This window comes from Porites lutea, chromosome 12 (assembly GCF_958299795.1).
Source record: "Porites lutea chromosome 12, jaPorLute2.1, whole genome shotgun sequence".
Taxonomy (NCBI): Eukaryota; Metazoa; Cnidaria; class Anthozoa; order Scleractinia; family Poritidae; genus Porites; species Porites lutea.
Genome location: NC_133212.1, coordinates 16098224 through 16242402, shown reverse-complemented (window position 1 = coordinate 16242402; position 144179 = coordinate 16098224). Strand labels below are relative to the sequence as shown.

The 144179-nt window shown below is 37.9% G+C and overlaps 6 protein-coding genes and 1 pseudogene across 6 annotated transcripts in view; 6 read left to right on the top strand and 1 right to left on the bottom strand.

Annotated features, from left to right (window-relative positions):
* The window catches only part of LOC140954016 (uncharacterized), a 54662-nt gene extending 43288 nt beyond the window's left edge, over positions 1-11374 (top strand). Inside the window, exons 23-35 of the mRNA XM_073403405.1 lie at positions 1-254; positions 930-1111; positions 1703-1890; positions 2411-2582; positions 3059-3246; positions 3486-3657; positions 4417-4604; positions 5219-5390; positions 6203-6390; positions 6612-6876; positions 7715-7903; positions 8294-8344; positions 11217-11374. The exon at positions 1-254 is cut by the window's left edge and continues 14 nt beyond it. Of these exons, the coding sequence (XP_073259506.1) occupies positions 1-254; positions 930-1111; positions 1703-1890; positions 2411-2582; positions 3059-3246; positions 3486-3657; positions 4417-4604; positions 5219-5390; positions 6203-6390; positions 6612-6876; positions 7715-7903; positions 8294-8331 (2196 nt within the window). The 3' untranslated portion in view covers positions 8332-8344; positions 11217-11374. The remainder of the gene's footprint in view (positions 255-929; positions 1112-1702; positions 1891-2410; positions 2583-3058; positions 3247-3485; positions 3658-4416; positions 4605-5218; positions 5391-6202; positions 6391-6611; positions 6877-7714; positions 7904-8293; positions 8345-11216) is intronic.
* A 13228-nt stretch (positions 11375-24602) lies between these two features.
* Positions 24603-54469, top strand: LOC140953771 (uncharacterized). The gene is made up of 14 exons (XM_073403161.1): positions 24603-24691; positions 31414-31712; positions 32528-32675; positions 34612-34869; positions 40379-40552; positions 42755-43009; positions 44317-44502; positions 45291-45598; positions 46443-46590; positions 47473-47772; positions 50565-50867; positions 53104-53412; positions 54046-54149; positions 54299-54469. The coding sequence occupies exons 1-14, from the start codon at positions 24622-24624 to the stop codon at positions 54467-54469; spliced, it is 3033 nt and encodes a 1010-aa protein (XP_073259262.1). The 5' UTR covers positions 24603-24621.
* Positions 54470-55191: 722 nt separating this feature from the next.
* Positions 55192-74858, top strand: LOC140953981 (receptor-type tyrosine-protein phosphatase U-like). Its single transcript, XM_073403369.1, has 7 exons — positions 55192-55378; positions 59367-59469; positions 61331-61604; positions 62159-62210; positions 73201-73275; positions 74059-74205; positions 74316-74858. Exons 1-7 carry the CDS (start codon positions 55372-55374, stop codon positions 74528-74530), a joined length of 873 nt encoding a protein of 290 aa, XP_073259470.1. The 5' UTR covers positions 55192-55371; the 3' UTR covers positions 74531-74858.
* An 8203-nt stretch (positions 74859-83061) lies between these two features.
* LOC140953770 (uncharacterized) lies at positions 83062-86169 on the top strand. The gene is made up of 3 exons (XM_073403160.1): positions 83062-83216; positions 84763-84954; positions 85155-86169. Exons 1-3 carry the CDS (start codon positions 83062-83064, stop codon positions 86167-86169), a joined length of 1362 nt encoding a protein of 453 aa, XP_073259261.1.
* An 18412-nt stretch (positions 86170-104581) lies between these two features.
* On the bottom strand, positions 104582-107967 carry LOC140953977 (uncharacterized; annotated as a pseudogene).
* Positions 107968-129534: 21567 nt separating this feature from the next.
* On the top strand, positions 129535-132312 carry LOC140953768 (fucolectin-like). The gene is made up of 3 exons (XM_073403158.1): positions 129535-129820; positions 131015-131203; positions 131981-132312. The coding sequence occupies exons 1-3, from the start codon at positions 129535-129537 to the stop codon at positions 132310-132312; spliced, it is 807 nt and encodes a 268-aa protein (XP_073259259.1).
* Positions 132313-138414: 6102 nt separating this feature from the next.
* The window catches only part of LOC140953982 (receptor-type tyrosine-protein phosphatase epsilon-like), a 239288-nt gene continuing 233523 nt past the window's right edge, over positions 138415-144179 (top strand). The window contains exons 1-4 of the mRNA XM_073403370.1: positions 138415-138529; positions 139807-140115; positions 140700-140803; positions 141844-142033. Coding sequence (XP_073259471.1) covers positions 138430-138529; positions 139807-140115; positions 140700-140803; positions 141844-142033 — 703 coding nt within the window. The 5' untranslated portion in view covers positions 138415-138429. The remainder of the gene's footprint in view (positions 138530-139806; positions 140116-140699; positions 140804-141843; positions 142034-144179) is intronic.

The following is a 144179-nucleotide window of genomic DNA, read 5'->3' as shown; positions in this document are numbered from 1 at the left end:
GTTAAATGCACTTGGAAGGCTTGGACGGGCTGGTCAGCCACATGTGGTATGGCACAGAGAACAAGGTCAATTCAATCTACGCAAATTACAGTTCAGCAGCCAGACTGTTCTGGCCTTCCTCAGAAATGCACTCAACTACCACAGAAGGAAACCAAGAAGACAATGTGCACTTGTCAGACAGTGCAGTGCACCTGGAATCAGTGGAGCGATTGGTCAGCTACCTGTGGAAAAGCCTCTCGGACACGAACAATAAAGTGAGTGTATTATCGCAGCCATCAATATTTAATAATCATTCCTCGAGCCCAAATGGGCTCTGAGTCAATAGCCCATGAGGTTGAAGGCCAAATGGGCTATTGACTCAGAGGCCATGAGGGCGAGAGGAATAATTGTTTTAGTAAAATCCAACTAGTTGGTCAAAAATATCGAGACAAATTCCTTTACTTTAGCAAGCGAAACCCGATTCAGCCGCCATTGTTTTGGTTTTTAAGGCCGGCGCTTTTCGCTACTAGTTATAGCCTAGTAGTAGCTCAAGCAATCAGAACGCAGCATTGATAATAGACCACTAGTGTGAATTTACATATTACATATTACTGAAGCAAATGAAACGTCTTTGTACTCTTTTAATTTGTTCCCTTTGCAGTTGTGAGTGCTGACTGTTATTTTGCCAAATTAATTGTCTCGTGGATTACACAGAAAACGAAAAGTCATCAGCTTCCGACTCTTATGCCCTCGCAGATTCTTAAGTGAGATTTCAAGAATTTCAGTACAATTAGCAACATAGTAGCGACGTATCAAACTTTAAACAGGGCGGAAAATGGAAACTTTCCTCTTTTGACCGCGCTCTTTTTAACGTGATGTCTGTACTATTCAGTGCCCTCAGAAAAATGCTTCAACTAAACGTTTTGGTGTGTCCATGTATTTTTTCTTAGATCAACACAAATTACTGTTCAAAAAGAAAGCTGTGATGGATTGCCCCAAACGTGTCCTCAACCTCCTGAAACTCAACACAGAACAACCGACTGCGCATGCCGTACTGTTACCTGCACGTGGGAAGAATGGTCGTCATGGTCCACTTCCTGCGGAGTGGGAACACGTACACGTGATATTAAAGGTACTGTAGGCGACAAATAGACCTATTCGGCCAACTCCATGTTGTACCCAATTCAAACCCTTTGGGAATAAAACGTTTTGTTTCAGGAATTTCCATATCATTAAAATGTGAATGCCACATTATAATAAAAATACAATACACAAAGAATCTTAACCCCGGGAGATTTGAATTGGGTACAACACTGAGTTAGCCGAATAGGTCTATAACTACAACAACAGCAACAATAATTAGAAGATGAATAATTACCAGAATTTTTTTCAAAGGAGCTTACATACAGAAGCTAAAACGAGTTATTGAATACTTCAAATAACACATTATCGAACGGTCTATAATTTGCACAACATGAGCAAAGCAATCTGGCTCGTACACTACTTTAAGATTTTAACACTCGTACTTAAAATTAATGTTATTCTATTTGAAATTCGTCTATTAGTATTCACTTACTACTCTTCTTTAAAGTTCTAAAAAATAAGCTGTTGCAGCAAATTTCTTGCCATCGCGTTTCCTGCTAGTAGAGAGCTCTATACAAATCTATACATCTAGTAGGTTTCCCTCGTAAGCATTTGGCCTTTTTTTTTCTTTTTTAAAAAGGAACCATGATCACAGTGAATAAACCCAGCTGTGTTGGCTTGCCTCAAAAATGCACTGAGCAGCCGCAGTCTGAATCACGTGAAGTAAAATGCACATGCCCTACAGTGGAATGCCGCTGGAATGAATGGACCAAATGGTCAGCTACGTGTGGTTCGGCAACTCGTCAAAGGACAATCAAAACTATTAAGGTTAGATTGAGTTAAGGTATATATTGTCTAAATTGGCTTACATCTCGGTGAGGCTATAGATAGCCTCATTACTGAGGGGAATGTCTTAATCAATGAGTTTATGACCCATCATAATTGCAAAATTAACCTAGTTTTTAGCCACAACAGTATTTGTTCATACTAACATTTTGTTTAGAGTAACACAAACCTCTTTTGTGTGAAACATTTATATGTAATGCTAATTATGTGCCAAGTTGGACGAGAAGTGGAAAACCCTGGATCCAGGCATGCGCTTAGTTTGATAGAGAAACAGTTCTAAAAAGGATAGTTAAAACAATAAAACAATAATAATGATAAAAATTAAATCATAATGATAATAACATATGATAGATATACAGTCGTGTAAAGCAATCTTCCTCTAGTTTTTGAGACGCTTTGAGTGATTTTCTACCTGTTTCCATACGTAATATTAACGAAGTATACCCAAAGGTCGGGCATTTCTTGAAAATTATGAAGAGAAATTTTATCGTTTCCTATGTAGACCACAGTTCAAAAGTTGAAGTGCGAAGGCCTGCCTCAGTCATGTACTCAGCCTCCAGAGACCCAACAACAAACAACAAACTGTAAATGTAAAACTGTGAACTGTGAATGGGCGAACTGGTCTTCATGGTCAACGACATGTGGAGTGGGAACACGAACGAGACGCATCGAAGGTAGCTAGCAGCCTTTTTCCAGTAAAATTGGATTATCGTAGCTTCATCCTTGTCAAAGGGGATGTAACCTTTCTTAACCTGCATTGCCCAGATTATTTAAGGAGATTTGCTACGAGATACGGTAAAAAACGATGGAGTGTGCCTGTACAGAGCATAGTTTCAAGTGGTTTTGCAACAGAGCTAAGCCGTCTTGGAATATGGATTGCCACGGAATTAATTGAAACACTTTGATTATTTTATGATGGAAAAAGATGCTAAACAATTGCAGGAAGCTCAAATGGAAGCAATTGGGATAAAAATACTAAATGAATAAAATTTATTTTTACTAAGAAAATTGAAAATAGTGACTAAAATTCTACTAAGTGATGATGATGATGATGATGAGGATGATGATGATGATAACAATAATAATAATAATAACAATAATAATAATAATAATAATAATAATAATAGTTAATAAAAATTGCTGTTCGCAGAAACCGTGGTGGAAGTGTTTAAACCAGACTGCAGTGCTCTTCCACAGAGTTGCCCTCAACCACCGGAGTCTGACGCTCGTGAAATAAAATGCAGTTGCCCAACTGTCAACTGTAAGTGGAAGAAGTGGAGCGCTTGGTCAGCAACTTGCGGAGTAGCTACTAGGACGAGGAGTATTGAGATCATCAAGGTTAGTTCTTTTTTCGTTAGAACCGTGATTTACATCGATACTGAAATAACCTAAAGTACGTCAAGCTGATAGTCCCCCCGCCGCTCCCTTTTTCTTCTCCAAGATATTGACGTGAAATTTACGTGAATCAGTTATAAGGGCCAGTCTTTGGACTGTCATGATCTTGAAGACTACCTTTCAAAAAGTTAAGTTTTATACTAGCACAATTATAAACCTCAATCTGCGGTTTTTATCTACAGATCACAGTTCAGCAAGTGAAGTGCGGGGGACTGCCTCAGTCATGTCCTCAGCCTCCACAGAGAGAACAACAGACAACAAACTGTAAATGTAAAACTGTGAACTGTGAATGGGCGAGTTGGTCATCATGGTCAACGACTTGTGGAGTGGGAAATCGAACAAGACACATTGAAGGTGACTCAAGGCTCCAACATAATAGGAAAAGCGCATCGAGAAAAGTTGCGCGAATACCGCGGAGGAGCTGAGCTCTCCTCCCGTTGGTTTTTACTCCCTCGCTTTTTCTCTTCTTGCGTGCTTTTTTGCTTGTCTACACTGTTGAAGGTTACTTTGAAACGAAACAAATAGTGTGGTTTTGTCGTAGATAATGTGGCAAAAAAACCTAACGGCATCCACTTAGAAGCCAACGTTCGTTGATATGTAAAACGTGTTTTCTTCTTTCTGGTTGTTTGTTTGTTTGCTTGTTCTTTTTTTTAACGTTGCACATAATCAGGTTATCAATATAACAGACTATTTATTATAAAGTATGACACATCAGCTGACAGTAGCGTTGCATGGTACTTGTGATTTCGTCTAAATGCAGTCACATGGTACGACTCGGTATTTGAATGTGGTCTATTTAGCAATCTGCCATAGAGGTTTTTTTTACTTGACCCCTGAAACAGATAATGACAACTAGTGCAAAAAAACAAAACAACAACAACAAAAACAACAACAACAGGTTACCAAACGAAGACAATAGAATTAGTGCATAATTGTGCGTAGTATTCTACTACCTATTTCACAGGTAACATAAAATCACCCTAAAATATCTTTATATTTACCTTCTAGTACTTTTCCCCCCTTAAAAGGTTGATCAACGGTTAGTTTCCTAGAAAAGAGCATAATAATTTGACCTGTCATTTTCCTTAATCAAAAGCGTTCTTCCCTAACCAGAAACTGCCGTTGAAGTGTTCAAACCAGACTGCAGCGGACTTCCACAGAGCTGTCCTCAACCACCAGAGTCCGATGCTCGAGAAATAAAATGTAGCTGCCCAACCGTGAACTGTAGGTGGAAAGAATGGAGTGCTTGGTCAGCTACTTGTGGTGCGGCGACAAGAACAAGAAGCATTGAGACGATTAAGGTCAGTTACATCTTTAAATTATATAAGTATACGCGCACGCTTTTCTCGGTACGTCGGACGAGTGAAATAGTTATTGCCATTGGAGCTTGGAAAGGATGTTTCCTTCTATCGTTCAACAAGTAGTAGTGGTAGTGGTGGTGGTGGCGGCGGCGATGGCAGAGGTAGCTGCTGCGGCGGCGGCGGTGGCAGTAGCAACAGCAGTAGGGATTTTATTACGACATAACTAACTAATCTGTAGGTTGCACGCGCAATGCATGATTTCCAATAATAATTATATAAATTCAGTTTCCTTGCGACAGTGTGTTGGTCGCTGTTTTCTTTAAAAGAATGTATAATAAAGCAATTATTAGATTCGGTTTTTGTGCATATCCTAAATAATCAATGTCTCGGTAGCCTCGGCCTTCGGCTCGGCCGATAACACTTACCTCCACATTGATTATTCCGGATATCACAAAAACCTGATCCAACAATCGTTTATTATTACCTTATCTGGGCTATTTCACAGGCTTGGGCACAATTAAAACGGTGTTTCATCTCAGAGTCGATGAGAGTTTAACAGTTCTATCATTCTGTTTAACATCGTTTTAAAGTTATATTTGACTTTACATCTACAGACTACAGTTCAGCAAGTGAAGTGCGAGGGACTGCCTCAGTCATGTCCTCAGCCTCCACAGAGAGAACAACAGACAACAAACTGTAAATGTAAAACTGTGAATTGTGAATGGGCGAGCTGGTCTTTCTGGTCTACGACATGTGGAGTGGGAATTCGAACAAGACACATCGAAGGTGAAATACGAGAGGAATACAATTTTTTCATATCTTAGAGAGCTTTTTTATTGAGAGTTTCTGTCGTGTGTAGAGCGCTTTCACTCACGACATCACTTTGGCCATATGTACAAAATCTTCCAAGCGGTGGTCATGTAAGTGTACCAGACCAATGCCCCTTATGTTAATTCTGTTACGCTACTGTATGCTAGTAAGTTAGCATAGCTGCTGGCTGGGGAGTGAATACGCAAAGGCAAATCCTTGCTTATATTTTTTTGCCTCAATAGCATAGACTTGCCATTATTTGATGACGCTAATAAGATAACACCTCTAAATATTGAAAAAGCATTACAATTTCTGTTATTTCCTAACATTTGAGACAGACAGACCAAAACGGTTTCGGAAAAATTCTCTTTGAAAAATCCCATGTGTGAGCTCATTAACGCTTTTGCCACCTAGTAATTTCGCAGTTTTGGATTGCCTATGTTTCCTTTGTTATTGATTGCAAAGAGCTGAAAATTGCACAAACTGCTCAAAGTAACCAGCTCTTTCGACTTTTTAAATTTAATTTATACATACCTAATGAGTTACCTCGTATGCTAATGAGCAAAAATGTAAACAATGACGTCATGATGAATCTGCCAATAGCGATACTCACGCTTACGGCCTTTTGATATTTATGTACAATCAGAATCGAATTGGTTCTTGTGAAGATTCTTTTGTTTTACTCGTCAAAAACTGGAATAACAAAAACAGTGTTTATAAACAGTGATGTTTCCTCTAGGTAATAACTCATTTGGTCATATAATAATTATAATTTTCACTTAAACTAGAAACTTCTGTGGAAGTATTCAAACCAGACTGCAGCGACCTTCCTCAAACATGCCCTCAACCACCGGAGTCTGAGGCGCGTGAAATTAAATGCAGCTGCCCGACGGTAAATTGTAAACGTAGCAAATGGAGCGATTGGTCAGCCACTTGTGGACCAGCGATAAGACAGAGAACAATAACTACTGAACAGGTACGCTGGTAACGTTCTCCTTTCTCCCCTTTCCTTTTCATCCATCCGTCCATCCATCCATTTATTCTTCCTTTCTTTCTTTCTTCGTTTATCTTTTAATTGGCCCTGTCATTGATGATGACCGTCAATCAATTTTGCTTGCCAGCTCACATTATTTAGCAAAATAAATAGGTGACAATTAAGACAGCAACCAACCTTGTTATTAATTCTATTTTTTTTAGATTACTGTTCAGCAGAATAGTTGCAAAGGCTTACCTCAATCCTGCCCAGCGGGGCCTGAGACCGAGACTCGAACCTCCATGTGCACTTGTCGGTCTGTATCCTGCACGTGGGGAAACTGGAGCGAGTGGTCTGGTAAATGTGGATTGGTAAATAGAACACGTCACATTGTGGAGGCTCAGACAACAGTTCAAGCTGAAAACTGTGATGGAGTGAAAAAGAAGTGTACTCAACAGCCGGAGACTGAGAATAACAAACTTCCAGATTGTAAGCGAGAATAAAATTCCTTAGTTTTTTCACTGCGTTTCTCTCACCGCGCATATCAAAATGGCGGCGTTGAAGAAAAAATTCTGCGAAAAAAAAAACATTAAAAAGAGGTCCATTTATGAAAAAAAAAAGAAAAGAAATCAACGAAAATTTAAGTAGGCAGCTAAAAATGTGTGTTACATAAGCGTTGTTTCTGAGTTTCACTTCCAGCAGAAGTCTTGTCTCCAGAGACTCTAGAGATGCCATCATTAATTTTGATTTTGTTTGAAAAATATTATTATATTTTGGCATATATTTCGATTTAATTTGAGTATAGCAACGAGATATTGAAAGACGCCACGTGGCAAGCAAAAACGTTTATTACGTCAACTTGTTAATATTAACAAATGATTAATAAGAATAACGAATTTACAGCTGTATATAGATATCACAAAGCTACAACTCTGTTGAAAACACTTTTGGTACCCTTGAGGAAAATAGGTGCGGAGACACACTTTGCAAAATGAATTCGTATTCTACTTCTTCTTAAAGCTTGCGAATGTTTTTGTAAGAGCCTATTTCTGATGTTTCCCTCTCTGCTAAGCTAAAAAAAAGAAACTTGAATCCATACAGTCAACACTGCACCGGCGCGATGGGGGTATGGGTGCGTCATTTTGACGAGCTATCGCGTTCGTGTCACATGATTTTTGCCACGAGTTGTAGCCACGATGTAGTACAGCTGAAGTCATAAGGGTGGGAAATGTTTTCTTTCTTCCATGCTTTTAGAACGATAATTACTCACCATTAATGATCCCCAAGCCATATTGAAAATTTATATTCATTTTCCTTTTGTTACCAGGTGAAGAGTGTTACACAGTCGAATGCAGTTTCAATCCCTGGAGCGCCTGGTCAGCGACATGCGGTAACGCATATCGGCGCCGCGCACAGTTGATAAAAGAGATTGAGGTCTGGCTGCCAAGCTGTGAAGGACTTCCCCTGGAATGTCCTGGAGATGAAACCCAGGAAGAGACAAGAAACACGCCATTATGTAAGTACACCTAACCTGACTGATAAACCTGAAGTGACCTGATTGACCAATCAACTCGCTCTGTAATAAGCATTTTATCTTTGGTTTAAACTTTATTTCCCTTTGTATTGAGGTATAGTAATGGATGATGATGAGTTTAAAACAATGGGAAATGTATTTTTAACCAAGGATAAATTTGAACCACAACACCATCAACTGACGAGATACAACTGACTTTGACTCTGAAGATGACTACCACACAGGCTGTCGAAACACCAGTCACTGTCAGCAACAGTTCAAGAACAACAACAGTTCAGTTTAACCACAGAGCAGTACACTCACCTGTAGGTGCATATTCCACCTGGTCATGTGAAAATTCTTGTCCTCCCTGTATAAATGCTTCTTCTGTAGGTCCAACTACCAAGCCGCCTCCAACTCCGACCGTCTGAGGATATAAGCAAGGTACACCCTTTTTATTTTAACTGAATATACCACTTCCGAGTTCCAAAAACTATCACTTTCAAAATGAGGCTAAGTGCAAATCTCTCTTGTGAAAATGAATATTACTTGCATGAGAATAGAAGAATAATTTTCGTATTAATGGCCTTGCACTTGGTCTCGCCTTGAAACAGAGGCTTGACACAATTAAGAAATGGCCTATAATCTTGCAATCTGCGCTTTCAAAAAAAGCCGTCTCTTCCCGCTCCTTTCTGGCGCCATGGAAGGTTCGCAGAAGGGACGTCTGTGCCTCAACGACAGGGTAACTCCATACTAATGACGTAATCAATGTGGTAGTCTCTGGGTTCCCAATGTAAAATGTGCTCGACTTTTTGTTCTCCTGCTTTATTGTTGTTATTTTTTAGTTCTTTTGCCAACGAGCTGCAGCAAAATCAAATTCCAGCTGAAATTCGTTTTTTTTTTCTCAAGAAGAAAATGTTCCACGAATAATGTCTGTTTTCATATTAGATTCATCGCGTTTTCATTCCCTTTGTCTTTCATTCGAAAACAATAGCGAGAACAATAAAATAATATCAGAATTACTGTATTACCGGATTCTGGAGAGATTCTAGGAATTTCTGTCGTTAAAGCGCGCACGTTTCTCCTGCGAAACATTTCTAACAGTGAAGTCAAGAGCGAGAAGAGAAGGCTGTATTCACAAGTTGCACTTTCGTTCTATTACATAATGTAAATAAAGGGGGTTTAACAATGCAATGATTTACTCATAGTTGAGTGACCATCAAACAATAGCTTCCCAATGCGCAATTCCCAAAGCCCAAAGCAACCTCTATTGAATTAGCTATATAAGCGAGTACCCCCATCCCCGTGGAATGAGGTTGTGTGTGTGTGAGCCAAGAAAGTTTGGATGACTATTAAAAAAATTTTCCTTTCTCAAAATTGCACTTAAAGCATCTGACCAAACTCTGCTTGGAGGACATATAGAATGTTAGAAGCGTTTCGTTGGATCTGTCTGTTTGTTTTTGTGATGTCTTCGAAGGGAAAAGCGAAAAGTGTTTGGTAGAGACAGCCGAGGTCGGCTATACGAGTTTTGCGTTACCGGCAAACGAAGGTGTTTTGGCATACTGCCATTCCAGTGGAAAATCTGCTATACAGTAATTCAAGAACTCTTTAGTTAGCTCTTCAGGCACAAAAAAATGTCAGTCGAGTGCTTGAAAACTTCTTACGTTTTAAAACTGTGTGATTGCTTTTTTCCTAGAACTTCAACTTTCTTTATATTTTTACCATTTATTATTATTATTATTATTAGTAGTAGTAGTAGTAGTAGTAGTAGTAGTAGTAGTAGTAGTAGTAGTAGTAGTAGTAGTAGTAGTAGTAGTAGTAGTAGTAGTAGTAGTAGTAGTAGTAGTAGTAGTAGTAGTAGTAGTAGTAGTAGTAGTAGTAGTAGTAGTAGTAGTAGTAGTAGTAGTAGTAGTAGTAGTAGTAGTAGTAGTAGTAGTAGTAGTAGTAGTAGTAGTAGTAGTAGTAGTAGTAGTAGTAGTAGTAGTAGTAGTAGTAGTAGTAGTAGTAGTAGTAGTAGTAGTAGTAGTAGTAGTAGTAGTAGTAGTAGTAGTAGTAGTAGTAGTAGTAGTAGTAGTAGTAGTAGTAGTAGTAGTAGTAGTAGTAGTAGTAGTAGTAGTAGTAGTAGTAGTAGTAGTAGTAGTAGTAGTAGTAGTAGTAGTAGTAGTAGTAGTAGTAGTAGTAGTAGTAGTAGTAGTAGTAGTAGTAGTAGTAGTAGTAGTAGTAGTAGTAGTAGTAGTAGTAGTAGTAGTAGTAGTAGTAGTAGTAGTAGTAGTAGTAGTAGTAGTAGTAGTAGTAGTAGTAGTAGTAGTAGTAGTAGTAGTAGTAGTAGTAGTAGTAGTAGTAGTAGTAGTAGTAGTAGTAGTAGTAGTAGTAGTAGTAGTAGTAGTAGTAGTAGTAGTAGTAGTAGTAGTAGTAGTAGTAGTAGTAGTAGTAGTAGTAGTAGTAGTAGTAGTAGTAGTAGTAGTAGTAGTAGTAGTAGTAGTAGTAGTAGTAGTAGTAGTAGTAGTAGTAGTAGTAGTAGTAGTAGTAGTAGTAGTAGTAGTAGTAGTAGTAGTAGTAGTAGTAGTAGTAGTAGTAGTAGTAGTAGTAGTAGTAGTAGTAGTAGTAGTAGTAGTAGTAGTAGTAGTAGTAGTAGTAGTAGTAGTAGTAGTAGTAGTAGTAGTAGTAGTAGTAGTAGTAGTAGTAGTAGTAGTAGTAGTAGTAGTAGTAGTAGTAGTAGTAGTAGTAGTAGTAGTAGTAGTAGTAGTAGTAGTAGTAGTAGTAGTAGTAGTAGTAGTAGTAGTAGTAGTAGTAGTAGTAGTAGTAGTAGTAGTAGTAGTAGTAGTAGTAGTAGTAGTAGTAGTAGTAGTAGTAGTAGTAGTAGTAGTAGTAGTAGTAGTAGTAGTAGTAGTAGTAGTAGTAGTAGTAGTAGTAGTAGTAGTAGTAGTAGTAGTAGTAGTAGTAGTAGTAGTAGTAGTAGTAGTAGTAGTAGTAGTAGTAGTAGTAGTAGTAGTAGTAGTAGTAGTAGTAGTAGTAGTAGTAGTAGTAGTAGTAGTAGTAGTAGTAGTAGTAGTAGTAGTAGTAGTAGTAGTAGTAGTAGTAGTAGTAGTAGTAGTAGTAGTAGTAGTAGTAGTAGTAGTAGTAGTAGTAGTAGTAGTAGTAGTAGTAGTAGTAGTAGTAGTAGTAGTAGTAGTAGTAGTAGTAGTAGTAGTAGTAGTAGTAGTAGTAGTAGTAGTAGTAGTAGTAGTAGTAGTAGTAGTAGTAGTAGTAGTAGTAGTAGTAGTAGTAGTAGTAGTAGTAGTATCATTATTATTATTATTATTATTATTATTTCTAGACGGCGAACTTCACTGCAGAGATAGCAGAGGCAGAGGGAAAAAAGAAGAAACTGGGTATTAGTTTTGAAGGAGAAACGTAACCACTCCGGTCTTTCGATTATACTAGCAGTTGTCTAGTGGTGTAAAAACTTTGCAAAAAAATTAAAATAAACATGAGGCAGGAAAACGTATGATGTGCTGTTGATAATCACTAACAGTTGGCGATTTGTACGACCTTACGTTCGGATGAGTAAATAAATAAATAAATAAATAAATAAATACTGTTCAGTAGAACGCCGGTAACTGGGACTTCTGAAGCGAACCGAAAAACAGTTCGAATTAGCGGGGAGTCGAGTTATCGGGGTCGATTGAATTCAATTTGCCTTGTTGAAAATTCGGATAGTCACTGATTTTTCAGCACTTTAGTATTATTTTGGTGCAGAGCAGATTGTACTTATTTTATCACAAACGGTAAGATGATTAGGCATTTTTCATGATAAAACGCGATCTGTTCGTTTGAACAATTTAAATCAAATTGCTCTATTGATCAGTGTTAGTTTTAGTGTTTATGGCCTTATACAACATGAAGAGCTAACGGGATGGTGTTCGCGAGAGTGGAGTTAAAAGAACCAGAATTCGAGTAATTGGGGTAAAGTTCAGCGACTTGTTGATCAAGGGAAAGGAAATTTAGTTCGAGTTAGTGGGGAATTCGAGTTCGAATCCGAGTTCGAGTTATAAACGGCGAGTAAAAGTGACTGGAAAATGGGGTGAAATCCAGGGAAAATTATACTTAGTTCCAGTTCGAGGGGAGTTCGAGTTATCCGAGTTCGAGTTATGGGGTTCTGGGACCGAACAGGGGAAAACATGTTTACCATTTACCAATTGGCTCACGGTTTGTGAATGCAAACGATAAGCAAAATTTAGGATTGGTAAATTTCGTTCCGGAATCGCGTGTATCATTTGCACAAATCAGTTCCATTTACCAAAAAACGGCCGCCAAAGCATATACAAAATTAAACTGGCATCAAAGTTGGCTTTGAAGAAATGAAAAATGAATTTCCGTTTTGGAAGAGCGGTTTTCATTTGAGTGTCGAAAAGTAATTGGTTTTGCACTTTCTATACGATGCGATTGGCTTAAAAGATTCGCGCCCCCTTTTCATCCAATCAGAAGTAAAACCAAAGCCAATTGTGACGCACTCGCATGCATTTTCCCGCGCTTTGCGTCAGCCACATGTAATTACTTCGAGTTTTGATTGGTTCAATGTATTGTCTGTGTCCTATGTGATTGGCCAGAGTAATTACTTTGCTTTTGGTTTTACGACACTCAAACGAAAACCACTCTATTAATATTTCATTAATTGCTTTCAGTCAAAAGCAGAGCATAAAGAAAAGGTAACAAAATTAACTAATTGTAATAAAGGTTTTGGAACCCAAGGTAGGGGTGACAGAAGTACATCTGTCACTTCTGTACACTGACAGTTACGCTCACGGACTAAAACAAGAAGTAAGTACCCATTATTCAAATTGTTCTATGTTATTTTTGTTACTAATCAAATTTTAAAACGACAGAGAGACAAAATTTAGGAAAAGAAATAAATTGGCTAGTTTTCCAATACCATGAATTAAAAAAATTGTAAGTTTACAATGGTAGTGTTCAATTTAACATAATCTTTTACTCGACAAAAATTAGATTGATGATAAACACCCCTTGGCAAAAGTCGTACCATGCTGGTTTAATTTCTTCTGTCTTCCAATGTTGCATGTACTTTCCTTTCCTCGTTTTTTTGTTTTTTATGAGAGATGAATGTGCGTAGTTCTTAAACTGGCGAAAATGTTAAATACTACAGTACTTTGGATACTTAGTTAGTCGCAGGAGTAAGACAATTCTGTGAAATCTTGTTTAATGAAATCAACTCAAAAAGTGAATGGAACTACGTCCGCATCCCAAGGACTGTTGTAACCCAATAGCCTCATTACTAGGGGTTATTTTTCATGTATTGCCACGTAAAATGTCTGTTGTTTTGAATACTGTGGCGATCAACTGAAGAGGTCTTTAGACGAAACTAGTTTTGTGAATCGCCATATAAATTTAATAGTGCATGTGTTGAAAGTGGAAACAAATTAGCTTTTTTTCTCTTTTGTTTATTGAAATAATGAGCAGTAAGACAGCGTGGTCTTAAATGGGGAGGCGCCTGATTTGTGCAATAACAAATATTAAAAAGAAATAGCCAAGCCTAAAAGCGGAGCTTGCGTTATAAGTTCATCCAAAATATAATTTTAAAACCATCAGAAAGATTTTAACAATTTTACTTTGGTGACTCTAGGTTAAAGTTAAATAGACCTTTTACTTGGTACGATTTACGCAGGCAATCTGATTGAGGTCAATTTTTTAAGAGAAGGATTTTATTATGTCTATCTTTCAGTCTGGAGGGGAAAAAGGCAATGAAAAGTGATCCAAAAAAAGATAAAAAAAAGAAATAAGCAACAAAAAAAATGATAATGCTAATAATAACCACCGGATACAGACCACTATTCGGCGTTTTACTGACACCCATTTCACAATTGTACCTTTTGATAACGTTATTACTAATTAAATGTGTTTTGTGAAATGATAGATGACAACAAATCCTGATCTAGAAAAAGCTTTGATCTATTTATAATTTCACTGACTTTAATGAAATTACCTTTTGTCTCCTTCATCTTTCTTATGTAATTCTCTATAGGCTCAGGATGAAAGTCATTATATGTCTCTTACTTGTTTTCGCTTTCCATCTAGCGGTAAAGGGCTTGACGGTATTGAGTAAGTATAACTTTCAAACTTTGTTGGATTTCTTGATTTTGTTAACCCACGAGAAAAGATACCAACTTGTAGTTAATCGATTGTTTAGCCACCATATGGTTACGAATCGTCGCTGGTTAATTATCGAGTACATATATCGCTCGAGAGGAATTTTCCTTGATCTACTTGATATATCACAATACTTGCATATCGCTTTGCAGCCTGTGGCTCGGTGAAGTACGCGAAAGTTGGTTGCTTTGGAGACAAAAGAAACCAACGGACATTGAAAGATCTTGTTTTCCAAGATCGCTACGAGGGAAGAACGTTTCGCGACAGATTCATAGACTGGATGGCATTTGATGTGTATGCGTGTATGCAAAGTTCGATCGGAGACTGAGTGCAGTAACTGGGGTTAATTAAATCAAACTTCTACAAGTGCAGTGTAATTTAAAAATGTAGCCATTGTTTTAGAGTCTAAAAACAATAGCTAGAATTGTAAATTTAACTTATAAAAGTTTTACAAAAGTATTAAAGCGACCCATGATCTCCGCCCTCTACCCTTACGTCGAAACAGTGATAACACAGCTTTTTCGGCTCCCGAGTGAATTATCGGGATTCACCCGCACGTGTTCACTAACAATGGACGAGAAATTCAAATGTGCGTTACTGAAAATTTCGAGTTCATTGCACATGTTAGTGAACAAGTAAAGGTAAATTCCGATAATCTACGAGCAATGAGTGCGTTAACATTTTTAATATTCAAATTGAATACGTATGCACTGCACAAAGCTGGTAAAACTGTTGACAACACGCTAAAACACCTCAACTAGCTTAAATGAAAAATTTTAAAATTCGCAACCTTACCTTTCAAAACAGATATTCCCCAAGCAGTTGCTTTTTTGGTGTTTTTAGGAATTTCATCACTAACAAGAGAATCAATATCTGCGTCTGACAAATCGTCAAACTTTGAGTCAGCGGAAGCCATGGTGTAATGACAGTGGTGTGTTGAATTTACACCACGATAATGACGTCAAGCTGGTTTTTTCGTCATCACCCAGTATCACGTGGTACAAATCAGCCAATCAGAAAATCGGAATTAGTACAGTGTATGAAAGTTGAATAGTAATCATCTTTATCCCAGATTTCCAACTAGTTTTATTTGCATCAATATATTCTTGGACTTAACGTTCACCGTAATTTTTTGAAATCTTTCTACCATGTTATAAGTTAGATCATTTTTTTTCCTCTAATGTTTAATCTGCTGACATAAAGTTTTATTCAGCGTCTTTTTTGGACAATCATCAGCCTTAACGCTCGGATTTCAATTATAGCACGGCTTGTGTCCCATTTACTTTAGATATAGACGACTATTGCCATTACTTTACCCTTGCTTTTCCCCTTTTTCAGGTTTGTGTGTTGTTGTGCATATGCATCTAGGGCCAAATATCCCGGAAAAACAAGCAACATTTCGTTTGGTGTCCAATTTTTTGGAGAGTGCTGGAGCAGCCATGACGCAGAAGATCGCTACAATTTATATGACAGGAGACAGAACTGCATGAACTCCGAGTTTCAAAGTTGCCTGGACAACAGTAAAAACCCTGTATTGGAGCCCAAAACTCAAACTATGTATATGCCTTGCTCGAAGGTAAAGTATTGACTTTTACCTGTAAAATCGAATGAAAAATTATGCTTACATTTCCACTGCTTAAAAATGGATATCCGAAAATAAAATGCATGGTCCGGTCAATGGTTGAGTATTTTGGTTCTATTCCCTTTCTTTTGGGAGCTACAGTAACATCAGTTAGGGTTTATTGTTTGTTTGCTGGCTGCTGAGGATTCCCAGGGGTACGTATAATTTGTAAATAATTAAATAATAATAAAAAGCAACTTGCAAAAAGAAAGGGAGGGGTGGATAAAACAAATTCCCACCTCAGAAACAACCTCAACCTTAGCGACAATAAACAACCTCAAGTTTTTTCTGCTTTTATTTTATCTTCAGACCATCGAATCACTGGACAATAATCTTTTGTTGTTTTGTCATCATCATCATAATCACTGTTATTATCATTTTCATTATCATTATAATAATTGTAATTATTCGTTATCGTTATTATTATCGTTGATATCACCATTTTTTTTTCAAAGGGCATTATTTTTTTGCTACCTGCTCACAATCAAAAACACATTCACTCAAAGAATCTCTGTTTTTGTTTCTCCTCAGAGACATCAACGACACAGTCTTCGACCTCGACAGAGCCATCAATTACCACAGAGCCTCCTACAACGACACAACCTCCAGTAACTACACAGCCTCCAACAACAACAGAGCCTACCACAACGACACAACCTCCAACAACGACACAGCCTCCAACAACAACAGGGCCTCCAACAGCAACAGAGCCTCCAACAACAACAGAGCCTCCAACAACAACACAACCTCCAACAACGACACAGCCTCCAACAGCAACAGAGCCTCGAACAACAACAGGGCCTCCAACAGTAACAGAGCCTCCAACAACAACAGAGCCTCCAACAACAACACAACCTCCTACAACGACAACAAAGACAACAACAGGTAAAAAAAAGTGACCATTCATTTAATATCCCGCTTTCCATAGTTCAAACCTGCAAGATACATGCCGTGATTTACCGCTTCTCTATCCAGGGGCCGATGATGACCCACAAACCGCTCCGTCTGTATTGCTTTTTTTATTCTCCTGAAGGAAACTCCCACTAGGTAATAACTACGAACACGACGAAAAAACGCACTGTTTATATCAAAAAAAAAACAACAACAAAAAAAACAACAAAAAAACAAAAACAAACAAAACAAACAAACACCAACCGCTTAGTTTTGTACTTTCGGTTACGTAATATAGAATTAAGAATTTATTTGGACAGCGTCCGTCATTTTGACAGCCACACATGTTTTTCAACGACAAGCAATGCGATCGGTTGCATTAAGGTACTGAATCAACATCAGTGAGGGAAAGGCCTTGTCTGTAATTTGATCAACTTGACTATCTCAATAGATTAGAAGAACTAGAAACACGTATCTCGTATCTCGTGAAACTCGGTTGCACACGATCCACTGCACGCGCTGCTTATAAATCCTTACTTGAGGGGCCTTCGGCCTCGCTTCTCGAGGAAGGATTGTATCATGTTTTAAAAAATCACATTCTAATTTGTTGTTTTTGTTGTTGTTTTGTTGTTATTTCAAGTTCCAACAAAACCGCCTTGTATTGGAGGCCTGGACATTGGAATCGTCCTAGACAAACCCAGAAGTCTAGGGCTAGATGACCTAGATCGGCTTCTAACGTTTGTGGGAGAACTGGTTAACAAATTTCACCCTTCAACACTTGGAGATCACTTTGGGCTAATCACATTTGGTAGGAACGCGACATTGGTGTTTTCCTGCGCTGACTCGCAATACTACGACAAGGTAAAATGGGAGTTGCCTTATATACCTTCCGCTCGTGATGTATAGCCAATACGCATGGTAGACCATTTATTTTGATGTTTGCTATAAGTTATCAAGGTGCTTCTGAAATATGGAAGATAATTTTAAAAAGACCTTTTGTCACTTCCAGTCAGGCATTGCGCATTGTTTATTTTGATTTCAACGGACGAGCTGCAATCTCGAATCTCTCTGCATGTCGAGTAGCAGTTAGAGTTGTCGCCGAGAACATTTCCCACGCCTCCTTCGGAAAAAAAAAAACAACAACAACAACAACAACAATACAGAATCGTTCCCGTGGAGAAGCAGGGAAATATTTTGTGCTTTCTTCAAAGGTTTGAGAACGATAAAAACAAAATGAAATAAACCTCTAGCGACCCAGGATACCGCAAGGCAGGAGAAGTTGCTGTCAATTTCTGTGCCACAACAGAAAAATAAATCTCTAGAGACTAAGAAAACCGTCTGTATATATGTAAGCCTCATCGAAAGTTTTAATATTATTATATCAAGTTTTAGTTTATTTTCACATCGAAAAACAAAGCTTTAAGCGAGAGAAGAAACTTTCTATGATTTACACTCTTCAGTCTATCATTTAACGTGCCGAAAATAGCAGTTCTCGTCAATCAGTCACGTATCAATGAGAAATCTCAACTCACAGTCAACAATCGACAACAACTAAATGATTCAGAAGTAACTCGTTCAACACAGGATAACTTTAAAGCGGGTTTAATGAACGTCGTACTTCATGAATTCGGAATTGTTAACCATACAGATATTATCTGCGAAATCGATCTTGAATGTGAACAACAACGGTACAAATAGCGACTGATGATGAAATTCGCACCCACCACTCCACAAAGCGGAGAATCATGCCGCGTACACTGTGCTGTAAACATAATATATATATTTTCAAAAAAAGTGGCCAAACTTATACCCAAACTACGCGAGGGAGACGGGTTACTGATGCATTTTTGTTGCCTTCGCTGCGGCTGAAGATTCTTATGAAACACAAAATAGGCCATAAAAGCGAGGCTGGCGGTGACCTTGTTTTGTTACCAACCCTCCTGCTTTTCGAATATGTGCTTATCGTGGTATTCTCATGCTAACAAGCCCGTGAACATGATCATTTACATATGAAAAACAAGAATGTTTGTAACAAGGTTACTGCCACCCTCGCTTCTATTCAAAGGCCAGGGCACTGAGCACACAACTGTAAAATGGCCTATTCCAGAACGAACGCAATGCATCGTGCAAAGTGACAAAGGGTCATGTCTTTATATTCCTCAAACGTAAAAACAGTCGATTTGATTTCCTATTAATATTAATGTGATAAGGTATATACAGTCAAACCTCTTTAATACGGACACCAAAGTGACAGAACCAAGTCTCCGCTTTACAGAGTTGTCCGTGTTATAGAGGTGTCGGTAAGCAGAGGTTAGACTGCATATTATATAGCAGTCCATAAAAGTGCTAACCTCCGTGCAGCCTTTCTTCCCTGCGCACGCTCGTGAGAAAGTAAAGCGTGACGAAAGCAATTTTCAATCAATTGCTAAGTTAACCATGCAAACGTTCTGTTTATCGTCAAACCTGTGATAATTTGATTGCTCGCCATCACTGCATCATATCATCATCCTCGTCATCATCATCATCATTATCATAGCAAATCATACCCATCGTGGGCTGGTTGGGTCAAAGTGGCAGTCATTAGAGTCGTTCACATATAATCTAAAGAGAGAACTTACAGTTTTAACTTATCGCTTTTCTCCCATCTGTGATTGCTTTCTGATGACTCTATCTGGGTATTACTCATGCATATTGTGGATCATGTCTTAAATATTTTATCTGGCTTAAACTGTATTAATGTTATTCCATCTTCCGAATACCTTGCTGCAAAAAATCGCTAGTGAGCCTAGAACGTTGTCATCTCCAACTCGAACTGACCTGGCTCTACAAATGGCAAACGAACTATTTACCATTTCAAAAGGAGATAGATCAGACAAACCCAACGTGTTACTAGTTCTAACCGATGGCAGGCCAAAGCTTCCTCGTGACGAGGACTTCGATTACGGAATTCTTGATAACATTAACGAACAATTAAAGGTGCTGGCCGCTTGACAATGGCGGATCCAGGGCATGGACCCGGGGAGCCGGGGGGCCATGGCCCCCCTCTTATTTTTAGACAAAAACGAGGCCCGAAGGGCCGAAAAAATGTTGGGGGGACCACCCCCCTCTCCCCCCCCCCAGAAAAAATTCTGGATGACCGGACCTCCCCCTTATCTCAAGGTCTGGATACAACACTGCTTGATGTTATGTTTTGGGCGTGTGGAATGTTTTAAAAGTTTATATTGACGTAGGAATTTAGTGGAATTTGACCTAATTCGTAAAGATGTATAATATATTTTGCTATCTACAGTCGCATTCCCTTAAGCAACCTCCCACAGAATGCGTAGACTGTGATCGCTAAAGAATTTCGCCAAAGAGGGTTTCTTCTCAAAATAGGTCTGAACACTCTCTTACATTTTGGAAAATAATTGATTGCAAGCAAACATGACAGAGTATGTAGTTTCATGTTATCACTAAAATCTGAGTATTGTGGAACATAAAGATCAAACCAATAATCGTATGGGTCAATTGATCGCTTACAAATTAAGAGGGTAAAAACTCGGGGAATGAAAACTTCTTGAACTAACCCTTCATCTAAAAATATGGTTGTGGTCGCTTATGGGAGATATGATGGTTGAAACAGTAAATACTAATAATAATAATAATTTTATCGAACTTTAAAAAATATATATGTACATAATTTACAGAAATATTTGAAGTAAGAATTAAGCACTACATAACATTAAGAAATATATATAAATCATAAAAAATCGCAATCACATTGTCAATAACGATTTCGCAAATACATTCCTTGCGGCCCAGATGCAGTCAATGACTCTTGCAGGCAGTCCAGAGTTTTAAATTAAGTCATTACTAAAGAGAATTATGCGTCTGTGATATTAAAAAGAAAACAAGTTAAAAAGAATAAAATCTCGTATTCCTAAATTACTAATAATAATAATAATTCCTAATAATAATAATAATAATAACAATTTAATTATCCTTTCCCCTTATAGGGCTTTTCAGAGATAAAAAAAAAAAAATTATTTCAGTGGGAAATAACACGGTTAAAAATCCCAACTGGTAGGAGACAAAGGCGAACCAGTTGGCTATTTTACAAGTTCGAGGATTTTAACTTGGCACTACCGAGAAAACAATCCAGCTAGCGGACCGTCAGGGCAGGACTTGACCTCGGGGCCTCCGAATTAAAAGTCTTCCACTCTTTTAACAAAGATTTTGAAAAGATAGCCTGAATGAAATACCGACACTCTTTTATCTTCTTTAGGCAAAGGGGGTTTACTCAATAGCAGTTGGTATTGGCAAGGTAAACTTCGGCGTCCTTCAAAGGATCGCAGGGGATGGCTACCCGGTGATTCAAGCCACGGACTTCAATGCCCTACAAGAGAAATTGGATATAATCAAATCAGCAATTTGTTCAGGTAGCCTCGCGTTGTTGTCCTCATAGCCTGTTTTAGCAGCTAAGATAAACAGAGCTTTAGATTCTGAGACGAGGAAGACCACAAGTACGAGATTTTCTCAATAGTAGGTATTGCTCACGCGTGAACCAGCGTCATTTTGGCGGGAAAACGTGATTTTCGTCGTCATTCTACTACGAGTTTAAGCGAGAATGTCGTAATGGTGGGAACAAGTTATCAAATGTAAGGAGTTCTGTCAATTTTCTATCGGGAGGGGGCTTTATCTCCTTCAGTATAAATAATCTTTTCACTGAAAAAAGTAAAATGAAGTTTTCAGGGGTGCAGTCTTCTTTTTGGAACATACGCATAAAATTTAGGTTCTCGTATTCGTACTCGTTCTCCTCCTCAAATCTAAAGCTCTCTAATGGAGTGTGAAGTAAAGTCAAATGGCGGCAAAAAATAAAAAGGAAGAAGGGGAGAGGGAACGAACCCACCCATTTGCTGTTTTCTTTTTTCCTGTACACGCAGTCCCACAAACTGAACGCCTGGAACAGACTATTCCTTTCTTTAATTTGCAAACAGTATAAATTGCACTTTCATACAAATAGGGATAGGCATTGAACTATTTTCACACATCTTCTTACATCTGATTGTTGAAATATGTAACTGATAGCTCATCGAAGAACCCCCTTCTTGCTCAGACTAGTACTGGTATAGGTAAAAACATGATTTGTACGTGATATTTGGCATAAATACACCTAGTGATATTTCAAAATTGTCATACGTATTTCATTTTGAAATATCACAAGTGGTATTTATGCCAAATATCACGTACAAATCATGCTTTTATTTGTTTATACTACTACCCACAAAAGGTTTTTGTAATTTTCACATGTAGGTATTTCAAATTAAGCTGAAATATCTTTGCTAATTCCAATCAATTGAAGAAATTTCTCATGTAGTAGTATAAAACAGATAATAGCACGCTAACGGATAATACGTCCATACACGAAAAGCGTTTTTTAAGCCCCCTCTCACTAATACGTTTAAGCTTAATATAGCTCCTTTTCGCGAAAAAAAAGAAGCCATTATCGTCAAGTTGCCGTTGCAAATGACCGCCAAGTTTCAATTAAAATGATCAATAGTTCAGTAGAAACGACAAGAAATGTTTCTCGTAACCACATTTAAAATTTATTTACTACTTTACCTTGCAGATTAATGAGTTGCTTTGAGATCAGCTTATGATCATTTTGTCAATTCTCGCCGGGAGAATATCGATCACCGAAATTGAGGGGTTTGAATGGCGGTGCTGGAAGTAATCATTGGTGCTATCAAAATGAGGTTGTCATTAAGAATCCTTCGGATAAATAATAATAAAATAGATTATAATCTCTGATTCATTTTTATTTCTACCTTCCATTTCTGGTGAGTCGCAACAAGTACGAACTTTACGTAGAACGCGAGCCACTAGTCCCTCTTTCCCTCCAATGACTTGTAGCTGGTGCTATTTCAGGTACAAGTTTGACTGTTTTCGACCACCAGGGGGCTGTTGTATTAGTTTTTCTAGTCTGTAAAAAAATCGCGTTTTCAACCTTTCCCCAACAGGCTATATTTTTGCATTTGGGGGGAGGGGGAAGGAGGGTAGTGTTATATAGAATGAGTATTATTTAGTCTGTCTTTTACTCTTAGATTGGTCGCTCTGTTTGACTCACGGCCGTCAGAAATAGCATGGGTGGATGTTACGTGGGTGGAAATACCCTAAAAATTATCTCGATATTTTTTGGGGTGCGTTAGGTATTATCAAAAACATGACCTGTTTCTTCTGCGTACCAACCAACCCATAAGCTGGGCTTTGTTTTTGGCATTGTTAGTTGTTGTTAAACGGGGTGGAAAGATTTTTTTCTTCGGAGTCTAGTGCAACATTAGAAGCTGTGCTAGCAATAATGCACAGTGAATGTGGCTTTTGGTCACATGCAATACCACGTATGCCTGCAAAACAACCAGCCCATTCATTGTTGGGAGGGAGATATCAGATTGCTTCACACTTCATCGGGCCCCACCTCATCTCAATTCGACACCAGCGGCTAACTGAAAAGAAGACCGAGAAAATGAAAGCTACTCCGGAAATCTACGGCAAGTAACAAAGCCGTAAAAACCTACTTTGAACCCATCAGCCTATGAAGGCAGTTCAGTTGAAAATTTCTTTGGCGCGTTTCTACTTCATTGAAAGCATAACAATTCGGTCGCGTACGGTGGGATAGCTTAAAGAACAAGAATCGTTGAAAAGAGAAGAGGCAGACGTGACTGAAATATAACGCCAAGTTCTATGATATTTTCAGGCACGACCTGTCTACCTTCACAGGGAAGAAAAAGGTTCTTTGCTTTTAAAAAAAATATATTACAGGTCATATTTTTGTTAATTCGTAACATCCACTCTTGCTATTTTCTTCAACTTGCAAGTGAAACGTGACGGCCATGAGTCAAAAAGAGCGACCAATCTAAGCCCCCCACCCAGATTAAAAATGACAGACATAAAACAAAGCCAACAAACAAAACAACAAAGAAGAGTGAAGTCTATATAATACTACCCCCTTCCCAGAGTGGAAGTGGTGCAGTGGAACACCAAAATAGTCCTAACTCGCCGAAAACGCTTCAAAACGGCCTGAGACGCGGGCAAACAACAAAGAATACAACAAGGCAATAAGGTACGTCGATTTTATTTTAAAACATAACATTTTTTATTTCTTTTAAGACAAACCGATCGATCCCATACAAGCCTTTGTAAATAACCGTTTGTAACACAACACCGCTCGCAAGCAAGAGTCACGTCCGCGTTCATGTAATGAGTTTGGGTCGCCTGTGACCTGATTTGTGTTCGCTGGACGAAATAGTCATCGCAAGTATTAGACGTTAAGAAGAAGTAATGCAGTTTGAAACTCTCGAGAATAATTCTTAAAAGCAAATGTAACGTTTCTGCACGAAAAACATTCCTGGGAAAAGAGAATAAATCTTGCACATTCACCTATTAAAGGTTTCGTGTTTCGCGGGTGATAACCTTTGCCTTTGGCTTTCACGGTTTGTCAGAATTCAACATTTGTTACTTTAAATGGCTATCAGCCGTTAGAAAATCTCAATCTTTAATCTCAAAGTGAAATGTTGACTCCAATACTTCAATCCCTTTGTAAATGAAATTCAATCTTAAATTATGAGCGGAACGCGCTGATCAAAAACATGTCAACATCAGGAGCCGATTGATCGGCTCCTGGCGCTAATTACTATAATGGCTGTCAAACTTCAAATGTTTGGCGGCGAAACATGTCACGTCCACGTGAAAGTAGACCACGTGGGTCACGGAAACAACAGACAAAAATAACCTACGCAGCACGCGCGGGAACTTTAAATAGATTTAAAAAAATTATCATGGGGCACAGGGATTCGCTCTCTTAGATCATTCCCTCTTGAAGCTACGTATCCTTACTTTGTTTTCATTTAGGCCTACGTTTTTTCCGCGGATTATTTATCAACTGCGTGCCTAAGGGGCTGACGAAACTTGTTTTCCAGCGGGGCGGATAATCGGATACAATGAAACAAAAGGAAAAAGTTAACCAAGCGAAACACTATGCACGAGTAGCTGATATCACTTTCAGAGGGCGAAGCGAAAACACACTAACATGGCGTCGGGTTATCTAGCGCTGTATTTCCGGGTGATACTTCTCTTATTTCTCGTCTGTTTGGTATCAGGTAGGCCAGTGTTATCCGCTACGAGCTATCTACAAGCCATATATCAGGGGCACCCAACGTCAATTTTCGGAAAATATCTGTTCGGAAGACGATTTAAGATCTAGAATTTTCGGAACATTTGTTGTAAAATATCTTGCTTGCCTGCTTCTCATAAGATTTTCGAACATCTAGAAAATGGTATAATTACCCATTTTTAACGGATTTTTACCCTAAAAAGGTCACCTGGAATTTTCGGGAGCCTTTTTTCTGGCCGAAATTTTCGAAAAGCTAAGTTTTGATCCCTATAATTTTCGGATCACTAGACTTTCAGCTAGGAAATCCGAACAGATGAAACATTTTTAGGGGATAAAAATATGCCTTTATCTACCGTTTATATACTTAAATAGTTTAACAATGCTATGTTTAAGTGGTTTTGAACTTTATTCTTGTTGGGTGTCCCTGATAAATGGTCTTTTTTGTGCGCTTTGGCTTGACTTCACGTAGCCTGCGTAGCAAGCGTTTCTGTGCGGTTCAGAGCAAAGAATGAGGAACAAGAGTCAAAGATCGCACGAAAATTGGCGCAAGTAAAAGAGCGAGTTCTCGTTTCATTTGTCGCGCGATCAAAACCGAAAATCCCTTTCCACGGTCTTTGTTTGCTCCGAAACCAAATGGAAACGCTTGCTACGCAGGTTAGACTTCACGTAAACATACGTTTCAGGGAGCTAACAAGAAAACCAACTGGTTAATTTAGCTTCCCAGCTTGCCATTATTTTTTATTAAATTTAATTAATCTTCTATTGTAAGTAAATCTACTAGATTGTACTATCAACCATACCTTATTATAGGAAATGAACGCTCCATGAAATTACGCGAATCGTTAAAATTCGAGTTACCGTAATTTAAGTCGTGTTAATTTTGTTGAGCGATAATTTCCGCGACGTTAATTGAATGCAGCGTTAATTTCCGCGCTCTTAATTTCCAGTATTTTAACCCCAATTTTGGAACCTGTCCAGACATTCTTGACACCTAAAAAACATTAACCACAAGCTTTCTTTCTTTCCATTTACATCCAATTTTGCATCCATTCTAGTTGTCACCACCAACTGTGTCTTAATCGCGTTAATTTCCTCTATTATGAAATTCTACCTCCTCTTTCGCGTTAATTTTCTTTATTCGAAAGTCGATTTCCATTAAATTCGCGTTGATTTCCAATACCTTAATTTCATGGAGCGTTAATTTCCTGTAATAAGGTATACATCGACAATAGCATAATCAAGATTAGCTAGATATTGCTTCCTGCTACACTTAAAAACACCAAGCCGGTCCCGCTTCTTTAGTGACTTGTTAGATTTGTACTGTATCGATGAACAAAACGTGTAATTCTTTGTTTGCTGTTGGGAAGCTTCAGAAGTAGGCGAACTGCTGCTTTACTTCAGTTTCAGCTTCTATAATAAAAAAAATCTACGTAGTTACTTCCTGTTGCATCGTGAGTAAGCAGTTTCGTTTTGTTTGTTACTTCGGAGTGGTTCATTGGCTATCGTTCATTGGTTAATTTTCTCGAACTGACAGACTGGCGTGCCATGTCTATCATTTTCACACTGAGCGCTTATTTACTTAGAATTTTTATGATCCATCACAAGCAGCAATGCCGATCGAAATGCAATCAAGAGCACAGCTCTAAATTCTTTTATTAGTTTCGTATAAGCACTTTCTAAGAATACTTTAACATAAATGAGCTTCCCTTGTTAGTTCATTTCTAAATTCCTGAGATACAGTTGACTCCCGATAACTCGGACCTTCAAGGGAAATCGAAAAAAGTTTGAGTTATCGGGAGTTCCAGTTATCGGGAGCTCGAAGAAAATAGTCGGAAGTAAGGTGAAAAACAGTTTTTACTTTACAGTGAACATTTTAATCACATTTTATTGTAGAAATGTTAAGTGAAAATTGAAAGATACTTTCAGATTATAAATCACAACATATAACATAAGAAAACATAGTCGAAATAGAGCCTGTGTTTTACTGTTTTGAGAAGTAAAACTGTTTCACGTTAGATTTGTGAGAAACAACATCAACCTCCACTAGTGAACTATATCTGCAACACGTCAATGAGACTTCAAAATCCAGTGTTTCGGACACCAGTACACTGTTTTTCCCGACTTTTTAGGCGCTCAAAACATGGTTCGAGTTATCGAGGGTAAAATTGTATAGAAAATGACCCGAGGAGAAACGAAAATTGGTTCGAGTTAGCGGCAGTTCGAGCTATCGAGGGTTCGAGTTATCGGGAGTCAACTGTAAATCAAAAATTAAGTGGCAATACACAATACAGTATGTTGCCCAGTATCCGGACACTTCAGTTTAACATTGCAATAACTTTCCTTTGTTAGTCGCAAGAGCTCTGACATTTGGCCCAGAGAAAATCTATTTAGTCCTTAATATGACGAAAGACAGTTTAACTTTTTTGCCTTTGTTTCTATCGCGAAATTAAAATTTTTGCAGAGCCCCTATGTTGCCCAGTATCCGGACAGCTGGCCCAGTATCCGACACAACAATAACAACGTAATTGTACATAAATTTCGACAGGCAAGCGACTTATAAGCTTCTCTTGCACTTGCAAAGTAGTCTGGAAATCGATTCAAAAATTATAACCTAGCATCGTGAAATAAAAAATAACAAATGACTGCATGGTGTATGGTGGGGAACGCGAGCGGTTGTTAAATGGCATAATTCTTACTTCCTTGTCTAGGAACTTTTTCACTGATTTAAGGAAGGCATCCGTGGACATGCCGAAGCCGCGGTTTGTTAGCTCAATTAGCCAATCTGCAAACGACGTTTTTTCTTCATTTTTTATTTAAAAAAGAGCTTGGGGAAGGGACGTCAGTGCGAATGTGAAAGGTCACTCTCCTATTTAGTCTGATCTGTAGTGTTGATTTCTTCATGCTCAGTCCCTACAGACCCTACAATAAGCCTGCTTTTCTAGCACTAATTCCTCCTTCTTTCACATCTCTCAATCCCTTTGTGACATTTTTCAGACCGTTGCAACCCTATTCTAGCAGTCACAACTAGGGAACGTATGAGAATTCCAGGTTCAACTCCGACGCTTTCGGTTACATATAAAAAATGCAGTCAAGCGGCGCACTCGAAATCAAGTCGCCTCCGAATGAGTGAAGAAAATTTCCCTACGGAGTTGAGTAGAATTACATTTTACGACTATATCATATATCCTAAGCTTTAATTATAGTTATAGATGTGAAATAAATCTTATCCGGATAATGTACACAGCTAATTCATCGATTCTGTACAGCAAAGAAAAAACTGTCCGGATACTGGGCACCTGGTATCAATACTTAGTGAATGTTTCTGGGCTCCGTTATTCTAAACAAATCGAATTTCAAAAGGATTAATAAACTTTCTGAGGACCTGTTTTCTTTAAGTATCTTCACGTTAAATATAAAACCATTTCTTTGAAAATATCACATATTACCTACCCTTTTCTGAGCAGCACTAATTTTACTGCCCAATAAACAGCGTAAATATTAGCCATGAACAGTCTACTCACCTGAACAGAACGGCGTCTTCTGCGCTTGTTTCGCAAGCTTTCAACTCGCCAAAACCGTCATCTTAAAGCTGAAATGTTCAGCTTTCATTCGAAATACTTCGTTTACCGATAACTGAAAAAGGCGCCTCAAAAACTGAGTTTTTGTTTTAAGTGTCCAGATACTGGTACCGTCCGGATACTGGGCAACATACTGTAGTTCTATACAATATACAGCTATTTCGAGAAAAGTTGTCGGAAAAAACTGCGCGCGACAATCCCGAAAGGTAATATTGGATATGATCAATACACTGTTTCTGACGACTGTACCTGTCGAACCTACTTTTGTTGCCTTCCTTTAGCACTTGCAAACACAATTCCACGGCCTTTCGTACCAATGATTTCAAATTTCTTTACAGAACAGTGAACGTAAAACCACCCACAATGCCTTTCGGGACTGTCGCGTGCACTTTTTCCGACAACCTTTCTCGAAATAGCTGTATATTGTGCACAAACATTCTCAGCTAACTTTGTTTGTTTCCGTAACGATAATTTAGTACCATAAATTTCCCTATCCGAACCAAAATAGGTATGCAAATATTAAGGACGTCACTATTGAGTAACACTTCATTGATTTTTTACTCTCTTTTGAAGCCTTGCTCAGGCTTTTATGTCTTTACTAACAGAGCAGATTAAGTAAATTGTACCGCGCTGTAATTAACGATATTAAATTACCTTTATTTAAGCAAAAATATCTCTCCTCAAAGAGGTTAATTTTAATAAAACATTTTTAACTTTGGAATTTACATAAGGGATCATGGCATGAAGATAAGATTTGTTCTTAAATGAATCTTGACAAAATGTACCTTGAAAGGGGTTATGTCACGCTACTTGGTTTCTTTTCAAAAAGCTAAAACTTTTTTTTGCATTACGCAATTCAATTCTAAAAATAATGATCCCGTTTTGTTTTTTAAGACTATATTTAGGCATTTACCCGGCGGGACTTACTATTAAGGCGCCCCTCTGACTAAAAAGTTGAATTGCCTAAAAAACGTTTATAAGCTATAACCGCTATAGTAAGCAACTTTTCTTAGAATTTTTCTAAGAACATTTTAAAAGTCGCCTTGGCGTGTACAAGGCATTCGAATTTTGTCGTAACCACCTTTTTCAAATTTTTGCATTTTGTTTTTCTGTAAAAAAAAGTGTTATTACCTTTTTTACTTATTGATTTTGTAGTACCTTAATTTAGCATTATTTTCAGATTAAATTTATTATAAATGTTAATGTAATCCAGGCTTTTCACTAAAAAATTAATTGAGAAAAAAAACTGAAAGAACTGAAAATGACCAAATAGCATGTGTTGGTTCACTGATTTTCAGCAGTAAGTATTAATTTATCTCGGAAATAAATAACTTGTGGATTTTTTTGCCTTCTTAGGATCCTTTTATACACAGATCACATTTTTATCATGATTACATAACAATTATTCACCGAAGTGGAGGTGGCTAGTGATGGATATTTACCGAAGCCGCATTAGCGGCGAGGTAAATATCCATCACTAGCAACCGACACTGAGGTGAATAATTGTTTTAGTATATACTAAAACAGTGAGATAATTGAGCCCAAAAATGATGATTTTTAACTCATTTACTGTTGCCTGCAACGATTACAATTTTGGCGCGCAATGACCGAACGGCCGCTGTCGTCGTTTTTTCTTGCCGGCAAATAAAACTTTTAAAGGCATTTGTTTAGCTCTTGCGGGGAAATTTCCTCAAAACGAATTGTGAATTCTTTTTGTATTTAAAATCATTCTGTAAAAAGGATTATTAGATTTAGTTTTAAGCTTATTTACGAACAAGTCAACTAAAAAAAGTAACGCAAGACTTAAACTTAATTTGCATTTGTAAACAACAGACCTTTTTCGCTAGTTTTATCGATAAATTCAAGTCAAAAAGACAAAGCTTTACCTGTGAAAACTTCCACCCCGAGCTTCGTCACTTTCTTCGTGTATTTCGGAAACACCTTGCTTGATTAGTTGTGAAATTTCTTTGTTTGTTACGGCAGCAAACCGGGAAGGCATTTTGCAACTTACGCGAGTTTGGCTTCTCTCGCTCGGAGGAACTGGAGGTGAATCAGTGAATAGTGCAGGATATTCACTGATTGAGTAGCCAATCAAAGCGCGCGAAAAACACTATCCACTGTTTTAGTATATACTAAATCGATTTATACCGGTTTTATTTAAAATGAAATATATAACAATTATTCACCGAAGTGGAGGTGGATAGTAGGATATTTACCGACGCCGCGAAGCGGCGACGTAAATATTCACTTCTAGCCACCAACACTGAGGTGAATAATTGTTTTAGTATATACTAAAACAGTGAGATAATTGAGCAAAAAAATCATGATTTTTAACTCATTTACTGCTGCCAACGATTACAATTTTGGCGCGCGATGACGGAACGGCCGTGGTCATCACTTTTTCTTGGCGACAAATAAAACTTTTGAAGGCGTTTGTTTAGCTCTTGCGGGAAAGTTTCTTCAAAGGGAGTTGTGAATTCTTTTTGTATTTAAAATCATTCTGTAAAAAAGATTATTAAATTTAGTTTTAAGCTTATTTATGAACAAGTCAACTAGATAAAGTAACGCAAGACTTTAGCTTAATTTGCATTTGTAAACAAAAAACTTTTTCACCGGTTTTATCGATAAATTCAAGTCAAAAAGACAAGGCTTTACCTGTTAAAACTTCCAAACCGAACTTCGTCACCTTATGTATTTTGGGAATAGCTTGCTTGATTAGTTGTGAAATTTCTTAGTTTCTTACGGCAGCAAACCGGGAAGGCATTTTTGCTCGCTCGGAGGAACTGCAGGTGAGTCAGTGAATAGTGCAGGATATTCACTGATTGAGTAGCCAATCAAAGCGCGTGAAAAACACTATCCACTGTTTTAGTATATACTAAATCTGGATAAATTGGCAACAATGGCGGATCAAGATGGCAGATGGGGGCTGATATCCGCGGGAAGGGAAAGTCGGATGAATTTTTTTTGATTTACAGGTAAATGAGCCTTATAACTGGGAGGGGGGGAGGGGGTCTTATAAGTGGGAGAGGGGGCTCAGAAACGGCAGTTTACGGTACACATAGAATGAGAGTGAAAAACTTATTCATTTATTTTCTGTTTTTTTTTTTGGGGGGGGGGGGGGGGGTTCAAGGAGACTGTATCGATTTGGATCTTGGAATTGGAAGTGGTAAAATCCCAGATAACAATATAATCGCCTCCTCTGAGATATCAGAAGCCAAGAATGGACGTTTGAACGAAAAAAAAGCATGGTGTGCGTCTACAGGAGATGCTAAACCTTATTTACAAATAGACCTGGAAACCATCCATATTGTCTGTGCTGTGTCAACACAAGGAAATCCAAATGCAGATCAGTGGATAGAGACCTACACAATCCATGTATCAACGGATGGAACAACCTGGAAAGATTATAAGGAAGATGGTGAAAATAAGGTAAGTTTCTGCATTCCTTCCACTTTATCTATGCCAACTCTTGTATAAAAAACAAGAACAACAACAAAACCGATAACAACCACAAACCGAACAGAATGATTTTCGTATGAACTTGAAATGAAAACTCGCGAAAAAAAACAGAAACAACAAACGAACGAAAATAGAGCCATTTCATTGGTTTATCGAACGGATATATACAAACGCGCGTGGCTTTTGGTTGGTTAAGCGAACGCTCGGGTGAAATAACGTCATGCACGAGAACTTTCTAGAAATTAGTCGATACTTCGTTTTGACCTCATACTGCAACTTAGATGTTGCAAGATTATTGACCTGTAAAATTCGGTTACATATTTTACACATATTGCAGAACTTAAGGACAAAAAGAAAATTTGACTCATAAACAATTAAACTGAAAACCTTTGACTTTAACAAAACGAGGAACTCTTTCGAAATGTAAATGAAAAGAGTTTATCTGTTACGTTTTATTACCTTAGTCATGAAAGTCAAAACTCCATTAGAAGAAATGGTTCGTTCTTTAGCCTAATGACAATAATAATGATGTTGATTGCGGCACTAATGAAATTGACATGAGTAATAGAAAGGACAATTTGATAAAAGCACTATAATTCTGTGAAACTGACAATTTCAAACTTTCCTGGTTCTTGACGCAATCTATATGGAAAATAGCTATGTTGTTCTTTTAAAAACCCTGGGTAAATATAGGTGCGTACTTATTTTCCCTATTTTGAAATGTAATAGATTGACTGTATCTATTTTGAAGGTTTAATATGGCTGAACTGTTGTATTGTGGTTAGACTTTCACAGGTAACAACAACAGAAATACAGAGAATAAAAACATCCTCTATGAAGGTGTTTTAGCGAAAACGCTGAGATTCATTGGCCAAACAAGTCACAACAGGTTCTGTGTGAGAACAGAAATATATGGAGTAAAACTAAAGCCAGGTAAACGATTTCTGCTTATAATTACCCCGGGGGAAGGGATACCCCTCGGAATTCTTAGTGATTTGTGCCGCCCGGCTTTTCCAGTAGGCCCGGATTCTGTTTCAGACCAGACAGGGAAAAAGTCCCAATTCCGGCTGCGTTGACGTGCGTCGTTCAAAAATGCTGAAATGACGTGATCAAATACAATCGTAAAGTACGAACAACATTTTTTAATTTTAAATTTTGGGGTGAATGAGAGGACAGTAACCGAGAAATTATGAAGATGCACGGACGGTTAGAAATTCGAAAACTTGCGGAAAATCCGAGGCGAAGAGAGCTTTCAACCTCGTCCCCAAAGTCTTCTCATTGGAAAACGAGAAGACCCTGAGGATGAGGGAGAGATCTTGGTTCCAGACTTCACGCTGACCACAAATTTTAAAATGGCCGCCAAAGAGAACACATTTCAGGCACCGATGAAGTAAGTTATCTTTATCCAGTTGTTAACTTTTTGTCGGATTTCAGAACTCCCTGTGTTATTTTCACTTCTACCCGACCTTCGAAATCGAGGCCGCGTGGATGTCAAATGATAAAAAAGCGCTAGATGTCGGCGTGTTTGAGCCGTTTGATCAAGAATACAGGGCTTCTCAAGTCTACCTTGTTGAGAGGCTTTGAAAAACGTTTCATATAACAATACACGCTTTTGTTTTTTAATAATATGTTGATAAGTGGCCCTGTGTCCTGTAATCTAGCCGTAAATCTTTTCCAAAGTGCTGGTTTATCTTGCCATTAGAATTATTGGGCTATTGCATTTTAGTAAAGTCCAACTAGTGGTCTATTATCAATGCTGCGTTCTGATTGGTTGAGCTACTACTAGGCTTTATGATATAGCCACCAGTAGCGAAAAGCGCGGGCTTTTTGGCGGCAAAAAATGATTAAAGTCCAGCTTTAACTAGCTAAACTTTTTTTATTCTCGTTATTTTTGGTCAACTAGTTGGATTTTACTAAAACAATTATTCTTCTCGCCCTCATGGCCTCTGAGTCAATAGCCAATTCGGCTTTCAGCCTCATGGACTATTGACTAATAGCCCATTTCGGGCTTGAGGAATAATTGTTAATAATATCAAAACCCCCCCACCACTGGCTGAGGACAAATGGAATTCTTCAGGGGTTAGTTACACAAACTGAGGATTTCTTTAGCTTGGACTATTTGCAAATTATTTTTCTCTAAAATTACTTAGCCTTTCCGTCAAAAGTCACATGAATGTGGAATACAAGTTTACAATTGTTTGATTTAAATTATAAATTCGAGTTAGTAGGAGCTTTGCTTTTAGCCTGGCTAAATCTATATATTAGATCAATTATTGCCCATCTGGTAAGGTATGGAGAGAAAAATGCCTCCCCTCATCCGATTTCTCATGCACCGTATTGGTGTCTACCACAGCATTAAACCCAATGCATTTGTCACAGGTATCTGCAAAATACAATTAATGCTTGAAAACTACTGACAATTTGTATGAGCCTTCACTTTTCTGATATACTGAACTCTGCCTTTTTCACTGTTTGTGGTATCTGAAGCCTTACGGGTTATTAAAGAGAAACTTGTTTGTGAATCTCAAGTAATCTCCCTTTGTATAAAAAAGACTGTTTCTCTTCACCACGGACAAAGCTTAAGTATGGTCAATCCGTCCAGGAAACAACTAATGCCAGAATCTTTGTTCAGGGCCCCCACCCCTGTGTACTTGGACTTTAGTACATGCCATGATTGGCCTCTTTTGGATTTGCCGATCAGTTTGAGAGGAAATTCGAAACACACTTCTGGCAATTAATTCCTTGAGTCCAGGAGGTGCTGCTTCACAGAAGTTACTAACCAAGATTAAAATAAGTCTAAGTGAAGGCTCATGTTTCATTCAAAAAAACATATTTATATGAGCTTTATCTCCATATATAACATGTGTAGAGAACCTAGCTTTTCGAAAGCCAACAAGGCAAAGAAGAACCTGCTGTGGTGGCAATTCTTGGAAGGCAGTGGATGGAAATGTTGGTACAAACTTTGATCCTGGTGCTCAGTGTGCACTTACACAGGAGGACAACCCGAGTTGGTGGTGGGTGGACCTGGGTTCAGACAACGTGCCAATCTCTGAGGTGCTCCTAGTCAACAGGTTCTCGCCCTATGATGGAATAAGGCAAAGAAATAAGGACTTTGTACTAACATTAGGTCAGTAATTTTTGTTGTAATTGTTTTGTTTTGTACTGTATCATTGATTTATTTTCATTTTTAATCAACTAATTATTTGTTTTTTGTTCTCTACTTTTATCTTATTTTATTTATTTTTTCTGCTGTATTCCTCTTCGTTATGGAAAAAAATGCGGCCAAACAAGCAGTAGTAAGAGTTGCATAATTGTCAGAATTACTGTATTATAGCACAGAATATGGATTTCTGATTGGCTGTATTCTTTATGGCTGGGACAAAAGGTATTACTATCCATCCAGAATATGTTGCCATTTCTGAATGGCTTTAACCCCTTGGCTAATCCTTCATAACCAGCTGGAACAGACCAAATTTGGAAGTTTTAAGCAATACTTGTATTATAGTCATGTTCCATCAATATGATAAATGTATTGCCAGCAATAGACAATCGAAACCTTGCTTGCAGGCAATTGCTCGGCAGCCTACAGTACTAGTGTAGCTGTTTTGGCAGGAGAAGTCATGAAAATGGAGTAATAAGTCATAGCTATCCGAAGGCAATATGGGCAATTTAACTAAACGGGAATATTGCTTGACTATGCAGAAAAATATATTTTGATGGTTGGCATTTACTTTTTGAGGAACATCTGCTCAGAAAAAATCCCTACCTTTATGTTAATTTTTTTATTCTGTAACTCGAAACAGGGGAATATTATGAAGAAAGTCTATGATGAAGTTAGGCCATACCAGTCACATCATTATATTCTCAGCCTCATACAATAATATTAATAACTATAATGATAATAATTCCTTGAGCGAAGAGAGTTTATAATCTCGCCGCGCGCGCAAAACTGGATGCCCCATATTTTTATATATCTTTCTTACTATTGAATGTATGGTTGGTGCCCGCCAACGACGTCGTGTAGCGTTATGTCATGGAGCATTTTGCGTTTCCAGGCAACATAAACTTTGCCGCCGATAGCCAGGGCGCATTTTCATGTTTTATTCATGAAAAGCTGATGTGTTTATTCATCGTCTGTGAAACAGTGCTTACGATCGGTGAATCACGAGCAATTTCCCATACAAATGACACACAGCAGCAGCACAACAGGTGGCTGCAATTCCTCGCCAAGTAAGATTTTCCACCGAAATTCCTCTGGAACGAGAACGCCGACTTGAAATTCAGCGTGAACAACGAAGGAGAAGACGTCAACAAGAAATCGCGGAGCGGAGAGAACATCGCTTAGCACAGCGAAGGCAACGCCGACAGCAAGAGACAGAGGAACAGGGGAACAGATGAACAGGAGATTGGAATATCCGAGGCATAGTGGCTGGAAATCCTTTCCGCTTTTTTTTTTTTTTTCTCAAATGTACCTTCGAATTCGTATTTAAGACAGGTCCACAAAGTTCAAACAGTGTGAATAGAAGAGAAAAATACTTCAGCACTATTAATTTTATATTTCAAACTGTGCAGCGGACGCATGGCCCTCTGGTACGACGCGTAAAGACAGGAACCACCCAGGTGGGTGTAACATGTAGGATGTGTGAAAGAGCTGCAGAGACCCTTCTACATGTACTATTGGGGGCTTCTAGAGCCCTAGCTCAATCAAAGTACTTGAACCGACACAATCCCCTGGAAGGAAATTTGTCGTAACCTTATTATTTTTTTTTTTAACCTGAGTAGTGCATATAGCTAGTAACATAATTTGGTAAATTGAAAGTAAAGTTTACAGGAATATGAAAAATGCCGTGTGTATCATAGCTCATCCCCAGTACCGGTATTTTTAGCAATACTAGAAGCCCATACTGGGAGCCCATAACTCGCTAGCATAGCCAATATATGATCTTACAAACGTGAGATATAGTAATTTCCTATGGTCTGTAGTGAATAACATAACACTATTGTGGCGCAAAAAAGCGAACATCCTATTGCCTTTAGCTAAGATAGTGTTAATGTGAGTTTCCCATGTGAGGTCCGACGAGATAGTCACTCCGAAGTCTTTTACGTGAGTGACGTGTTTAAGTGAATTGTTGTTTAACTTTTAATCGTAGCGAAAATAGGTGGCGCTTACGTGTGACGGTTCGTACCTGACATTTAGAGGTGTTAAACTTTAGGTGCCAATTATCGGTCCAGCCATGCAGACTGTCCAGGTCCTTTTGGAGTGACTCATAATCTTGTAGACTTTCAATGACACTGGAACATTTTGAGTCATCAGCGAAGAGTGCGATACGATTCTGTATTACCGGCAGAAGGACAGAGGATACTACCCTGAGGGACTCCTGATGGAACTGGAGAACGACTTAAGTGAAACCGTGGACCAAGCACTGCTGACCGCGTGCACCTAGATAACTCTCGAACCACTGCAGAAGTTTCCCGCTAACTCCGTGCCGGGAGAGTTTCAGAAGCAGTCTTTGGTGGGAGACACTGTCGAAATCCTTTGCGAGATCCAAATACACAATGTCCGACTGCAGGCCCTTATCTAGAGACTGGCCAGTCAAGTGATAAAACGCCGGCAGCTGAGTGACAGTTGATCGACCCTGAAGGAAACCATGCTGTGCATCGTGAAACAAAGGACAGAGAAACTCCTCGAAGTGCTTGAATAAGAATCGTTCTAATACTTTGGATACAACGCACATTAGAGAGATGGGTCTGTAGCTAGTTACGTCCTCCTTTTTGCCTTTCTTATGAACAAGGACGACAAGGGCGTCTTTCCATTCGGTGGGTAGTTTACCCTCCGCAAGGGATAAATTTAAGAGGGCGAAAAGAGAAGGTGTTAGTTCCCTTCCACACGACTTTTGCACGATTCTAGGAAGACCGCCAGGGCCCGCAGCTTTGCTCGGGTTTAAATTCAAGAGCACCTTATAGACCTCATCTTCGCACAGCACCAAGCTGTCAAGGAAGGGCATCCCCTCGTCGAGTGGCGTAAACGCATCGAGGGGTATCTTGGGCGCACGCGTAAACGTGGAAGAGAATCACTTGTTGAGGGCCTCTGTCATCTCCACTCCAGAGGAGATCTGTGGCCCTCCGTACGTAACATTAGCTAGTATAGAATTTAATTTGGTTTCATGGCGGAAGTCATAAAGTCACTAAGAGAAGTGTGATACTCCTTTAACTTCCTGTTTATCAATGCCTTAGATTCTTTTCTTAAGATCTTGAACTTTTCAAGGTAAAAAGTGCTGTTGTGCTTCTTGGCGGCACGTCTAGCGGATTAATTAAACTTCCGGTAAAAGGGCAATGTAATGGGCATTTTGACCCAAGAGGGGAACCCCTCCCTCATTTGTGCATTACTAGTCATATTCTTCCTAATTTAATAGAAAAATTTTAGCTGTGAAATATTCTATAGTTTTTACTCATATATTTTTTGAGATTTTTTTTGCGTTCTAGCGATTTACAATGTATTAAATGTAATTGTAAATTTTCATTTTGATTTTCAATTTTTTGATATATTTTTATACCTTTCTTTAAGTTACTGTAAGAGCACACACTATTCAAATCTGTCTTGCAGGAGGAGTGACTTCACTTTCTTGGGTCGGTACAAAGCGCATTATATACAGATTTTGTTGCAAAGTTCTACAATAACTTTCCTCAACCTGTAACAACCTGATTTGTTGCAAGACAGGTTTGATTCGTGGGTGGAAAATTGTAGCCTGAGAAATAGTACTGATTTCACGACGCCACTACTCAGTGACTAGTTTCCCTGCGATATGACGTCTCAATCAATCAATCAATCAATCAATCATTTATTTTAACACGTTACGTCAAAGAGCTAAAAAACTCGTTCAAAATACGAACGTGTATAAATAAAATCTATAATAATTACAGCTATATAATATTATTCAATTTTAAAAACAACTCAATAAATATATACATATAAAAACTTGGTAATAAAAACATAAAATATAAAATATAAAAAGCTAAAACCGACTAAAAGCCACATACTAAAAACGTGACAAGGAAAACTATAATACTCGTTCTAAAACAGTTAAAGGCTACAATCGTGCACTATAAGACGCGTTCTAAAAAGCTACAGTCGTGCAATTTACTTCTGAAGTCATTAGCATCTCTTGAAAGACGCACTTGCGAAGGCAAACTGTTCCATAACTTAGCTAATGAATAAGTGAAAGAATTCTTCTTAAATTTAAGACTAAAGTTAGGTAATTCCAAATTCAAGCCCTCGCCTCTTAGCCTATACGGTGTATGCCTGTATTTAAAAAGGCTTCCAATATAAGTAGGTCCCGTACCATTTAAGCATTTAAAAAGAAGTATTAACGCCTGGTGTAAGCGCCTACAATATAAGGATTTCATGCTAGCCGTAGTGAGCAGCTCGTCGTATGACATTGACTTGTTGTGCCCGATTAATGTTCTCAAAATATAACAGTTGCCATCTTCGAGACGGTTGCGTTGACCAATACCTATGCCTACAAACAAAGGACTGCAGTATTCGAGATGAGGTAATATAAATGCTTTATAAAGTTTTATCACTGCATCATGAGGAAGAAAACGCCTTATTCTTCTCAGTGCGGAGGCCTTCGCGTAGGCTTTCTTTAGTTGATCTGATATGTGTTCTTTATAGGATAGGTCCTTGTCTAGAGTAACTCCGAGAATCTTAATAGATCGGAGAAATTCTATTCTAGCATTATTAAGAAATAAAGAATAATGAGAGGCACAGGGTCCGACAGATAATGCTTGAGTCTTAGTACTGTTCACTGTTAAATGGTTAGACTCAAACCACGACGAAAGAGTATGAAGATCTTTGTTGAAGGAAAATTCTAGAATGGTGGGAGATACATCAGACAGGTAGGTAGTCGTGTCATCAGCGTACAGCCGCAATGAGACATTAGGAACACAGAAATTCAAGTCATTAATGAATATGTTGAACAGCAACGGCCCCAATAGTGAACCTTGAGGAACACCAGATTTAACTGTTTTGAAGTTAGAGCATACGCCTTCTAATCTGACACATTGTTGACGACCTAGCAGGTAGGTGGACATCAGTTCCAAGGCATGTGGAGAAAAGCCATAGGCCTTCAACTTCGCGAGCAGAAGGCTGTGGTTTATGGCATCAAACGCTTTGCTCAAGTCCACAGCGACCGCCGCTACAGCTTCCTTGTTATCAATACTGTTCCTCCAATCTTCCGTCATTTTTAGTAATGCAGTGCAGCAAGAGTGAGTTTTCATAAATCCAGAAAAGTTTGAGGACAAAACGCTAAAAAAAAGTCTGAGGAACGAGCGCCGAAATTCCATGCTGATGACCTTTCACTCACCAGATCTGAGTAGAACTTCGGGTCGGTCGTCTCGCTTGGGAATTTGCTTCAAACAATAAGAAGCACTTAGCAGATCTGGGTAGTGACACGTCGCCAGCATGAAATTTCTGGGCTCGTTTCTTAGACGGCATTTTGCGGGAAAAACAGAATGAGTGGTGGCGTTGCGAAAGGTCGGCTGTTTTATCAGGGCACAAAACAATTTGCACGTTTCTCTTGTCCGCATTATCGTAGCTGAAGTGACTTTAGGACTTTCATTTTGTTTTATTATATCAGGTAACAGCGCTGATGTAGTAAACAATCCTGATTGCATTGGAGAGTACACTTTTATCCAGTTTATAGCTTCCGCCGTGTGTCACAGAAATCCACTGACAACTGGCCGATATCTTGGAATTAAAACTACGAAGAGACAGTTTCTTCAGCTTTGTGAGGTGGAAGTTTACTCGCGAGGTAACGGTCTGAAATTTGCATCGCTCTTAACCAACTTCTAGTTGGTTTTTGCGTCAATCGACCTTTCCACGGTTTTTCAACGTTTGCCATGGACTAGCTAGTTAGGGAAAATCCGTCGACACCACTGAAAAGAGCGTCTTAGAATGAGTAAACTCGCCAAGTTTGACAGTGATACGTCTTAAACGAGCAAAATTATAGCTCCGCAAAGTTGCGAAAATTTATAGACGTTTATGTGGTGGTGGGGAAAGTTTGTGCCCCCCACCATACAAACGTCTGTAAAATTTCGCGACTTTCAGGAGCTATATGTTCGTTAATCTGCAACAAATCACTTCAAACATGGCAATTTTAGTAATTTAAAGGCGTTCTTTCCTTAACTTGTCCATGTCAAAGCTTGGAAAAAACCGTGGAAAGGGTCCATTTGAGCAGAAAGCTAAGAAAAAAAACCGCTTGTTTCATGTGAGAATCAAACTCACGACCCTCTGATTTCTAGTTCGGATGCTCTATACAGTGAGTTATTGGAGACTCCAGGGGGAGCAGGGTCGAAATTTAATGATAATTACACTAGTCATATTAGTAACAAAATGCTGTTGCGATAAAAAAAGAGATAAAGATCAATTTAGTCAAAAAATTCAGTTATCGGTTATAAGCCGCAGTTATGGTAAGTTCAAGCAACATACATGCTGTAGAAACAAAGGGGAATTGAGGAATAATGCTTTATGAAGGTTACTAGGAGCTGTTGGTCAGGCTGGTGTCGCCCCATGTGAGGTAAACCGAATCAGTCTTGGATTCTGGATTCCAAGCTGTGGATTCCGGATTTCTTTGTCAGTGGGACATGGATTCCGGATTCCCATTTTTAGTCAGGATTCCGGATTCCTTGAGCTAAATTCCGAAATCCAAAGCCCTGGATGGCGGATTCCACAAGGAAAAATTTCCCGGATTTGGTAATCTGGATAACCTTACTTGTGGCGATTGGTGGCTCCACTCTTTTTTTTTCTTTTGACATAATATTAATGTACCTTGATATTCAGAGAACTTGTCATTTTATTGTTGATTAATTAATTAATTTTTATTATTGAATTGAAATATATTTAACAATTATTCCTCGAGCCCGAATGCGCTCTGAGTCAATAGCCCATAAGGCCGAAGGCCGAATAAGCTATTGACTCAGAGGCCATGAGGGCGAGAGGAATAATTGTTTTAGTAAAATCCAACTAGTTGGTCAAAAATAACGAGACAAAAAAGCTTTAGCTAGTTAAAGCTAGACTTAAATCGTTTTTGCCGCCAAAAAGCCGGCGCTTTTTGCTACTAGTGGGCTATAACATATAACCTAGTAGTAGCTCAACCAATCAGAACGCAGCATTGATAATAGACCACTAGTTGGAATTTACTAAGAAGTGATAGCCTGAATATCAGCCGTCCCCGACCTCGAGTCACATGCCCTGGGAAGGGAAGTCTGAATCAACGAGCCGATAATGCCGTTCAATGACGCCACTACTCCTCGGCTATAATTTATGCAAAAAGTAAAACAAGATTGGAAGCTGGCAAACAAAGATATATCACTATATCAAACTTTATCGCGGCCACGTAATAATGAACACACAGAGGACGTCTCTTCCTTCAATTTGTTTTAATTTAAAAGGAGCTATTTGGTCCTTAACGAACAAACAAGAAAGAAAGAAAATTAATCATTACACTTGAAAGTAGAAATGATAAGGTTCGATAATTTGCTAGCTAGACACAAAAATCACTGCCAAAACCACAAAGCAGCTTTCAATGAAAACCTACCACCTTTTCGCATTGATTCTTCATTCGTAGTTCAATTTAACAAGTCATAATTTCGAAGACATGGGATATTTTGCTCTTTAAAGATTGTCGAAATTTTAAACTTTACGCAAGCATGCGATCCGCTGAATATCACATGACAGTTCCGCTAAAATTTCTCATAATTATACATAATTATGCAAGTGTCTGGACAATCAGCCAATGAAAATCACCACCTGCTTTTCGGGTAATGATGTCACTGGACGGCATTAGAGGCTCGTTGATTTAGACGTCCCCTATGCGACTCAAGGAGATGGCTGAAATTTATGCTGATGAAATGAATCATATTAATCTTGAGCTGCGGATAAAGATATGAAAGTGAACATGATCTTTGCATTAGAATGAACAGCATTATTGAAAAACCTTCTGGTTTCTTTGAAGAAAATTTAGCGTATCTAAAGGACACGATTCAGTCAAGTACTTATAGCGGCGGTGATGCGACGGGTGCTAGTAGCAACGCCGTGGACGGAAACAGCAATACTAATTTTATTGACGGGTCATGTGCACACACGCTTTACGAAAAACAGCCCTGGTGGAGAGTAGACTTGGAAAACGTGGAGCTAGTGAATGAAGTTTACGTCGTAAACAGAGGAGACTGTTGTGAAAACAGATTGAATCCTTTCGAGATCAGAGTGGGTGAGTAAACATTTCTGGTAAAGACAGTAAATATTTTGTTAGTGTGCGTGCATTTTTCTTGTAGATCACGAGGTAAATACGTGCACTGGAGTGATATATTGTGTGTTTTCATATGACGTCATGGCGGCCATATTTTTTTGTCCCAAAACAATGAAACGGCGGACATGTTTGTGTCCTAAATCAGTCCTGTGGGAGTTGAACTCTTTTCTTATGTAAACGTTTTCTTTTGTTCCAATAAATTTGCATAGATGCTGGCCACGTGAGTGAAAACACAGAATTCATCTTAATAGCCCACGTTCAGTATATTAAAATTCTAACATGACTCCGAGGCTTTCTGTTTTTTTTTTCTATATTCGGTTTGGTTTTCTTTGTGCTCAAGTCTTTCTGGGAATTGCGAGACAATGAAGTCGTGGAAAATTTGCAATTTTTTGTCTCGCTATTCCCAGAAAAGACTTGAGCACAAAGAAAACCAAAACGAATATAGAAAAATGACCAGTAAGCCTCGGGGTCATGTTAGAATTTTAATATATTGAACTTGGGCAATTAGTATTTTCTACAAACTGTATTTTGCATTAAAAAAGTGATTTTTAGAATTTAATGCATGTATATGTATTCTAATTCTTAAATAGCCCTTATTCACGATACCCGCCATCTTCGCACGCGCTTTAGGGTTGATGGGATAGAAGCAATGTCACGAGATATTTCAGGGGGCAAACAAGTGAAAAAATTTGCTAATAGGATTAATCGCGATCGAGTTTGTTTATTCTGTCAAAACGGTACGACGATTTTACTCTTGCAAAATGTACAGTTCGAATTTCGAATTTCGAAGTTTTTACGCCATCTTTGATTGCTGTGAGGACATCTACGGTCACTACTGCATCCAGAAAAGAAACAATTATCACTTCCTGTCTTTATTTGGCATCATTTTTTGTTTTCTAGAATAAAAAAACTCGACCGCGACTTCTTGAATTGGCAACTTTAGCACTCGTTTGCCTCCTAAGAAACCACGTGACATTGCTTTTATACCATCAGTCTTTAAGCTAGTGCATAAGGATGCAACAACTCCCAACAATGTTGGGAGTTGTTGGCCAACGATGTTGCGTCCGTTTGCACGGGGCTAAAAGCTATTACCGGTTTCTAACATATTTCGCAACAACTCCCAACAACACGCAAAAACATGCAACAAGATGTGCAAACGGGGGCAACATGTAACATCCAACAACGTTGGGAGTTGTTGGCCAACAATGCAAAGATGGCGAGTATCGTGAAAAGGGTCTATAAGGCCAATCTGTACATGAATATTTCAGGAATAAATTCGAGTAACGGAGGTATCACCAATCCGAAGTGTGGGGATGGCCATAGAGTTCCTGGTGGCAAGGGTGCCTCGTTCTTCTGTCGCCCAAGTTTGTACGGGAGATACGTCACCATACGAATACATGAAAGGACAACGGAACTAAATTTCTGCGAAGTTGAAGTTTATTCCGCACGAAGAGGTACAGAACCATCCGGGATTAGTGTCATGCACTATGCTTTGGTATTTACATACGATGGAACAAAAATATTGTTCGTAGTTTATTCCAGTTTTTTTTTTTCTGTCTTCGATTCTTGTAAGCGACTACCTCCCGTAAGCGACTACTCAGTCTTTGTATTTTGGATGGTCGCTTACGGAAGGTTCGACTGTAATTGATAATCTTGATTCTGGAGAAAAAAAAAACTATTGGTTTGGAATTATGTCTGGAAAAGTCTTAAATTTTGGATCCAAAAATCAGTACGAGCTCTTGTTAATGTACCGAGAGCCTTACCGTAATTAGAACCAAACTTGGGAAGCAAATCCCCACCCCCTTGAAAATTGCTTTCTCTTGGACCTTCTCTCCCCTCGGAGTTTCCGTTGCCCTCCGTGGAGGGGGATGGGGATAAGGATATTTTCTGGAACAACACATTACAATTTTTTTCGGTGATAATTCTTGGCACCGCATTACAACTTGAAAAATTTGGCCAAACATTTTCAAGTTTTAGTTTACGTCCACTTTTGCCATCCATTGCAGTAGAAGACAGGAACAGTTTAATACAGCCCTGAATAACAAAAAATGGACCTTTGAATTCAATTGAGCAAGGACACGTTTTAATATTTGAAAAACATAGCAAAGGGCGTTAGGTAGCCCCTTTAATCTTAAACATGATACTTACTTAGGGACGATAATATAACAGAAAAAAGTCTGTTCACTCTTGTCCTCGGAAGGTTCAATCAACATATGATTAAGTTATAAATATCCTTTTTTAGCGTGCCAAATCCAGGCTATCGGTCTGGCCAGCAGTGACGCTATCCCAGACAACAGCTTCTCTGCCTCGACTCATCGTTCTGGTAATGAAGCTTACAAAGGTCGTCTAAACGGAAATGGTGCCTGGTCAGCTAGCGGAAATAATGATACCAACGACTACTTGCAAATTGACCTGAAAGACCAGTTCTTTGTCTGCGCCGTGGCCACTCAAGGAAGTTCAAGTGACAATCACTGGACAACAAAGTACAAATTGATTTATTCGCTGGAGAACTCAACTTGGTTTACTTATCAAGAAAACGACATTGACAAGGTGTGTTTGGACAACCTGAAGTAAACTTGCAACGTAATATACCTTTGTCTTGCGGCGGCCATTATGTCTCAGGAGATTTAAAAAGGTTTGTTTATGCACGGCTAGCCGCCTTCTCTCTACGTGGCTAGCCGTGCATAAACAAAGCTTTTTAAATCTCCTGAGACAAAATGACCGCGGCGTGATAACGGTCTATTAGGACCACGTAATGGGCCATTTCCAAGTTGCCCCTAAGCCTCGGTTTCAAATTGAGGCTAAGTGCAAAGCCATTGTAGTAAAAATCATTATCTCAATAAAAATTTTGCGAGTAGCCTCGTTTTGAAGGTGAGAGTTTTGGAACTTGGACGTTTAACTGAAAGGGATAAAATATTTAAATTAGTGTAACAAGATGTATTATGGACAATTTGAAGAAAGTTAAATTGAATAGATTTATTTTATATAAAAATACAAGAATAAAATTTGCTGCGGTTACACGAGACCACTTTTTCTAGGTTAACTGATGTTAGGATTACTAAAGGTGGATTTCCACTGTTGGGTAATTTTTACGTGCGTAAATAAAATTGAGGCAATGTATGAAAGGTGATGCGCAAACGTAAAAGTTGAACGTCGCTTAACTCTTACGTGCACGCGTGGCCTTTCAAACAATTCCTCTATTTCATTTACGCAAGGAAAACATACGCGACAGTGGAAATCAACCCTTACAGAAAGTTGCCTTCTACCGCCGGGTAAGTGATTTGACCTGGGAAAAAAATTGGCAAGGTAACTTTTGCACCAAAAACGGCAGCGTTAGAGCCTATTTTCTCAGTCTAGTGGTTACGTTTAATTTACAACAATGTTCACACTGCAGATCTTTAACGCCAATGATGGGACGAACGATATTGTAAAACACAGTCTGGTCGGTATAGTTAGAGCGAGGTTCATCCGCTTTCAGCCAACAGAGTTTTCAACTGGAAAAGCTTTAAGAGTAGAAGTGTATGGAATACTCACAACAAGAGGTAAATTTTGTAAAGATTCCAGTTTAATGTCGGTTCCCGTTTTATATACTCACAGTTTCGATATTCATAAACCAGAAGAATCATAAACGCGTTTTCCAACGTTCTTTATTCCTCTAGTTTGTATTTATATCATTGGGTGAAATGTCAGCCGTCTTTTTCCCCTAACCCACAATCGTTACAAGTCGCTGATTTGTAAGAGAAACGAACCTTGTACATTTTGGGGCGTTATCGTCTCGAATAGACTACGATCAGTCTTCCCTTTTGTTATTTCTTTCTAGGGGCATCCAACAAGCACTTGCACCGAATTGCCTCTAAAATCCCTTTGACATGTTTTCGCATAGTTGTAAAGGTTTAACTGTTCGGTCGTCCTAAGGGGCAGTTAAGACCTCGCGACTTTTTAGGGCTTGTCATTTCGCGTATCCCGAAAATACCAGCCTACGTAGAAAGCTTCACTAAAACTTAAGATTGCATTACGGTTTTTTTTTTTTCGATAGGCGAAAGTAGCAAGGTTTGTTTTGAAGATTGTTGGAAAACCTTACTGATCGTAGGCGTGTCTTCCAATTTTAGGGCAAGGTAGCATGCATAGAAAACTAGAATAGGCCATTTTACAGATATGCGCTTAGTGTCCTAGCCTTTGAAGGAATGTGAGGCTGAGGTTGACCTTGCTTTGATACAAACCTCCTTCCTTTTCTTAAGGAAATTATGCTTAAAAAATAATAGTTTGCATAAGAACAATATGATTTACATAACAAAGCGGGAAGGGTTGTATCAAAACAAGGTCAACTCCAGCCTCGTTTCTACTTGTAACAGTGTAAAATGGGCTATTTAGAGTAAAAAAATAAAAGGTAGATTTCATTATTCGGGTACTTACGTTTCTTCTAGCGCCAAGCCGTGCTCCCACCAGCTTTACGGTGACCCCTTCCTCCTCCACCAGTGTTCATGCATCCTGGCAGTTACCAACGGCAGACTTCCAGATGATTACAGGATTCAGGCTCCTGTATAGAAACTCTAGCTCTGTTGAGGATCCACTTACCGTCATAACGATTGAAAGCAAATCTACCCTTAGCCATGAAGTCACTGGACTTGGGATATTTACAAAATATGAATTTCAGGTGTTAACTTTTTCACTTATGGGTGATGGACCGCCAAGTTCTGTTAAAGCTGTGAGGACAGACGTGGGGGGTAAGTATTCACCGTGAACTATTTCAAAGGGCTAGCCTATCTTATCAAGATACGATAGTCAATTCATGTTGACATTTCTCACCGACTGGGAGTAGCGCTCGCCCACTCGTCAATGCGAGTGTGTCTTCAAGCGCGTCGGGCGAGGGAAATCGTTGACTACTCGCCCGATAAGGTTTCAAACCTGCTTTGCGGATTCCACGAGTGCGCGTTGGATATGAGTTGGCTATAATTATCTCCTATCCAGCAAGTGCGAGTGGAATAACTGTTTTATTAAAAACTCCCACAAAAGAACCGTCTTCCCGACGGTTGTAAAAGCAACCGATATTCAGCTTGTTTTTAATTTGAGCAGACGCTCACAGTTACCATTATTTGGAGAGCATAGTATAATTAACAATTAATAAATTAGGCTGAGTATCTCATGAAGAATCATAGAGATGGAGGAGGGTGTTATTGACCGAGGCGGATAACACCCTCCGAGATCTCCATTATTCTTCATATGATACGAAAGCGGAATTCAATAATTGTTTTATTATTCATTCAGAATAATTGGTAGTTTAAAACATGGCTAAAACATGCTTAACTCCATCGATCCATCGATGTTAAGTTCATCTTCGATAGTGCTCGTTTGGGTTTGTCCAGCTCCGCAAATATTCTCCAAATAGCAGATGTCGCTCTTCGAGTTGTCTTCTTGCTGTTCTTGCCATGTTTTTACCTATTTTTTCGCCTAGTTCTTACTCTTGAAACGAGTGAAATGTCCGCCATTTTTTGTTTTCACAACCAAAACAACTCAACCTCGTCCCCAGATCTTTTCGGTTAAAGGTGCCTTAACCTGCACGAACGCTGCATTTTTGACGTCATTTCCTCGTTAAACACAAAATTCTTCCAAATTTGGTCATTAGTAACTAGTTATGGTGAGTTATGTGTGTGCTTTTATCCAATCAGAATCGGGTAAATATTTTGAATGAATAATAATGGCTCATATACCATGATGGCTAAGCCAATCAGAGCTCTAGAATTGCATTATCCATGATTCAGTTTTTAATAAGAGTACTTATATATTAGACTAATAATGTGACATACTATCTTTTATTATATAAGCACCAAGGAATTAGCAGGTCGGTTATTTAAACGAGAAATGCTTTTCTAGTATACAGTATAGACAAGACAAGATGATTTATTAAACTCAGTTCAGTTTTACATGACATAAAGGTTAAATTTACACAGGCATCTAAACACAGTACAACTAAGGAATAAAAGAAAACTTGTAACAACAAAATAGAGAGCGAGATGGGATCATCCAAATAGCAATGGCTAATCTAGTGGATGACCCCTGCAATAAAATACAGTTACAGACAGAATTAAGAATATATATATTTTTTTATAAAAATATTTCTTCTTGCGCTAAGGCAGATAATTAATAAGAATAACGATTGAGGATAGAGTTCTTACGGGTTTTACGAAATATTCTAACAGAATTTGAATTAGTTACACTTGTAGGCAAGGAGTACCAAAGGCAAGGACCAGTGAATTTTAGGGAGCGTAAGCCATATTGAGTGGTATTAACTGAGGCTACATAAAGATTTGTACAGTCAAACGTCTTTAATACGGACACCAAAATGACAGAACTAAGTGTCCGCTTTACAGAGATTTCCGTATTATAGAGGTAAGGAATGTATGATTTTTGGCATTTCTGGGACCAAACGAACTGTCCGTAATAGAGAGGTGTCCGTAAGGAAAGGTTAGACTGTATTACGTTATTGCCTCGTTGAAATAGGAATGAACAGAAGAAGTAAACTTGAAATATTCACTGAAACAGGGGGTAACAGTCTGCGTGACCACTTATAAACAAAAGAGAGTATCTGTGATTCAATGACATCATTGAGCTTCAATGAAATTGTTCGCGACAAGTGGTGTTTAAATATAAGCGTTGTGCAACTGAAAACAACTTAGAACGCGGTTTTGTTAGACACTGGTTTAACTCCGTTTAAGTAACCGGGCCGATAACTTCACATGTGAAAAGGTCACCGTCGCTATGGCTACATAATAAATCACGCCTTTTAAAGTTACCCCATGGTTTGGTATTTCATTGGTGTTTATATAATAAATAGAACATTACATGGTCGCTTGAAGATACCAAATTTCTCTTCTCGTATTTAAAGATACTATTAATCTTCAATATATATATTGAAGATATTATCAATATTCAATATATATTTCTGTATTAATATAACTATAATACTACATTAGAAATTTCTGTAATGTGATTGGCTTAGAGCAGTGGTATTTCAGCTTAATTTACCTACATGTAAAAATTACAAACCTTTTGAGGGTAGTAGTATAAACAAATAATAGCAAGATTTGTACCTGATATTTGGCATAAATACCACCCGTGATATTTCAAATTGTCTCAAATATCACTCGCCTAACGGCTCGTAAAATTACGTATAGCAATTTTGAAATATCACTCGTGGTATTTATGTCAAATATCACCACAAATCATGCTATTCCCTGTACTAATGCATTATTTATACATCTTTCACCATTTGCAAAATATTTAAACAATTGACTTATTTATATAATAATAGGACAATTACACGATGACGTCATTTTACCCCAATTACCAAAATCCTTCAGTTTGTTGTTTTCCTCTGCTAGTAAGGCTATTGCAGTTTTATTTTTAAATCTCAGCAGGATTGATAAATTTAAACAAGAATGCAAAAACGAAATGCCTTCTGGTAGTTGTAGTCAAATTTCGGTATCGTAAAAATGACCTTTTGACTTCCCATTTTCAGCTCCTTCACAAGCCCCTACGAACCTGGGTTTGACTGTCAACAACTCGACTAGTATTTCAGTGAACTGGCAGCTACCTCCCGGGATATCCCGAAATGGACTTATTGCGGGATTTACAGTGTACTACCAGAAAACAGGCGCCTCCGGTCAAGCGAACACTGTCACCGTTGACGGTGGAACTGTTCTTTCTAAAACGATTACTGGGATGGAGAAATACACAGAATACGATATTCAAGTGTCTGCATTCACCTACGCTGCGAAAGGACCGAAAAGCTCTGTTGTGACGGAAAGAACAAGTGAAGACGGTAAGACATGTTTAGTAAATGTAAGAATAAAAACACCAACATGTACGATGCGCCTGCTTAACGAATATGCATTGGGCTAAGAATTCTCAGTTCTCGTACTTTAAATACCGTATTTATTCGATTAACCGCCCAGGGTGCTTGTTAAATTTTTGGACCTTGAGAGTGGGCGGGTATTCGAGGTGAGCGCATAATAAATTTTCACCATTTTTAGCGAGTGAAGTATGTTTATTTTGCAACAAAACAATAAATCGTAATAATAAACGCGAAGATGTTATAAAGCAAGGCTTCTGGGGTGGAGGTGGGCGCTAACTCGAAGTTGGGCGCTTATTCGAATAAATACGGTATCGGTAGCCTGTGAAAAAAATCCGACATTTCGCGACGCCACCACTAGTTTCTGCGAGCGCACACTTGAATTTCCATACTGATGACAGTGCTTCCAATTGCTAATTTCAACCAATCAAAAACACTACCCATGCCATTTCCGGGTACGGTCGCGTCATCAGAAGAAATTTCTGCGCTCGTTCCTCGATCGTCAAAACCAGCGGTGGCATCGCAAAATGTCAGCTGTTTTCTCAGCTAAAACATCAATAAGCCTGCGTATACGGCTTTAGACTTTCGAGCAAGTTATGTCCACAAAGCACCCAATCCTTCCTTGTGATTAAAAAAGCGACGTAAGATGAATGGCAAGCTTTTATCGATCTCCCACTCGCTCTAAATCTCCTACTTGTAGTCCAATCCAACGTCCTACATGGAGGTGGGGGGCCCGGGATAGATGAGGTAACATGTGGCGGGGTTATATGCTTCTGATTTAAGGTGGCTCCATAATTAATACTAGAGCATTTTGCTGTGACCAATTTTCCGTCATAACTTTTTGGTTTTTAACGCGATGGCTGCGAAACTTTGCAAAGAACAACAGATATCATTCGGCAATAATATGAAATATTCCGATTTCATTGATAGAAAATTATTTCTTGAGAAATTAGCGCTTAAAAGGACCCTACTGTTCAAAGAAAATCGCGTCTAGTAAAAAATTTTGCTGATATTTTTTACTGAAATTTCTGGTATCGGCTTTAATTGATGTAATAAATATGCCGGAGGAATTTCAGAAAAATCGTTGGAGCAAAAGTCCGTAACTAAAAGTCGCTCAAAATTCAGCGCTGAAATTGTTTTGGAATTTCAAAAATAAATTACTATCAGGAAAAAGGAGCCACCAGTTTGAATTTTAGGGACAAATAAATTCAACGTTTGCTAATTCTTAAAACAAAAGCCGATTGCCTATCGTGCTATTCTTTAAAAGGTACATTTTAGTTTTAGAAGCACTATAAATTGCTCAAAACCTTGCTCTGAATTAGAATGACTTGTTCTTCGACAGTTTTAAAATATCCCTTGGCAGTTTTGGCTCAAACTCCTGCTGCGTACATTTTGATGTATTGCAATGCATTTTTAACGACTTTTACTGCTGTTCGTTGCTTCCAACTCAGGAAAGAAGTATTGAGATTGGACGCTACCTCGTATCAGAGCTCAGATAGAACTGTCCAGCACCTTTGTTTATGACTACAAAATGAGCACGAGCGGCAGTTCTGCGAGGAATTCGCACCTCACCCAGGGGCGACGAACGACAATGATGACCATGCCTGTGAACCGATTAACATCACAGTGCAAAATAAAATTATCGCAAAAATACTGCCCTTGAATAAATTTACAACTCTGAAATTTTTGTCACTCCTTCCTTCAATGAATGGGTATTTTTTTTTATTGATTATTATGTTTTGCTCTGCAGCCACCTTAAGCAATGAAAGGGTTTCCTTTCGTTTGTTCGAACGGATAGCAAGATAGAGGTGGACTGAAACATGAAAAAGTTAGGCCATCTTTCAAGTTTTAATAATATGCTTTTCAAACTCACCAAAGGAATATTATGACTAGTCCACCCTGGTGAAATTTGTTTAATATTTGTTTGAGCACTGTTTTGTGTATGGGTAAAGGCAATGAGTAACCTATTCAGCACATAATTGGCACTAAACAGCAATTCTCTCGTGACATAAAGACTTAGCCAACTGTTTCAACTGGAGATGTGTCTTTTTGTAGAGACAGGAATTGTAAGTAAAACTAAGTTTGGTATCTTTGTGCCCAATAGAGCTTTCCATAATAAAGAGGCATCCTTATTTTTGTCGAACATAAGTGTAATTATTACCACCTCTTTATTTTTAAGTCTTTGAATGTTTCTTTTTCTTGATAGCACCCAGCTTCGGTCCAGATAATTTAGTTACTACTGAATTGAATGAAACAACATTCAACATTTCTTGGGCTCCTCTACCAACGGAGAAGAGCAATGGGATAGTCATTCTCTATGAAGCAAAGGCGGAGTTAGTGCTCACGAGACCACGCTCACGGAGAGCAGTTGCAAACACCAAAGGATTGAATACAACAAAAGCCTTTGCTGTTTTGAAGGATTTTCTCACTTGTTCCCAGTACAGAATCTCTGTTCGGGCTTTTACGGTCGTTGGACCTGGGCCCTATGGTCCGCCCACACAACTGCATACATCAAGTAGGTAGTCAGAGTTACCCCAAGCCTCTGTTTCAAAACGAGGCTAAGTACCAAACCTTTCTCGTGAGAATAGGTTTTCTTTGCGTGAAAATAGAAAATCATTTTTACACTTAGTCTTGTTTTAAAACAGAGGCTTGGGGTAACTCGGAAATGGCCTGTTTTATACCAAAAAATACATTATTTGTTGGGAAATAAGTCTAGCCCTCGGGATATGTTAAGTTATTTCCAGAAGAATAAAACACTTGAAATCAATGGGAATTTGCTTTCCACAGAGGTTCGCAAACTTGTATTCAGTGTTGTGAGGAGAGAACAATGGGACAATATGCTTCTTGGTTTCTCGCCATCACAATATTCTGCATTGTTTGCCTTGAGGCAATCGCACTTGGACTTGATAACGTTTAAGGCAATCGATTAAAATGTGCGGATGTCCCAGGAATTAGACCTCTGTTTCATTTTAGCCTCTAAAAAATAACTTAATAGTGAAATTCACATATCCCAGCCAACGCCTTAAGTTTCCTTCTCTGTCCCATAATTCTCTCTCGGGTAGGAAGGTGGCTTTCATGCCGGGCACGTCTGTCCATTTCAACCATATGTAATTTGCCTGGATTTATTGCCGATATGTTTTCTCTCAAGGGCCAGCCGCACCTAGAGTATTAGTGGCCATGACTGAAGAAACAAAGGTGACGCTGGAATGGACACCACCAACAAATGTCCCAGATGGGGGCGTCAAATATAAGGTGAGAGGTGTATAAAGGACACTGACTACAGGTCGAACGTACATGTAATACATTGAGCAATTGTAATCGTAAAATATTCTTAGAGCCCTGATGGCATTTCTATTCATTATCATTACATGTATCATCTTTATTATCTTTATTATCCTCAGCTTGATGGTTTGCTGGAGTCCTCCTTTGCTGACAGAATTCCACTGGCCGTGGCCCCTAGGGACCTGTTTCTCAAAAGCCCCGATAGCTTTTCGGCTCCGAAAAGCTGTTTCGTGTTTGTCTTATTTGCATTCAAGATTAAAGTTCCAATAATTCTGAAAATGATACAATAAAAATTATCAGTTGACGAGACAAAATTGACTTGTTTAAGAACTAAGAACTGTGCTAATATTCAACAGGGTTTGACTTTAAAATCCGCCTTCTGGCCCGAAAAGTTTCCGGGCCTTTCGAGAAACGGGTCCCAGGTGTCTAAGACTTTGCGAAGGATTCTGGCCGTTCCTAGTGAGCGTGCTTTCTGTAATGGTTCTAGATGACAGGTGACGCCAATCTCAACTAACCACTATTCTATCTTAAGATATAGTCTCAAATGTACCGATAACGACTGGTACTACGGTTACTTTGCGAAATTTCCAGGTTCGTTTCACCACCCTCTCTAGTTCTCCTCCTCCTCCTCCTTCGTCTTCTTCTTGTCATCGTTATTCTTATTATTCTTACTATTTTAATGATAACGATAATGACAATGATAATGATAATGATGATGGTTGATAATGATAATAATAATAATGGAAATAATAATGGTAAATAAATAAATAAAGACAAAACACAAAGCTGACAAAGGGAGATGGAGGGAAGGGAAAGGAACAAGTGGTAATGATGATGATTGTATTAGTAAAAAAAGTGGCCGAGGATTTGCACTCGGGACTACTGAGAACAAATCTAGCCAGCGGTCAAAGCGGGACATAAACTCGGGGCCTCCTCCGAGTCCAGCGCTCTAACCACTCGGCCACACTACCTCCGCTTAATGTTAAGGGTTTTTTTTTTGTAAATTAAGGTTAAATACACGGGGACAAAGGATTACAACACATCGTTTTTGGATATTGGTGAACAAGATGCACAAGAGGCGACAAATTACTTGGTGGAGAATTTGGTACCTGGTACTCTGTATAAGTTTAAAGTTAGTGGTGAATCCGTCTGTGTGGAAGGCCAACCCACTGCTGTTGACGCAACCACGAAAATGTCCGGTAAGCAAAAGCAGCTCCAGCTAACTTAAATTTAAAACTAAATCTGTGTATTTTGATGAAGGTTTTTCTTTGTGGTAATATGCAAATGCTGCAAATTTTCAATGAGTGGGAATTTTGGACGGAGTTTAAAAAAAATCGAATTCAAGGCGTTTGTTGAAATACAATAAATACCTTAACGTTAAACGTTTATCTATTTTTGAGGCAATTTTTTGGAAACTGAATAAAAAAGAATAGCGTTGATTTGCTTTATTGAAATAACCAGCATTCTGGCCCATGCAAAAACGTAGCTTAATCAGGCGGTAAAACCCTATTCATTTAATGCTGTTAAAAGAGGAGGCTTCTAATTTCTTTCAGTGAGATTTTAAAAATGAAATTCTTAAGCTCGCTCATGCTTAAGAATTTTAGCAGCCATTTTACTTGAAAGCTCTCTTGAACGCCTTCTTACAAATGATCTCCATTATTTCAAGGAACGTGAAAGACTGAACTTCCCGCTACAAAAGGGTTTACCATAGTGCACTGCAGGCTATGAAACATAGTTCACGGGAGCAACCTTAAGGTGGCTCGACTGGATTTTTTGGGGGGGATACTTCCCAAGTTTGAGCATTAACTACGTCGGCATTAGCCAGAGTATCAGGCCTTCTTAAGGGGCTAAGGGAAAGGAGATCTTAGATGGGGGAGGGGGGAGGGGCAGAAGAGAAAGGAAGGCCTCACACAAAACCATTCAGCAAATCGTGTGACACATCCAAAATCTGGATGTGGCAGTGATTGGATAACACAATAACCCCTGACGTCACCGACCGCAAGTAAATACGAGCAAAGCGATCGGCAGGGATAAGCCATTCAAATTTTTCATAGATGTTTTCATTTTATGTTATGTGGTACTTTTATGGACAGAGAAGCAGAGAGAAATTCAAAAAGGCTCTAGAGAACGCTCTCAAGTTCTTTCCTGGCATAAAAAAAAGCCGAGCAAGAATTCTGTTCAAAGCTTCGTAGTTCTAAGGAAAGATATTCTCGGAGTATGGAAAAGCCTCATATACCAGCTTCTGCCGAAACCATGTCCGAGTATTGGCTTTACAAGACCGGGACAGAGATGACAATATCAGTGTTTCAGATATCTAAGTTCTGATTTACAACATCCTGCCGTTAAAAGGGTGTTGTTATTGTAAATAAAATTAGAGCGAGGTAGTCATGTATTGAGATAGCCGACAGCACCAAGGCTTTAGCTTGACTTTGGTTGTGGCGGTTACGATAGCGTACGTGATTGGAATTCGTTTGCTTGCTCTTCCGAAATTTTTTTTTCACTTTTGAAATGTCTTAAGCTCAAGCGGGCGCCATCATATTTCGCCAACGGGATTGACTTTTTGCAATAGGCTCTCAATCCTTTCTTAACTGAACTTGTAACAACTTTCACGATCTCTCTGTGAAGTGGTGGAATTTGCTGCTGCTTGATAATTTTCTAGGCATAGGTGTTTCACCATCGCACCTTCGTAATTTCTATTTATTCTTCCAGCTCCTTTCAACCACCCGAGAATACGAGGGATAACCAAAAAAACCTAAAGAAAAAAAAATAGATTTTCCCTCGGACGATTCTCGGCCTGATCTACATCAGCTTTTTAGCTGCCAGACTTTTTAGGAACCTGCTTATTAATGAGCGCCTGTTGTAACTCTCTAAACAAAAGCAATTTACAATTTTCCGGGCACACGTTTATTTACAAACAGAGCTTTGGCGATCTCACACTAGCACAATTCCTAAAACATTTAATAATTCCTCAAAAACGGCAGGTTTTCCATTGCAAGTATTCGAAAACTCCTCATTGGAGGTTTCAGAAAAAAGCGAAGTTGTAGCAACACAAGCACAGGAGCTCGGCCAGACCATAAGGTGAGATTTATTTTATGCGAGCTTTTTGACACGTGAAGGTGACAACTCAATGACCGGAAGTGATTTTGATTGGATGGTATCGAATCGTGCTGTGTGGGGGTGAAAGGCTCCAGCAAAAGCATCTGTGTCAGGCGTTTCTCTCCTTCAGCTCTCTCCCTCTTTCGCTTCCATCTTTCCCCTTTTCCCCCAGAAACGCCTGATACTCAGGTTACATCGGCATGAGTAAAGAGATGGGAAAAAGGTTACCACAACTGTATTATATAAAGATGAAAATTTCTTATGATCTGGATTTTATTGCAATCGGAGTCGCCATGACAACGTAACGACGCCATTGCGTCGTCCTCAATATTCACTGGCATTGTTTTCAAGTTTCATATGCGCGTGCACATTTAACAAAGAGGAAGAAATTTGCAAAAAAAACACTCTCGATTACTTTCCTAAATATTCGGAATATGCTAATATTGGCTTGTGTCACAGAAAGCAGTGAGAGCCGAAACACTGAACGTCGCGGCTCATCGTGTAGGATGCAATACTTAATTATATTACTCGGGTTATAACATCACAGAAACTCTTAAAAAGAGTTAATGCGATCTTATAATATATCGCTAATTTCTTTACCCGGTTATTAGCATATTCCGGAGATTTAACCAAGGGTCCTTTTTGATGCAAATTGAGGACAATGAGGACGCTCACTTGTAAACAAAAAATCTGGGGGAAACATTGATTATATCTGAGGCCCTATTTAAAAACCTTCTCTATTTTCAATGTTCTTGAAACTTACAGTGTATATTTATTGCCGATTAATCGCGGGACAACCAAATTTATAAAAAAAATTATCGGGCTGTTTTTTGAAAAATGCGCAATTTGTAGGCATGGACCAAATTAGGTGCAAAAACTCTCTGTAACAAAAGCAGCTGAATGCAATTTAATAAAATTCTTCTCACTTGCGATCGCCCAGAGCAATTCACCTCTTTTTTGTACGCAGTTTGCAATGGAATCAAACCAAAGCTTATCATTTTCTTAAAAAAAAAAAATAAAATAGCTAGTTGTGTGGATAGCATGCTATTTCACCGTTTTTATGATCCGTAAAACTTCGTTTCAAAATATTTCGAAAACGCTCTCAGAATTTGTTCAAACTTTGCCTCAATTGAGGCAATTATGGCAGGTACATACTCCGTTAAGCGATTTCTCAAAAAAACTCCTGGTACAGAGAAACACATCACACGTTGCCATGGTGACTCCGATTGCAATAAAATCCAGGTCATAAGAAATTTCCATCTTTATATAATACAGTTGTGGTAATCTTTTTCCCATCTCTTTACTCATGCTGACGTAGTTAATTCTCAAACTTGGGAGGTATCCCTCTGAAAAATCCAGACGAGCCACCTAAACTGAAATAGGTGTATAAATAATTATTTAAACACAGTAAGATCTTCAGTAATATACAAAGTTACGAATTACTGTTTACACTTCATTCACTCAGTTTTAGAAGATTGCTTAGTGGGAAACCGATGATTGAAACACTCGGTTAATTTCCCTTTTGAATTGCCCTGTGGACTTTATGTTTCTAACGTATTATGGTAAGGAATTCGATAATTGAGCCCCGCTATAGCTAAAGCTACGCACGAGTTTCGTAGATCGTGCTATGAACTTCGTTCATTAGATTGTCATGTAATTCACTTTTAAGGTCATTTTTGTTCAGTTCTTGATTCAGCAGTTTGAAGCTCTTTTCGCATAAAAATGCTATTTTCAAACGTTAAGGCACTTGTGTTTTGGTTTCTTTAGATCTGTGCTCATTGTAGCCTGTGTCTAGACCCCCTCCCTCTCCTCTCGATTTTTCCTGAAGGAAGGGGGGAGGGGTCAGTACACAGGCTATGCTCCTTGTTTTCTTTTTCACCATTCGCTACTTTAGTAACGAGGAGGGAACTGGCGCCGAAATGCGCCCCGCACTTGCCTCTGGGATCGTTAATGGACGCGGTAATCAGCCATTGGCCATTTTTTCCCTGTCCTTAGTAAGAGTCCCAGAAGTCTTTGCCAAAGTTAACTCGGCTTAGTTCCTCTATCTATTCATCTCCTTTTTGACTTTTTTTTAAAATTATATTTCTATAGCTCCCCTTGCACCATACGTTGGAGAGATAATGGATATAAGGGTCTCAAAGTCAAGTGCTGTTATCCAGTTATGGCCTGCAGAACAAAGAAATGGCCCCATAAGGTATGATCCAAGCCTAGTGCCTAGGGCTAGTATAAAGTCGTAGACTAACCCAAGGTTAAAAATTATTCTAAGGAAAGATTTTGGAGCCGTTTAAATAACCGAACAAGTCGAAGCGATGTATGGTTGAGCTGTCTTTAGAGCAACTAGCCAGGCAGTTTTAAAAACTTGCTAACCGAACAGTACGAACATATATCGTGTACCTGTTGCTTATTTCAGTTCAAGTCTTGTTTTTTGTCCTGTAGGCCATTCAGCTGTATGAGCTGTGTGCAATCAAACCGAAAGGAGGGCTTTATACTTATGTAGTCTTGAGTTTAACTTTCCAGGTACTTACAAAGTTCCACAAGTTTGTATAAAAAGTTGGTTTTGCTTTCGAAAAAAAAGGATCAGAAAATACTCAGTTCTTGTCAAAAGAAAACTGCTGTAGTTGATGTCTTTATTTTGAATACACTAGACTTTCATAATTCTTTGTGATATGAATATTTAAAGGTTATCTGAATCACAGTTGTGAACCTGTATAATATCTAGGAAGTGGTCTCCGCTTTGGAAACTAAGTGATTTTGTTCAGTTTTCTATGCTTGAGCTTTTTGTAGAGAATTCAAACAGGATGTAAGTCTGGCATCAGAGCTATCTGGCTATTTTTCGTGGTAGACAAAACGTGAATCTTCTACGAAAAAAAACTAAACTAAAGAAAAACATCGAAGCTTAGCATTAATTCGGCAAATGGCAGCGTCCTGCATTAATTAAAATTTAATGTGCCTCTCCTCTTATCGATCATAAAAATTAGCCAATCAGCATGCGAGAAATGATTCAGTTATTGTAAAAATGCGTTATTAACCAAGCGCGAGGGCCGTACAAGAAAGTAAGAGATTTTGGAAATCAGGTCGTTAGAGAACAAAAACGGCCTATTTCCATCTACGATCCTGAACAAACTTTACAAACTTTGTTAATCAGGGTTCGCAAAGTATTGAAAAGTCCTTGAAGTTTAAGGAAGTCCATGAAAAGTCCTTAAATTTCTGTGCAAGTCATTGAAAAGTCCTTGAATTTTCTTCAGCTTTGAATTTAGTGGCCTGGAAAGTATTTTTTGATGCTTTTTGGTTGTCTAAGACTTTAATACAAATCATAGTTCAGAAAATTTAAAGGTTATTTACATAAAGTGCCTTATGTCTTATGCAATAATTAACTATCAGGTTAATGCAGGTGACTGACTGAAAAATGTAGAGAAGTTGGTGAAGCAAACGGTTAAAGCCTTATTAGAATAAACTGGGAATTTGAATTTTTTTATTTTACAATCAGTGAAATTCTGTTCCTAGTAGATGGTCCTTGAAAATCTAATGTGGTCCTTGAAAACTCCTCGAAAAATGGCTGCAGTTTTTTTTTATGAACCCTGTAAATAACAGATTCATTACTGGAGTGCAAAAAAAGGAAAAGAGGAAAATGAGTAAATTAATGAATGAATAAATGAATAAATGAGCAAAGATAAAGATAAGACTCAAATTATATTTCACTGAAAAGCTGGTTGAATCATTCCTCTGTCTTCTAATACTCTTAACCTAACGCAATGGATCCCTAAATAAATAAGTTTGATCAGCATTCCTGCAATTGACACTTATAACCATCTGATAGCTTGATCCGATCTGTTTTCGCTCTTTGAATCAATGGTCACTCCGAAGTCACACTTCATATTGTACCAAAATTGTGTGGGCACCTGAAGACCTCAAAATATTCACCAAGCGAAAATTTCACCCCTTCCAAGTAACAAACTCACTAAAAACACTACTGATATTATTCAGCAAAACTTCTGACCGAGGTCTGAAAGCCCTTTATTATTGTTTATTTTATTTTATTTTTTTCATTTTTCCAGTGTTTATCAGGTTATAGTTCTGAAGGTGGCTGATTGCAACAAGAACCTTCCACCCGATTTTGATTCTAAGCTAAAAAATTCAGAGGGTGATTCGCAATACAACATCGACTTTTACATTTCTGCTGAGATAAGTAACGATCCAGTGCACGAGAAAACCTGGACTTTCACAGTTGGTGATGAGAAAAACTATGGAGCTTACAAAAATACCGCCTTACAACAAGGGGAGGATTATATTGTCTTTCAGAGAGCTTTGACTAAAGGCAGAACCGAAAAGGTAAATCTAGTTTAGCTGAAAGTCCAGTCAAAGACTATTGCCATTTTGCCAACATGCTGGGGTCTAACACCATGTAAAGCATTTTTTAAAAAAAAAAACTGAATCATTAGATAAATCAATTCTAGCGTTCTCATTGGCTTAGCCATCATGGTATATGAGCCATAAGACCCTGCTCTCCAATTCTCTCCAATTCTAGCGTTTTCATTGGCTTAGCCATCATGGTATATGAGCCATAAAACCCTGCTCTCCAATTATGGTAACTGTACGCGTCTACTCAAAATTAAAACAAGCTGAAAATCGGTTGTTTTTACAACTGAAGTCGGGAAGAATTCTCGATATTTTGTGGGCGTTTTTAATAAAAGAATTACACCACACGCGCTTGTTGGATATGAGATGATTATAGCCAACTCCTATCCAAAGGACAGTCGTAGAATAATTGTTAAGTATCTGAATGTGTTACAGCCAACAGAACATATTTTTATTTATGAATGTATATAATTATTCTAGTGTATATAATTATAAATGTAACTTTTTGTTGACCACAAATACTATAGGTCGTTTTAAAAGGAAATCCCATCAAGGTTGCTAAAATATCAATCACTAAAGGTGAGAGTCGTAATGTTCTGTTGTAATTTTAAATAATTTGATGGTGCCGTATGATCTCCCTCTATATGTTTTATTTTGTCCTACTAGAAATACGTTATCGAAAAAAAACTCGCGAAGCTAAAAACGGTCAGCAGCGAGGATAAAGGGAAAGAAGCGAAGGGAAAAAATGTGTTAAAAAAGTCTAAAACTAAACAGAGAAAAATGTTTAAAGAAAACCCACTTCACTGGGCCACGCTGCCATTGAATAATTGATCCGGTAAAGTTGTTACACTTTGAGTATTTTTCTCTGCCATACACGCTGTTTGAAGCTTGTAGAACTGTATTTATCACGCATTCAAAGGTAACTTTGAGAAAAATTAGCTTAAGCGAGTATTTCAATGCCATTTTTCCATTATTTCTGTGTTAATTTACTCTCGCGCTTAACGGCCGACATAACTCTTTGCTTGCGCTTCTGGTAGGAGCCACGCGCGATGCAAATTCCGAGAGATTTATTAACCTCGCTTTCACGAAGAATTATAATACGCAGTTTATTTTATTTATTAGCAGACCTCGTTTTAGCCTCCCACGCAGACGTTCTTAGAGGAGTCGTATTTCCTCCCTCCCACAAACTCCTGCATACCCAAGTCCAGCATTCCTTTCCCATTGTTTTACCCTCATGGTAATGCGACCAATCAGCAGTGGGATGTATTATTTTACAATTTCCCGCGAATAGCCCAGTTTACAGTTACTTGTGAAAACGAGGCTGGAATTGACCTTCTTTTAATACAACCCTTCCTGCTTTATTATGTAAAGCATGTTGTTCTTTGACGCTAACTAGTATTTTTCAAGCATAATTCTCATTACAAAAGGAAGGGGGTTTGTATCAGAACAAAAACGTGCTTAAAGTCGTTGACAGTCTCGCTTGCTTGGAGATTAGATCGAGAGCAAGCGAGACTAACCAGGTCAACCTCAACTTCACGGTCACTCAAAAGCTAGGATACTAAGTCCACAACTGAAACTCAAGAAATGCGGACGCTGTGAGGTTAGAAATAGCGATTATTTCAAATAAATACTAGCGCTTTTTGTGCGACGCTTTAAATCAGTCACCTGCAGGGAGAGTTAAATTTTCGGGAAAACCCGGAGTTGATTTTCCTCACTTGATCGAGCCGGCAGTCGGTTTAAATTTCAGCAACATCAGAACTCTGGATCCGATTTGTTTACTTGCACGCTAGATGGCACAAAAAGGCTCTTGCGTTTAGAAAAAGCGAAGGAGAATTTAGAGAGCATCAAAGAGAAGATATTTGGCGTTCATTAATTTGTACATCAAAGAGTAAATCGGCAAATTGCGGATAAAGTTGTTGAGATCAGAGATGAAAACATCACACTCCATACAACAACAAAGAACTTCAGCGGCGAAGAAATCTCTGAAAATTACTCATCTAGAAACTTCCTGCAAATAACTCAGACTAGCCGGAATATCCCTTAATTTAAGGACAGTTGTGACGTCATTGAGCTATTTTTCTCAACGAAAATGGCAGTTCGATTACCTAAGCGACCAGAGTCACCGTTTCGAGGCTCTCAGGCATATTTCGAAGACTTACACAATTTTTTTTTTTATGTGGGCAGCGTATCGGAAGCCTTATTGGAAGTGCCGCGTGAAATATTCAGCACATTTTGTGGCTTATTTCTTCTTTTAAAGAACGTGATGTAGGCGGGATTTTGGTCGGTTTTCAAGGTAGGGGAACAAGTATCTATTATTTTTTGGATTCACAGATTTTTGACGAAGTTCTAGATATTTTTCTTTGATTACCATATCGATTAAAATTTATCATGTTGAATATGGGGATGGTAGACAACCTAGAATTTTGGTAGACAATTTTTGAATTCCCAGGTCCAAAACACGTGTTCCACTCCCGGTTATCACGCAGGCGAATTTGCGGGGATAAAATTAAAGATCCGATGCGCAAGGTAGATACTAACCGCCTTGTTTCTGAAACTCACCAAATCTGGAAAGATTTACTACTGTTGGATTCTCCAAATGTTCATTTACAGTATACAAAAAATCAAAGAAAGAAGGCAAATTTCAACTGTAAATGATGTATTTCCCCACTCATTGAACACTGATGAAAATCTTGCAAGCCAGTGAAGCCACGACCTTCGTGATCAGTCCAGAATATTCGAACACCCCAACGATTCCTTGCAATGAATGATGCTCGTATTCTCAACACGTTCCAACAAAACCTTCGGGGATATTCCAAAGTTATTAGAAAACTGTTGCATTCTTGACGAAATAGTAATTTTTCGGCTGATACTTTTATCAAAGTCTATTTTTTTTACCAAAAAAAAATTGCCATTCGGTCAGGAAATTACTTTTACCTTATTATTTTAGACGGAAACCTGCGTTTTGAACAAATTTTAAACCTCTGGGAAATGGCTCGGTCACGTTTAAATCACTTTGTACTTGATTGGTCATGCTCGATTCATTCATTTACAGGTGGCTTCCAACATGTCGAAAGTATTGTTATTTAGTCTGGCGTCAGAAATTTCCAAAACCACTTTCTTGACATTAGACAAGAAAGAGAAAAACAAATGACTGATATTTAGCCACAACTGGTTTCGGAAATTTTTAAAACCATTTTTAATTTCTTGCATGGTTTTAAAAATTTCTGAAACCATTTTCCGAAAAAGGGTTGTGTTAGCAATGACTAAAGCTGAGGCTAATGTTAATCGATTGGTTTCAGAAAATTCCGAAACCAATCGTGCCACGATGAGATTGCATTACTTTGTAATCCAACGCTCCGAATTTCATTCTCGGTAGGTTTAAGACAATACATAGTGTAGGCATCTTCAATGAAGAATTTTAATTAAGTGGCATTGATTTAAATCTATTGGATCAGAAAATTCTTATAACTGAATGCCGTAAACTATAAGGTTTGTCCGAGCTGATATGCGTCGCCTATACACAGAATCATTCCACCACAGCATTTTCCTCCAGGCGTTGCCGTATGTTCATTGACGACAATACAGTTTTTGCCCCGTTTAAAACTTGCTTTGGCTATATACTGATCCTAAAAAAGTTGAAAAAAAAGTGATACATATAAATTTAAAATAACACAAAAACACGCTTCTGTGAACATTTTATAACTGAATTTTTCTTTTCTTGACCACATCCATCCAGGAAACTCCTCGATAATCAGGGGCACCCAACGTCAATTTTCGGAAAATATCTGTTCGGAAGACCATTTGAGATCTAGAATTTTCGGAATATTTGTTGTAAAAATTTCTTGCTTGCCTGCCTCTCCTGGGATTTTCGAACATCTGAAAAATGGTATGATTGCTCATTTTCAACGGATTCTTACCCTAAAAAGGTCACCTAAGGATTTTCGGGAGCCTTTTTTCTGGCTGAAATCAATCGAAAATGTAAGTTTTGATCCCTAATTATTTTCGGATCAATAGACTTTCAGCTAGGAAATCCGAACAGATGAAAAATTGTTAGGGGGTAAAAATATGGCTATATCTACCGTTTAAAGACTAAAATACGTTCAACAATGCTATTTTTAAGTGGTTTTGAACTATATTGTCGATGGGTGCCCCTGAATACTAGGAAACAATTTACGTCTTCTTCTTCTTCTTTTATCACATTGCAACTATTATACCGAATAGCTTTTCGTGCCCACAAGAAAAGCGGTCCGACCAGTACAGTATGAAAACCTACCCGAAATGTGACTCTCCACTTTAGAAATCAATCGGCGCAAGCGGCAGGTTCGCTCCGTCGAAATCACTGTTCTTGTGTGTGAACTGAGAAGCCCTATCTGCTATGGTTTTCATGTCGGCGCAAAAGCTATCCGGTACAGTGTGAAGAACATAACATAAGGTTTAAGGTAGATCTCGAATGTTCTTGCGTTATGGAGATTCTGTGTCAAATTAAATAATCAATGAAAATATAGGCAGTGGCTCAAAAGGCTTGTTGTTTTTAATAATAAAAGAGATCATAACATCAATAGCTCTTCATAACTCGAGGTTTTTTTACTTTAAAAATTATGCATAGTAACACAGGCACAGACTGCTATATTACAAGACCTCAATTGAAAGAAAAAAAACACTCAGAAGCTAGAGATATCTATTAAATAACATATTCAAGTCATATTTATCTAAACTTACCTTAGCCATTACGAAAGACCCAGGATACAACCTGCGTCAATGAGAGGGTATGATCTCTCAGCGTTAAAATATGCATAGTTTGTACGTCAAAGAAGGAGAGGGTTCGATGCTCTTGATCCTTAGCCGGAGATACACCTTGTGTGGCGAAAATCCCGAATGGCGTAACCGTCTTCAGCGTCTTCTTTAAACCGCTGTTCTCTATAGTAATTGAAATATAATCATTTCTTTGGCGCTGGGAACCTCGCAGCTTTTAACGACAGCGGTAACATGTCCTGTTTACTGCCAACTGACAGCTAACAAACGATCCTTTCCTTTTTCGTACAAATATTTCATCATCATTCAGTTCAAGACACCACTTTCCTGCTTCTGGTCTGCTCAGTGTTACTCTAGGGTTCCTGATTGGGACTAGTAACAGTATTTCTCGATCAGAACAGTCCCTAGTAGTTAGATTGCACAATCCTACCATGTTTATCTTGTTCCTATATCACTCGTGAATTCGTGATCTGTGGGTGAAAATCACGCAGATTGCGGTTTTATTAAGCGGGCCATCTGAGAAACGTCAATTGACAAGCCTGTTATCTTTCGTTTATTTTTCGACTGATGTTTTGTAAAAAAAAATGGCTTGCAAACAGAAGAAATCTGCTTGGATTTCAGTAAAACTGTAACAACTTCCAGCGTTTTTGTCTTTTTTTTGTGCGCTTGTTGTTGTTGTTGTTGTTGTTGTTGTTTTTTGTTGTTGTGTTGTGTTTTCGTTTTGTTTTTTTGTTTTTTTTTCCTAAAACAGATTGCACGTTCGACCATTCCCACCTGTCTTTAACAATCCGGTCTCTTTGTAGTGGCGCACCCAAGTTAAGTTGGAGAATCACTTAACAATAAATCTGGTCCTAAGGTTGAGAGCACCAAGACAACCTCTGGGCTGAACAATTTTTAACTTTTATCCTCACCTAAAAGAACAAAACAAAACTAGAAAACCTAATTGCGTGTTACCATCACGTGTACCGGTGTTGAAAGCACAAATGTAATAACTGGTCACAAATGTAATAAAGGTCACAACTGTAAAATCATTTGGTCACAATTGTAATAAACATCTAAACTAAGCTAAAACAAATTAAAATCACAACGAAATCTAAAATCCCACAGAGGATATTCTCTTCTACGCTTTTACACCACACTGTGCACGAGTAAAAATTTTTAAAACTTTAAAAAATTTGAAAAGATATCACATCAAATCAAAGGTGAGCTGAATAGCTAAAATGTCACAGGAAATTGTATGGGTGAACTCTTTCCTTAGGGGATATCACGAGTATGTGACTGAGTGGGAACCAAGATTGGGAGACTTTTATACACTCGTGCCGAACCTAACAATATAAAGGATCCAAAAAAACGTTCTGACGACTCAACAATGGAAAGGTCATAGTCAACGGGAAACGAGTGAAGAGGGTTGGTGTAGAATAGGCCTTGAGGTTCCTTGGAAGTATCAGGCAAAGGTAAAGAGGATGAAGCTTATGTTCTCAGAATTGACGGGGACACGGAACAACTTTGCAGAAGTAAGGAGGATACAGTAAGTGAAGGTATAAGTCGCGCGGACAAAAATGACGAGCTACAGAATGGAGTAGGATCAGGATACACAGGGCAATTTTTAAACAACGATGTGCTAGAAAGTATCATTAAGATTACCTTAAAGTCCTTTCCGTTTATAAGAACATCCCTACGAGGTGTAAATACCTTCTTCAGAGAAACAGTAGACAAGACGCCTTGCCCTACGGTATACATTCCAGAACTTGCAGAAAAAACAGTCGTCATAAGCATGAGGAAACTGGTAGTGCTGAAGGGGAGATGCAGTAGTGCTGTTGAACGCCTTCCGGCAGTTATTAGATCCCCTAAATGGTATCATGCATGGGTGAGGTTAGTTCCTCTAAAATTTGGATGGTTTGCAATATCTGGCATTTTTTGGAAGAATATTGTAAACACACGTAAATAGAAAAGCGTGCCAAACAAAGAAGAACATATGTTCCTCGTTTAACGCCAAATAGGGAAGCTTGTTTTTTGGATTTGCCAAAGACTGATTAGATTAAAAACTGGGTTCTTCTCAGAGAAAATTTGTGCTTGGTGTATTTATTAATAGGACTGATGTTCAGTTCCCATACTTTTTTGTATGCACAACTACAGTTTCCCTGCCATGTATAGCACGAAAGCAATTCGAAGTCCTAATTTGATAACCACAAGCCTTTCTTTTTCAAGGTTGTAAGTTAATCTTCAGATTTAACGAGATTAAACCATTGTTTTGAAGTTATAGGTTGTCTTAAGTCCACATTTCACTATATTGCAACAATAAAATTTCCGCCAGGACTGTGTGACGAACAGGTGACACTACAGTCTCAGTCTGCTCAATGCCGTAATAAACCAATTAGCACGTTTACATGTAATTCGTATGAGGGTTACCTATCGTGCTTAACCAATTCTGGTCTCCTTCGCAGCCGTTCGTCTGATGCCATCAAGAAGAGCTATTTGAGGCATTTTCCGGCCTCTATCTCGCTTAAAATTAAAGGTTCCAAACTATCCGAAACTTTGCATACCTGTCGAGTATTACGCTGGTCGTGCTGTTCCCAAAGCTTAATAATAGCTTGCAAAGCTCGCACAAAAGACTTTAACCGTCCACTCAAGTTTTGCCTTTCGCTTTCCCACTCCCTACTTCTTTTAGTTCTCGTCAACTTCCCGTTCTTTACGTTTTTCTTAGGCCCTTTTGACTGAATTCCCCTTTGTTTCGATATGATTTGAAAGTCATCTTTGCCCTGCACAATTCAGAATACAAAGTTATATTACCTTTAATTTATGTCTCTGAGTGAGTTACTCTTTTTAAATTGTTAAGTTGGTAATTATTACATTTGTGATCAAATGTTATTACATTTGTGACCTTTATTACATTTGTGACCAAATGTTATTACACTTGTGACCTTTATTACATTTGTGACCAGTTATTACATTTCTGCCTTCAACACCGGCCATTGGTCTATCAATAAACCGCTTGCACCAAGCTCCTCTGTTCGGTGTCTTGATAAATAACTATTTTCGTAATATTTCCGGTCATCAATCATTAAGCAACATCCCAAGTATGGAAAAAAGGCTGCGAATGTACTTTCGTTGACACTGTGAGAATAACTCGAGAACACAATACTCAGTTACAATAAACGGTAAGCAGAAGAGTATTGGAAACAGACCACCATATAATGGATCTGGCTAGTTGTGAATTTGAGAATCCAGATGCTTCCTCTCCGCTCTGCTCAAGGGAATTCGAAGAACCGGACTCGGAAAGTGGCTTCCCCTCTCTATACCATTGCAGCTTTCTGCAACGAAATTGACCAGCCCATTTTCTTGACTCAAAACGATACAAGTGCTCTAGAGGAATATATTTTAAACAGCAGGCTTGAGAGTTGAGGAAGAAGAAGAGGATGATCTTGGATGCAGGCCTCTAAGGGAGTTTGATGAAGAAAACATGGAAACGCGAGGTAAAAAAGAGATTTGTACTGTACCGCGGTACTATGAATAATCCCACTGGATGACGGTCGCTGTTTTAAATATTTAATGCGACAGCGTTGGCCCGATCTCCTGAACATTATTTGAAATGAGACGATTGGGAAGATCCCGGCGGACGATCATAAGGAAACTTGCTATAACTTTACTTTTTTAAGTCCCGAGAGTGACTAATATGACTAGCATCAATTTTCTCCTAACAATAGCCATACATCATTAACACAAAAGGTCACGAGATTCAGTAATGTTAATCTGACAATACTCACTACTGTGTGGAAATTTTTTTATCAAATTCAAGTAATTCTCTGAGTCGGAAAGGTATGAATTTTTAGTTTGGAGATTGTGTATATTGGGGCTAAAATAACGGGTTAATTAGTTACTAAAGTGGTTTCAGTTTATTTCAAACCTTTCAACTGAGCAGTTGTTTGCCAATTTACTTTTGGGCACTGGTGTGGTTATTGTTAGCATCAGCTGTGGCATGCTTTGTGATTTGATAACTTACTTGCGATAACTGCAAAGAAATCTTTGTTTTAACCTGATAAAAAAATAAAATAAAATAAAATACGCATCTACTGCTGGTTGCAACTATGCTTTCAACAATTCTCTTTTTTATGTGTCTTATACATTTTAGTTTTCTCAGGAAATTTAAAAAACCGTAGTTCTGAAATTTCTGAAATCAAGTTTTTGCTCAGAAAAATTCTCTTTTTTATGTGTCTTATACGTTTTAGTTTTCTCAGGAAATTTAAAAAACCGTAGTTCTGATTAAGGCTAGTTTCGGAAATTTCTGAAACCAAGCTGTGGCTCAGAAAAGGCAAATGGAGGTTCTGTAAGTTATCAGGCAAATCATGGGCCGTTTGGCTTTCGGGGCCGATGGCTTCAGAAATTTCTGAAACCATTTTTACCCTGAATTTGGCTTTAGGGAAATGTTCGAGACCATTTTGCTCACTCACGGCTGCAGTGGTTTCAGAAATATCCGAAACCATACTCTTTATACATGATAACAAGAGCCATTATGGCTGTTGATGATAATCCCTTGGTTTCAGAAAATTCCAAAACCACTCTTCCTTAAAAAGGTTTTCTTTAAAAAGAAGTGCTAACGTTTGGTTTGGGAAATTTCCCAAACCGCAGATCATATTGAAAAATGAAGTATTGCGAGTTCTTTGAGTACACCGCATGTATTTCGGATAGATTCATCTAAATTCTCAGTTTTTAAGACGTGATTTTTTCCTTCTGTCAGAATTTAATCCATGTCGGTCTTATTTTAGCCGACGAAAGTGGTCAAAAGTTGCTTTTCAAGCACACATTTATCTTTCTCGTATTTAAATTAATAAACTGGTATAAAATCAGCCGCTGTTAAAAAATGAAAAGCCGGATGATTGTTGACCTCTTACGCCTGAAAGTGGGAAAAATTTAAATTCCGAAAGAAAACAAAATAACAGACTCAATTTTGTACCTAATTTGGACGTAAAGTCAGTTGGGAATGGTTCAAAATTACCTTTTTCAGCCGAAAACTGAACTTTGGAATATCCTTCAACGTTTTAGAACGTGTTTCTCTGACATCAAGTGTTTTATTTGCAATAGTGTGAAACCTACACGAGTACTGTAAGCTTATGTTAAAATCTGTCCGCCTCCGTCCGCCATGGTGAATAATTTTTGATCACTGGGTCGATGTCTTGATAAACATAGCGCGCCTTCTCATTGGTTGAACAGTGTCGCGTGACCAGTTGGCCCTGTCTTTAGTTCTTCACTATATTAAATTTCGTGTCCAATATATTCTGTTTACATCGTTCCGGCTCGATTTGCGCGGAAATCCTCATGCGGTCAACTGCCGTCAATGTCAACCTACCAGACTTTGGTAGGTACAATATGACTGGCTAAGAGCGGAAAGAAATGCTGGTTTCGGGTAAGCAGGTGGCGGTTTCTGGGGCGGGGGCAGTAAAGACTCCGCTAGAAACGCATGCTCGGGAGGCTAACCTCGATCTATTGGAGAGCCCAATTCCTCAGCGTCAGGACCATAGTCAGACTATATATGGTCAGCCATTGTTTTATCATTGATGATCATGGTCAGTTACCATGGTTTGAAATGATCCAGCAATGGTTAAACTATGGCTTGACCATGGTCAACCAAACCATTGTCAACCATATACGTTCAATGGCACAAATTTGACCATGGTCGACCATGAACAAAATTACCAACGTAGGGACTTTGTGAACCGTGTATGACCATGGAGACAATGGCCATGTATATAATTGAAAAGGCAGCAACAGCAAACACTAGTACAACATGGTTGACGATTTTTAAGGTGAAAAAGACACCGTGATATAACATGATCAACCATGTTCAAGGCAAAAGCCAAACATGGAATAACATAGCCAGTGACAGCCATGTATGACTATGGTCAAAGGGATATGTTTAACCATGAAATACCATTGTAGGAGTGGAAGAAAAGCCCCTGATCAGGATAACATTCGATGACATTGACATGATCGTCTATATTTAGAGTGAAATAGAGGTTTTCATGCAATTGAACTAACGCTGTTTGTTTAGCCCACTGCTAAAATTGTAACTTTCAAGACGTTGACTCTGCCACTACTGAATTTAAAATTAGGTTTAGAAACCCAATTATTGCCTATGAAAACTGACAAGGAGACTTTAAGTTGCTATACATTTTAATAGAACACCTCATACTTTTGATTACTTCACTTTTCAATGCATAGATCAAATCCGCGAAAGCACACACCACTATAGATAAATTGCTGATTACTATTGAAGCTTACTTAAGAGCACGCAATTATTTTCCCTCGGATTAAATTAATGTCAGAAATTTCATAATTAAACGGAATAAAATTAAAAGCAAGTAGTCTTTGATGATGATAATTTTTATAACAATACCGAATCTGTTGGAGTTGCGTAAGGGTGCGATCATCAAATGATTTAATAACTGAAAGTTGAAAACAATACGCACACAACACTAAGACAACAGCTGACCAACAGTCGTCTCCGCTACACCCTGTAAATGCAATCACCCAAGGGCCATGGAAATCTGTATGTAATAAGGAGTTTTCCTTTGGTGTAGCTCTTTTATTGAAACCTCTTCAGCAGTACTTTTTGATGGAACTTTTAACTTTCATTATTGCTGATGAGAGGACCACAGTAGACAAACAGAATGACAGAGTAATTTGCTTATTGACTAAACGATAGCCTTATGAATGACTCAGTACCATGGAAACGTGTCGTCACACTTCTCTCTATTCCTCACCTTCCGACTAGCGGATTGATTAGAATGTTCTTTCACTCATTTCATTTTCAACCCCGCAGTTGACAAATCTGATGATAAAGAAACACAGAGAGGGAACGCGTGCCCACAAACATGTTGCAAGCCTTCAAACACAGGTTTGTTAGTTGATTCTAATACAGCTTCCAATGTTTATTGTCTCAGTACAGTCAAGTGAACCGTAGAACTCAAAGACGGTTTGTTTTAGCAGATGAATTATCTTGAACTTCACATACAGACAGTAAAGACCATGTTGTCAGCCAAGTTCTGCCCCCTCTCTATCTCACCAAAATTACAATTGTTGTGTGACGAGACAATGAAGTCTCTGTGTGAAGCTAAGGTATAGGATATGACACTTACTAGTGGCTGAAGGATTCACCAGCTTCAAAGCTAGACAAGTGTGAATGTAATAAGTCAAAACGTCTGTTACATATCTGGCAAAATCATGTCCCTGGTTACTTTTGGTTGTAGTTTCAATCTCTTGAGTGAGTATATCTGAAGGTCATAAACTATGTCTGTTTATAGGGTGCATGTTTCACTTTCCTTTGAATAAAAATGGTTTAGGGATAAGGGAGAGAGGGTCCCTTTCCCTCTGTTAGTCAATCCCTGCCTCTCTCTTCCCCACCTTTCCCATCTCCTTTTGAATCCTACCATGCAAGCTAATAAAATTCTCATGACGCATTATAATCAACAATTAAGTACCAGATCTAATTGAGCGTATTATACCATATTTTTAGTGCTATTTTGCGCATTAAAAGTAATAAATTAATATTAATTATTAAATTCGCGGAGCCCTTGATCTCTCTTCGTTCCTCGAGGGAGGAGGAGAGCTGACTCAAGAAACAAGGTTGTTTAAGCAATCCCCTCACAAGAATTTTAACTCACATGTTTTCACATTGCAGCTTTTGTAATATCGAACATCATCTTAGCAGTTGCATTAATCATTTCTCTTGGAGTGAATCTGTTCCTTTGGCGTGCTCTGCGAAATTCCAAAACAAGCAACAAGCATTCTGTCAGAGAATTACAAGAGAGGGAGCACGAAAATGAAGGTTTTATAAATAATAATTGACATTTTTGGTTGAAAGCTAAGTTTACAACGGTTTCCATTCTTCCTTTTTCTGTGCAATTTTGATTAGATTCTAACCATTTTCAATCTTAGGCAATACAGAAGTCCCGTTTTCTCCAAATGAGTCAAGTTATATGGAGCTGCGTCCTACTCAAATTCAGCAAACGACAATAAATTCAGAATATGGATCTCTTATGAACAACCCAGATGGAGACGCTGATGATGGCAAAACGAAACACGATTATGCTAATGCTTTCTTCCACTTGCACCCTGAACCGTGTGGAAACAAAGAATATGAGAATATATAAATGAATAGTTATGAGGCCCTGTTAAGAAGTTTTAGGGATAAGGGATAACTGGACTAATAATTGTGTTCGGCGAAGGAGAACACTTACTGATTGTGTTCTTCCGTACATGAAGTGGTAACCGTTCCATATGCTAGGCGATTTCACGGTTTGGACGCCATCTTGGACCGGCCTGGCACATTTTGCCTCAATCTCATGTGTTCAGTTTTTCTCATCCGGGAGCTGGTATCTAATTTGTGACACTCGTTCACAGATGAAACGATGGCGATTTTCTGTTTACTACACGTTTGTTTATAGTTTTTCTCGCAGTTTTCAATTGAGTTTTTTTTTTTTTATATAGGAAAATTTCCATTCTAAGATATATATGAGAAACTGTGCCCGAGGTTGTACTCAGACCAAGGGCAACATTTCTCCCAATACGGACCGACCTAGACCGGTAAATAACATTTTTATTTTTTTCTTACTGAGATTGAAAAGTTTCAGGAAAATTTTACTTCAGCCTCCAACCTATGTATGTTGAAGAAGGGCGCGTTCGTGTTGACGTTATTCAAAGCACGCGATCGATTGCAAACCAAAACAAAACATTACAACATGATTTTTAACTTGTCATTTATATTATCACAATTAAGCTCACTTTAGAATAAAAAAAGGTTTTTGTGTGTTGGTAGACAATTCATAATCTGAATGTCAAACAAGGATAAAATAATTGACGAACTTAAAATCCACAGGACAGAAAATACAGCAAAGATAATTCAATCGAGCGGGATAATTATAAAAACTGCACAAAGGCTTTATAAAAAGAGCTAATTACACATACCAATCTTAGGGTTTTGAAGTGAATTCGAATAAAAAAAGGCGATGTGCGTAACTAAACAATTATATAAACAAAGAAATAAAAACGGCAAAACTGACTGCTGGAAAAGTTGTTCGTGTTGTTTATTCAAGATTGAAAGCTAAATGCATGATGATCATCGACAACAACCTTCTCTGAAAAGTACAAAACTAGCGAGTCAAAATTCAATGAAAAACGGCAGAATCTAAATTTAGACAGCAAAAATGGAAAACAAACCTACAACCAGAGAAAAAATGTCGAATAGACGGTGGATAAGAGCAAGATTGAAGTACTTACAGCGTAGGTTTAAAAGCTAGTGAAGCGACATCACGAGCCGCCTGTTTTGCTTTACTTTAGCGGTTTTCCTGGCTGACTTGCTTGATTCTCCCTTCAGATGTTTTGTCTGAGTAAGAAAATTCACTTTTCCCTAGCTAACGCTAATAATAGCGCAAGTTTTAAAAGAAAAATGGTTAAAAATCACCGGTTTTGCTCATTCACAAACAACAAACAAACTTGTGAATGAAGCTGGCAACGACTCCGCCCGGGTTAGTGGGCAAGATCGTAAAAAATCGCTCGCTCTCGGAACCAATCAGACTGCAGGATTTGGAGGGTTCTGCCCGCTCGCAAGCTTAGAACAAAACAAGACGCTACGGAGCGTACACTTCGGCGTCGTGGTTGTGGAACTAATTAATTGTAAATGCGGAGGAATAGTAAGAAATCAAATATGGCAAGAGTAAGGTGTTAATTTGTGAAATTATGGGATTTGTCAGGATATTCTGAAAAGAGCAACATCCAAGAGGCCTACTTGCCAAAAACTAGCATTTCGGGACAAATTGTCTCCGAGATATTAGCCCAGTTATGCTCTGATGACTCCATACAAATCCTTCTAAAAAAACAATTCTAAATTTTCTGAATTTTTCTTAGTCACATCAGGCTTCAAAAACAGCATAGCAGTCTCATGTACTGATTAAAGATATGTAAGGCAGGGGTAAGGAGTCAATTACGTTGAGCATGGAATTGGCTAAAACTCAAAGTCACGAGTTCGAATGTTTTGAGGATAATTATTCACCGACTATCAGCACGCAGGGATGTCGGATTAACACAAGGAAGTTTAACACCAAAGGAACATAGCCTTTACAGAGCTTTAAAACACGGCATCCACCAACACAAACTTGACTTGAACTTTGAGTAAAACTAAACAGCCTCTACCAATAATAACAAACTCTCACTTGAACTTCAGATATCTTACGGCTTCCGCGAACTTGTAAACACAATACCCGAAAATCGACCTTCGTCACACTTGCCTAAACACAGCAGTCCAGCCCGTGGGAAAAAACTTAGTTCTTCAAAAGAATTCGCTTGGAACTTGTATACCGTTTGACATAAGGTTCTAGAAAATACTAAACAGCAGGCGAATACTTAGTAGCTTTTCGACATATTTTATGATTTCAGTAACTGATGCAAATCTGTTGACTCATGCTGAAATGTAAACATGCCCTAATTAATTATTTATAGCAAATCCAAAAACGTAGAGAACGTTCGTGAAAGTCACGCAACGCATGAAAGCAATTTTAGTACGTAACACTCAACAAAGACAAAATGTCTTTTTGCAGCATTTTGTAACTTTAAATTCATCATAAAACAGTTCGAAGGGAGGGCTCACTCGTGAAATGTTTTTCAACACTCGAAGAGAAATTTCGTGTCTCTGCGCGGCCACGAAATATCCTCTATTTATTCCTCGAGTAATTAAAGACTAAACTCGAAGTGATCTCAAGATATCACGAAGTAGTCCGGTCTCATTTCGTGAAATAGTTGAAACAAGCCGAAAAGTCACGAACTTGCAAGCCCAATCTTGTCCCTAAACTAGTGCATCATTTCATAACTATTTTTCATATCCCAAACTACCTTGGGTCGCAGTAGCGCAATCGGCTTATCTCTCAACTTAGAGTCTCCTCTGATCTGACGCGTCACACTTCAGCATTATCTGAAAGTTAGTCTGGTGTTCTCGTGAACGCTTGTAAAATAGATTGATTATTTTGATGTTATTTTGCCAAAAACAACCGCTAATTGACCCCAGGGTCAATTGACACGTGCACGTCACCTTAGTTTTATGCATCGATTTGAGCTCGTTAAAAGGGAGAAACTAACAAGATTCTTTTAATATGTACCTGTTTTAATGAAATACACGCAATCTTCAAAAGGAGAGGCCGTTCAATGGGTAATTTCTGTTCTTGAGATCTTGTAGATTGCAGCATGGCGTCTGCGTCTGCGTCTGAGTCTAGGTCTGTTTTCCCGTGACTGCGAAATCAGAATAACATCCAGAAATAATTCTCCCTTGAATCTTCGTAAGTGAATCAGCTTTGCGGTGCCTTACCTGAGATAAAAAGTGGGCCGAATAGCAAAACATTTCTTTTCTTTGTGGAACGCAGTATATTGCTGAGCGATTGGTGAGTAAACAAACGTGGGAAAGTACGTTACCTTTGATTGCGTGACTAGCCAGTAAACGATAGTCTCCAGCGAAACGTAGGATTCGCAAAAGTCTTGCTGATGTATATTTAACAGTTTGTTACTATAAATTTACACTTGGTTTGTCTAAAACTTTAAACAATGCATATCTTTCCAAAGGTACAAGAATGTTTCGAAAGATCCACCCTAAATAACTGTGGGCTACTCCTTTTTCCCCATCACCGATGTGCATTTCCTTTCCACTGTCTTTTGCATGAGGCTTGTATGACTTTTTAACTGTTATCGACACTTAAAACTGGCCGTTTAAGGCCTGGTTTAAGAACTTGACTGACTTAAAAAACCGTCGCGAACATGCGCTATTATTGTTGGACTTTGGAAGCTTTAAGCCCAAAATGCTGGTGTAATCTCGAGAAATTTGCCCAGGTCTAATTATAAGACAGGGAACGGGTACTAAGAAAGGGACGGTCTCATTTAGCAACCCGTGGACAATCTGGGCATGCTTGCTTTCTGTCGCAGGGGCAACCGTTAAGGCCAGGTACGCCGCCCCTACCCGAGAGGATTGCATGGCATCCACCATTTCAGTCGCTTTTTCCACATCATGACCTTCAATTATCGTGAATTATAATGCGGGCCTTGATCGTTGCCACCTTACCAGAAGTCTAATGTTCGCACTGTTAGACCATGAGAATCTCTATTATTATTCCATAAATGCACGATTGATTTTCCTTGCTCAGCTTCCGGTAAACCGATACTCCGAAGCAAAAAATAGCTTTACAACGACTCTATCCAGGCCAGAACTTCTGATATCAACAAATATACCCCCCCCCTCCCTAAAGAAAGCAAACGTTCCCCGAACTACACTCAGTTCACTGGACAAAACGCGCTCGTGAATATACCAAACTATAGCCGTTCATCCTACAAGCAATCTCAGTTTCAGCAGGCGTGGCCACGTTTCCAGTTGCTGTAAGATTAATTCGACACCTGTAACAGACACTGTAAATTAAATAGCAGCCACGACGCCCTTCTTTGAAACCGTCAGGACGAGAAAGTTTAACAGGTGTGCGCGGCGGTTTCCTTTTCTTCCTTCCCTCCCATTGTAGCACTCACATTCTGACCCTGATATTAATTCTAGTAGTAATCAATCGTTCCTGAGCCGATAGGCACAATTATACCAGTTTCCTGCAAAATATGCTGTGACATCCGTTTGCTCATCCCCATTTCTGCCTTCGGCCGCTGATTAGGTTTGGTTCTGTGCTTTGAAATAACTTTAGGAACGAAACATGATACGTGAGGGGCGTGTCCGGCTAAGGGGAAGTGACTCTCGGTGGTGAAGACATATACTGAGCTTGTCAGTATTTCGTTGCCTGTACCACGTCGCGAAAATAGAACAAGCCAAAGAAAAATAAGACGCCTTTCTTTCACCAGCCCCCGCAGGTTTTTCGCATTACTTTTTACTGCACAACTGATTCTACCTTTTCGAGCCGGAGCGAACATGGACGCCCTTGGGGTTAAGTTTCCACTTCATTTTCGGCACCTGACTAAACGCAAGCGCTGACTTGTGCGCCTATGCTTCGTTTGCACTGAAGTAGCAGTATATGACCGCGACAGACTTGCTATCCTTGGTTTGAAACCGCAATGGTCAAGAACAATTTCTTGAAAAGAGCAAACTATTTCCTCCTTAGCAGACATGGAGAACAACTACTAGGACTTAAGCAATGCCATTGCTTAAGTCCTACTAGACTTGAAAAGAGACATCATAATGCTTTCTCTTGTTAATGATTTATGGCTAAACAGTACAATTTCATGTAGCTTTTACGCAAAATTAAATACTTAGTTGTTTCCAGAATTGCATTTTACAACAAATTACAGAAATTTAACTAAGTTTAGATCTCATAGATAAGAATTGAACGGAAAAAACTTTTGGGGTAAAAAAGTAAAAAAATAATGTTTGCTGCACCTGTTGCTGTTCAATGCACCTTATGACATTTCTGACTAATCCACTAGTTACCCATGCCTTAAAACCGCCTTGAACCTTAAAATTTAATCCATTTGCCTTTCATGCGTAGTGCAAATATCTTCTGAACACTCCGGGGTTGGGGGTAAAATCAGAGGAACAGAACATTCAGTTACTGTACCATTCTTAAAAGTGGGACAGTATCTTTGCTAATCATCTTAGTTAACCGCTTTTAAAATAGGACAAAAGGACACCTGGTCATACAGGAAAATGAATTTACTGTATCCCGAAAGCTTTAGTTTCCCGTGCGCTTATTTTTCGCAGGAGACAATCGATAACTGCCTGGTCACGCAATCGGAGGTGAGTAACTAATTAAAAGTCATTGATACAATCGCCGCTTATCCGACGCTTAGCAAATACGCTACGTGCTGCAAAGGATCCAAATTGCAATAGAATGTTTTTCTTTTCGGTCCACTTTTTATCTCAGGTAAGGCACTGCAAAGCTGATTCGTTTACGAAGGTTCGAGCGAGAATTATTTCATGATGTTATTCTGATTTCGCAGTCACGGGAAAACAGACCAAGACTCAGGTCCACTCGCAGACGCCATGCTGCAATCTACAAGATCTCAAGAACAGAAATTACCCATTGAACGGCCTCTCCTTTTGAAGATTGCGTGTATTTCATTAAAACAGGTACATATTAAAAGAATCTTGTTAGTTTCTCCCTTTTAACGAGCTCAAATCGATGCATAAAACTAAGGTGACGTGCACGTGTCAACTGACCCTGGGGTCAGTTAGCGGTTGTTTGGGGCAAAATGACCTCAAAATAATCAATCTATTTTACAAGCGTTCGCAAGAACACCAGACTAACTTTCAGATAGTGTTGAAGTACTATATCTCATTAGGTAGTAAGCGCAATTTGGGGTGATTTGGAGAATTCCCCCATATAGAAAATTCGATTTTTGTTTTAGCGGTAAATTGTTGTATTTATAAGCATTATGCAAATTACGTTCAAAATTGTGCTCGTTCGTCGATATTTTATTCTCCAAATCTAAAAAAATGTGCTGTTTAGAAATTGTTAACATCTGTTTTTTGAGATTTAAGTGGAAGATTACCAACATATTCGCTCGTTTATGAAAGTCAGCTCATTTCTGTCGCTAGGCTATATTGCCGTGTTCGGCGGCTAATTTTAGGCCCGCAGACCGTTGACATCAAAAATCGCAAATAATTCCCAAATTCGGCCGCATTTTGAAATTTAAACCTCAGCAGTGTTATAAATTCATTAAAACCTTATTACAGACTTAAAATGAGGGTAGGTTAGGTTTTGAGCTGTGGCCACGGTTTGCTCGATTTTTCTATGCATTCGCTCTTAAAGTGATACTCGACACTTAAACTTTTCAGATAACTTTAATTTTTCTGTATCCCAATTTTTAGCCAATTTTATTGACTATCCTAGAGTGCAAAGGAATATCCTGAGGATAATAGTCACTGTTTGACCTGTTGTTACTTACATGTACTTTACTTTGTAAGCGGCGTTAGCATCAGCATAAATTAGAGAATTCCAATCGAATTCACACAAAAGGTTGTTAAATGCATTAATATTCTGACTAGAGAAGTTGCGAATGGCAACACTTTCCTTAGGCTTAATTGTTGAAGAATGAGCATCAGTGTAACAGAGTGTGAAGATTGGTAAATGGTCGGACAGATCATTAATAATGAGTCCATTGTCACACAAGGCAGAAATATTGTTAGTAAAAATATTATCAATCAGGGTGGCGCTGTACGAAGTAAGTCGAGTTGGTCTCGAAATTAGCGGGTAAAGAAAATGAGAAAATAACGCATTAATAAACTCATTCGTAGCTGAATGCAAATCAGTGTTAAGAAGGTCTAAATTGAAATCACCCATTATGTAACACATTTTATTGTCCCTGGTTACCCGATGAAGCAATTGGTGAAAAGATTCCAGGAATTCATGCAAATTAGCAGAAGGAGGACGATAAACTGTACCGATAATAAAGTTTTTTCCATGCGGATTTTTACCCTAATAGTTATTTATTTTTGTCTCAAACTTGTATTCGTAGTCCTCGCTATTCCCAGAAAAAATGGAGAATAATATTTTACCGAGGTAAATTTTGATCTGCGATATATCTGGCTTCAATCTCTTTCAGTGGCACAATGAGTTAGCTAGTATTTTGGCATTCATTCTTTAAAGCAATGAAATATAACTTTCATATTCTCATCTTGAGAGATTTGTAGTTTAATTTTAAAATGTGTGGTATGTGGAACTCTCGTCAGAAGCAGGATTTAAGAAACCTTTCTCGTTTTGGCAAACAGATTAAACATCCTAGAGCACTTGTTAATGTTTATTATCATTCATTCAAAATATTTCTCCGTTTCTGATTGGCTAAAACCATACGCATAGTTCACCATAACCACCTACTGATGACCAATGACGTCAAAAGTGCAGCATATCTGCATGGAGGTTAATGCGCCGTTAACCGAGAAGACCTGGGGACGAGGTTGAGTTGTTTTGGTGGTGAAAACAAAAATGGTGGGCATTTCACTCAAGAGTAAGAACTAGGCTAAATAGTAGCTAAAAAGGGCAAGAACAGCAAGAAGACAACTCGAAGGGCGACATCTGCTATGAGGGTCTCAATGGGGTTAACCGATAGGTGTAAAACGGCCAAAAATTTAGCCGATATCCGTAAAAATTGAAAAATTTTAACCGTTAGCCGTAAATAGTAGTAGTAAGGGAAATGGGTATCTCGCCTCAACTCACACAGGATTTCAACTCAACTAAAAATGACAAGGATTTAATAGAAACTCAAAACGTCCAGGATTTCAACTCAAATAAAAAAATTTCCAAAATTCCTGATTATGCAAAAGATTATAAAATGAATATTTTTTCATAATAGGCATTGATAAAGCATTTGAATATTATATTGAAAACTTTGATCAAGCTGATGAAGGAGTATTTTATAAAAGGTTAAACACTATTAATAAATATTTGAATAAATTAGAAAAATATACAACTTATAAAAAAATTAAAGCAGAAGAAATAAAATATTCTAATACTCTTTTAGATTTACTTCATGAGTTAGTAGATAATTATTCTGATGAATTTATTAGAAACGTAGATGATGATTTACCAGGGTGGAGTAAATACTATTGGAAGATTTCATGATATGTTTTATATTGTTAATTAATCTTTTGATTATAGACTTAAATGCCCCTTAATATAAAATTGATTTAAAAGAATAAATCTTTATATTAAGGGACATTATGGCCTACCAATCAAATGATAACGATAACGATAATGATTTTGATAATATTCAAGAAGATCTTGATTATGATCAAATAAAATTAAAACGAGAAGATAAAAGTGTTCAAGATTATTACGATAAACTTGAATATGATGATTTAAGATTAATGGAAGAGTATGAAAAACAACGACTAAAAAAAATTATGAAAAATATAATAAAAAACAACAGATAATTGAAAATATAAAAAAATTACAAAAAATTAACGAAAAGATGGAAAAAAATATTCCTTTGAAAGAAAGTGAAAAACCAAAACGGTTAAGAAAAGAAAAGAAAGAAAAGAAGAAGATTAAAATTAAAACATTTGAGGAGTATTTTGAGGAATGTATAAAAAATAAAAAGATTCCACCAGATACTCCTTCTTACTTTCGTAAAGCTCTTGAAAGAGCTATTAATGAACATGATCAAGGAATTATAAAAGAAAAATCATCTGTAGAAAATTTTGCTAATAAGTCTGTCATTGAAGGTGAACATGGTTTTACACCAATGGAATTTTCTAAAAATAATGCTAAAAAAGACTTTCTAAGAAATAATAGGAAAATTAAGTTTAGATTGGTTTTAGTTTGTTTAATGGAAAAACAAATAATTGATAAAAAAAAGGTGTTATTGGAATAGTTGAGGATAAATCATATTTTAATTCTGAGACTCATATTAATCTTGAATCAACAGATGTAAAAAGATTACTTGCTTTAATTATTAAAAATATTTTAAATAAATTAGAAGAATATCAAAAAAATGGAAGTGGATGGTATTTTAAAGAAATAGTTAGTCTTGAAATACATACTGTTGAATATAATCCAATGAATGGATCATCTTACATTCCTCTTCCAGATTGGATAAGTAAAAAGAGAGCAATAATTAATATTCAAAACAGAGATGAAAAATGCTTTCTTTGGTGTATACTAAGATATATTTATCCAAGGGATAAACATGATTCACGATTAACTGATTTGAAAAAGTATGAGTATAGTCTTAACACCAAAGGAATTAATTTTCCTATGAAATTAAAAGACATATCCAAATTTGAAAAACTTAATCCATCTCTTCCAGGAATAAATGTTTTTTCAGTTAGTGATAACAACAAGTTTTATCCTTTAAGAATGGCGGAAAAAGATTGTCAAAATACAATTGATTTATTTTTATATGAACAAGATGGTAAATCACATTATTCTTTTATAAAAAACTTTAATCGTTTGTTTAGATCGCAAATAACTTCAAGTAAGAATGGTGAAGTATTTATTTGTAAAAAATGTTTTATTCATTACACTAAGAATGAATTATTAGAAAAACATATTTTATACTGTTCAAGCAATGAAACAGTTTCTGTTAAAATGCCACCAAGAAACACAAAATTATGTTTTAATAATTACAACAAACAATTCCCAATTCCTTTTGTTGTTTATGCTGATTTTGAATGTTTTACTAAACCAATGAGTAATTGTTGCCCAAATCCAGAAAATTCTTACTCTTATAATTATCAAAAACATGAACCATCAGGATTTTGCATCTATATCAAAGGATTAAATCCTAACATAAATTTTAAACCTATTCTTTATACTAAAAAAAACGAAGATGATAATGTTCCTGAAAAGTTTGTTTCTAAAATAGCATGGATAACAAATAGGTCATACAATGATTACTACTGTCGATCAATGCCTCTTAGATTAACAGCAAAAGAAGAAAAAGAATTTCGTAAAGCGGAGTTATGTCATATTTGTAAGAAACAACTTGATGATGATAGAGTTAGAGATCATTGTCATTTTACTGGTCAATACCGTGGAGCTGCTCATAACAGTTGTAACCTACAATGTCGAAAGCCAATGATACATCCAGTAATATTTCACAATCTTCAAGGGTATGAATTGCTCATTTGTTTATTAAACAGTTGTCTAAAATACCTGGTGATATTAATTGTATTCCTTCAACAGAAGAAAAATATATTTCCTTTTCCAAAAAAATTAAAGTTGGTGCGTATCAATCAAAGCGCACTGGAGAAACAGTTTCACTTTATTTTGAAATACGATTTATTCACTCATTTAAGTTTCTTCAAACTAGTCTTGCTAATCTTGTTGGAAATCTACAACCAGATGATTTTATTAATACAAAAGAAGTATTTGAAGATCCAAATCTTTTAGATTTATTAACTCGTAAAGGAGTTTACCCATATGATTACGTTTCTTCAATTGAAAAACTTTCTGAAACACAATTACCTCCAAAAGAAGAGTTTTATTTAAAATTAAACGATGAAGATATAACTGATGCTGATTACCAACACGCAATGAATGTTTGGAATAAATTTAATTGTAAAACTATTTGTGATTATCATGATCTTTACCTAATGACTGATGTACTACTTTTATCAGATGTATTTGAAAACTTTCGAGCAACTTGTTTAAAACATTACAATCTAGATCCAGCACATTATTACACATCTCCTGGTTTGGCATGGGATGCATGTCTCAAAGAAACAGGACAAGAACTTCAACTATTACATGACTATGACATGCTTATGTTGTTTGAACGTGGTATACGTGGTGGAATAACTCACATATCAAAGAGATATGCAGAGGCCAATAATAAATACATGGTTAATTATGATTCTGATAAACCTTCTAATTATATTCAATATCTCGATGCCAACAATCTCTATGGATGGGCAATGTCACAATCACTTCCTACTCATGAGTTTAAATGGATGCATGATTTAACAATCGACTCTGTAATTAATATTCTTGAAAATCCAAAGAAAAATAAAGGATACATATTTGAAATTGATTTGGTTTATCCTCATAAACTATGGAAATCACATAATGATTATCCTCTTGCTCCAGAAAAGATAAATGTTGATGGAGTAGAGAAACTAATTAGTCATTTTAAACCAAGATCCAAATATGTAGTACATTATCGAAATCTCAAACAATATCTTGAGATTGGAATGAGACTAACTGATGTCCATAGAGGAATATCATTTTATGAGTCCCCTTGGATGAAACCTTATATTACAAAGAATACCGAACTAAGAAAAACTGCAGCAAACAGCTTTGAGAAAGACTTTTTAACTGATGAATAATTCTGTATTTGGAAAAACTATAGAAAACATAAGGAAACGACAAAATATAATACTTGTTGATGATCGTAAAAAAGCTGTAAAACTAACAACGCGACCAAACTTTGATCGAGTAACAATATTTGATCGCAAACTTGTTGCAGTTCATATGAAAAAAAACTGAAGTATACTTTAACAAACCAGTTTACGTTGGACAAGCAATACTGGATCTGTCAAAAACACTTATGTTTGATTTTCATTATAATTACATTCGAGATAAGTACAATGACAGGGCTGAGTTGTTGTTTACAGATACTGATTCACTTTTATACCTTATCCATACGGATGATTTTTACAAGGATATATCACTAGATATTGAAACCAAGTTTGATACATCAGATTATCCACCAGATCATAAATCTGGAATACTAACAGGAGTTAACAAAAAAGTAATAGGAATGTTTAAAGATGAAGTAGCTGGTCGTCAGATTACTCACTTTGTTGGTCTTCGTCCGAAGCTTTATAGTTTTAAGGTTGAAGATGATAAAATTATAAGAAGTGAAAACCATGTTATTTACTCAAAGGAAATAAATAAAATTGCTTTAAGTTCAAATGTTGATAAGCGTAAAGTGATGGAAGACAAAATACACACTTTGGCTCTTAGATGAAATTAAACAAAATGACTTTAAGTTAATTAACAATAAAATAAATGGCTTACACAAAAGAGCAAATAGAAGAATATACAGAAATATTAAATAACTTTAAAAGACAGGGAGAAGAAAGTAATAATCTTTTTACTTGTTGGAATTGTCAGTGTGATGATTTTTATATTGAATCAGGTTTTTACATGTGTGAATCATGTGATTCATCTAATGGTCACGCTCTTGGTTATTATGATAATATATAGATTTAGCCAGGGCTAAAAGCGAAGCTCCCGTTAATAAATTCATAATAATTTAAATCAAACAATAAACTTGTAATCCACAGATCAGGGCACATTCATTTGACGTTTGAGAAAACGTCTTTAGAGAAAAATAATTTGACAGTCCAAGAGTGAAACAGCTTTTACATCGAGTTATTAAATAGTCTTATTTGCACACCCAAGAATAGCAATCATGTTCGATCACAGTAGATTAGGCCTGGAAAACAAATAGACCTATTCCTGTATTGTATTTGCATTAGCTGTAGCATCCGATGATAATGTGACATTCACCAGTCTCTCCAACATTACTCCGTTAGAGAGACTATGGATAATTGGACAACCCCGAAATATAATTTTAAGAAACACATGCGCCACGATAGTCCTTGGTGGCAGCCAATTTACACGTTGCATTCCTCTGTCTAAAAGAGAGGCCAAAATAAAGAAACAGGCCGGATTTTTTGTGTTCGACAAGTTTAGTTTACTAGTAAATCTTGGCGACGAATCTGGTGGTGTGTAAACCAGCCTTTTAAACATACTTTTTCTCATCACGTCTCAGGTAAACAGTACTATGAGGCCCTTGGTTTTATCATACAGACCTTGGACCTTAAGTAAATAATCTTCGGAACATTTTCTTTGAATTTGCGATCAAAAAAATGTCTAAAGGCTTTTTAAACCTGATACTATTGTAGGTTAGATCATCGCTCGTGTATAAACTTAAGCCACATAAATCATACGCGCGACTTCAGGAAACCGAAAAAAAAAACATCAAAGACAACAATTTCTCAGGCTTACCAGTCGAGATGCTGCTTCTGAAGGTGATCAAGTGTTCCAGACACGATGGTCGGTTGCTAGGGCTTTTGCTCCCGTTTGGTGTTAAATTCAATTTCTGGCTTACAGAGGGGTAGTTTATATTTCAAATGAAGCAAAACAATAGAACATCTTAATTGGAGAAAAGTTTTCTATAAATTTTTACAATTGTAAAGGTATTTTTGACTTTTGTTGAAAGTATGACGTCATAAGTGACACCTATTTTTCGTAACAACGTTAAAAATTTGATAAGCACTGTTCAAAATGCTACAAACATTTTTGTTACAGAAAAACAATATTTACAGTGAAAACCCCATCTCATTCGGATAAAATGGCGTGAAGTTACAGGTAATTAAAGAAATTCAAATTTCCCGCCTCATGACCATATATGGTCAAACTTTAGGGGTATTTTAACGCGAAAACAATGAATGTATTTACAACGGAAAAAAGACAAAGCTGCATAAAATCAAAATTGTAGTTTTTTGAATTCGGCATATGTGGTGCTATGACGCGTATTTCGTCACAAATTACGCCATTATGACGTCAAAATGACGTAATTCGTGACGAAATACGCGTCATAGACCACACATCCTAAACTCAAAAAACTACAATTTTGTTTTTATGCAAATTTGTCTTTTCTCCGTTTCGACTACCTTCATAGTTTTCGCGTTAAAATACCCCTAAAGTTTGACCATATATGGTCATTTGGCGGGAAATTTGAATTTCTTTGATTAAATGTAACTTTGCGCCTTTTCATCCGATTGAGATGGGGTTTTCACCAGAAATCATAGAATTCTATACAGAAAACTAATGTAAAATTTTTAGCATTTCTTTCTTGAATTTTCTTTCTGATGCCAAATTTGGACATCATTTATGACGTCACAACAGAAGTCACATGGGATGAAATTAACACCAATAAATAGGTAATTTATCAACTTACTTCCTTGCCAAGTTTTGTTGCATTCCATGCATTCTACTTCTCTCTATGGCCTTAAACTCTCAGTTTTGAGAGGTGTGGGAGCAAAAGCCCTAGCAACCGACCACCGTGAGAATTTTCAACCCTCTTACGCCTCAAGCAAGGGCAAGTGAGTAAGCTCATTTTTGAAAACGATGCCATCCGAAATCGGATTTCCAATGACTTTGATAAGCGGTGCATTTGTCAACAAAAAGCGCAATAAACAAACCAGCCATGAATTACAGAACAATCTTGATAGCAGCTGTATTTCGTTGTGTACAGCAAGTAGAAAAAGCCAGTTTAAACATCACAAGATGACACAAAACTCTGTTAGCTCCAGCTATCAGTAAGCAAGTTTCCAGACGCTGCATAAATTTTCCGCGTGAACTCACCTGTCAAATTTTGACCAATCAGAACATAAAAATTGTACGTAGAGCGTGATCAACGCGTGACAGTGAGAAAAGTCAAAAGTGATTGCCTTCCCCGCAGATTCCCCGCATGTAAATGTAAAAGCCGGTTGAATTTTCGCGTCCGAGGTCAGTTCGAAATCAACATTTTAAAAGTGCGGCTCATGAACTCGACTTATTTCATATGCTTTTTAAAAAAATTGAACTTGAGCCTGCGATAATTGAAAAGTAGCAACCTGTCAGCGGATACGTTAAAAAAACACTCGAACTCAGTGGGTCGATACCGAAGCCCGCGATAGGGTCAGGCGATACTGGTCAGCAGAAACACTATTTTGACAGCTGTCAATTAATCAAAACATGGATGTACAATATCAGGTTGCAGGCTCCCAAACTAGCTAGAAAGTGTGAGATCAAACATTGGTATACCTGTGGTACGGACGGACGGAAGGTCAGGTGGTCGGTGTATGGTCACGTGATTGCCGAATTTTCTAAGATGGATCGATTTTGTAAGCTATGGCACTTCGAATTGAGCCCATGATCAAATAAAATGTCAACGCAAAACTTTAAACACTACGTGACCTCAATGGATAGACAAATAAGCCCGCGATACACTCAGGTGATGATTGTCAGCGTATACTCTAGTTTGACAGCTGTCAATAACCTTCATTAGAATGGCGAATATTCGAATTAACAGACTACGAGTGTGAGTAAGACTTCTCCGTCCGGCATTTAGTGGAAAATGCCAGATCGTGTACCTAAGCGAACCTGAGCCCACGTTATTAGTTTTCTGATAGTGGTCTGAACATGTCCCATTTTGACAGCTGTCAATTGACCTTAGTTTGGCTTGCCAATATATCTTTAAACGACTGTCAGCCAACTGACAGCCTTGCCCGGCGTAGTTTTGTTTTTATGTTGAATTGGTAAGTGTGACATATTATATCAGCTTATATGTAGGGGCAAAACGACTGGTCTTTCATCTGAGCCCGCGAGATAGTCATGTTATAATTGTCAGCGGATGCCTAGTTTTGACAGCTGTTAATCTAATCGTACTCATACGGATGGCTTACATAACTAAGAGGCTAGTCGAGTTGTGCAAGATCTATTGTGACATTTGAAATCCGCTTACATGAAACGTGTGTACGAGCGGGCGGGCGGGCGTACGCTACGTCATAACCAAATTTTCTCAGATGGATAGTTTACCAAATTTTCTTACCCATGGTGCTCCGCTCTGCGCGCGCTTCGCGCGCGCGAGGAGCTCCGCTAAAAAGGAATATGATAGATTTCATTATCGTGGAAAGAGTATTTACCAGAGAAAGTACCATTATGAAAATAAAGTAAAAGATATCTCAAAAAGGTTATCATTAACTGATGATGAGGAATACTGTTTATACAATAAACTAATGGAAATAGATGAAGAAACTATTACTAAAATAAATGGACATTTTAATCGCAAAAGAATAATAAGTGTTTTTTACCTGATCAAAAAACTTCTCGAAGAAATGGGTTGTGAAAAATATAAACAGATTGGTCTTAAGCTTTCTAAACAAACATTTACTAATTATGAAAAGTGGTGGGAATATTATAAAATTGATTTAAAGAGATAAAATTATTAATCAGTAATCATGTTGGAGAAAAGGTTTAATAATGCGAAATTAGGATTTGAAATAACTTCATATATTGATAATAAACAAAATATTTGGTTTTTAGGAAAAGATGTTGCTAATATTCTCGGTTATAGTGATACTGATAAAGCTATAAGAAAACATGTTGATAATGAGGATAAAGATAAAGGTCCCGCCAAAGCGGCGGGGGATTTGCAACAATCATTTTATATAAATGAATCAGGTTTCTACTCCCTTGTATTGTCCTCAAAATTAGAAACCGCTAAAAAGTTCAAAAAATGGGTAACATCACAAGTCCTCCCATCTATAAGAAAATTTGGATACTACAAACTTTTTGACAACCCGAATAATAGAATGTTTAAGATTGCGAATGAGATGGACCTCCACTGTAAAGTTGTTCACCTAATTAGGAATTTTTATGTAGATGCTATTATGGTAGCAGGACTTGGGGAAAACCAAGATACACCATACAAAAGAATCATTAGTTGGAAAAAGGGATATCTGAGAGGTCAACCAGACCTTATGATACTTAATTATCATAAAGATTATAATGGTTTATGTATTGAGTTTAAATCTCCAACTAATAATTATCAAATTTCAGTTGCACAAAGAGAAATGAAAGAAAGATATAAGGAAAATTGTTACAAATTTATTCTTAGTAATGATTATGATTATATATGTATGAAATTACATAAATACATGGCGGGTGTTCGTATTCCTTGTAAATATTGCACAAGAGCATTCCTTAATAAAGAAACACTAAATAAACTATATAAAGTTATTCATAGAATTGAGAAAAACATCTAATTTCTATATTGTAATATAGAAATTAAAGGTGCCGCCAAAACGGCGGGTCCTAGTTTACATAAACTTTCTATTATACTTTTTAACAAATCTATCTGCTAGAGGAGTCTGATCAATTATCATTTCATCTATTAGTTTCATGCGATCGATAAAATCTTGCTTTTTAAACTCATCTCCTTTCAGAGCTGATCTCAATTCTACGAGCACTTTTTCATATGTTGTAAATGCAATTTGCGTCATTTCCATTTTCTTCTTGTAATTCTTCATTTTTGAAATACTTGCAACGAGCGCCCCAGCGCCATTTATCACACCGAGTATTATTGGGTTTAGTGTTATTCCACCAGTGATAGTTCCTATCACCACTAATCCTCCTCCAGAAAGTGTAAGTGTTTCATCAAGCAGTTTATATCTCTTGTACGAACGTTTAAAACACCAGTATTTCTTGTGATAATAGCTGTAAAAGTCTTTTAGAGTCTTAATATCTGATTCTGACAGAGTTCTGTCTATGTGATTAAATTCAAAGATGTCTTTCATTTATTATTTCAATTATATTCTTATTAAGGGAGGGAGTTACATGATATAAGATCCATTTAACTTTTCTTGAAGCATTACTTTGTGAAGTTGAACAGAGTCAGTGTCGTAAAAGTTTGGAGAATACATTAATCTAATTAACTCTCCATCTTCAGTTGTAAACTTCCAACGTTGATTAACATTGTAGTGAACGGCTGGTATAGTTAATGTTGCGCTGTAATTACTTATTTCAACTTTTGTAACATTTGCATCAAAATTTTCTCCCAACCATAAAACAATTTTTTGTCCATTAAAACTACTTGGCATGGTAAAATTTTGAGTTGTTTTACTAACAGTTAAAGTTACTTTAAAGTTTCTTTTATCATAATTTAATTTTAATAGTACATTATTGTTTGTTGATATATATTTAGTTAGGCTAAAATTTCTGTTTCGCCAATGGTAAAAAACAATACATAAACTATATTTCGAAGAATGTGACGGAGAAAAAGTAACATCATAACCATTAACATTTAAGCCATCTTTTCTTATATCACTTAGGTCTTTATTAGGTGGTAGTGTAATATTAGGTTTTAAAGAATTAATAATAACTCCAGATGAGCCTATATTTATTCCATAACTATCCGCATCAGCAAAGTCATAAAATTCTTCAAAATATTGTCTATAAACATTGTTTGTAGTAAAAGGATAAATTTCTTTTACCATTCCAACTGTTGCAGAACTATTATTATTGTTTTTGTCAAGAGCAATGTTTAATATCTTCTTGTTATTTGCATTAATATCAACATTGTAAATAACCTCTGTTGATTTGATGACAAATGCTGTGTGATAGTCGTAAACTTTATCTGGATCAATGTTACTAAACGTTCCCGTAATACCATAAGTAATTATATAAACACCTGTAAAGAGGAAGAGAGACAGGTACAATGGATATTCTTTTCACACTCAGTATTGTTATTCCATGTCAGAATCGACTTTAAAATTACCCGCCGAAATGCTTGTTTGCTTATAGCATGTAGAATTTCTTGTAGTTAAGGATTTAAGAAAGCAACATTTGAGGAAATAGGCCTCCGTTAAACATCCCTTGCAACTATTACTGGGCTATGTCGTTATTTCTGCATTTACATTTACAACATATCTTTCATTAGCCTGCAAAACAGGCTTAAGTTTTTGGCGTTTCACAGGCGAACGAAAGCAAGAGAGAAGCGAGCGAGGATACTTAAAGAGGTCACTTCCTACTTGAGGAATATTAACCAAAATGTGAAGAAAAAACTTATTACCAGATGACAACTTTTTAAAATTAACTATTATTATTATTATTAGTAGTATTAGTATTATTGTAATACATAAATTTTTGATGATTACTTGCGTCTGTGTAATTGTGATAATGGTTATACTTACACCAACATTTCCTATTGTCAATCCTGTTGAACTTTCTTTATCAACACTTATTTGAGTTTTATTCCATAAAGTTTGATCTGTGTTTAGTATTTCCATACATAATGTGTAATCCGTATTACCTATTAACCTGTAAAAGTTAATTCCCATTTTGTACTTATACCCTCCAGGAAGATATCGTCTATTAGGAGCGGGGGTCCATTGATGATTGTTTTTTTTTTAATGTCATAAATATTGCTTTATGATTATAGTTATGAAAATTACCTTTAGAAGGAGATAAGTCTCCTATTTTTCTTATAATAAAACTCGTTCCACCATCTATTTCATCAGTCCATTGAGACGCACTTGACATAAGATAGCTAAATTCATCTTTATAATGACTTGGCGGAACTACAGTTTTTTGAATTTGTTTGTCGACGTAATCTTTGTTTACCGCATCACTGTTTTGTAGTGGATTACCAATATTTATTATGTATTACCGCCAAGATTAAGTTCTCCTGTCATTGATACACTTCCATCTTTTTTTAAATACCCACTCAAATCTGGGCTACTTCCTCCAGCTTTGTCATCAACATATTTTTTGGTTGCAGCATCTGTGTTTGAAACTGGAGTTGCGAGACCAACTATTTTATTATTACCAAGATTAAGGTTACCAGTCATAGTGACGGTACCATCTTTTTCCAAGTAATCACTTATATCTGGGGCAGCTGTGTTATCATCCACATATTTCTTTGTCGCAGCATCTGTGTTTGACACTGGAGTTGCGAGACCAACTATTTTGTTATTTCCAAGATTTAGGTTACTAGTCATTGCAACACTTCCGTCCTTTTTTATAAAAGAACTGGTATCAGGTATTGAGTCATCTACATACTTTTTGGTTGCGCCGTCTGTGGGGCCTGTTGGTGGTTTTTTAAATGAATTATACTTTTATTATCCATGTTTAGATTATTAGTCATTTTATTTGTTCCAGCAACGTGGAGATACTTCAAATCTGTGAAAGCTAATGGTGTTGGTTGTTTGGGACCGTCTGGAGCTGGTAGATTTAATATTTGATTATTGTCCATATCTAGATTTCCACTCATTTTTTTTGTTTCATCAAGATTTAGAAAATTATTATCAGTGTATGATTTTGTGGATGCTTCATCTACATCAGATGGTGTCTTTAGGTTTAGTAAACGGTATGTATCTTTCATATCAATGTCTGAATCAACTGTTAGTCTTGATGTTGAGGGTGATCCACTGGAATTATCATCAACATATTTCTTTGTAGCAGCATCAGTATTAGCACTAGGTGCACCAACATTTCTCAGTTTTTTATTTATCATATCATAATCCCCACTTGGAGTGAGATTAAATCCAACTCCTGGAGCACCTTGAATTCCCCTAGCAAAGGGATGATCAAAAGATTGTTCGTTAAATATGCCCATTTTAATTATTTGGTTATACAACTAGTTCGTAGAGATACCACCAGTAAAGTTTTTTGCAATACGTTTTTTTGGTTTATCAACGTATAGAAATGAATACGGTTTTTTAGTTGCTGCTTTATAATCTTCTTTATTAACTCCCAACTCAGATGATATTCTATTAGACTCCCTCGATGATGGAAATTCATATAAACAGTAATGAGAACAATTCAGCCGAATGTCCTTTGGTGTTTTATAAAACGATTGACTGAGGTACACCACCGAACAATTCTTATGTCGTCCTTGAATGAAATAATCTATTAATTGTCTCTGGTTTTTATCACAAACATAGTCATCGAATATCACAAGTTTTTGATTGTCTTCGTAATCCATTTCTGACACTGGGGTTATTTCATCATTAGTCACATGAAGTATTTCATATCCAACTTTAGAACTCAGTTCTCTCATTTTTTGCATTAATCGCTTATATTTATCCTGCTCTAAATTACGCGCATAAAGAGAAATCTCATCGAAGTACAACAGTGGTTTAATTAACATGTGATACAACAGATTAGTCTTACCACTTCCACTGTTTCCACATATTAACGTCCGAAATGTATCTGAAGGCATGTAAGGATACAGCTGTTTATATTTTTTATCTGGGTTGTCATTGGTATCATAGTTTGGTATTTCCATATATCTAATGATTAAATAAAATGGATATTGAAGCATACAAAAAACTTGCAAGAAATAAACTTGAAGCTGATGCTTTGACTAAACAGGTGAGAGATTGTAATAAAGATAACAAAATGGCAAAAACAAGATGCTCGGGAAGGTTTTAAAGAAACATTTAAACCACTTATTGAATCGCAGGATAGTGTTAAAAAAAGTATCGATAAACAGCAAGACTCATTAATAAAACGACTTCAAGCTAATCAACTTGCTCTTACACAAGGTCTTAATCAAAACAGACTTGCTATAACTGAAGGATTTGATAAAATGGATGAGGTAAAAAAATGGGAATTGTCGCAATTACCAGGTTTTGAAGCAATTGAAGAGCCTAAAGAAGATGAGGGAGCAAAAATAGCAAAATTTAAACCTGAAGACCTCGATAGAAATTTAATGAGTAAAGAAACACAAGATATACTCAAAATTAATGAATACCACAAACTTCCTTCTGAGTATTTTAAAGAAGATGTTTCTACCATTGATAAAGTAATTGAAGATGTTAACGAAGATTTAGAAGGTACTACTAAAGCAATAAAAAATACTGCATTTTTCACACGTGACCCAAACGGCTATGTTGTAGCTAAACCAATAAGTAAAAAACAACATGAAAACACAATAAATTTTATAAATAAATTTAACGTATTAAGCATATATGCAACAAATTTAAGTAATCTTAAGTATTATAAAACAAAATCTGGCTCTGGAATGATTTACTTTAACAACCCACATCAACTTCTAGACAGACTTGAATTACTCGGTGGTTCAATTCTTGCTGGGAATAATGGTGTGATACCTGAGTTTTCTCAAATAGCGCATCTTCTCAATAAGATGAAAGTGATCTCAAAAAAACAACTTAATGACTTACTAAAAAATTATATACCAATTAATTAAAATGGAAGAACGAGCTATCCACATTTCCTCAGTAAATCGAGAAAAAAGAGGAACAAACAGACCTGGTGATTTTACAATAAAGTTTAATCCACCTCTAAAACTTGACCCTGAAATGAAATACGAACTTGCTCTTGATCGGCTGTCCATGACTTACTCTTGGTATAACATTAGAAGTGATTATGACAACAATAAAATCAAATACACACATGATGGAAGGACTTGGCAAACAATTACTTTTATAGATGGAATGTATTCCTACTCAGATATTAATGATTACATTCATCAATACATGGCTCAAAAAATCATCACACAACAAATTCCAAAGGAGAAAAGAAGTATTCAATCAATCTAACTTTTATTCTCTCCACATATCGAGTTTTAATTTCAATTGATGGGGGTTATCAACTTGATCTAAGAGGAACAGAATTTGGAGACCTAATTGGATTTGAAAAGAAACTTATTACAAAAACAGAGTATGGAACAAAACTACCAAATATCACAAATTCGATTGATGTGTTGAGTATCAACACAAGCGCAATAACTGATAGCATTGTAAATGGAATAAATACAAATACCATTGCTGTGATACCAACAGATAATCTAACAAGATCTTTTCCATTTACATTTGAACCTAGAAGACCATTATATTGCTCTGTCTCATCATTTAACATTTCTGAGATGAGAATATATGTCACAGACTCACTTGGAAGACCAGTAAATTTTAACGGTATTGATTGGTTTATGACTTTGATTCTCCATTCAATGTAATATAACTATTAAATTAAAATGATGAGACAATCAGAGTTTAAAAGGAGATACTACCCTGAATTGGGAAGATATACAAGACAACATATTTACGGAGAAGGAATGATGGATGTGTTTAAATCGTTTGGTAAAAAAATATTTGGAAAGACAATGAAAAAAGCTGCTAAAAAGGGTGCTGAAAAAGCAGTGACAGCAGCTGCAACAAAAACTGATGAACATGTTGGTAAAAAGGCTGGTGATAAGATAGTGCAAATGTTATCCAACAGGGGGGTTGCACCCCCCCGAAACCCCCCTGCTAAAAAAGTTATTTTTAATAAAAATGTTAAAACAATAAATCCAAGTGAAAAAGAGTTAAATCAAAGTTTAATTAACCTTCTTAGTGGAGGTTCAACACGTAAGAGAAAATTATATAATTATTAAAATAAAATGAAGTCTTTTAGAAATCCAAAATATTTAGAAAGATATGAGGATGTTGTTTATGACCTGGAACAGGCTCTAGATACAGCCCCAGCAAACTAAAACGCGTCCCAAACTAAAACAGGTCTTAGATTTGTTGCTGATAACACAGGAGAAACTACTCCTTTTGATTGGTATAACGCACGATTATCAACGGATTTTAAAGTAAATAAGCTAGCAGATGGAGGAAATATTGCGGTTGCTGACCATAATGGAATTGTTAATGGTAGTAACTCTTTTATAGAAAAATTAAGTATCCTGGCAAATGGTCGACAAGTTTATAGTTGTAATTATGCAAATCATGTTGTAAATATTAAAAATTTGCTTGAATATAATCCTTCATATGCTGAGAGTGTTGCTACAAACGAATTTTATTTTCTTGATACATCAAGAGCTGCAGAGGAAAGACCTGCTCAAGCAACCTATAATAAAGGTTTTCATGCAAGAAAATTATCATTAGGTGCATCAGCCACAGTAAACTGTGAAATTCCTCTTAATAGATATTCTTTCTTTGAAGCATTGGAAGATAAATTACTTCCAAATACAAAAACTGAGCTCAATATTAAAATTGAGGAAGATGCAAATTTAATTTTTCAACGTGCTGATAATTGTAGAGTTATTATAACAAGACTACAACTTTTTATTCTAAAACTTACGTTTAATTCAGAAGGGCAAAAGTTGTATATGGAAAATTATCTTAAACCTTACAAATGGACATATTTGAATGAAGTAGTTGAAAGATCAAATAATACTCAGCAACAGAAAGGACATTTTAGAATTACAAATGCTATTTCAAAACCAAGGCATGTATTTGTTTTTGGAATTAACACAGCAAGAATTGATTCTCAAACAGCAAATCCATTTTTATACGACACTTTTGATCTGCCAAATAATGCTAATATATCAAGATGTTACCTGGAAGTTGCAAATGGAAACGAATATCCAGATATTCACTTTAAACCTTCTACAGATTTGTCAAGAGTTTTTAGAAATGTAATGTCCTACGTCTATGCTAATAATGATTATCAAGGTGGAACATTACTTAATAGAAATAATTTTAAATCTTTATTTCCTTTTGTTTATTTTGACCTGACAAAACGAAAAATGGATATTAAAGATGGTGTTACAAAATTGGCATTTCATTACGAGTTGTCTGCTAATCCAAACGCTAATTATAATTTTTACGCATTAGTCTTACATGAAAGAATAGCAGAAATATCACAACAAGATGGAAAACTATTGTTAAGAGCATAGAACCCCTCCCTTTGCTAAGCCATATATGATTTAATATAATTCTATAAATAAATGACTACTTACTTTGAATATGGTGTAACACTTACAGATGGGCAAAAGTCAAAACTGGCTTCTGCAATAATAAATAAATCACCACTAACTCTTCGTTTAAAACATTGTCATCTTCGAGGTTCTGATGAGTTAATGTTGACTAAAAGACAAATTGATAAAATAAAAAAATCTATTGCAAATGGCACAGGATCAGATATAAAGATACGTGAAACACAAATTAGACATTCAGTAAAACATGGTGGAAACTTATTTACTTCACTCGCATCTCTTGGAGCAAGAGTACTACCATATGCAGTAAAAGGAATTTCAAAAGCTGTTCCTGCATTGGCAACTGGTGCTGCGACTGCCTTAGGAGAACTTGGAATAAATAAAATATTTGGAAAAGGAATTACAATTCCCCCAGAGTTTTTCCCAATGTTACCACCTCTTGTAAGAGAATTTACCAAATCACAAATAAATCAAATTAACAAAGCTCATAAAACAGGTGGCCGATTAATTATAAAACCAACTCGTAGACAAATAGAAGGAGGATTTCTTGGAACTCTTGCATCTATTGGAATTCCAATGGCTATTAGTTTAGTCTCAAAAATGTTTGTTTCTGGGCTTCAAGTTGATAGACAAGCATCATCGAATACAGCAAATGTTTACGTTCCACCGCCACCACCTAGAAGTGGTAAAGGTTATCATAATTACCCACCACCCTTTTTAGGTACATGGGAAAACCCAATAGGAATGGGAGTTTAAAAAAAAGGCCAAAGGAAAAGGACTTCTTCTAGGAAAAAAAACAGCCCATTCAACTCAATTCCAGTATTAGGAGCCATTTTGTAATCAAACCACTATCCAACTTTGACCTCATGGATTGGGTTAAAAAACTTGGTATTAAACATTTCAGAGGTATTTACAGTCGCAATGGTCTACCACATGTTATTAAAAAAGAATGTGGAATAATCAATCTCGATGATATTCAAGGTCCCGGTACACATTGGGTTTGTTATAGAAATCTAGACAATGTAGTTGAGTACTTTGATCCATTTGGTTTAATTATGCCAAATGAAGCTTTAAAGTATTTTCGTACAGCAAGAAAACAAATAGTTTACTCAATGGATGAAATACAAAATCGCAGTACTGTATTGTGTGGTTACTGGTGTTTATATTATCTCTTTGAACGACAAAAAGGTAAAAGTATTCTAGACGCAATACATAACCCACATTTTGATGATGACAATAGTGGTTTCATAAAAGCATATTTCAACCCCCTCCCTTTAAAAGAATGAGGTTAATTATGGATACTTTAAATTTTTAATACAAAATTTGTATTAAAAATCAGCCTTCATCCATTGGTTCTGGCGAGTCTTTTAGCTTTTTAATTTCATCTACTTTCTTATTTAATTCTTTAACATTATCAACTATATCGTTAAAGTTTAAGTAAATATCAATAAGTCTAAAGAGTTTCTTTTTCTTATCACTCTTTATTTTTAACCAGGAATAACTACCATTTCTAATTTTTTCCCAGATTTCACATTCACCACTAGTTAATATTCTAGAAAGTTCCAAATTTGTTTTTCGTAGACTTTCAAACTCATTATTTATTTTATTTCGAACTTCTTTCTCATAATCTTTTAGTGTTTTTACATTCATCTTTTTTTCTATTTCAGCAAAAAATTTGGCTTCCATTTTATATAATCATTATACTAAATGAAAGAATCATATTGCATTGTAGATAAAAGAGTAACTCCTTGTACAGAACCAAGTGGTTACCAAACAGATAAAAGAGGACGTACTCAATTTTATTGTAGATGTGCTGTTTGTGGAAATAAAAAAGTCAGATATGTAAAAAAAAACTAAACAGCCCGTCTGAAGGGGCGGGCGTTTTTGATACTGTTGTTGGTACAGCAGTTGATGGATTTGTTCATTATGGTTTACCTTGGATGGGTAAAAAAGCAGTGGGGCGATATGGAGCAAGTGAGTTAATGAGAAATAAAAATCTTCAAAAGAAAGCTGTAAATTATGGGATTAGTAAACTTACTCCATTTATTCACGATTCTGTTGGAACAGCAATGGATGAACTATCAACAAAAGGGAGACCAAAAAAGAAATATAAAACTGATAGACCAGAATTGGACCGAAGGACTGGAAAAGGAATTGATGTTCACAAATGGATTGGAAAATTACCAAAACCAAAAGCAGGATGGACTCCAGGTCCGTATAAATATATGGGACCCTACAATCATCTAGACAAACAATTAAGTTATAATCCTGAAACCGGAGAAGTGACAGAGTGGAAAGTTAAACCGTATAACAAAGTCGATGAGATTGCAGCTTATCACGACATTTGTTACGACATGGGGAGAAACAAAGCTGATTGCGACAGAGAGATGGTACAATCATTAGATGAGATACCATATGGTGAAATGCCAAAGTGGGGCTCAACTGCTAGATTCTTGATTAATACAAAACAAAAACTTGGTCTTGGCATTCAAAAAAACGCGAGTCGTCGTTGAGTAGTGATTGGTCTCAACAATTAGCCGACGAACTTCACAAACCAATCATAAGAAACTTTCAAAAGAGATCAGTGGTGTCAAACGGGATTGATGATATCTGGGCTGCTGATTTAGTTGAAATGCAAAAGTTTAGTAAGTGGAATAAAGGGATTAAATATTTGTTGATGGTGATAGATGTGTTTAGCAAGTATGGATGGATTAGGGGATTAAAAGACAAGAAAACTGAAACTGTTAGTAAAGCGTTTGATGACATAATTAAATCAAGCAAACGTCTTCCAAAAATGTTGTGGACTGATAAAGGTTCTGAGTTTATCAGTAAACATTTTAAAGAGTTTTTAAAGAGAGAGGGAATCACGCTGTATCACACTGAAAATGAAGAAAAATCTAGTGTTGTTGAGAGATGGAATAAAACAATGAAGATGAGAATGTGGAAAATGTTTACTGTAAATAACAACACTGTTTACTGGGATAAGATTAATAAACTAGTTGATGATTACAATAATGCTAGGCATTCCAGTGTAAAAATGACTCCTGTTGAAGCGAGTAAAAAGAAAAATGAGAATAAAGTTTGGGCTAATTTGTACGGCGATTCTATTTACTTGAAACCTGGTCAACCAGCGTTTTCTATTGGAGACAAAGTTATAATTTCTAAGTATAAGAGAAAGGTGTTTGATAAAGGTTACACACCAAACTGGACAGAGGAGTTATTTGTTAATTTATAAAGTTAACCCAACAAAACCTGTTACGTATAGTATTGTCGATCTGATGGGAGAAGAGATTAAGGGTTCTTTCTACGAACAAGAGTTACAAACAGCAGACATTTAGAATAGAAAAGGTTATCAAACGAGATAACAAAAAAAAATGTCATTAGTAAAATGGAGTGGATATCCTGATAAATTTAACTCATCATGGGTGAGTTCTAAGGATTTGGTTGATTTTTAATACAAAATTTGTATTAAAAATAAATCCTAATATTACTCAGTTACTTCTTTATCTGAAATAACTAAATCTTCAATATTTTCCTCAGTATCACTTGCTTCACTCGCTTCGCTATCACTTACTTTTAATTTTTCTTCACTTGCTTCATCCTCTTCTTCAATTGTTAACAAAGACTCTCTTGGTTTTAATTCTTTAATATAACATTCGTGTACTTTAATTTGTAATGATGTAACAGTTTTGCTAATAAATATTCCTTCAATAATCAAAGCCATTTTGACGTTACAATACTGATTAAGATAATTAAAAGGATTTACTTTTTTCTTTCCTTTCACTTGAAAAAGTGAAAGAATTTTTTTTAGTTTTTCCGAGTAAATAAGTTTTGCATAAAGAACTGGTGCAGCTGAGGGGTCTCTCTTTGTTTTCTTTTTGCCTTTTTTGCCTGTATATTCAATCTGTTTAGAGTATAATGGTTCAGATAAAGAAGAAGCAAGATCAGGTCCATATTCTTCTTCTAAATATTTTTGACAAATTTCTGTAAGTTTGCATAAAAATTTATAAAATTGTTCTTCCTTCAAATTTGGGCTGGAATCTTTTTCCCATAAGCAAACTGGAAGGCTATAACCTACTAACTTGTTTGTATCTTGGTCTTTCTTTTCATTTACCCCAAAAGAAAAAAGAAACGGAGTTTCAGTAACTAAACTACCTTTTTTCCCATTTGGATAAACTGTTTCGATAGGAATTCTTTTGTGTTTAATTTTCGAATCTTTGATATTATACTCTTTTGCTTCATTAAAAATGATACTTTGTGGATTTAAATCTTGAATACTAGTAAGTTGCATTTTATCAATAATTGTTAAATCTTTAAGTCTCATTTTAAAAAAAATCAATTTTATTTTTCTGGCCAGAGTAAATTTACGCTTCAGAAATTACTCGATTCAGGATTAGTATAAGTTAACTCTCCCTGTTTATTTTTAATCTTTTTAGCGCGAGCTAGATATTTATCTTTCCTTTCTTTGTCTTTATGTATAAGATAATCAGGATATTGTGATGACCCGAAATGAATTTTCTTTCCACTTGGAAGTGTTGCTACATATTTATTATTTTTGCGAGTTGAATAATTAAGAGATTCAGCACCTAGTTTTTTAGCTTTTTTAGTAAGCTTTTTAAAATCTTTTCCTTTTACAACATAATCATTAGGTTCATATGTTGGATCTTCATCAGGATTATAACCATCATCATCTATAAAATCTTTGTCTTCTTCTGTTGGAATATCAATCTTGGATTCTATTTTTATTATCTAGTTAGATAAAAAAAGGGTTTATACTATAAAGATAATTATTCATCACTATCACTATCACTATAACCAATAATACTAATTGTATTAGAAATTTCATTAAAAATATCACTATCACTATCACTATCAATATTTATTTCATTATCACTATCATTTTTAAATATATTTATAAACTCTAAAACAAGTTCTTTCATTTCAAAAAAACCTGGATAAGCATCATGTAAACCAATAAAAACTGTACCATATTCTCGCATCACTTCTCTATTATTTATCGTAAAAATCCTTTCTAATTCATCTAACTTTTCTTTTAGACGAAGGGTATTAAAAATAACATCTTCTGGGTTTATTTTTGGAAGATTATTAATATCAACCAATCTCTTAAAATTTCTTATATATCTTTGTATAAGTGAATATCTTCTTTCAAATATATCTTCTGTAAAAAGTCTTTCTTCTTTTAAAATACTTCCAAAACATCCATCTATTCCTATTATGAAAAGATATTCATTTTTATAATCTTTTGCATAATCCGGAATTTTGGAAATTTTTTTATTTGAGTTGAAATCCTGGAAGTTTTGAGTTTCTATTAAATCCTTGTCATTTTGAGTTGAGTTGAAATCCTGTGTGAGTTGAGGCGAGATACCCATTTCCCTTACTACTAGCTTTCACGACTCCAATTAGTCTCTCAAACTGACCCCCCCCCCCCCCCCCCCCACCAAGGGGCGCGGCTCAAGTTAAATTTCCATTTGACCTCGTGTTGTTCTAGAAGACCATGGAGACGCTCATCGCCTCGTAACTGCCGTAGCCATTTCTCCGCTTTGATGAAGGTACCGCCATTGTCTGAGTAGATGACACGCGGTCGTCCGCGACGAGCGATGAACCGCTTGAGACATGCGATAAAGTTGTCTGTCGCCAGGCTGGCTATTAACTCTAGATGTACAGCCCTTGAAAGACTGCAAGTGAAGATAGCCAGATAGGCGTTTCCTTGACTTTTCTTTCCCTCTTTGTACTTCAATGGTCCAGCGAAATCTAAGCCGATGACTTCAAATGCCCCGCCAACTGTGGTTCGATCTTCCGGTAACTGACCAGGTATTGGGTTCCTTGCCGGAGTTGCACTGAATCTCTTGCAACCATAGCACTTGCTTCGGACCGATTTGACCAAGCTACGAAGTTTCGGTACCCAGTATCTCTCTCTTACTGCGGCCATTGTCAGAGCGACTCCCCCATGCAGCGTCTCGCAATGAACTTGATGGACCAGTTTTTCTGTAAACCTTTCAATGCTGGGTAGGTATATCGGAGTTTGCCCTTGTATCCGGCCGTGGCAAGTCATCACTCCCTCTGCATTGGGTTTCAGGTTGAGTTGTTCGCTAATTTGAGGGTAGCCGGTAGTTTCTCTGTCTCGCTGTTGGACTCACTTAATCCACCAACCACGTACGTCCTCTATTTCTTCTGTAAGCAGGGGCCCAAGTTTATTCTCTTTATTCTTGCAGTTATGAATGAATCTCTTGATCCATGCGCAGACTCTTAAGGTTCGGCGCAAGCTGGTGCGTTCGAGGAGTTCTTCGAACTTGTCTGGTTCTGGTTTGGTTTGCGCTAGGTTGAGCACTTCCCTAATGACTTTGGCTTCAACTTCTGATGCTGGTGACGATCGAGTGACTGAGTTGATTGGCCACTCGGACTTGTCCTGGAGCCACGCCGGTCCCTGTTGCCAAAGTACTGAGTGAACTAGAGCGCCTCTGCTCGCTGGGTCTGCGGGGTTTTCATCCGTAGGAACGTACCTCCACTCGATCTCCTTGTATAATTGTATCTTGGCAACTCGATTCGCGACAAACTGTTTATACTGGCCATTTCCCTTGATCCAATGAAGTGCGACGGTGCTGTCTAACCATCCAAACACGTTTGGGGAGGGCAAGTTATCTAGAGCGTTGCGTACGTTTATCAACATATTGGTAGCCATGTGCGCTGCAATCAATTCTAGGCGTGGTATAGTCAGCCCCTGTTTGGCAAGTCGACTCTTGGCGACCACTAATCGTTGAGTGTTCCCAGATGGTTGGCGTACAACTGCATAGACTGCTGCGCCTACTCCTCGTTCTGATGCGTCCCCGAAAGAGTGTAGTTCCACTGCTTGTATTTCTTCTTGATAACTTGCTATTGGTCGCGGTACTTGCTGTTCACGAGGTAATTGCTCCTCCCTTTTTTTCCAGCGTTGCAGGAGCGCTCCGTTAATCTTTGCGTCCCATGGTGCTTTGGTTTCACACAACTCTCGATAGATCTGCTTTGCAATGAGTTTCAATGGTGTAATCAGGCCTAAGGGATCATAAATCTTAGCCATCTTTCCCAGGATTCCTCGCTTCGTTGGCTGGGTTTCTTCTTCGGGTATCACTACCGCTAAGGTGTCTTGCTCTTTGTCCCACTTGACTCCCAACATTTTCGATTCAGTTGGTTTAACATTTAGTTGTTGTTTGGCAAATGATTGCTCTTCAGAGGCGACGATTAGGTTTGTATCTTCCTCTAGCTGTTTGACGTTGGAATACCACTTGTGGAGTTGGAATGTTGCGTCGCTGAATATCTGAACGGCTTTCTCTTTTCGCTGCTGGGCGTGGCTTGTAGTTTGTCCACCCGTTAGTAGATCATCGACATACAAGCTGCGTCGAAGCTCTGCCACTATCTCTGGTTCTCGTTCTTCCAATGCATCTAAATGGGCCTCGATTACGCCACCGAGCAGGAAGGGCGATGGGGCTAGACCAAACAGTGCACGAGTGAAACGCAGTATCTCTAACTTCCCGTGCTCACTTTTCCTCCAATGGAATCTTAATGCATCACGTTCACACTCCCGGATACAAATTTTTAAGAATGCCTTCTGGATGTCTGCGGTCACAGCTATAGGATATGCTCTCTGTCTCACTAGTATGTCCCAAAGCTTGTTTTGCAATGGAGGACCAGGATAAAGACACTCGTTCAGCGACGGTGACTCTGGCGTTGCTCTTGCAGAAGCGTCATAGACTATGCGCATCTTGGTTGTTTCAGCCGTTTCTCTAATCACTGCTTTGTGTGGAATGTAGAATTCTTTCCCCACGATTTCTTCCGGTGCGACTTCAACAACGTTGTTCTGGAGTTGCTCGCGTATAATGGCATCGTACTCATCGGTGAGGTTGATGCGCTGCAGTTTTCTGGTCAGACTTGACAGGCGCCGTATACTTCCTTCTTTGTTTTTGTTGGTAGTTCTGGATGATTGCCTCGCCATGGTAGTCCGGTTTCATACCATCTTTTCTGCGAGCGCTGCAGTTGTTCCTTAAATTCTACGTGCACCATGCTTTGATCATATTCTGGTGTGTCTGCAAGCCCTAGTACGTCAAGCCTGCATAACTCTTCGTAGTCACTCTGTGATGTTTGCGTGAGCAGCATCGTGTTGTGGTCAAATTCTGATCCCGGACTCATAATAAACCATCCAAGTTTAGTTTTCTCCGCCACCGGTTCTCCATCCTGTCCAATTTGAGGCTTTGTCTCAGTTTTTACACGCGCATATTCCCCGCTTCCTAGTACGACGTGTATGGGAAGTTGTTCCTTTCTGTCACGGTCTGTGATTTTGACTCCTTGCAGATGTGGGTACTCATTTATCAATTGTCCATAATTCGGGTTGTCAATCGATAACAGCTCAGCTTTATTCACCTTGGTCATTTTTACAGACATCTGGTAATTTCCGTCTAAAGATTTCACGACGGTGTCGTACACTTCTAATTTGGTTACTTTGCAACTCATTAGCATTTCTACATGTTTTGTTTTCGTTTCACTTGGCTTTTTCTTTAGAAGATCCAGTAGCTTCGCAGACGCATATGAGCTTCCCGCGCCGGTATCTATCAACGCGCGACACATAATACCATCAACCTTCACTGTCAAAACTGGCATGATGCCTTCATTGTTCCCACTGGCTGTCAGCAACGTCTGGTTCCCGCTGTTCGTTTGTTCACGATCACATATCGAAGAGTGATGACGTTTGTGACAATGTAAGCATGTCTTCTTGCTGAAACACTCCGCGGCGCGGTGATTCGGTGTTGCGCAATTGAAGCATAGCTGCTTTCTTGCCAAAAACTGCTTTCGTTCGTTCTTCTGGCATTCAGCGGCCGTCTCTTCTTGGCGTCTTCTGTTCTCGAGCCATTTGCGAGGCTTCCCCACTTCTTCGTCAGCTTTCATTAACTGAAGGTCAATCGTAGTATTCCACGCACCTATGTCACCAAGATCTTCCTCTGCTTCTATCTTTAAGGCTTCCAAAGCACGCTTTAACTCGTCCGCTTGAGATATTGTAGATTTTAATGCTCTCGTATGTCTTTCAATAGCTTCTACAGATCCTGAATGTAGCACTTGTTCCGTTCTCTTGGCATGGATTTCTAGTTGCGTAAGTTTCGTTTGCAGTTTTCCCTTTGCGTTCTCCATCTCCGTCGACGCCGTAGGTTTAAAATATAGGATTCAGGACTTAATTATACTCACAACCATGTAGATAGCGGTCCCGTCGGAGGTGCCACGTTTGGAGAATGTCCGCTCTACTTCAGTGCTCTCCAAAATTCACAAAATGTTTTTAAGGTTTTATTCTCACAGTCACAATTCGATCACCTCAGGTACAACTCTCTGACACTCGCACTGTCACAAAAACTGCTCGTAAATCTACTCGATCCTATTCTTTTATCGCTGATAGTTTGGCCACACAGGAATTTCCGGTGATTGTTGATTTTATCTATTGGTTCAGCTTACATTCATGTCAAAATAGCCACGTCCTATTTGTCACGCAATATGATAACAACACGTTTCCGACAGTAGTTTCATGCAGTAGTTTCATTATTCATACACGTTATCATACAAGTATATAGGCTCCTCTTTGGCATCCACGTAACTTTTTTTTTTCAGTTTTGAGAGCCCGCAAGGGTAAAAACTTCAAAAAGAACTATTGCACCAATACTTAGTTTAAAATATTTAATTGCTTCAAGGAAATTAGTTTTTATAAACCAAATGGCATTGATTGGTGATGATTTAATTCGTAAATATCTCTCAATGCAAAAATTCATTCAGTAATCAGTTCTAGTTTTTAGATTTTGTTCTGTTTGTACACCATTTTCTGAGGGAAATCGCGAGTCTGAAACTGAACATGAAAGTGTGTGACGCTATCCCCGCAGGAACCCTATATGTTGTATCTGAAGAAAAAGCTGCAGTCAATGAGAATAATAGGTTTACTGAAAGATTTAATTTCGAATTCGCTTTTAAACTGCCTTTAAGTAAATTGTTTAAAGCGTATCTATCGGTAACACTGGCGTGACGGGCCGTGTAACGCTATTTTTAACCACTGGAATGTCGCGTTTTTTCGCAAAATTAGGGTTGAACTCAACGTCTTGCGGGCTACTTAAAATCGTTTACCCAGAGATTTGTCTCGATTTTCTGATAGAATGGGGCCTAGTTAAGCATTAGAAAGTCAATTTGCGAAATTTTAAGTTATAGCGCATTGTAAAAATTTGCATTATTTTATCTCTATAATTTTGAACGCCAGAAATTGTCAATAGGGCCTATTTTTAACAATACCTTTTTCGCCACAAAATTAATACAGCTTTTACAAATTTATCGACTTATAAGAAAGAAAGGGTCATAAAAACTATTCGTGTTTTTCAAAGGCTGCCAAATCGTTGTGGTTTGACTAACGAGTCAATGGAATTTTTGTAAAATTTCGCTTTACCGGAAGTGGATTTTGAGCTCCGAACGGGCAAAATGCGTTTTTATGAATTTTAACAAAAGAACACGTTATTTGGGAAAACTAACTGCAGCATGTTTCATTACTCATTAAGGGTTATCGATGAGCCAAATATGAGCGAAATCAAATTTTGAACTCGTGCCGACCGTGGGTCGATATTTACGGAAAGCCGCTCTTAAATTTTGAGCGGAACGCGCTGATCAAGAACATGTCAACAACAGGAGCCGATTGATCGGCTCCTGGCGTTAACTACTATAATGGCTGTCAAACTTCAAATGTTTGGCAGGGAAACATGTCACGTCCACGTGAAAGTAGACCACGCGGGTCACGGAAACAACAGACAAAAATAACCTACGCAGCACGCGCGCGAACTTTAAATAGATTTTAAAAAATTATCATGGGGCACAGGGATTCGCTCTCTTAGATCATTCCCTCTTGAAGCTACGTATCCTTACTTTGTTTTCATTTACGCCTATTTTTTTTCCGCGGATTATTTATCAACTGCGTGCCTAAGGGGCTGACGAAACTTGTTTTCCAGCGGGGCGGATAATCGGATACAATGAAACAAAAGGAAAAAGTTAACCAAGCGAAACACTATGCACGAGTAGCTGATATCACTTTCAGAGGGCGAAGCGAAAACACACTAACATGGCGTCGGGTTATCGAGCGCTGTATTTCCGGGTGATACTTCTCTTATTTCTCGTCTGTTTGGTATCAGGTAGGCCAGTGTTATCTGCTACGAGCTATCCACAAGCCATATATCAGGGGCACCCAACGTCAATTTTCGGAAAATATCTGTTCGGAAGACGATTTAAGATCTAGAATTTTCGGAACATTTGTTGAAAATTTTATTGCTTGCCTGCTTCTCCTAGGATTTTCGAACATCTAGAAAATGGTATAATTACCCATTTTTAACGGATTTTTACCCTAAAAAGGTCACCTAGAATTTTCGGGAGCCTTTTTTCTGGCCGAAATTTTCGAAAAGGTAAGTTTTGATCCCTATAATTTTCGGATCACTAGACTTTCAGCTAGGAAATCCGAACAGATGAAACATTTTTAGGGGATAAACATATGCCTTTATCTACCGTTTAGATACTAAAATAGTTTAACAATGCTATGTTTAAGTGGTTTTGAACTTTATTCTCGTTGGTGCCCCTGATAAATGGTCTTTTTTGTGCGCTTTGGCTTGACTTCACGTAGCCTGCGTAGCAAGCGTTTCTGTGTGGTTCAGGAGCAAAGAATGAGGAACAAGAGTCAAAGATCGCACGAAAATTGGCGCAAGTAAAAGAGCGAGTTCTCGTTTCATTTGTCGCGCGATCAAAACCGAAAATCCCTTTCCACGGTCTTTGTTTGCTCCGAGGCGAAACCAAATGGAAACGCTTGCTACGCAGGCTAGACTTCACGTAAACATACGTTTCAGGGAGCTAACAAGAAAACCAACTGGTTAATTTAGCTTCCCAGCTTGCCATTATTTTTCGTTAAATTTAATTAATCTTCTATTGTAAGTAAATCTACTAGATTGTACTATCAACCATACCTTATTATAGGAAATTAACGCTCCATGAAATTACGCGAATCGTTAAAATTCGAGTTAATTTAAGTCGCGTTAATTTTTGGGGGGGCGATAATTTCCGCGACGTTAATTAAATGCAGCGTTAATTTCCGCGCTCTTAACTTCCAGTATTTTAACCCCAATTTTAGAACATGTCCAGACGTTCTTGACACCTAACAAACATTAACTACAAGCTTTCTTTCTTTACATTTACATCCAATTTTGCATCCAGTGTTGAAATAAATTTGTTCTAGTTGTCACCACCAACTGTGTCTTAATCGCGTTAATTTCCTCTATTATGAAATTCTACCTCCTCTTTCGCGTTAATTTTCTTTATTCGAAAGTCGTTTTTCATTAAATTCGCGTTAATTTCCAATACCTTAATTTCATGTAGCGTTAATTTCATGTAATAAGGTATACATCGACAATAGCGTAATTAAGATTAGCTAGATATTGCTTCCTGCTACACTTAAAAACACCAAGCCGGTCCTGCTTCTTTAGTCACATGTTAGATTTGTACTGTATCGGTGAACAAAACTTGTAATTCTTTGTTTGCTACTGGGAAGCTTCAGAAGTAGGCGAACTGTTGCTTTACTTCAGTTTTAACTTCTATAATATTTAAGAATCTACGTAGCTACTTCCTGTTGTATCGTGAGTAAGCAGTTTCGTTTTGTTCGTTACTTCGGAGTGGTTCATTGGCTATCGTTCATTGGTTAATTTTCTCGAACTGACAGACTGGCGTGCCATGTCTATCATTTTCACACTGAGCGCTTATTTACTTAGAATTTTTATGATTCATCACAAGCAGCAATGCCGATCGAAACGCAATCAAAAGCACAGCTCTAAATTCTTTTATTAGTTTCGTATAAGCACTTTCTAAGAATACTTTAACATAAATGAGCTTCCCTTGTTAGTTTATTTCTAAATTCCTGAGATACCGTTGACTCTAGTCTGCTACACAGCCGTTTTTAGGGTCGTCACGCAATGCTCCTCCCCTTGTGGGGGGTGCGTTGCGTGACGACACTAAAAACGGCTGTGTAGCAGACTAAGTTTACTCCCGATAACTCGAACCTTCAAGAAAAATCGAAAAAAGGTCGAGTTATCGGGAGCTCGAAGAAAATAGCCGGAAGTAAGGTTAAAAACAGTTTTTACTTTACAGTGAACATTTTAATCACATTTTATTGTAGAAATGTTAAGTGAAAATTGAAAGATACTTTCAGATTATAAATCACAACATATAACGTAACAAAACATAGTCGAAATAGAGCCTTCGTTTTACTGTTTTGAGAAGTAAAGCTGTTTCACGTTAGATTTGTGAAAAACAACATCAGTTTCCACTAGTGAACTATATCTGCAACACGTCAATGGGACGTCAAAATCCAATGTTTCGGACACCAGTACACTTTTTTCCCGACTTTTTAAGCGCTCAAAACATGGTTCGAGTTATCGAAGGTAAAATTGTATACAAAATGACCTGAGGGGAAACGAAAATTGGTTCGAGTTAGCGGCAGTTCGAGCTATCGAGGGTTCGAGTTACCGAGGGTAAAATTACAGTAAATGTATGGCGGAAATCCAGGGGAAATCGATTTTGGTTCGAGTTAGCGCGAGGTTCGAGTTAGCGCGAGGTTCGAGTTAGCGACGGTTCGAGTTTTCGGGAGTCAACTGTAAATCAAAAATTAAGTGGCAATACACAATAGTTCTATACAATATATATTGTGCACAAACATTCTAAGCTAGCTTTGTTAGTTTCCGTAGCGATAATTTAGTACCATAAATTTTCCTATCCGAACCAAAATAGGTATGCAAATATTGAGGACGTCACTATTGAGTAACACTTCATTGATTTTTTTACTCTCTTTTGAAGCCTTGCTCAGGCTTTTATGTCTTTACTAACAGAGCAGATTAAGTAAGTTGTGCCGCACTGTAACGATATTAAATTACCCTTATTTAAGCAAAAATATTTCTCCTCAAAGAGGTTAATTTTAATAAAACATTTTTAACTGTGGGATTTACATAAGGGATCATGGCATGCAGATGAGATTTGTTCTTAAATGAATCTTGACAAAATGTACCTTTAAAGGGGTTATGTCACGCTACTTGGTTTCTTTTCAAAAAGCTAAAACTTTTTTTTTGCATACGCAATTCAATTCTAAAAATAATGATCCCGTTTTGTTTTTTAAGGCTATATTTAGCCATTTACCCGGCCGGACTTACTATTGAGGTGCCCCTCTGACTGAAAAGTTGAATTGCCTAAAAAACGTTTATAAGCTATAACCGCTACAGTAAGCAACTTTTCTTAGAATTTTTCTAGGAACATTTTAAAAGTCGCCTTGGCGTGTACAAGGCATTCGAATTTTGTCGTAGCCACCTTTTTCAAATTTTGCATTTTGTTTTTCTGTAAAAAAAGTGTTATTTCCTTTTTTACTTATTGATTTTGTATTACCCTTAATTTAGCATTATTTTCAGATTAAATTTATTATAACTGTTAATGTAATCCAGGCTTTTCACTAAAAAATAAATTGAGGAAAAAAATAACTAAAAGAACCGAAAATGACCAAATGGCATGTGTTGGTTGACTGATTTTCAGCAGTGAGTATTTATCTCGGAAATGAATAACTTAAGGATTTTTTTGGGTTCTTAGGATCCTTTTATACACAGATCACATTGTTATAGTGATTACATCACTTTATACCGGTTTTATTTAAAATGAAATATATCTGGATAAATTGGCGACAATGGCTGATCAAGATGGCAGATGGGGGCTTATGTCCGCGGGGAGGGAAAGCCGGATGAATGTTTTTTTTGGTTTACAGGTAAATGAGCCTTATAATTGGGAGGGGGGGGGGGGCTTATAAGTGGGAGAGGGGGCTTAGAAACGGCAGTTTATGGTACACGGAGAATGAGATTGAAAAAATTATTCATTTATTTCATGTTTTTTTTTTTGGGGGGGGGGGGGGGGGTATCAAGGAGACTGTATCGATTTGGATCTTGGAATTGGAAGTGGTAAAATCCCAGATAACAGTATAACCGCCTCCTCTGAGATATCAGAAGCCAAGAATGGACGTTTGAACGAAATAAAAGCATGGTGTGCGTCTACAGAAGATGCTAAACCTTATTTACTAATAGACCTGAAAACCATCCATATTGTCTGTGCTGTGTCAACTCAAGGAAATCCAAATGCAGATCAGTGGATAGAGACCTACACAATCCAGGTATCAACGGATGGAACACACTGGACAGATTATAAGGAACATGGTCAAAATAAGGTACGTTTCTGCATTCCTTCCACTTTGTCTATGCCAACTCTTGTATAAACAACAACAACAAAACCGACAACAAACAGAAACAACAAACGAACGGAAATAGAGCCATTTCATTGATTTATCGAACGGATATATATAAACGCGCGTGGCTTTAGGTTGGTTAAGCGAACACTCGGGTGAAATAACGTCATGCACGAGAACTTTCTAGAAATTGGTCCATACTTCGTTTTGACGTCATACTGCAACTTAGATTTTGCAAGATTATTGACCTGTAAAATTCGGTTACATATTTTACATATATTGGAGAACTTAAGGACAAAAAGAAAATTTGACTTATAAACACTTAAACTGAAAACCTTTGACTTTTACAAAACGAGGAACTCTTTCGAAATGTAAATGAAAAGAGTTTATCTGTTACGTTCTCTTACCTTAGTCATGAAAGTAAAAACTCGATTAGAAGAGCTGGTTGATTCTTTAGCCTAATAACAATTATAATGATGTTGATTGCAGCACTCAGTCAAGGGCACCCAACGACGGTGTCGTCCTAAATGCATTAAAAAGTCTTTTTAGGCTATCCAGATTACTTTTAGATCTCTAGAAATGCATTCTAAGCGGCGCTAAAAAAAATGTATCTGTTCGGTCATGCTATTAGAACTTGAGGCTTTTCGAAATTACAAGGTCTTCAGTGTTATTTTCCAAAAAATTTTAGATGCAATTAAAAGTTTTTCGAAATGGAAATGTTCTCTTATTCCTCTCTCCATCACATTTTTGAATCCGAAAATTTTAGGTTACCTTTTTCTAGGAAAATTAGCCTAACATAAGGAGTAAAATATGAAAAATTAAACTTTAGAAAATGGTAGGGAATTTTTTTTAGATAATCTTCGAAAATTGCCGCCTGAATGAAACGTTCATCAAGAAATTTTTAGCCGTATTCAACAATAGAAAATGCTAGGCAATATTTGCTTCTGCGAACAGATATTTTACAGAAAATAGTCGTTGGGTGCCCCTGACTAATGAAATTGACGTGAGTAATAAAAAGGACAATGATAAAAGCACTATAATTCTGTGAAACTAACAATTTAAAACTTCCCTGGTTGTTGACGCAATCTCTATGGAAAATAGCTATGTTGTTCTTATAAAAACCCTGGGTAAATGTATGTGCGTACTATCCAGATTACTTTTAGATCTCTAGAAATGCATTCTAAGCGGCGCTAAAAAAAATGTATCTGTTCGGTCATGCTATTAGAACTTGAGGCTTTTCGAAATTACAAGGTCTTTAGTGTTATTTTCCAAAAAATTTTAGATGCAATTAAAAGTTTTTCGAAATGGAAATGTTCTCTTATTCCTCTCTCCATCACATTTTTGAATCCGAAAATTTTAGGTTACCTTTTTCTAGGAAAATCAGCCTAACATAAGGAGTAAAATATGAAAAATTAAACTTTAGAAAATGGTAGGGAATTTTTTTTAGATAATCTTCGAAAATTGCCGCCTGAATGAAACGTTCATCAAGAAATTTTTAGCCGTATTCAACAATAGAAAATGCTAGGCAATATTTGCTTCTGCGAACAGATATTTTACAGAAAATAGTCGTTGGGTGCCCCTGACTAATGAAATTGACGTGAGTAATAAAAAGGACAATGATAAAAGCACTATAATTCTGTGAAACTAACAATTTAAAACTTCCCTGGTTGTTGACGCAATCTCTATGGAAAATAGCTATGTTGTTCTTATAAAAACCCTGGGTAAATGTATGTGCGTACTTTAATTTCCCTTTTTTTTGAAATGAAATGTCAGTAGATTGACTGTATCTTTTTTGACGGTTTAACATGGCGGAACTGTTGTATTGTGGTTAGACTTTCACAGGTAACAACGACAGAAATACAGAGAATAAAAACATCCTCTCCGAGGGTGTTTTAGCGAAAACACTGAGATTCATTGGCCAAACAAGTCACAACAGGTTCTGTCTGAGAACAGAAATATATGGAGTAAAACTAAAGCCAGGTAAACGATTTCTGCTTATAATTACACCGGGGGAAGGAATACCCCTCGGAGTTCTTAGTGATTTGTGCCTCCCGGCTTTTCCATTAGGCCCGGATTCTATTTCAGACCAGACAGGGAAAAAGTCCCACTTCCGGTTGGGTTTGCGTGCGTCGTTCAAAAATGCTGAAATGACGTGATCAAATACAATCGTAAAGTACGAACAATATTTTGTAATTTTAAATTTTGGGGTGAATGAGAGGACAGTAACCGAGAAATTATGAAGGTGCAGGGATGGTTGAAAATTCGAAAACTTTCGGAAAATCCGAGACGAAGAGAGATTTCAACCTCGTCCCAAAAGTCTTCTCATTGGAAAACGAGAAGACCCTGGGGATGAAGGGAGAGATCTTGGTTCCAGACTTCACGCTGACCGCAAATTTTAAAATGGCCGCCAAGAGAACACATTTCACGCACCGCTGAAGTAAGTTATCTTTATCCAGTTGTTAAGTTTTTGTCGGATTTCAGAACCCCCTGTGTTATTTTCACTTCTACCCGACCTTCGAAATCGAAGCCGCGTGGATGTCAAATGATAAAAAAGCGCTAGATGTTGGCGTGCTTGAGCCGTTTGATTGAGGCCCGCGGAATTGGTACCACTGAAAGAATACAGGGCTACTCAAATCCACCTTGTTGAGAGGCTTTGAAAAAAGTTTCATATAACAATAGACGCTTTTGTTATTTAATGATATGTTAATAAGTGGCCCTGTGTCCTGTAATCTAGCCGTAAATCTTTTCCAAAGTGCTGATTTATCTTGACAGTGGAGTTATTGGGCTATTGCATTTTAGTAAAGTCCAACTAGTGGTCTATTATCAATGCTGCGTTCTGATTGGTTGAGCTACTACTAGGCTATATGATATAGCCCACTAGTAGCGAAAAGCGTGGGCTTTTTGGCGGCAAAAAAGGATTAAAGTCTAGCTTTAACTAGCTAAAATTTTGTTATTCTCGTTATTTTTGGCCAACTAGTTGGATTTTACTATAACAATTATTCCTCTCGTCCTCATGGCCTCTAAGTCAATAGCCCATTCGGCCTTCAGCCTCATGGGCTATTGACTCAGAGCCCATTTGGGCTTGAGGAACAATTGTTAATAATATCCATACCCCCACCATTGGCTGAGGACAAATGGAGTTGTTCAGGGGTAAGTTACACAAACTGAGGATTTTTTTAGGGGTAGAGTAAAAATACATATATATATAGATAGATACGTAGACTTGAACTAGGTCAAAAACATTTACTTGCTACTCAGAGTTTCATGCTTCATGAGAAGCAATCATCAGGCAACTGTCAAAAAGAACCAATACATGGTGTTTTATAGTGATTTAGAGTGATTTTGAAAAAAACAGTAGCGATTCATAATAGGCTGGGTTGCATAGCAACGGATAAACAATTTTCTGTAAACCGCTGAAAAAGAAAAAATGAAAATCTTACAGGCTGAAATAATCACGTTATTTAGAAGAAATTTCTTTGCATGTCTGCAACTTGATACGAGTTCATTTCTGTTGTTCAGGGTCGCCATATTCGGTCTACAAATTATATAGTACTTCTCCCACAGACATAAATTACACTTCTTCGTTACATTTGAATAGGATCTTGCATGTCTAATACTCCACCATCTAATTTGGTAGTCAGTTTTCTTGTCTTTTAAGCCCCATACATACTTGCTTAGCTCAGTAGAATTTCTATAACGTTCATTTCTAAAGGAGCAAGTGTGGTTTCTGTCACGCGATTTGAATGATGTGTCACAAAGACCAATGTAAGTTTGCTTCGAGTGCGATGTCGTGACTTCTGCTTGGTATATGATATTCCGCTCGTTGCAATTTCCGTCCATAGGGCAGGACCTTTTGTCGCGGCAGTTGCAAGTGTTGATAGTTTGAACTGGTAAGTTTGATGACCTGCTAATGACGGCTTTATTGTGGTTCGAGATAATGGCTTTTACGTTGTTCATGCAGCTATAGCTAAGTTTGAGAGTGTTCCGGTTGAGAATTTTGTGCAGAGGATTTGATTTGGGAAAGTGTTTGTCGATTAAGGTGAGGAAGCACTTTCCAACTTTGGTTTTGACATTTTGGCTGTACGGAGGATTGAACCAGGTGATGTTTCTGGGCCTATTCTTGCAGTGTTTGGTGTTTGGGGAAGGTTTTCTGTAGGTGAGATTGTAATTGTAGCCGCTCTTGTTGAGGGCATCTTGGTAAGTACCTTTAGCTTTTTCAAAGGATTCCTTATCGGAAGAAATTTCTGAGAGGCGCTTGTTTATGGATATGGGGATATTTTTTAGGATGGATGGCAGATGATTGGATTTCTTGTGAACATAGAGTGGGATGTTTCCTTCTTTTGTGTAGGGTTAATGCTTGCCAGATTGGAGGTCAAGGGTGACATCTAAAAAATTGATTTTATATAATTATATATATATATATATATGGAATTCTTTGGAGGTGAAGACTTTTAGAGGTAAAACGATAATTTTTCAGGGGTAGATCGAACCATACTCATCAGGGGTACAACCATATTCTTCAGAGGTAGGAACCATATTGTTTTCAAGTCTTCATGGGTGATTGCAGTTTTATTTAATCGTCACGGGTAAGAAGTAAAGTTATCTGCTCAACCAGTGGGGTTAGGGGATAGGGTTATTAAATCCAGGAGCCCATTGTTAAATGAAATTCTAATTCACTTCTTTTCCCCGCTAAAATCCTGCCCTTCATCCTTTTTTCAGTAAGAAAACAATTGAACTGCCTTCCTATGAAGTATGAGACCTATGTGTCATACTTGGAACTTACCCTATGACAGCACATTAAAGATATTATTTTGTACCTTGATAATTCTTACTTAACGCAGCTTAGAAAATATATAATAGATCAATTATTGCCCATCTGGTGGGGTATGGAGAGAAAAATGCCTCCCCTCATCTGATTTCTCATGCACCCCATTGGTGTCTACCACAGCATTAAACCCAATGAATTAGTCACAAGTATCTGCCAAACACAATTAATGCTTGAAAACTACTAACAATTTGTATGAGCCTTCACTTTTCTGGACTCTGCCTTTTTCACTGTTTGTGGTATCTGAAGCCTTACAGGTTATTTAAGAGAAACTTGTTTGTGAATCTCAAGTAATCTCCCTTTGTATAAAAAGACTGCTTCTCTTCACCACGGACAAAGCTAAACTATGGTTAATCTGTCTAGGAAACAACTAACGTTAGAATCTTTGTTCAGGGTCCCCAACCCTGTGTACCAGGATTTGAGTACATGCCATGATTGGCCTCTTGTGGATTTGCCGATCAGTTTGAGAGGAAATTCGAAACACACTTCTGGCAATTAATTCCTTGAGTCCTTTGGGGGCCTGAAACAATTATCTTGGTGCTGCTTCACGGAAGTTACTAACCAAGATTACAATAAGTCTAAGTGAAGGCTCATGTTTCATTCAAAATAACATATTTATATGAGCTTTATCTCCATATATAACATGCGTAGAGAACCTAGCTTTTGGAAAGCCGACAAGGCAAAGTAGAACCTGCTGTGGTGGCAGTTCTTGGAAGGCAGTGGATGGAAATCTTGCTACAAACTTTGATCCTGGTGCTCAGTGTACACATACCGAGAGAAACAACCCCAATTGGTGGTGGGTGGACCTGGGTTCAAACAACGTGCCAGTCTCTGAAGTTCTCATAGTCAACAGGTTCTCGCCCTTTGATGGAATAAGACAAAGAAATAAGGACTACGTACTAACATTAGGTCAGTCATTTTTGTTGCCATTGTTTTGTTTTGTAGACAGAACTGTACCATTGATTTATTTTTATTTTTAATCAACTACTTATTTGTTTATTATTTTAATTTTCTCTACTTTTATCTTATTTTATTTATTTTTTCTGCTGTATTCCTCTTTGTTATGAAAAAAAAAAAAAAAAAAAAAAAAAATGCGGCCAAACAAACGGTAATAAGAGGTGCATAATTGTCAGAATTACTGTCTGTCTGGATTTGATAAAGGGTACCTCCAGAAATTTTTAGCAACAGTCTCATTTGAGGCTTGTTTAGTACTTGACCATTCTTGTCTGTGTGTGTGTGTGTTTTTTTTAACGATCTTTTCAGTACAAAAATCCCCTTAAAAGCTGCAGTAGATAAAAAAAACATGTGTTTAATATGCTGTTTACGTCTTCCCCACCCCCCCCCCCCCCTCCCGCAGCTCTCCTATCATTTACCTATCATTTCAACTTCGTCCCCAGGGCTTTTCCATCAAAAAATGGGTTGGGCGGGAAAAGGCCCCCTTTTCCTGCTATCATTTCCCATAATTCTCTACACAATGACATTTGAAATCAGCGCGCACGGTAGAAGTTGTTTTCCATGGTCGGTTAATTTCTAGGTTTCTTTTTGGCTGCCTGCAGCAAAGTTTTCCGGAAGGCATCATTAAGCCTTATGAAGGAACAAGTCTCACGATTGGCAAAGTCTGCCGTCGTCCAATATGTTACCGTATTTCGTCTCATTTTGGCTAAACGGGTGAAACACTGATCTCGGGCTGGAGACGGAAAGGCATCATGTTGCGAAATTTGATGTGGGCGGTGACGAGTCTCTGGCCTCAAAAAGTAGCTTTTAGGAGTCAAAACTATTCGGCGAGAGCAAAATTGAAGCTGATTTCTGACCAGGCCAGAGGCTTAGTAAAAATTTGTTTTGAAGTCGTCGTCGTCTACGTCCGGGATCTTGAAAAAAATCGACTGTGTCAGCAAAGTTTACGTGGAGAAAGCGAGAGTTATTGAGAGAGAGTAATGTGATGATATTTTGCCCGTATTAAGTGTGGAAACATTGTGTTGGTTGGTTGTGGATATTTTTATCAGTGCCGCGAACGTGGTTAATTGTGTGATTTCCTGAAGTTGTTGACAGACAGATTTCAGGTATGTCGTGGCGCTCGTGTTATAAGAATATTTTATATCGAGCCGTGTTTTCATGTCAAATATGATCTAAAGTGACCCCCTTAAAAGGGGCGAGCTTTGTTGAGAAACCACTTAAGATGTAATTCCCCGGAAGTAGCAATAAGAAACCACTTTGTTGGAATAAATTTGGCCACGATTGTGGCTAGTTTTAATCGAACAATTAGCAAAATTCAAACACAGCAGTAAACATTTTCGTATATGATGTCTTGTTCACAAATGGGACGACAAAATACCGCCAGCCTTAAAACGTGATACTATCGAAGCGACAGGATGGATTAATCGTCATAAATCGCTGGGAGGTGGTGAAATGGGGAGGAGGCGGGAAAAAGTTTTTCTGGGGATCTGTTCAATCTGATGGCGAGAGGAGGAAGGAAAAATATCTCGCTGGAACTGTCTTTCATATACTAGGCATGTGACCTACTTAAACCTGATTGGCCAAACTACTGCTAGTATCGAATCCGTGCCTGGTACAAGCCAACCCCAGCGGAATATCACGTGCGCACCACGCCTCGATATAAATTACATTATGTCGCGCCATAATGTTCGGTTGTGTATTGAAGTGATTTTGTCTTAGACAACCGATTGTGGGGTCAAGAAAGGTGGATTCTAGGTCTGTTTTAGTCAGGCATCTCGCTATGAGCCTCATAGTTTAAGAGACTAAAAGGTAATTATTTCTGTGCTTTAAATGTTGTTCATTTCGTTACAAATCTGTCGCTTTAATTTTGCTAAGAGCAACTTTTCGTGTGTTGCCAACAGTGTAGCTGTTTTGGCAGGAGAAGTCAAGAAAATGGAGTAATAGTTCATAGCTATCCGAAGGCAATATGGCCATTTTAACTAAACGGGAAAATTGCTTGAGTATGCAGAAAAATATAGTTTGATGGTTGGCATTTACTTTTTTTTACTCCCTACCTTTATGTTCAATTTTTATTCTGTAACAAGAAACAGGGGAATATTATGAAGAAGGTCTATGATGAAGTTAGGCTATACCAGTCACATCATTATATCATGTCTCAGCCTGATACAATAATATTAATAATTATAATGATAATAATTCTTCGAGCGACGAGAGTTTATAATCTCGCCGCGCGGGCAAAACTGGATGCCCCAAATTTTTATCTATCTTTCTTACTAATGAATATGTGGTTGGTGCCCGCCAACGACGTCATGTAGCGTTATGTCATGGAGCATTTTGCGTTTCCAGGCAACATAGACTTTGCCGCCAATAACCAGGGCCCATTTTCATGTTTTATTCATGAAAAGCTGATGTGTTTATTCATCGTCTGTGAAACAGTGTTTACGATGAGTGTCTCTTTATGTCGAGGGTCGAGGGTCGAGGGTCCCATGTCGAGGGTCGAGGTTAACAATTTTTTTTATTTATTTTTTTTATTTTTTGAACAATGGAAAACAAATGGAAAACAAATAAGAAGAATTTAAAAAACAAATGGCGCGTGGACATCTCCATCCATATTAGTTGTACTTGTTGGGTGTGGGGAGGGGGACAGAACACGTTACTTGATAACAGGTTTCTCAATATGAGTAACTGCCTAAGAAAGTCTTCTGCTCTGTTGACGAGCCCCCATATAGTAAAAAATGTCGTAAAAAAGTTTAAAAAACTGATTTAACTGATATATTACTTTCAAAATGAGCTTGGCTGCCTGTGGAAGCAGGAATTACAAAATAACAAATAAAGGATATGGGGTTAAATTAGCGATAAAGGCTAGTCCCTAGCCTAACCCTTCCAACTTTTCTCAGTTTTTGGCTAGGCGGACCGACCCATCTTCATGAGATGGAGGCGATGAAAAACGAAATATATTATTTTATAATTTATTGAAAGTTAGTATAATCGTCTGCTTCGATCTGATCGCTGTTCGTGAATAAAAGCTCCCCTTTTCGTGCAAAATAGGAAATAAACGCTGAAGCTGTTGTGAAGAAAGTTTTTTGCGCAGACACCCCTGATTTCTGTTTGAAATGCACACTAGGGATAAAGGTGTGTACAAAATTAGTTTCGCCACATGACTTCCTATTATCCCACTGCCGCCATCAACTTCGCCGATAAGTGTTGGTTTTGCGTTCCTTTTGTGTTTCAGGGTGTTTCAAATTTCTGCAGTGATATACTTTTTAAGCTGCAAAACATTAACGTTGAAGGAGTTTATTATTGCGGCGCGACTCGGGCGATAGCATCAACCATCTAAATTATCACTCTAGGTACGCACCTACGTACCTAGGTCACGATTTCCGGTGTCGGTGATTATCGATGACTTGTATTTTAAAATTTTATGGCGCGTTTCTACTTCATTGAAAGCACGACAATTCGGTCGCATACAGAGGGATACCTTAAAAAACAAGAATCGGTGAAATATCGATATTCAAACTACCCCACTGAACAGCCAAGCAAGGCAGAGAAGAGGTAGAAACTGAAAGGTTGAGACTGAAATATAACCCTAAGCAGGGGAACCCAACGACGGTTTCCTCCTAAATGCATTGAAAACACTTCTTCGCTTATCCAGAGTACTTTCAAATCTCTAGAAATGCTTTCTAAGCGGCGCTATAAAACTTGTATCTGTTCGGTCGTCCTAGGGCAACTTGAATCTTTTCGAAATTACTTAAAACTGAGAAAGAAAATTTGCTTCTTTATTCGTTAACGATCAATGGAAACTAAGCAGAAACAAAGGTAAAAGAGTCTTAAAGTTCACCTAAAGTTAAAATACTAACATGTTCGTAAGATGTCGTGGAGTATGGTTTGGATTTGCTGAAAAGATGTTTACGTTTTGCTCGGCGAAATCCAGAAACATGTTTTTAGCGAAGACGACTGTCATCCTTAGCTATCCTTCTTTAAACTTATATTCATTTACGAGCATTGGATGGTCATTACGGCTTCTTGAGAAGACCTGGCAGCAGTTGTTTTTGTGAGTAATAAATTTATGTCTTCTTGTGTAATTTGTGTTGTTATTGCGAGAGAAATTTTCCTGCTTCAGTCGGATTGTCCGGAGATAACAAAAGTGCGTAACAAATTTAAAAACAACAATAAAAACGGAAATTTGACCCTTTTGAAAATGTTGTTGATGACCAGTTGTGGTCTGTTCTGTTCCCAGTGAATGTCTTTCGGCCAAAATTTTGCTGCAGCTGGTCTTCCGACAAATTTGCGAAACGCGCAACTTGCGAGTTTTTTTCTAATTCGGCTTTATTTTGCTGCTTGTTGGATCAGGACCTTAAAGGGCAATGCCGATACAAAAATTGGGCAGTTCTTCGCTGGTTTCTTCCATATTTTAAAGAGAAGGAAAACTGCACTGCAGCTTAAAAGACGACAACTGTACTTTGCAGCCAGATAAAAAAATGCTCACGTCATCTTATTTACGCACGGGCGTGCGTAAATAAAGATTTTGTTTATAGTGGCTCAATAGGACTTACGTAGGGCAAGCACGCGCGCTATGTTATAAATAGTAATTTCCTATACTATGGTCTCTAGTGAATAACATAACACTATTGTGGCGCAAAAATGCGAGCATCCTATTGGCTTTACCTAAGATAATGTTAATGTGAGTGTCCCATGTGAGGTCCGACGAGATAGTCACTCCGAAGTCTTTTAGTTGAGTGACGTGTTTAATTGAGTTGTTGTTTAACTTGTAATCGTAGCGAAAATAGGTGGGGCTTACGTGTGACGGTTCGTACCTCACATTTAGAGGTGTTAAACTTTAGGTGCCATTTATCGGTCCAGCCATGCAGACTGTCCAGGTTCTTTTCGAGTGACTCATAATCTTGTAGACTTTCAATGATACTGGAACATTTTGAGTCATTAGCGAAGAGTGCGATGCAATTCTGTATTACCGGCAGAAGGGCAGAGGATACTGCCCTGAGGGACTCCTAATGTAACTGGAGAACGACTTGAGTAAAACTGTGGACCAAGCACTGCTGACCGCGTCCACCTAGATAGCTCTCAAACCACTGCAGAAGTTTCCGGCTAACTCCGTACCGGGAGAGTTTCAGAGGCAGCCTTTGGTGGGAGACACTGTCGAAAGCCTTTGCGCGATTCAAATACATAGGCCCTTAGACTGCAGGCCCTTATCTAGAGACTGGCCAATCGCGTGATAAAACGCCAGCAGCTGAGTGACAGTTGATCGACCCTGAAGGAAACCATGCTGTGCATTGTGAAACAAAGGACAGAGAAACTCCTCGAAGTACTTGAATATGCATCGTTCTAATACTTTGGATACAACGCACAATAGAGAGATGGGTCTGTAGTTAGTTACGTCCTCCTTTTTGCCTTTCTTACGAACAAGGACGACAAGGGCGTCTTTCCATTCGGTGGCTAGTTTACCCTCCGCAAGAGATGAATTAAAAAGGCCGCAAAGAGTAGGTGTCAGTTCCCTTGCACACGACTTTAGCACGATTGTGGGAAGACCGCCATGGCCCGGAGCTTTGCTCTGGTTTAAATTCAAGAGCACCTTATAGACCTCATCTTCGCACAGCACCAAACTGTCAAGGACGGGCATCCCCTCGTCGAGTGGCGTAAACGCATCAAGGGGTATCTCGGGCGCATGCGTAAACGTAGAAGAGAAATACTTGTTGAAGGCTTCTGCCATCTCCACTCCAGAGGAGATCTGTGGCCCTCCGTACGTAACATTAGCTGGTATAGAATTTGATTTGGTTGTATGGCGGAAGTCATAAAGCCACCAAGAGAAGTGTGATACTCCTTTAACTTCCTGTTTATCAATGCCTTAGATTCTTTTCTTAAGATCTTGAACTTTTCAAGGTAAAAAGCGCTGTTGTGCTTCTTGGCGGCACGTCTATCAGATTAATTAAACTTCCGGTAAAAGGGCAATGTAATGGGCATTTTGACCCAAGAGGGGAACTCCTCCCTCATTTGTGCAATACTAGTCAAGGCCTTTTTTCCATATTCTTCCTAATTTAATAGAAAACTTTTAGCTGTGCCATATTGTATAGTTTTTTCTCTTATATTTTTTTAGATTTTTTTTTGCCTTCTAGAGATTTACAATGTGTTAAATGAAATTGTAAATTTTCATTTTATTTTCGATTTTTTGATATATTTTTATACCTTTCTTTAAGTTACTGTAAGAGCACACACTACTCAAATCTGTCTTGCAGGAGGAGTGACTTAACTTTCTTGGGTCGGTACAAAGCGCATTATATACAGATTTTGTTGCAAAGTTCTACAATAACTTTCCGCAACCTGTAAAAACCTGATTTGTTGCAAGACAGGTTTGATTCGTGGGTGGAAGATTGTAGCCTGAGGAATAGTACTGATTTCACGACGCCACCACTCTGTGACTAGTTTCCCTGCGATATGACGTCTGAGGAACGAGCGCAGAAATTCCATGCTGATGACCTTTTACTCTCCAGATCTGAGTAGAACTTCTGGTCGGTCGTCTCGCGAGGGAATTTGCTTCAACCAATAAGAAGCACTTTCCAGATCTGGGTGGTGACACGTCACCAGTATGAAATTTCTGCGCTCCTTTTTTTAGGCGGCATTTTGCGGGAAAAACAGAATGAGTGGTGGCGTTGCGAAAGGTCGGCTGAATTGTCAGGCCACAAAACAATTGTCACGTTTCTCTTGTCCGTATTATCGTAGCTGAAGTGACTTTAGGACTTTCATTTTGTTTTATTATATCAGGTAACAGCGATGATGTAGTAAACAATCCTGCTTGCATTGGAGAGTACAGTTTTATCCAGTTTATAGCTTCCGCTGTGTGTCACAGAAATCCACTGACGTCTGGCCGATATCTTGGAATTAAAACTACGAAAAGGGAGTTTCTGACGCTTTGCGAGGTGGAAGTGTACTCGCGAGGTAACGGTCTGATTCTTTAAATTTGCATTGCTCTTAACCAACTTCCACCTGGTTTTTGTTTCAATGGACCTTTCCGCATTTTTCAACATTCGACATGGACTAGTTAGGGACACTACTGGAATGAGCGTCTTAAAATTAGTAAACTCGCCACTTTTGAGGGTGATACGTCTTTAGCTAGCAGCGAAAATACAGCTCCGCAAAGTTGCGAAAAATTTGCAGACGTTTTATGGTGGGGGACGAGTTTGTTCTCCCCCCTATACAAAGGTCTGTAATTCTGCAACAAATCACTCTCAAACTTGGCAATTTTAATAATTTAAAGGCGTTCTTTCCTTAACTTGTCCATGTCAAAAGTTGGAAAAAAACCGTGGAAAGGGTCTATTTGAGCAGAAAGCTTAGAAAAAAAACCCTTGTTTTATGTGAGAATCAAACTCAATACACCCTCTGATTTCTAGTTCGGATGCTCTATATAGTGGGCTATTGGAGACTCTTGGGTGAGCAGGGTCGAAATATAAATACAATTACACCAGCCATATTAATAACAAAATTCTATTGCGATAAAAAAAGAGAGTTAAAGATCACGGTACTCAAAAATTCAGTCATTGGTTATTAGCCACAGTTATGATAAGTTCATTCAACATACGTGCTGTAGAAAGAAATGGGAATAGAGGAATAATGCTTTATGAAGGTTACTTTGAGCTGTTGGTTAGGCTGGTGTCGCTCCATGTGAGGTAAACCGAATCAGTCTTGGATTCTGGATTCCACGTTGTGTATTCCGGATTCACATTTTCAGTAGGAATCCGGAATCCTTGGGCTAAATTCCCAAATCCAAAGCCCTGGCTGGCGGATTCCACAAGGAAAAATTTCCCGGATTCCGTAATCCGGATAACCTTACTTGTGGCGATTGGTGGCTCCTCTCTTTCTTTTTTCTTTTCTTTTGACATAATTGTAATGTTCCTTGATATACAGAGAACTTTTCATTTTATTGTTAATTAATTAATTAATTAATTTATTTATTTTTATTTTTGAATTAAAATATATGAAATGACAGCCTGAATATCAGCCGTCCCTGGCCTCGAGTCACATACCCCCGAAAGGGAAGTCTGAATCAACGAGCCGATAATGCCGTCCAATGGCACCACTACTCCTCTGCTTTAATTTGTGCAAAAAGTAAAACAAAATTGGAAACGGGAAAACAAAGATATATCACTGGGAATTAGGTCTACCTGGTACAGAATTGTTTTACTCGTCATTCATTATTTGTGTCAAACTTTCAAACTGTTTAAGACGGGATCCATCAGGAAATTGAGAACAAAACAAAGAGGGGACAAAAACGTTGTACCAGGATATTTTAAGCCATATCGCATTCTTATTTTACACTTTTCAAAGGCTATTAATGTCAAAAGTTCTATAAAATAATTCCAAAGGGAAGGTTCTTAGGGTGACTGAAGAAAAAAAAAATAACGGCAATTGAGAAAACACAGGTAAAATCGTCATAAGTAAGATTTTTTTTTGTGGAATTTGAAGCTTTTGAAGTTTTTTTTCTCGGGTTCCCATAAGAGGCTTTTCTTTGGAGCTATTTCATATAACTTATGACATTTATAGCCCTCGAAAAGTGTAACAAAGAATGCCAAATAATTGAAATTATTTTGGTACAAGGCTTTTGTCCACTGAAAATTAAAATTTCTCAATTTCCTAATGGATTCCGCCTTATTAACTACATGAAGTATTTTGAACAAACCTTTTGCTTGTATGGCGCTATAATTCAATAATCAAACTTGATCGCTGCCACGCAATATTGAACACACAGAGGACGTGTCTTCCTTCAGTTTACTTTAATTTAAAAGGAGCTATTAATTTTGGTCCTTAAAGAACAAACAAGAAAGAAAGATAATTGATCATTATACTTGAAAGTTTAAATGACAAGGTTTGGTAATTTGCTAGCTAGACACAAAGATCACTGCCAAAACCTCAAAGTGGCTTTAAATGAAAACCTATCGCCTTTTCGCATTGATTCTTCATTCGTAGTTCAATTTAATAAGTCATAATCTCGAAGACATGGGATATTTAGCTCTTTAAAGATTGTCTAAATTTTGAACTTTACACAAGCATGCGATCAGTTGAATATCACATGACAGTTCCGCTAAAATTTCTCATAATTATACGTAATTATGCCAATGTTTGGACAATCAACCAATGAAAATCACTACCTGGTTTTCGGGTAATGACGTCACTGGACGGCATTAGAGGCTCGTTGATTCAGACGTCCCTTATGCGACTCAAGGAGATGGCTGAAATTTAGGCTAATGGAATGAATCATATTAATTTTGAGCTGCGGATAAAGATATGAAAGTGAACATGATCTTTGCATTAGAATGAACAGCATTATTGAAAAACCTCCGTGTTTCTTTGAAGAAAATTTAGCGTATCAAAAGAACACGAGTCAGTCAAGTACTCTTAACGATACGGGTGCTAGTGGCCACGCGGTGGATGGAGACAGTAATACTCATTGGAATGGCGGATCATGTGCACACACGCTTAACGAAAAACAGCCCTGGTGGAGAGTAGACTTGGGAAACGTAGAGCTAGTTAATGAAGTTTATGTCGTAAACAGAGGAGACTGTTGTGGGAACAGATTGAATCTTTTCGAGATCAGAGTGGGTGAGTAAACATTTTTTGTTAAAGACAGTGAATATTTTGTTAGTGTGCGTGCATTTTACACTGCAGGTCACGAGATAAATACGTGCATTGGAGTCATATATTCATCTTAATAGCCCACGTTCAGTATATTAAAATTCTAACATGACTCCGAGGCTTTCTGGCCATTTTTCTATATTTAGTTTAGTTTTCTTTGTGCTCAAGTCTTTTCTGAGTATTGCGAGCCAGTGGAGTCGTGAAAAATTTGCTATTTTTTCCTATAAGCCTCGGAGTCATGTTAGAATTTCAATATATCGAACGTGGGCTATTAGTATTTTCTGCAAACTGGATTTTGCCACGCGATGAAAGCATTAAAAAGGTGATTTTTAGAATGAAACCAGTGTACATGTATTCTTATTCTGAAATAGCCTTTATTCACGATACCCGCCATGTTCGCACGCCCTTTAGGGTTGATGGGATAAAAGCAATGTCACTTGCTAATCGGATTAATCGCGGTCGAGTTTGTTTACACTGTCAAAAGGGTATGACGATTTTACTCTTACCAAATGTCCAGTTCGAGTTGGGACAAGTTTTTACGCCATTTTTTATTGCTGTGAGGGCATCTACGGTCACTACTGCATCTAGAAAAGAAACAATTATCCCTTCCTCTCATTATTTACCATTATCGTCTTTAAAGTGAAACGTTCTTCGTTTTCTGCTTTCTAGAATGAACAAACTCGACCGGGATTTCTTGCCCTCTGTGAAACTACGTGACATTGCTTTTATCCTATCAGTCCCTAAGCTACGGGCAAACGGATGCAACAACTCCCTACAGTGTTGCGTCCGTTTGCACGGGGCTAATAGTTTTACCGGTTTTAAACTTTGCGTAAAAACTCCCAACAACACGCAACAACATGCAACAGGCTGTGCAAACGACGCAGTATGTAACATACATCCAACAATTTTGGGAGTTGTTGGCCAACAATGCAAAGATGGCACACAATGTTGCGTCGCGTCCGTATGTACGGGGCGAAAAGCCATTACCGGTTTCTAACTTTGCGCAACAACTCCCAACAACACGCAAAAACATGCAACAGGATGTGCAAACAGGCGCAACATGTAACATCCAACAATGTTGGGAGTTGTTGGCCAACAATGCAAAGATGGGGAGTATCGTGAAGAAGGTCTATACGGCCAATCTGTGCATTTATATTTTAGGAGTAAATTCGAGTAACGGAGGTATCACCAATCCAAAGTGTGGGGATGGCTATAGCGTTTCTCAAAACCAGGGTGCCTCGTTCTTCTGTCGCCCAAGTTTGTACGGGAAATACGTCACCATACGAAGACATGATGAAAGGACAGAGCCACTACATTTCTGCGAAGTAGAGGTTTATTCCGCACGAAGAGGTACAGAATCATCCGCGATTAGTGTCATGCACTATGCTTTGGTATTTACATAGGATAGAGCAAAAATATATTTCGTAGTTTGTTCCATTTTTTTTGTGCTTCGATTCTTGTAAGCGACTACCTCCCGTAAGCGACCACTCAGTCTTGTTTTGGGTGGGCGCTTACGGGGGGTTCGACTGTAATTGATAATCTTGATTCTGAAAAAAAAAACTATTGGTTTGGAATTATGTCTGTCTCCAAAAATCAGTACGAGCTCTTGTTAATGTACCGAGAGCTTTACCGTAATTTGAACCAACCTTGGAAAGCAATTCCCCACCCCCTCGAAAATTACCTTCTCTTCGGACCTTCTCTCCCCTCGGAATTTCCTTTGCCCTCCGTGGAGGGAGGTGGGGATAAGGATATTTTCTGGAACTACACTTTACAATCTGTATGGTAATTATTCCAGGCACCACATAACAATTTGAACAATGTGGCCAGTCATTTTCAAGTTTCAATTTACGTCGACCACTTTGGCCATCCGTTGCAATAGAAGACAGGAACAGTTTCAGTGCCTGAATACAGCCTACAATAACAAAAAATGGACCATTAATTTTTGAATTCAATTGGGCGACGACACGTTTTAACATTTGAAAAACATAGCAAAGAGCGTGAGGTAGCCCCTTTAATCTTGAACATGGTACTTACTAAGAGACGATATAACAAAAAAAAAAATCTATTCACTCTTGTCCTCGGAAGGTTCAATCAATATATAATTAAGTCATAAATATCCTTTTTTAGCGTGCCAAATCCAGGCCATTGGTCTGGCCAGCAGTGACGCTATCCCAGACAACAGTTTCTCTGCCTCGACTCATCGTTCTGGTAATGAAGCTTGCGAAGGTCGTCTAAACGGAGATGGTGCCTGGTCACCTAGCAGAAATGATGATGCCAACGACTACTTACAAATTGACCTGAAAGACCAGTTCTTTATCTGCGCCGTGGCCACTCAAGGAAGTTCAAAAGACGATCACTGGACAAGAAAGTACAAATTAAGTTATTCGCTGGAGAACTCAACTTGGCTTACTTATCAAGAAAACGAAATTGACAAGGTGTGTTTGGACAACCTGAAGTAAACTTTGAACGTAATATACCTTTATCTTGCCGCGGCCATTGTGTCTCAGGAGATTTAAAAAGCTTTGTTTATACCTCTACGAGGCTAGCCGTGCATAAACAAAGCTTTTTAAATCTCCTGAGACAAAATGACCTCGGACCACGCAATGGGCCATTTCCAAATTGCCGCTAAGCCTTGGTTTCAAATTGAGGCTAAGTGCAAGGCCATTGTAGTAAAACTCATTATCTCAATAAAAATTTTTCGCGTAGCCTCGTTTAGAAGGTGAGAGTTTTGGAACTCGGACGTTCAACTGAAAATGATGAAATATTTAAATTGGTGGAACAAGATGTATTATGGACAATTTGAAGAAAGGTAAATTGAATAGATTTATTTTATATAGAAATACACGAATAAAATTTGCTGCGGTTACACGAGACAACTTCTTCTAGGTTAACTGATGTTAGGTTTACTTAAGGTGGAGTTCCATTGTTGGGTAATTTTTACGTGCGTAGATGCGTAAAATTAGGTGTGTAAATAAAATCGAGGCAATGTATGGAAGGTCATGCGTAAACGTAAAAGTTTACCCTCGCTTAACTCTTACATGTACACGTGGCCTTTGAAACAATTCCTCTATTTCACTTACGCAAGGAAAAAATGCGCGACAGTGGAAAAAATTGCCAAGGTAACTTTTGCACCAAAAACGGTAGCGTTAGAGCCTATTTTCTTAGTCTAGTGGTTACGTTTAATCTACAACAATTTTCACACTGCAGATCTTTAACGCCAATGATGGGAGAAACGATATCGTAAAACACAGTCTGGTCGGTATAGTTAGAGCGAGGTTCATCCGCGTTCAGCCAACAGAGTTTTCGACTGGAAAAGCTTTAAGAGTAGAAGTGTATGGAATACTCACAACAACAGGTAAATTTTGTAAAGATTCCAGTTTAATGTCGGTTCCTGTTTTATATACTCACAGTTTCGATATTCATAAACCAGAAGAATCATAAACGCGTTTTCCAACGTTTTTTATTCCTCTAGTTTGTATTTATATCATTGGGTGAAATGTCAGCCGTCTTTTCCCCCTAACCTACAGTCGTTGCAAGTCGTCGGTTGTGTAAAAGAAAAGAACCTTGTACATTTTGGGGCGTTATCGTCTCGAATAGACTACGAACAATCTCTCTCTTTTTTCCTTTTAAGGGCACCCAACAAACGTTTTCTCCGCATTGCCCTTTAGGCTCCCTGGAGTGTTTTAAAGCAATAAAAATGAATAATTCGCATGGCTCTTAAAGTTTTAACTGTTCGGTTGTCTAAAAGGGCAGTTAAGACCTCGCGACTTTTTTTAGGGCTTGTTTTCGCCTATCCCAAAAATACCAGCCTACAGTGAAAGCTTCAGAAAAACTTAAGATTACCTAACTATTTTTTTCAATAAACGAAATTATTAGGGGTCGTTTTGAAGTTTGTTCGAAAACCTTACTCATTGTAAGCGTGTCTTCGAATTTATAGGGCGACGTAGCATGTATAGAAAACTAGAATAGACCATTTTAGAGATGTGCGCTTAGTGCCCTAGCCTTTGAGTGAATGTGAGGCTGAGGTTGACCTTGAGACAAACCTCCTTCCTTTTCTCATGGAAATTATGCTTAAAAAATTTTAGTTTGTATAGGAACAACAGGAAGGGTTGCATCAAAACAAGGTCAACTCGAGTCTCGTTTCGACTTGTAACAGTGTACAACTGGCTATTAACAGTAAAAAATAAAAGGTAGATTTCATTATTCGGGCACTTGCGTTTCTTCTAGCGCCAAGCCGTGCTCCCACCAGCTTTACGGTGACCCCTTCCTCCTCCACGAGTGTTCGAGCATCCTGGCAGTTACCAACGGCAGACTTCCAGATGATTACAGGATTCAGGCTCCTGTATAGAAACTGTAGCTCTCTCGAAGATCCACTTACCGTCATAACGATTGAAAGCAACTCTGTCCTTAGCCATGAAGTCACTGGACTTGGGATATTTACAAAATATGAATTTCAGGTGTTAACTTTTTCACTTATGGGTGATGGACAGCTAAGCCCTGTTAAAACTGTGAGGACAGACGTGGGGGGTAAGTATTCACCGTGAGCTATGATCAAGTGCTAGCCTTTCTTATGAAGATACAATAATCAATTCAGTTTGCCATTTCTCAGAGATTAGCATTAGCGCTGGCCCACTCGCATGAGTGTGAAAGTGCGTCGGGCGAATGAAAATCGTTGACTACTCGCATACGCCGGATTAGGTTTCGAACCCCACTTACTATGACTGTTAATTTATCTACATATCTGTTTTGTCATTTTATTTATATCACTGTTGGGGAACGGATGATGAAGGTGGAAGCTGTCTTGCCTTTTCGGGGACTTTCGTTATTTTAATTTGATGTTATTCTTAAAATGCATTTATATTGAAGATTTTTAACATTGATAAAGAAATATATTAGTACAGACTTATATATTAGACTAATAATGTATAATATATTTTATTATACAAACACCAAGGAAATTGCAGGTAAGCTTTCGCGCGAAAACATGGTGGGTCGGTTATTTAAACGAGAAATGCTTTTTTAGTCTACAGTATATGCTTCAATGAAATTGTCTACGACAAATGGTGTTTAAATAAAAGCGTTGGGCAACTGAAAATAACATCAAAAGTAGGTTGAGTTTGATCGTCCGGGTGAGCGTAGTCCTGAATAGGACTGTTGTTGTGACTGACGTTTCGACAACCTGTGCGGTAGTCATCTTCAGAGTCAAAGTGAGTTGTATCATCTCAGTTGATGGTATTAACTCTGGTTATTGATCTGATTGGTCAATTACGTCGCGATGTTGTTGGTCGTCTGCCAGTTAAGCTGTGATTTTATTGGCTATGAAGACTCGTAATCAGTAATTGGTGCGTTTCGATCCGTCTATTGTTAGTCAAATTGTCAGTTCTCCAGTCGTTCTTCCGTAGTTAGTTTACAAAAACCTAGTAAAGTTACATGGACTGGTATTTCATTGGTGTTTATAGACTATAATAAAAAGAACATTACATGGTCGCTTGGAGTTAGTTTAACTACGAGAGAACGACTGGAGAACTGACAATTTGACTAACAATAGACGACTGTTTAACTGTGACAATAGACGGATTGAAACGCACCTATTCTTGTTAGACACTGGTTAAACTCCGTTTAAATAACCGGGCGGATATCTTTACAAGTGAAAATAACATCATAGGTTATGTTACATGTGAAAAGATCACCGTCGCTATGGCTACATAATAAATCGCGCCTTTTACAGCAAAAAAACTAGTAAAGTTACGTGGACTGGTATTTCATTTGTGTTTATAGACTATAATAAATAGAACTTTACAAGGTCGCTTGGACATACGAAATTTCTTTTCTCGTGTTAAAAAGTATTATTTATATTATTCAGCACTCAAAGAGAGATTTCGTATCCCCGCGTGGCCGTGTATTATCCTCTATATAGCAATTTAGGATATACCAAATCAGTGAATAGGAATTTTGGTGCATTTTGATTGGCTCCCGTAACTCGGAATATCCTTCGCCATTCACTGTTTTGCAACCGGAGCAAAGGTGGCGTCTCGTCTCGAGACATTTTCGGAAGACCAAATTTGAGCGATAAATGAAGCGCTACAATCGGCGACAAAATTGTTGAGACATTGTACTCAAATATGGTAACTTCTGAAACATAAGAATCCGCACCCCTCCCCTGTCCCCTCCATTCAAAGTTGGGATGTTTCTTGTTTTCTAAAGGTAGCTCGAACAGTGGAACAACATTGCATGGAGAGGATGGGGGAGGAAACGCTACCTTTTCCCCTTTTGCAGTCCAGAAAACGTCAAAAAGTCCATTTAGGGCGAAGTGTCTCAACTCATTTTGTCGCCGATTGTAGATAAAAACCTCGACGCTTCGCCTCTCGGTATATCTCTTCCATTGTTCACCTCCCATTCGGGGATAGTTGTATAATATTTCTGTATTAGAATAATAATGTAATTTTTATTTATCCTTCACCATTTGCAAAATATTTAAGTAATGATCCGGGTGAGGTGGATAGCAATTTCTTTCGTTATGCGGCAACGCTGCTTTCCCCACATAGGAATGTTCTCATTTTTACACAGAGAATGCATAAACCTACATGAAGGCCATTTACGCAATAAAATGCATTTACACTCCACTTTGAAAGGGTGTTTTTTTGTGTTAAGAGGTTTTGACCAATCACAAGAGTTGAAAACAATAGCCAAGAAAAGTTTACAATTCTACATGTTCCCCACATAGGATTTCTTTGTTATTCAAACTGAGACCAGATTTTGTTATATAAAAGATGGTTGGAAAGTAAGGATGAATATATACCTTTATTATATGGCTGAGTCTGTTTTCGCCATGCGATTGGTCAATTTGCGGTCCGTAACTTGCTATACGGGCCAAAATTTTTAAAGAAAATGCTCATTTCGGAGGTCTAAAACTCTTTACCTCGGAAAAATGTTGAAATATAGTTATAAGACACCTGTCAACCTTGAGGACTTGGATGTTGACTTTGGCCTTCAACATTTTAAACTGTGTTTATTTGTGAACGAAGGCGATGAAGAAACTAACTGGTAATCTTATCGAAGAGGATTCTAGTCAGTGTTTGAAAGTAGTACACAGTTAAGAAGACGAAAATCGACTGGCAGAGATTCGAGACGTTTTGCCTAAGAGAAAATGAGTAATTCCTTCAACAAATATGATAACAAACATACCTGCACCCGATCATCTTGACCAGCTTCTTTGCCATTTGCAGTGTTTTTTCAAAGACCGACGAAAGAAAGATAGAAGCGACTTCGAGCTAGACACAATAATGTCCAGTTTTCAAGAGACTCCAGCGTCATATTAACGAGGGAATACTTACAGTGCTCTTAGTTTCCACCGAATAAACTTTGAAATATGTATGTAAACCCTGAGGACTGGGATGTTGACTTTGCCTTTCCAAATTTTAACCTAGCTTTGTTTTAATAAGAACGAGGCTGTGGTAGAAACTGAATCGTAACCTTACCGAGGAAGAGAATTCTAGTCAATGTTTGAAAATTTTAACGCAGATCACAATTGAAGACGAGAATGAACTGGCAGAAAGAGAGGTTTTCCCAAAAAAAATCAACGAGCGAATCCTTCGATAATGACAACTAACTTACCTTGAAAAGCTTCTTTGCCTTTTGCAGTTTTTTTTCACAAGGACAAACGGATGAAAGATGGAAACGACTTCTAGACAAACACAGTGTCCGGTTTCCAAAATACTCCAGCGTTACATTAAAGAGCTAAAACTTACGGAGCTCTTAGTTTTGACCGAATAAACTTTTTTAACATGGCGAATTTGTTTTTACTTTCTCGGAAAGCCTTTGTTATGTGCTATTGTTTTCTTGCGCCAATAAAAACTTGCTTTTTTGACACCTGTCAAATGAATGTCAAATCGTGCGTCCTGCACTTGTTTCCGGTCCCCCAAACAGGAAGAAGCCATATAATAAACATCTTATTAGCCTCGTTATTTCGGTCCGTACTGTAAATTACGTATCCTCGTTTTTTTCCATCGATTTATGGCCCAAGCGCTTCTCTTCATAAATTATGCGGAGATATGCACGTGAACTAGATGTAATTTGCAAGAAACAGTTCTCTAGAGTATTATCACATGACCTGTATTGGGAAAACAAAACATGCAAGCGAAAGAGGTCTATTGACATAACAATAGGACAATTGCACGATGACGTCATTTTCTCCAATTACCAAAACCCTTCAGTTTGCTGTTTTCTTCTGTAAGTTAAGGCTATTGCAATTCTTTAAAAAAAATCTCTGCAGGATTGACAAAATTAAACAAGAGCATAAAAACGAAATGCCTTCTGGTAGTTGTAGTCAAATTTCATCATCGTAAAAATGACCTTTTGACTTCTCATTTTCAGCTCCTTCACAAGCCCCTACGAACCTGGGTTTGACTGTCAACAACTCGACTAGTATTTCAGTGAACTGGCAGCTTCCCCCCGGGATATCCCGAAATGGACCTATTACGGGATTTACAGTGTACTACCAGAAAGCATGTGCCTTCGGTCAAGCGAACACTGTCACTGTTGACGGTGGAACTGTTCTTTCTAAGACTATCACTGGGATGGAGAAATACACAGAATACGATATTCAAGTGTCTGCATTCACCTACGCTGGGGAAGGACCGAAAAGCTCTGTTGTGACGGAAAGAACAAGTGAAGACGGTAAGACATGTCTAGTAAATGTAAGAATGGAAACACCAACATGTACGATGCGCCTGCTTAACTGATATGCATTGGGCTAAGAATTCTCAGTTCTCGTTCTTTAAATACCGTATTTATTCGATTAACCGCCCAGGGTGCTTGTTAAATTTTTGGACCTTGAGAGTGGGCGCGTATTCGAGTTGAGCGCGTACTAAATTTTTACCATTTTTAGCGAGTGAAGTGTGTTTATTTTGCAACAAAACAATAAATGGTAACAATAAACGCGAAGATGTAGTAAAGCAAGGCTTCTGGGGTGGAGGTGGGCGCTAACTCGAAGTTGGGCGCTTATTCGAATAAATACGGTATCGGTAGCCTGTGAAGAAAATCCGACATTTCGCGACGCCACCACTGGTTTCTGCGAGCGCAGACTTGAATTTCCATACTAATGACAGTGCTTCCTATTGCTAATTTCAACCAATCAGAAACACTACCCATGCCAGATCCGGGTACGGTGGCGTCATAAGAAGAAATTTCTGCGCTCGTTCCTCGATCGTCAAAACCAGCGGTGGCATCGCAAAATGTCAGCTGTTTTCTCAGCTAAAACATCGATAAGCTTGCGTCTACGGCTTTAGACTTTCGAGCAAGTTATGTCCACAAAGCACCCAATCCTTCCTTGTGATTAAAAAAGCGACTTAAGATGAATGGCAAGCTTTTATCTTGAACTTGGTTTGAGATCTCCCACTCGCTCTAAATCTCCTACTTGTAGTCCAATCTAACGTCCTGTTTACATGGAGGTGGGGGACCCCAGATAGATGAGGTAACATGTGGCGTGGTTATATGCTTCTGATCTAAGCAATGAAACTGTTTTCTTTCGTTTGTTCGAACGGATAGCAAGATGGAGGTGGACTGAAACATGAAAAAGTTAGGCGATCTTTCAAGTTTTAATACTATGCTTTTCAAACTCACCAAAGGAATATTATGACTAGTCCTCCCTGGTGAAATTTTTTTAATATTTGTTTGAGCACTGTTTTGTGTATGGGTAAAGGCAATGAGTAACTTTTTCAGCACATAATTGACACTAAACAGCAATTCCCTCGTGACATAAAGACTTAGCCAAGTGTTTCAACTGGAGATGTGTCTTTTTGTAGAGAAAGGAATTGTAAATAAAACTAAGTTGGGTATCTTTGCGCCCAATAGAGCTTTCAATAATAAAGAGGCATCCTTATTTTTGTCGAACATAAGTGTAATAATTACCACCTCTTTTTTTTAAGTCTTTGAATGTTTCTTTTTCTTGATAGCACCCAGCTTCGGTCCAGATAATTTAGTTACTACTGAATTGAATGAAACAACATTCAACATTTCGTGGGCTCCTCTACCAACGGAGAAGAGCAATGGGATAGTCATTCTCTATGAAGCAAAGGCGGAGTTAGTGCTCACAAGACCACGCTCACGGCGAGCAGTTGCAAGCAGCAAAGGATTGAATACAACAAAAACCTTTGCTGTTTTGAAGGATTTTCTCACTTGTTCCCAGTACAGAATCTCTGTTCGGGCTTTTACGGTCGTTGGACCTGGGCCCTATGGTCCGCCCACACAACTGCATACATCAAGTAGGTAGTCAGAGTTACCTCAAGCCTCTGTTTCAAAACGAGGCTAAGTACCAAACCTTTCTCGTCAGAATAAGTCTTCTTTGCATGAAAACAGAAAATCATTTTTACACTTAGTCTTGTTTTAAAACAGAGGCTTGGGGTAACTCGGAAATGGCCTGTTTTATACCAAAAAATACATTATTTGTTGCGAAATAAGTCTAGCCGTCGGGATATGTTAAGAGAGGTTCGCAAACTTTTATTCAGTGTTGTGAGGAGAGAACAATGGGACAATAATTATGCTTCTTTGTTGCTCGCCATTACAATATTCTGCATTGTTTGCCCTGAGGCAATCGCACTTGGACTTGATAACGTTTAAGGCAATCGTTGAAAATGTGCGGATGTTCCAGGAATAAGACCTCTGTTTAATTACAACCTCTAAAAAATATCTTAAGTGGAATTCACGCTTCCCAGCCAACGCCTTCACTTTCCTTCTCTGTCTCATAATTTTCTCTCGGGTAGGAAGGTGGCTTTCATTCCGGGCACGTCTGTCCATTTCAGCCATATGTAATTTGCCTGCATTTATTGCCGATATGTTTTCTCTGAAGGGCCAGCCGCACCTAGAGTGTTGGTGACCATGATTGAAGAAACAAAGGTGAGGCTGGAATGGACACCACCAAAAAATGTCCCAGAGGGGGGCGTCAAATATAAGGTGAGAGGTGTATAAAGGACACTGACTACAGGTCGAACGTACATGTAATACATTGAGCAATTGTAATCGTAAAATATTCTTAGAGCCTGATGGCATTTCTGTTCATTATCGTTACATGTATCATTATTATTATCTTCATTATCCTCAGCTTGATGGTTTGCTGGAGTCCTCCTTTCCTGACAGAATTCCACTGACCGTGGCCCCTGGGGACCTGTTTCTCAAAAGCCTCGATAGCGTTTCGGCCCCGAAAAGCTGTTTCGTGTTTGTCTCATTTGCATTCAAGATCAAGGTTCCAATAATTCTGAAAATGATACAATAAAAACTATCAGTTGACCAGGCAAAATTGACTGGTTTATGAGCTAAGAGCTGTGCTGCTTATGTTCAACAGGGTTTGACTTCAAAATCCGCCTTCTGGCCCGAAAAGTTTCCGGGTCTTTCGAGAAACGGGTCCCAGGTGTCTAAGACTTTGCAAAGGATTCTGGCCGTTCCTAGTGAGCGTGCTTTCTGTAATGGTTCTAGATGACAGGTGACGCCAATCTCAACTAACCACTATTCTATCTTAAGATATAGTCTCAAATGTACCGATAACGACTGGCACTAAGGTTACTTTGCGAAATTTCCAGGTTCGTTTCACCACCCTCTCCAGTTCTCCTCCTCCTCCTCCTCCTCCTTCGTCTTTTTCTTGTCATCGTTACTCTTATTATTCTTACTATTTTAATGATAACGATAATGACAATGATAATGATAATGATGATGGTTGATAATGATAATAATAATAATGGAAATAATAATGGTAAATAAATAAATAAATAAAGACAAAACACAAAGCTGACAAAGGGGTATGGATGGAAAGGAACAAGTGATAATGATGATGATTGTATTAATAAAAAAAGTGGCCGAGAATTTGAACTCGGGACTACTGAGAACAAATCCAGCTAGCGGTTAAAGCGGGACATAAACTCGGGGCCTCCTCCGAGTCCAGCGCTCTAACCGCTCGGCCACACTGCCTCCGATTAATGTTAAGGGTTTTTTTAATTAAGGTTAAATACACGGGGACAAAGGATTACAACACATCGTTTTTGGATATTGGTGAACAAGACGCACAAGAGGCGACAAATTACTTGCTGGAGAATTTGGTACCTGGTACTCTGTATAAGTTTAACGTTAGTGGTGAATCCGTCTGTGTGGAAGGCCAACCCACTGCTGTTGACGCAACCACGAAAGTGTCCGGTAAGCAAAAGTAGCTCCAGCTAACTTAAATTTAAAACCAAATCTGTGTATTTTGATGAAGGTTTCTCTTTGTGGTAATATGCAAATGCTGCAAATTTTCAATGAGTGGGAATTTTGGACGGAGTTAAAAAAAAATCGAATCAAGGCGTTTGTTGAAATACAATAAATACCTTAAATGTTAAGCGTTTATCTATTTTTCAGGCAATTTTTTGGAAACTGAATAAAAAAAGAATAGCGTTGATTTGCTTTATTGAAATAACCAGCATTCTGGCCCATGCAAAAACGTAGCTTAATCAGGCGGTAAAACCCTATTCATTTAATGCTGTTAAAAGACGAGGCTTCTAATTTCTTTCAGTGAGATTTTAAAAATGAAATTCTTAAGCTTCCTCATGCTTAAAAATTTTAGCAGCCATTTGACTTGAAAGCTCTCTTGAACGCCTTCTTACAAATGATCTCCATTATTTCAAGGAAAGTGAATAAGACTGAACTTCCCGCTACAAAAGGGTTTACCATAGTGCACTGCAGGCTATAAAACATAGTTCACGAGAGCGACCTTAAGGTGGCTCGACTGGATTTTTTTGGGGGGATACTTCCCAAGTTTGAGCACTAACTAGGTCAGCATTAGCCAGAGTATCAGGCCTTCTTAAGGGGCTAAGGGAGAGGAGATTTTAGATGGGGGAGGGGGGAGGGGCAGAAGAGAAAGGAAGGCCTCACACAAAACCATTCAGCAAATCGTGTGACACGTCCAAAATCTGGATGTGGCAGTGATTGGATAACACAATAACCCCTGACGTCACCGACCGCAAGTAAATACGAGCAAAGCGATCGGCAGGGAGAAGCCATTCAAATTTTTTTTAGATGTTTTCATTTTATGTTATGTGGTACTTTTATGGACAGAGAAGCAGAGAGAAATTCAAAAAGGCTCTAGAGAACGCTCTCAAGTTCTTTCCTGGCATAAAAAAAAGCCGAGCAAGAATTCTGTTCAAAGCTTCGTAGTTCTAAGGAAAGATATTCTTGGAGTATGGAAAAGCCTCATATACCAGCTTCTGCCGAAACTATGTCCGAGTATTGGCTTCACAAGACCGGGACAAAGATGACAATATCAGTGTTTCAGATATCTAAGTTCTGTTTTACAACATCCTGCCGTTAAAAGGGTGTTGTTATTGTAAATAAAGTTAGAGCGAGGTAGCCATGTATTGAGATAGCTGACAGCACCAAGGCTTTAGCTTGACTTTGCTTGTGGCGGTTACGATAGCGTACGTGATTGGAATTCGTTTGCTTGCTCTTCCAAATTTTCTTTTTCACTTTTGAAATGTCTTAAGCTCAAGCGGGCGCCATCATATTTCGTCAACGGGATTGACTTTTGCTATAAGCTCTTTCTCCTTTCTTAACTGAACTTGTAACAACTTTCAAGAGCTCTCTGTGAAGTGGTGGAATTTGTTGTTCCTTGATAATTTTCTGGGCGTACGTGTTTCACCATCGGACCTTCGTAATTCCTATTTATTCTTCCAGTTCCTTTCAACCACCCGATAATACGAGGGATAACCAAAAAAACCTAAAGAAAAAAAAAATTAGATTTTCCCTTGGACGATTCTCGGCCTGATCTACATCAGCTTTTTAGCTGCCAGACTTTTTAGGAACCTGCTTATTAATGAGCGCCTGTTGTAACTCTGTAAACAAAAGCAATTTACAATTTTCCAGGCACACGTTTATTTACAAACAGAGCGTTGGCGATCTCACACTAGCAAAATTCCTAAAACATGTTACAATTCCTCAAAAACGGCAGGTTTTCCATTACAAGTATTCAAAACTCCTCATTGGAGGTTTCAGAAAAAAGCGAAGTCGTAGCAACACAATGAATAATAAATATTGTTTATAGTGGAAAATGCACTTAGCTTATCCAGCTAGTTTACGGGCACTCCACTCAAATACTTAGAAACAAATAATTTAAATGCAACATAACAGGATTAAAAACCCAAACTGGCAGGAGGCAACCAGTTGGCTATTTACAAACGTGGCCGGGGATTTGAACTCGGGACGACCGAGAACAAATCCAGCAAGTGGCCAGAGCGGGACTCGAACCCGGGACCGCCGGATTGCAAGTCCGACGAGCTGACCACTTGGTCACGCTGCCTCCGAATAAGCA

Bases quoted from the DNA above. Each gene is read 5' to 3' on its own strand.
- LOC140953771 (XM_073403161.1), top strand. From the start codon at position 24,622: ATGGCGTCGGGTTATCTAGCGCTGTATTTCCGGGTGATACTTCTCTTA. The intron at 32,676-34,611 runs GTAAACGATTTC...TAACATGTGTAG, and splicing joins TGGAGTAAAACTAAAGCCAG to AGAACCTAGCTTTTCGAAAG. The intron at 45,599-46,442 runs GTGTGTTTGGAC...TTCACACTGCAG, and splicing joins AAGAAAACGACATTGACAAG to ATCTTTAACGCCAATGATGG.
- LOC140953981 (XM_073403369.1), top strand. The intron at 73,276-74,058 runs GTTTGTTAGTTG...TTCACATTGCAG, and splicing joins TTGCAAGCCTTCAAACACAG to CTTTTGTAATATCGAACATC. The intron at 74,206-74,315 runs GTTTTATAAATA...TTTCAATCTTAG, and splicing joins GAGGGAGCACGAAAATGAAG to GCAATACAGAAGTCCCGTTT.
- LOC140953770 (XM_073403160.1), top strand. From the start codon at position 83,062: ATGGCCTACCAATCAAATGATAACGATAACGATAATGATTTTGATAAT. The intron at 83,217-84,762 runs GTATGAAAAACA...AATGCCTCTTAG, and splicing joins GATTTAAGATTAATGGAAGA to ATTAACAGCAAAAGAAGAAA. The intron at 84,955-85,154 runs GTATGAATTGCT...TCTTCAAACTAG, and splicing joins ATATTTCACAATCTTCAAGG to TCTTGCTAATCTTGTTGGAA.
- LOC140953768 (XM_073403158.1), top strand. From the start codon at position 129,535: ATGAACAGCATTATTGAAAAACCTCCGTGTTTCTTTGAAGAAAATTTA. The intron at 129,821-131,014 runs GTGAGTAAACAT...TTTATATTTTAG, and splicing joins TCTTTTCGAGATCAGAGTGG to GAGTAAATTCGAGTAACGGA. The intron at 131,204-131,980 runs GTACAGAATCAT...ATCCTTTTTTAG, and splicing joins GGTTTATTCCGCACGAAGAG to CGTGCCAAATCCAGGCCATT.